This window comes from Vairimorpha necatrix, chromosome 8, assembly GCF_036630325.1.
Source record: "Vairimorpha necatrix chromosome 8, complete sequence".
Lineage (NCBI taxonomy): Eukaryota > Fungi > Microsporidia > Nosematidae > Vairimorpha > Vairimorpha necatrix.
In genome coordinates this window covers 412,824-557,002 of record NC_088823.1, presented here as the reverse complement: position 1 = coordinate 557,002, position 144,179 = coordinate 412,824, and the positions used below count along the sequence as shown (strand labels likewise).

At 29.0% G+C, this 144,179-nt stretch overlaps 26 protein-coding genes and 1 non-coding gene across 27 annotated transcripts in view; 14 read left to right on the top strand and 13 right to left on the bottom strand.

The window, feature by feature from the left end:
• Nucleotides 1–437, bottom strand: part of VNE69_08085 (uncharacterized protein) — a gene marked incomplete at both ends in the record, with an annotated part of 495 nt that extends 58 nt beyond the window's left edge. The window contains one exon of the mRNA XM_065474401.1: nt 1–437. This exon is cut by the window's left edge and continues 58 nt beyond it. Within this exon, the coding sequence (XP_065330473.1) occupies nt 1–437 (437 nt within the window).
• Nucleotides 438–10,867: 10,430 nt separating this feature from the next.
• Nucleotides 10,868–11,401, bottom strand: VNE69_08084 (spore wall protein 25-like; the record flags this gene model as incomplete). Its single annotated transcript, XM_065474400.1, has 1 exon — nt 10,868–11,401. One exon carries the CDS (start codon nt 11,399–11,401, stop codon nt 10,868–10,870), a length of 534 nt encoding a protein of 177 aa, XP_065330472.1.
• Nucleotides 11,402–21,368: 9,967 nt separating this feature from the next.
• VNE69_08083 (putative SP-containing membrane protein) lies at nt 21,369–22,547 on the bottom strand (the record flags this gene model as incomplete). Its single annotated transcript, XM_065474399.1, has 1 exon — nt 21,369–22,547. The coding sequence occupies one exon, from the start codon at nt 22,545–22,547 to the stop codon at nt 21,369–21,371; it is 1,179 nt and encodes a 392-aa protein (XP_065330471.1).
• Nucleotides 22,548–22,956: 409 nt separating this feature from the next.
• On the bottom strand, nt 22,957–24,191 carry VNE69_08082 (uncharacterized protein; the record flags this gene model as incomplete). Its single annotated transcript, XM_065474398.1, has 2 exons — nt 22,957–23,053; nt 24,085–24,191. 2 exons carry the CDS (start codon nt 24,189–24,191, stop codon nt 22,957–22,959), a joined length of 204 nt encoding a protein of 67 aa, XP_065330470.1.
• Nucleotides 24,192–25,989: 1,798 nt separating this feature from the next.
• On the bottom strand, nt 25,990–26,601 carry VNE69_08081 (uncharacterized protein; the record flags this gene model as incomplete). The annotated part of the gene is made up of 1 exon (XM_065474397.1): nt 25,990–26,601. One exon carries the CDS (start codon nt 26,599–26,601, stop codon nt 25,990–25,992), a length of 612 nt encoding a protein of 203 aa, XP_065330469.1.
• An 11,278-nt stretch (nt 26,602–37,879) lies between these two features.
• VNE69_08080 (putative SP-containing membrane protein) lies at nt 37,880–39,076 on the bottom strand (the record flags this gene model as incomplete). The annotated part of the gene is made up of 1 exon (XM_065474396.1): nt 37,880–39,076. One exon carries the CDS (start codon nt 39,074–39,076, stop codon nt 37,880–37,882), a length of 1,197 nt encoding a protein of 398 aa, XP_065330468.1.
• A 563-nt stretch (nt 39,077–39,639) lies between these two features.
• On the bottom strand, nt 39,640–40,692 carry VNE69_08079 (putative SP-containing membrane protein; the record flags this gene model as incomplete). Its single annotated transcript, XM_065474395.1, has 1 exon — nt 39,640–40,692. One exon carries the CDS (start codon nt 40,690–40,692, stop codon nt 39,640–39,642), a length of 1,053 nt encoding a protein of 350 aa, XP_065330467.1.
• Nucleotides 40,693–45,059: 4,367 nt separating this feature from the next.
• VNE69_08078 (reverse transcriptase domain-containing protein) lies at nt 45,060–47,947 on the top strand (the record flags this gene model as incomplete). Its single annotated transcript, XM_065474394.1, has 2 exons — nt 45,060–47,590; nt 47,647–47,947. 2 exons carry the CDS (start codon nt 45,060–45,062, stop codon nt 47,945–47,947), a joined length of 2,832 nt encoding a protein of 943 aa, XP_065330466.1.
• A 180-nt stretch (nt 47,948–48,127) lies between these two features.
• VNE69_08077 (uncharacterized protein) lies at nt 48,128–48,751 on the top strand (the record flags this gene model as incomplete). Its single annotated transcript, XM_065474393.1, has 1 exon — nt 48,128–48,751. The coding sequence occupies one exon, from the start codon at nt 48,128–48,130 to the stop codon at nt 48,749–48,751; it is 624 nt and encodes a 207-aa protein (XP_065330465.1).
• A 403-nt stretch (nt 48,752–49,154) lies between these two features.
• On the top strand, nt 49,155–49,604 carry VNE69_08076 (putative receptor expression-enhancing protein; the record flags this gene model as incomplete). Its single annotated transcript, XM_065474392.1, has 1 exon — nt 49,155–49,604. The coding sequence occupies one exon, from the start codon at nt 49,155–49,157 to the stop codon at nt 49,602–49,604; it is 450 nt and encodes a 149-aa protein (XP_065330464.1).
• A 131-nt stretch (nt 49,605–49,735) lies between these two features.
• Nucleotides 49,736–49,808, top strand: VNE69_08904. The gene has a single exon. It is a non-coding gene; the product is annotated as a tRNA-Lys (tRNA).
• Nucleotides 49,809–49,835: 27 nt separating this feature from the next.
• On the top strand, nt 49,836–50,123 carry VNE69_08075 (uncharacterized protein; the record flags this gene model as incomplete). Its single annotated transcript, XM_065474391.1, has 1 exon — nt 49,836–50,123. The coding sequence occupies one exon, from the start codon at nt 49,836–49,838 to the stop codon at nt 50,121–50,123; it is 288 nt and encodes a 95-aa protein (XP_065330463.1).
• A 175-nt stretch (nt 50,124–50,298) lies between these two features.
• VNE69_08074 (putative tRNA methyltransferase) lies at nt 50,299–51,006 on the bottom strand (the record flags this gene model as incomplete). The annotated part of the gene is made up of 1 exon (XM_065474390.1): nt 50,299–51,006. One exon carries the CDS (start codon nt 51,004–51,006, stop codon nt 50,299–50,301), a length of 708 nt encoding a protein of 235 aa, XP_065330462.1.
• A 25-nt stretch (nt 51,007–51,031) lies between these two features.
• VNE69_08073 (uncharacterized protein) lies at nt 51,032–52,186 on the top strand (the record flags this gene model as incomplete). Its single annotated transcript, XM_065474389.1, has 1 exon — nt 51,032–52,186. The coding sequence occupies one exon, from the start codon at nt 51,032–51,034 to the stop codon at nt 52,184–52,186; it is 1,155 nt and encodes a 384-aa protein (XP_065330461.1).
• A 256-nt stretch (nt 52,187–52,442) lies between these two features.
• VNE69_08072 (peptidyl-prolyl cis-trans isomerase) lies at nt 52,443–52,988 on the bottom strand (the record flags this gene model as incomplete). Its single annotated transcript, XM_065474388.1, has 1 exon — nt 52,443–52,988. One exon carries the CDS (start codon nt 52,986–52,988, stop codon nt 52,443–52,445), a length of 546 nt encoding a protein of 181 aa, XP_065330460.1.
• Nucleotides 52,989–53,209: 221 nt separating this feature from the next.
• Nucleotides 53,210–54,622, bottom strand: VNE69_08071 (cytosol aminopeptidase; the record flags this gene model as incomplete). Its single annotated transcript, XM_065474387.1, has 1 exon — nt 53,210–54,622. One exon carries the CDS (start codon nt 54,620–54,622, stop codon nt 53,210–53,212), a length of 1,413 nt encoding a protein of 470 aa, XP_065330459.1.
• A 201-nt stretch (nt 54,623–54,823) lies between these two features.
• VNE69_08070 (uncharacterized protein) lies at nt 54,824–56,014 on the bottom strand (the record flags this gene model as incomplete). Its single annotated transcript, XM_065474386.1, has 1 exon — nt 54,824–56,014. The coding sequence occupies one exon, from the start codon at nt 56,012–56,014 to the stop codon at nt 54,824–54,826; it is 1,191 nt and encodes a 396-aa protein (XP_065330458.1).
• Nucleotides 56,015–56,374: 360 nt separating this feature from the next.
• VNE69_08069 (glycine-tRNA ligase (GARS1)) lies at nt 56,375–58,126 on the bottom strand (the record flags this gene model as incomplete). The annotated part of the gene is made up of 1 exon (XM_065474385.1): nt 56,375–58,126. The coding sequence occupies one exon, from the start codon at nt 58,124–58,126 to the stop codon at nt 56,375–56,377; it is 1,752 nt and encodes a 583-aa protein (XP_065330457.1).
• A 771-nt stretch (nt 58,127–58,897) lies between these two features.
• VNE69_08068 (uncharacterized protein) lies at nt 58,898–59,977 on the top strand (the record flags this gene model as incomplete). Its single annotated transcript, XM_065474384.1, has 1 exon — nt 58,898–59,977. The coding sequence occupies one exon, from the start codon at nt 58,898–58,900 to the stop codon at nt 59,975–59,977; it is 1,080 nt and encodes a 359-aa protein (XP_065330456.1).
• Nucleotides 59,978–64,895: 4,918 nt separating this feature from the next.
• On the top strand, nt 64,896–66,599 carry VNE69_08067 (uncharacterized protein; the record flags this gene model as incomplete). Its single annotated transcript, XM_065474383.1, has 2 exons — nt 64,896–64,968; nt 65,008–66,599. The coding sequence occupies 2 exons, from the start codon at nt 64,896–64,898 to the stop codon at nt 66,597–66,599; spliced, it is 1,665 nt and encodes a 554-aa protein (XP_065330455.1).
• A 3,729-nt stretch (nt 66,600–70,328) lies between these two features.
• On the top strand, nt 70,329–71,018 carry VNE69_08066 (putative SP-containing protein; the record flags this gene model as incomplete). The annotated part of the gene is made up of 1 exon (XM_065474382.1): nt 70,329–71,018. One exon carries the CDS (start codon nt 70,329–70,331, stop codon nt 71,016–71,018), a length of 690 nt encoding a protein of 229 aa, XP_065330454.1.
• A 90-nt stretch (nt 71,019–71,108) lies between these two features.
• On the top strand, nt 71,109–72,005 carry VNE69_08065 (uncharacterized protein; the record flags this gene model as incomplete). Its single annotated transcript, XM_065474381.1, has 1 exon — nt 71,109–72,005. The coding sequence occupies one exon, from the start codon at nt 71,109–71,111 to the stop codon at nt 72,003–72,005; it is 897 nt and encodes a 298-aa protein (XP_065330453.1).
• A 6,345-nt stretch (nt 72,006–78,350) lies between these two features.
• VNE69_08064 (Ras GTPase-activating domain-containing protein) lies at nt 78,351–81,479 on the top strand (the record flags this gene model as incomplete). The annotated part of the gene is made up of 1 exon (XM_065474380.1): nt 78,351–81,479. One exon carries the CDS (start codon nt 78,351–78,353, stop codon nt 81,477–81,479), a length of 3,129 nt encoding a protein of 1,042 aa, XP_065330452.1.
• A 219-nt stretch (nt 81,480–81,698) lies between these two features.
• On the bottom strand, nt 81,699–82,418 carry VNE69_08063 (ubiquitin domain-containing protein; the record flags this gene model as incomplete). Its single annotated transcript, XM_065474379.1, has 1 exon — nt 81,699–82,418. The coding sequence occupies one exon, from the start codon at nt 82,416–82,418 to the stop codon at nt 81,699–81,701; it is 720 nt and encodes a 239-aa protein (XP_065330451.1).
• A 404-nt stretch (nt 82,419–82,822) lies between these two features.
• On the top strand, nt 82,823–83,578 carry VNE69_08062 (mRNA decapping enzyme; the record flags this gene model as incomplete). The annotated part of the gene is made up of 1 exon (XM_065474378.1): nt 82,823–83,578. The coding sequence occupies one exon, from the start codon at nt 82,823–82,825 to the stop codon at nt 83,576–83,578; it is 756 nt and encodes a 251-aa protein (XP_065330450.1).
• Nucleotides 83,579–87,484: 3,906 nt separating this feature from the next.
• Nucleotides 87,485–89,386, top strand: VNE69_08061 (dynamin 1-like protein; the record flags this gene model as incomplete). Its single annotated transcript, XM_065474377.1, has 1 exon — nt 87,485–89,386. One exon carries the CDS (start codon nt 87,485–87,487, stop codon nt 89,384–89,386), a length of 1,902 nt encoding a protein of 633 aa, XP_065330449.1.
• A 17,051-nt stretch (nt 89,387–106,437) lies between these two features.
• On the top strand, nt 106,438–107,283 carry VNE69_08060 (DDE-TNP-IS1595 domain-containing protein; the record flags this gene model as incomplete). The annotated part of the gene is made up of 3 exons (XM_065474376.1): nt 106,438–106,691; nt 106,753–106,892; nt 107,147–107,283. 3 exons carry the CDS (start codon nt 106,438–106,440, stop codon nt 107,281–107,283), a joined length of 531 nt encoding a protein of 176 aa, XP_065330448.1.
• Nucleotides 107,284–144,179: the final 36,896 nt, after the last annotated feature.

Here is a 144,179-nt window from a genome sequence, read left to right as displayed (position 1 = left end):
TTATAGACCCATTCAAATGTTTTAGAACGCATTTTTATATGTTTATAAGACCATGCTAATGTATTAGTGAACAAGAACGAAATTTTTGATCGAAATTTGGAAAATATAGATGAAATACTCGACCACACATTTCTTGTTGCAGAAAAAATCCTATCTTTTAGCCTCGAAATATTCTCATAGACGACTTTTTGTAATCTTATGAAGTGTTCAGACAATTGCTTTGTAAATTTGTCCTTTGGCTTTGGTGACTTCCAATCTAATGGGAAATTAACTAGAAGCACATACATTTGATCACCCGATTTAACCACACTTATTTCTTCTTCTTTGTGCTCTTGTGTTACTTCTAAAATAGTTATCCCAATACCTATGTCTGTAGGAATATAGGCAAGCTTCCGAATGCTGACTGTTTTTTTTAAATAGAGGAATGCAAATAACATGTTTATTTACATAAAATTTTATATTTATATTTATTTCTGAAACAAATTGTGTACAAAAACAGAAGTAAATATATAAAAAATTCTTAATAATGATCATATTAGTGATTTATCAAATTTAATTTTTCATTTTTCTAATAATTATGATTCAAGTGTTTCAGGTGTGTTTAGGTGTAAACACAAAAAAATAAACTGGTAAATTGTGGTTAACAATATAATTTATGTACTTTTAAAAAAAAAATTTTTACATTTTTTTTAAAATTTTAAGCCGTCAAAATGATTTGATATGCTTGATATCAAAGTCCATATCAGTCGAATAAGTTTTAATCTTTATTTTAATATGTAGAATGTATTTTGGACAATGTGTTGGTGAATCAACAAACAAAAAAAAATACTCATTTTCAATGAAATTGATTCTAACATTACATTTCAGGATCATGTATACAATCAATCACATATCAACCTTTCATAATTATCAATGTAACTGAATAAATTTTTATTGTTTCGCAGTTCATCTTTCTGCATTGAATTAATAATAGAATTTTACAGACAAACAAAATAAAACAAATTGTTTGAACAAATTGCAAGCTTAATGCTTGATATTACAAACTTTTTTCCAATATATATGCATCAGAAGCCATTTAAGACTTTGGTAATATCCTAAAATGATTCTATTTAGAAAACACTATTAAGTTTATAATATATATATATATATAAATATTTGAAATAACAGAGCTTTGCATTTAAAATTATAAATATTCTAACGAAAATAAATTTCTGTTAACATTTAATTTATATAATTTACTTATTATTGTACTAAAATAAAAAATAATGACAAATTTGATTACTATATCATTAAACTCTTGTGTATTTAGGCATATATACCATAATATGAAAAATATATTTTATATTAAGCTTCATAAGATAAAAAAAATATTTTATGTATAATTTAAAATTAGAATTAACAAAAAATGCATGATTAATAAAATCACTATAAAACTATATATTAACAAGATCTATTTTGATATATTGATATTTTCCTAAGGTTTAACAGAATTGTTTGCATGTGTGAATTTTTCTGTTATGTGTATTTCAATTCATTGTGTTCATACACCAAGAACTTTGTTTTCTACAAACAAACTATTTTGGTCTATATTTTTCATACAAGGATAAATAGCATAAAATGGAACCTTGTGCATGTTTCGCTTTAGAAGTGCCATATTTATTTGTTGTCTTAAAGCTACGTTATTTTAACCTTGTCTGAATGCCACCTTACGACAAGCAATAATGTAGATTTTTTGTTATTTATATGTATGTAAAGTAATATTCATAAAAAAGCCCCTAAACACTCCTCAGAGTTCGATGTCTTTTAAGCAGTCTAAATAAAAAAGAATAGAGATAGAACAATTGAAATGCTATACGTTTATTTATTGCATGGGCGGCTTTTGAGGACAAGCATTAAGCTGTCAATGAAATGGGGCTGTATTGTTTTAACGTAATGCTATTCCTATTAGATGCATGTTGTTTTATAATATAGTCAACAATGTATTGCCTCTAGCAAAAACAAGGCTCTAAAAAATACATATTCGAATAACAAGATGCTAACCGTAATTAATAGTTTGCATCAATGTCACAATAATCCTTGTGAGATTTTTTTCTTCGAAAATAGTAAATTGATTCTTAATAGTAACAAAAACACCAAATTTATACCAGGAAGGATTAGTCCTTTTTATTTAATTTAATGTAAAGAATTCTCTACCTCATAATCTAAAAAAAACAAATTTCAATCTTTCAAAAACTTTATACTGTGTTGATATACTACTAATGAAATTAATAATATTATACCATTCATATCTTTACAAATTTTAAGATCATTAAATAATCTTTTTGATATTGCTCTATTATAGATATTACACCATTTATAATATCATCACGCAAATTTCATGTAAAGAATTTATTACTACCAAAAAAATAAATTGATACTACAACCCCAGATAAATATTAAAAAATTGGCATAATTGTAAAAATATATTAACTTAAGGGTTTTTATTGTGCTATGATTTTTTTATATTTTAAACTGTTATATTTTAAACACAGATTTTACAAAAAAAAAAAAATACACAAAGAACCTACTTGAAACTTCAAATACAAAAACACTTGCATTTTTGGATATTATGCTTCTTAAAGAGCTTATATTAAAGGAGAAAATTGTTGTTTAAGTGTTTATTATATATTGTTATGAAACGGATAAAATCTTAAAGATTTTTTTTATGTTTATATTTATTTTTAAATATTCATTTTTATGATTTAAGATAATATACATTCTTGTATTCTTTAAAATATTAATGGATGGTCTTTGGTATGTTAAATGGCCTCAAGAGTATATGTTTGAAAAAAATATTTTTGTGTAAACCATATCAATCGATTATAAGCTTTCTATAACGAATTCATTTAATAAAGAACAGCAAAAGCTTTATGAATCTTAAAAAACCAAAGACAATGACTATTATCAATTCTTATATAAATAACATCTTGTTTGAAAATACAAAGACATAATATATGAAAAGTAAACAAAATAAAAAAAATAAACTTTTTACGTTAACTCTTTTAATGGATAAATTAATGTTCTATCTGCCTTTTTTTATATCCAATCTTGACGCTCTTAAATTTCATCTTAAAATATAAAAACCAGTTAAGATCTTGTAAATTACATTAAAAAATTGTCAACAGTTTAGATGTTTGTCGACCACTTTCTCGGCCTCTTTAAAAAATCCAATGTCAGATAAGACTTTTTATTTTTTTGGAACACAATTACGAACCATGGAATATTTTGAAAATGCTAAAAAATTTTTCAGAACATAGTTTTAATAATAAAAATATGTCGATAAAATAATTAATTTTTTTTATTTTTGAAAATCAACAAACCGAATACTGAGAAAGATATCATATATTTAGATAATAAATTATTATGTATAAAAGAAAATTAATGTAGAATAGAAGAGTTATGACATACTACGGTTATGATTAAAGATGTTAAACAATTCCGTATCTGAAAAAAGACTATAAAAGAAATTATTAGACAACATATATGTTTTATACCAAATGGTGCAAAAAAACAAACTTCCTATACACTGTTTATAAGCAATGAAAACGCCTAATAACTAATCTTAATGTTTGTTATGGAAAGACGGAGTGAGTTATGAATATGATTTCATAAAAAAGAATCGTGATAGTTTATTATAAGCAGAATGTATAAATTGTATTGTAGACTTTGTTACAACTGATTTAAATAAAGAACAAAGACAAAACACAGAAAAAAATACAAATGTAATTAACAAAATACAAAAATTTAAAAAACCAATCTGAAAACATGCCGCGATAGTAACTTCCGAGACAAAAAATGATTCCGATACAATTGACACTGAGGTTACGAATATTACAAGTATTTTTAAAAATTGAGGCTTTATTGCAACTGTAATTTTAGTATGTTTTATAGTATTTGTATTTTTATCTTTATAAAATACAAGTATTGCAAGCACAAACCATTCGAATAACTTTATTTTATCTACATCTAGAATATAAACATTAAAATTATATCTATGAACATTCTAAAGTGATTTTGTTGAATTTAAAATGCAGGTAAATTATGCGACAATACTTTTATAGTTAATAATTAATTTGAAAATTTGCACAAAAATTTATAAGAAACATAACATAAACATTAAAAATATGAACTTTCTTCAAAGTAATAAAAATAATATCAGTGTATGATAAATTACGTAAGAATATTATCTGAAGAATATTTACTTTAATAATATTAAATATAAGGACTAAAGATTTTATGATATGTAAAATATCTTATTTACACAAAACCCCGTATACATATGAGGATTTTGTGATAATAATTACATTCTAAAAACGAATTTTATTTTTTTATTGTTGATATAGTGAGAGTCTTAAAAAACGGTTTGCGTAATTTTTATTTATACATCTTAGAAACTTATGGGAGTACGTAAAGAATTTTAAACTATATATATTTAATAAGAAGCATTTGGAGCAGTTGTTAGATTTTATATATTTAAAAAAAAAGTCCATTAAGTTGTTTTTCCGTTTAGTTTAGATATTCTAGCATAGCTTGTCTCTATATCGCTCATGGGATTCAGCTTTGAAAGATTATCCTTTCTGAATAATCGTTCTTGTGTTTTAACTCCAAATTTTCAGATTTAATCTCCTTAGGCGATATCACTTTTTAGCAGCCACCATATTGACTAGTGATATTAAAGCTCTAGCACCCCCTTCCTCACCGCAACCCCTTAACGCATCCTTGTCATCGTTTTAAAGAGATGAAATCTAGACTTTATATTAACACAATGGACTGAATGTATGCTTAAAGTAAGGTTAAAAATTTTATAGCTCTCTGATGTACTATCTGTATTTTTTTGTTACTACTTTATTCCATGTACTTTCATAAGAAACATAAATGTGGAGAAAAGATGTATTAGTTCCGTAGCATTTGCAAAAACATGTTGCATCTTATTTTTAATCGTTTTAGATTTGTATTTGATCCTGGTTGTTATACCAACTCGAATGATATAAATTCATTTCTTCTTCTTGTCAAACACAAGAATGTCAGGGTCAATGTGACCCCTTATATTAGTGAGTTTCTCAAATTTTCTTTTTTTCCGCATGATCATCTAGCACGATCTATTGTACTGATAATTAACCTCATATAAAATACAAATTAATAGATGAATGCATTACTACTTGTTGTGTTTTTTCATAAAAATGAAAAATCGTCATCTGATTGCACTTTGTCTCCAAATTATCCACCGAATTCCTAGTGATATAACATAATTATATGCCATAAATAAAAATATGTAAAAAATTATAATTATATAAATGAAATAATCATTATATAAGTGACCATTTTATAATTATATAAATTGACTTGAATGAGACATATTATTGTTTTAAAAAGCATAAACATATGATTTAATTCTTGATCGCCGAAAAGGTCATGTAATCAATAAAAGCGACAAAGTATTAATACGTTAACAAAATAGAATTATTCAACTAAAAATGTTTGGATATTGTTAAAATATACAGAAATCTATAATACCGATAAATTTTGATTTTAATGTTGGAAAAATTCAAATGATTTATATATTTTTATATCTTTCTATACACCATTTGATAAAAAAGCTTCTAAAATAAGTTATATTTTCTACATTTTAATGTTGTCGCGTTAATTTAAACATATAAAAAAAATTTCTATACAAATCTATATTCGTTTTCTTCTTTTTTTTGTGAAAATTTCAAAAATTGTTATTTTTGTATATAGTAAGTGTAATGTGAAAATCGTACAAAAAAACATCTGAAGAATATAATTATTACCATAAAAATGTTCAGATTTATGTAATAATATCAAATTTCGTACTATTAACAAACATAAAATTATTGTAATTTTTAAATATTGGGTTATTCAACCCAAAACACAATTTCATTGTTTTTTGGTTAAAATAAAAAAAAATATTTTCGAGAATTTTTATACAAATTTTTTATACAAAACTCAATTATAAATTTATGTTTATCTGACTATCTATAAGATCTTTAAATGCATTTCAATAAAAATTAAACTTGTTATAAAAAGCTGACTATATTACAAACGAATTTTCTAATATTATCACTATACTGAATATAAAAAAAACAAAATTAAAAGAGATCGTTTTTAAAACTGTAAAAAACAATAACATTTATTATTTATAGTTGTAGTATTATTATGTATAATGTTGGATAAATTACATATATAGAAATTATTGAAAATACGAAATGAGATGTTTCTTATCGAAAAATACTATAATATAACTATGATAAGAGTTTGCTACATAATATCGTTAACCCGTTATTCCTTACAAAAAAATTCAATATAAATATATATATATATATATATATCTAAATGATATTATAAAACTGAATTTAAAAATGTTAATTATATTTATTGTAACTGTAATTCTAAAAATATAAACTTCAAATTTTTCTAGAAATTAAAATTAGAAATACAATATTAAAAATATTGAATATCATCGAACTCGTTAATCCTGAAGATCGAACAATTCATCGTATAAATAAAAAAGGTTATTAATAGTATCAAATTCGTGTTTTCAAAAATATTAAAACTTCCTTTGTTGTTTTGATTAAATAGACAAGAACCATGACGTTAAATACTATAAATTGTGTATGATTTGAAATCCTTTTACATGTTTTACTACTTGTATATTTGATTTAAGATAGGTTTTAAATTATTCCATATGTCTATCATGGGATACATTCATAAAGAGTCATGGGCGAACTCATAAAATACTTATTGATTATTTAAAATATTTTTTTGCCATAATATGACGGTATCTCTTTTTAAAACCATATTATTTTGTCTTCAAAGTAAAAATGTTCTGTTGTTATTAACAAATCAGGCTCGACAAAATTTTTTAATTTTTCAAAATAAATATTTTAAGTTTAGCACCTATGTCCCCTTCTCTTTATATATAAATGTTAGCTTCTTTTAACTACAAGTTATACTTAACACAAGTTTAAAAGATTAAAACCTAATTTTAGTACTATATGACACAATAATAGATGATTTATACAGTTTAAATTATGAACTTTTCTTTATAATTCGCTACATTTAAATATTATAACGTCTTAATTAATTAAAAAAAAGTTTTTAAAAAAGGATATTAATCACGTGTTTGGCAAGAATGAAAATACACGTTATACCATCACTATATGTTTTATTGAAAATCAGTTTGGAATATATTTAAATATTATTTTGAGAATTTCTCACTAAGCATATTATTGATTTTTATGAAACTGTGAAGTTGTACCGTGTTCTCCAGCTTATTATTTTTTGATAGTGGCTCTCAGACTATCAAAACTTATTCTTTACAAAAAACCTTTACGCAATAAAATCATATAACTACTAGTTTTCTGGCATTCCGAGAATAATTTTATTAAGTTAAAGGTTTATTTGGTCTTTCATGTCCTTCTATATTGACAGGCCTTCATGTATATAGGCGGAACATGCTGTACGTTTACTCCTCCTTAACATTACTAAAAACGAAGGATCTGATTTGTAGAATATTTTTTTTGCCTCAAAAGTAATATCAGTACTTTGGTTACTCTGTCCTTTGCAAAAATATTCAAATCTTAAAAAAAAAATCATTTTTATTTTTTTATGTTGACGTTCCTATTAATTTAATATAACTTTACCAAAAAACATTTTTGCCTAATTTAGTAATAATTTTAAGACTTTTTTCCAGATGATATTTTTTTTTTGTTATAACTTTGTCATTTGCATTTAAATTTCCTAAAATATCTATGAACATACATAATATTATTGAATAATTACATTTTACATATGCAAATTCATTTGATTTACGTTCTAAAGTGGTAATCTTCAAATCAACTATATGCTCATTTAAAATACAATAAACAGTAAATAGTTCAATGTCGAAAACTTGTATAGGATAAAAACAAAATGCAATAATTCCATAGACTAAATTGATATAATTTTCAACCATAATGAAATGTATGTTATAGTATAACTCAATTATTAAAGTTTATAAGAACATAAGACAACAAATTTAATTACTTAGTTTTATTGTTTATTCCTTAGAAACATCTTTAGATTACTCAATCTCGCTTTACTTTCATTATAAAGATGGCAAAATGTGTATGAAGGTATTTTAATCAGCTTTTTAGAAATAAATAGGATATTAGAGGATATGGTTGCACTAATTGATCTTACCTTGAATAGAACAGAGAAAATACGAGAGGAAATGCTTTTCAATGCACAAGAAATTAGATGTCTCAATTTAATATAATTCTGAATGATGAATTTTTTAGATCTTACTATATTGATATATTCACTTTCGGATGAATTGATTCGTTTCTTTGTTTCAGTCTTATCTCTCGGATTATTAAAAAAAGCAATGAATACTAGATCTTCCTTCCTAACTATACATATTTTCTGGATAATATTTTCCTGTAATTGATACTGGAAAGTTGTACTCATATCCTTTTCTGAAGAGGCATAAGCGAACGTCCATGCTAAGAGTGAAAGAGCTAATTTGAAAATTGCTGACATTGTGTTTGCTGTGATTTTTTTATTTTTATATATTATCCTGAAACGTTTTATAATTGTAAGAAATATATATTTAAAAAATTATTAATTAAATATTATATTAGTGATTTATCATTTTTAATTTTTTATTCCTGATACATAGAATGTTTTGTTTGAGAAATGTTTTGAATACAAACAAATTTTATAATTATTTTTTATGGAATAACTTTTTTAACTATACTTAAATATTAAATTTTTTTCATTTTTTGATTTGGGGATCACATTGATCCTGATAAACTGTATATCAAATCATAAAATTGTCAATTATTGATTATTTGATACACAATCTTTTTATTGTGTATATATCTTTTAACAAAGTGTAACTTGGGGTAATTAATTAGAACTTGTTTTCAATTGTATTTTTTTAATCAGTAAATTATTAGTATTATTTCCCTCACTCCTATGCACAAATTAATTGAATTTTAGTTTATATAATACAGGAGTTATCAAAGCAATATCTGAGTGAAGGATGAAACATTGTAACAAAGAGGCACAGGAGCTTTGTCTAGTTCTCGAAGAAATATAATCTATATTAGTAACTGAATATGGTGTTACTGAATGATATTGGGGAATGTATATTTCTTGAATTTTCATATGTTTTTTACAAACAATAAACCCATAGATTGGAATATTAATAAAGCAATAAACAAAATAATTTACAATGTTAAAACTTCACTATTACGTAACATACATAACAAATCATAACTACTCAAGTATTTATTCACTCTGATTTATAAAAATTTCTCTTCCATAAAATGAACTTTTTATGAAGCTATACCTTCTTTTTTATTGTCTTTTCTTTGATATATAATAGCGTTTAAGATTATATTTTTTATTTTTATTGCTTTTCATAATATGCTAACCCTTATTAAGAAAAGTTTGTTGGTTGTTTATTAAAACCTAATTATTGATCATACAAAAACATGAAAAAAAGTTTTTTATAAATTATATCATCAGGACTCAAGAGTTGCTAAATGTTTTACACGTTTGACATTTCTCAATGTTTAAATATTTAAAACTTTTATATTTTACCTTCAAGCAATATGGAAGAAAAAGACGAAAAACCAAATAAATATTCTAATATCGACAAATTATAATTGAAACTAATACTTTTAAGTTTATATTATGCGCAGAATGCTTTATTAAATTCAAAAACATGTGTTTTGAAGCAGCGAGTTGTAAAGAGTTACATCTTTCTAATTACAAAATTTGAGGAGCCAAAACCAGAATATTTTATCTATTTTTTGTCTTCAGATTCTTTACTGTATTCTAAAAATTTTATTTTCTCTATCACAATTTACGAATGGGGCTTGTGGATCATTTGCACATTTTCAAGGCCACTAGATATGTTAAATGTTTGTTACATAAAATATATTATTATTTTAAATAAGTTGTGTTTTGTTATTTATTTTTAAAACAATAATAATTATAATAGTTATAACTAAACTTCCAAAATTAATTCAAAGAAATAGATAATGTAGATTCTTCATATATAATTCGAAACCATAAATTTATTTACTTATTTTGTGTGTTGAAGATTTTTTTATCCAATTTAATATATGTAATATCAATGGATGCTTTTTTAACTATCTGATATACAATAAAATTATATTTTATATAATATAATCACAATTTGGAACTGCGATGTATTTTAAGGTATAAATATATGTTACACACCTTGTTAATGCCATCGGATTATCGATTAGTACCGAAGCTTACATCCAAATGAGAATTATAACAAAGACTGTAGAGAGGATCTTCTTTGAACACAGGGAGGGTCTCGCTTAGGGAGGACTTGAAACCAAGAACATAGTAAAGGTAGCTAGAAGGTGATGTGGCCAATTGGAGTGCGCGGCAGTGTAGGTAAGTTAAAGAAAAAAACAAGCTTTTAATTGCTTCAACAAATAAATTATTTATAGAACAAATAATTTTTTGTTGTTGAAACTACATGGATAAAAGTTTTCAACAGAGTGAATATTAAGATTTTTTATAAATACATCGACACCATAAATTTTCTGACAATTGTATGTGTTATTGTATTTTATCAATTAAGTATTACTAATATAATGTATGTTTACTAAATACTATAATGATATACAAGTGGAATGTTATCTTTATATAATTTAATCAATATTTTAAAAGAGAGGTATTTCAAAGTATAAATTATGTTTGCTTTTGATAATTTATCAGATTTAATTGTAAATATTTAAATTTAATTAAGTCTTTATATTTAAATATAAATTAGAAAAATACTTTATTGGAAATTAGCATATAGTTCGTCATAAATTTTTTCTAAATTCTTTATATCAAGCCTATGACTTATATGGCGATATTCTCCTAATCCCATTGATCTGCAATAATTTTCAATATCGTAACAGCTATTTAGCTGTATTTCGAAGAACCTGACACAATCCCTAATGGTACTATAATCAAGCGACAAAAGAAGCTTGGGATTATTTAAATAATCATGATCAGATGAATATTTGGTGAGTTTTTCATAATTTTTCGGCGTACATATTTGTAATAATCCCCTACTTCTAAACCTAAGAGAATTGTTTTGTGGTTCTAAAACCGTAAAATTTGATGTGTTGTGCAAACTAACAGCAGTAAACAATATTAAATTATCCTTATTTTGATCATCAAAACAATTATATATTATTCGTAATATATCTTTTTGCCAAACTTCATCAATTTTCATTATATCGCATACTTTTTTTACAAAATCATTTTCAGATACATATATAGATTTTACAACTAGAAAACTACTTAATAACATTAGAAAATTCATATTGGGGCATGAAAAAAAATTTATTTATAGAAAAAAATATTTGTTTACAAAATTATTTGAAAATTGATTTTGTTATTCTCATACTAATTCTATCAATATTTGTACTCTATGTTAGTTAGTTTGTTTGTTTGTTAACTTTAATTAACGTATTTTTTAAAAAATTTGATGTGTGTTGATTTTTTATTGTATAAACTTTAACAATATATTTTAAAGAATACTTAAAAAGGTACAAATAAAAATGTAAATTTAATAACAAAATTAAAATAATCTGAATCTATTTTTAATTTATATCATTATTTTAAAGGATTTTGATTGCTGTCATAACAAATAGAAATTCTATGCTATGACAACAAAATACTTTAGAGCATAGCTTTATATAGTAAGACCTTTTACTTAGAATTTACTAAAAATTTTATAATCATTTTTGATAAGTATGAGACAGATGATCATATACATGTGATAGATATAGTTTGTTTTTTATAAAAATTCTATATTTTTCAGATAAAATACTGTCTAAATTACGGAGCTTGAATCAAACCCCCCCCCTCTGAGGGTGTTCACTTTATTTTTTCGAACCCCAAAATCGAAGTGCAAAAAATTAGGAGCAAGAGGAGACAAAAATTAATAAGCACTTAGGACATTAAAAACAATATTAAATACATATTTATGTACACAACTATATTGCAATTTGAGTTCTTACAATCATATAAATCAATAAACATTTTTTATCCTTCTGATTTTTAAGAATTGGGTACCAAAACGCTCCCTCTGAAGGTGTATACTTTATTTTTTTGAACCATCAAAACGAAGTTCAAAATAAAGTAGAAGCAGACAAATTCCACTCCACACTCCTCTCTACATATATAAATACCAATTTTTAATAAATATCCCTGATTACAAAATTCAAAGCGAACAGAACGGGAAGGAGAAAAATCTAAAAAAAATTTAATAAAACAGGAAAATAACTCAAAGTAAACAAATTATTTTTTTCGTTTTTTTAATTTCTTTTTGTTTCTTTATCTTATCATCTACTTGATTAAATCCTTACTTATTATACATTAATCTGTATAATAATAGAAATATTACTGAATATATATAATTAACATTTAACAGAACTAAATTATAATGTTATAAATTTAAAATAAGTAAAATCATAGATTATTATAAATTCATGAAATTAATTGTATAGCAGTTTATAAACTATGGTTTACATCTTTTATGTTATATAATACATTTGAATGATTTAAAGAACATAAATATGAGATTTTGAATCTTCGTTATTCTATAAAAACAAATAAATTAACAAAAATACTAATTTTTTATACATTTAAAAATAATCATAAGCACATCTAAAATCTGCTTTAAACAGCATAAAAATAAAGAAAACACAAATTATAAGCATTAGAATCTAATTATAATGACATAAGAAAATAAATATATCTTTATGTATTTAGACATATATTTTAACACAATTAAGAAAAAATAATACTTAAAATTGTTTTATTCTTATCTTTTGCATATAATATGATCAAATTAGAACTTAATAAAACTTTTTTTTGTACTAAAAAAATTATTTATTTTCTCCTCCTTTTTTTACATTTTGGTTTTGTAAAAAAAAGGATATTTTTTAAAAATTGGTATTGATATATGTAGGGGGGGGGGGGGGGGTGTAAAGTGGAAATTGATCGTAGAAGCATCCATTAGCACACAAATTACTTGCATCTTCAAACAGTAAAAATACCAAAAAAACATATATATTGTTGTTGAAAGTATAATATGTCAAATGTCATACAATTATTTATCAAATGACATTCGACACAAGATATTTGACATGTGACATTTGGACTATAAATTCAGTAAATAAATAACCCCATGTTTTCTAATAACAGTTTTGCGTACAACAATTGTATACAAAATTTAATTGTAGAAAATAATATTTCTAAAAAACTATATAATTCCAATTATCCTAACATATTTGACGTATCTGTGCTGGTAAAAATGTTCCAGCACGCTTATAGAATTAATGTTGGTTTTTTTAATGGTTTTATTGTCGAGTTTTTGTTTGTATAAGTTAGCTGTAAAGTGTTCCTTTGAGTTTCTTTTAATAGATTCATGTCTACGACATAATTTTGCTATTTAAAGTTTTGGTTCACGAACCACTTCTGATGTTTTATATATGAATCATTAGCCTTTTCTAAATATTGGCGTGCTTTGAAACTGTCTGACGTTTCCTTATTGATAGGTCACTCAAAAACATGTGGTTATACCACAATAATGTATATCGATTTTTTTGATTTAACGAACTGTATAGATCGTAGAACATTTATTAAATTTTTTTTATATAAATGTTATTTATATTTCAAATTGTAAAATGAGGGTAAGAACAGAGCAGTAGGAAAAAACTGAAAAAATTACTAAACAAACCTCTGAAGCAAATATAGAGATAAGAGACACAGAAGAAAAAAACCGGGGCTATAGAACACAATAGCTTGCCACTCAATCCACTTTTGAGACTCTTGCAGCAGTACTTGTGAGTACCGAAGCGAGTGAAGAAGAGCGGCCTCAAAGAGTATTTCTATAAATCATAAATAGCTTTGGTAGAATGCCAAGAGGAGAGTGGAATAAAGCTACCGAGTTCTTCTGTGGAAAATTTGGGTCTAACATGAGTTTACTAGAATTCAAGGGCAAAGCGAAGAAAGCACTCACTAGTAATAGTGATAGACAAATGACAGCCCGGGAATTCTTAGTGAACCCTACCAAAAGAAGAAAAGCCGAAGCTGGCTCGAAAGAAGGGAATAGTCTCTTTGAATTCGAGCTCTTCCTGAAAGCACAAAAATTGTTCTTGGAGAAACTCAGTTGTATTCAGAACACATGTGTGGACCAGGTAGAAAGAACAAGGAAGATTTCTTCCTTGAAGGTTGATCTGTTGAAACTTGATGCTACAGTCAAGGCGGTAGATAGTCATGTTAGATACCACCCCCCTCATAACATGACAGAGATGGCAAGGATACTGCAAGCTGCACAGATCTGCTATCAGGAAATGGCCAGTAAGAAGCCTAAACCTTCGTCTTGGAAAGAAAGTATCTTGAAAAAGATTACTGAGATCAAAGACAAGGTAGTGCTTATCAAAAAGGCCAGGGCTTTTGATAAACTCTCAAATGAGGAAAAGCGTGAAGTCAAGAAGGTAATGCGTGAACTCAACATGCTTGCATGCTTACACCGAGATACTTCTGAAGCTATTGCTATACTCAACGAGAGGAAAGCCATATACTCAAGGAAGCTAGAGGTCGCAGACCGACGCAGAGAGTATAGGCGTGAAAATCAAAATTTTGAGCTATATAGAAGCAATTTCTATAGAAAACTCAAGTGTGCCAATGAGGTTACTCATAAAGTAAGTAAAGAAGACATTAGTTCATTCTGGTCTACCATGTGGAATAAGAAAGAGCAATCCTAAACTGCAATAGTTTCGAGGAATATCTTCTAGAATACATTCCTGATAGCCAAGATCAGATCACTTTCCCAACCTTGCAAGAATTTGTAGATATTATTAAATATTTACCAAATTGGAAGGCTGCAGGCTGTGATGGAATCTTCAATTTCTTTATTGAGAAGTGTGAAGCTCTACATCCATTCCATTACAAGATTGTTAAGGAAGTATGCCTGGATGGGAAAGAACCTGAAGCTTGGTTCTACAAGGGGATAGCTTATTTAATACCCCAAGGTATCTTTACTAGTGGTAATGAATTCAGGCCCATTACTTGTATGTCGAACCTCTACAAGCTTACAACGAAAGCACTACGAAAGAAATGCAGCTAATTGTAGAAAGTAAAGGGCTACTGGCAGAGAACCAATTAGGGACAGTTAGATACGTCCAAGGAGCAAAAGAACAAGCTATGATTAATATAGCAGTCAATAAGGAGCATGGAAACAAGCTGAAGACCATGTGGATAGATTAAAGAAAGCCTACGACTTCTTAGACCATTCTTATCTATTAATGTGCATTAGCAAGTTAAATCTCCTTTAAAAATAAGTGAATTCTTAGAAGTCACAGTTAAAATAGGGCACATTGAGGTAAAATCAAGATTTGAAATGATACTTTTAAGAAGTTTGAATAGGCATACTACAAGGTGATTCCATGTCGCCGCTTTTGTTTGTACTATGTATGGACCCATTGAGCAGGAAATTGAATTCAACTTACCAAAAAGTAAGAATACAGACCCACGAAAGTGTTTATGTAACAAACTATCTTCTATTTATTGATAATCTTAAGCTCCTCGCAGAGAACGATGTCGTTTTAACTGATGAACGAGAAACTAAAAAGGTTTTCCGGCTTTAGGTTTAAAAATGAACAGGAATAAGTCTGTGACTAGCTGTACTGATTGTAGGAAGATACAGTAGTATTAGATCGGCATCATAGATACGAATACATTAGATTGACAGAGGATACCTCTGGTCCTGTCAATGGAGAGACTTTTGAAAATTAGGAATGAGATCCTACAAAGGGTTATTAAACTGTGCAAGAATCAATTAAATGGTAAGAATATGATTCGAGCTATAAACGAGCATGCAATTTCAGTAATGAACTATCATGTATAGTTTATTAAAACTAGAAGTAAAGGACTTCAAAACTCTCGATTTTAATATCCGACAGGTACTTATTAAGTACCAGGTCCATCTACAGCCAGCCTTCAAAGAAAGACTATACCTACCTAGATCCGAAATAGGTAGAGGCCTCATAAGTATCGAAGATTAAGCATAAGTATGCTTTTGAATATTTATAAAACGTTGCTGGGTCTAGAAATAGCTCACTAAGACGGGCAGCGATACTTAAAGTAGAACAGAGAGCAAATCCCACTTGTTTACAATTAACGATTATCTAAGGATTAGGTATAGCTTTATAGGAGAGATAGCCCAGAAGATGCTTATGGAATCCCAAAAAGAAGCGTTTACAAAATTGACATAATACAAACCGTGGAAAGTTGTTTAAAGCTAGCAACAATGGTTTAGTAAGCTTTAGGGGCTCTTCTACCTGGCTGGTTAAAGGAAATAATCAGGCCAGATCCGAAGCAATTTACTGCTTCCTACAGGATAGAAATTTTTTCTGTGGACAAGAGGGACAATGTACCCATTGTGGATCTCATAGGAAGGCCATGGATCATTTAGCTACCAAAAATGATCGAATGCTGGGTTTTGGTTATATGAAAAGACACAACGAGGTAGTTAGATGCATTCATCTCTTACTATGTATTAAATATGGGCTTAAGAAGACAATTAAAATTCGTGAACACTCAGTACAAGAGATCATGGAAAATTATCGTGCGAAAATAAGAGCGGATACGAGAATATCCACTAATATAAGGTGCCTCATAATCAGCCTGATATTCATTGTTCGACAAGAAGAAGAAGAAAAAAATTAATAGTTGAAGTTGGTATAACGAACCAGGATCGACTTACTATAGTTGAGAATGAAAAACTAAGAAAATATGACCTTCTTGCAAATAAACTGGGACTAATACAAAAATCCCGGACAAGAATAGTTCAATATGTAATGACATGGGATGTTGAGTAAATAAATATCACAGAAAGTACACCAGGGAGGTGGTAATCCAACCCGACCTTGAAGCATATATCCAGTCTATTGTGATGAAGAAGACTCTAGAGTCCATCTCTTTGGAACGACGACGAGGATACGATCAGGAGGATGCAGGATAAGATGAAGTAGCTAGAGCTGTAAGCGCACTGGCGAATATGGCGACTGTTTAAGGAGTGGTGTCAGCAAAGGAGAATGAAGCTAAAATTTGAAGTTGAAAAACATAAATAATTATACAGAAACCAAAGTCTGCTAAGAGCTGAATCCAATGAGCGATACCGGGGAAAGCTGGTCTAAGAATATATAATCTTATGAAAAATTAACTCAATAAATCTTTATATATATATTTATAAATGTTAGTTAATCATAAAAGAAGATTTTTGAAGAAAAACTCTTTGTATGATTAACGCAACAATTAAAAAAAAATTGAAAGAATAAGAATGACGAAAAGTGTCCAATACCTCAAATGATTATAATATTTAAATCTAAAATTAATTTTTGTATCTAAGATTATATTTATTTGTTATTTTTAACATAATAAATGTTTAGTAATTTTTGTCTCTTCTTTGCTCATCCTTTATTTTGCACTTCGTTTTCGGGATTTAAACAAATAAAGTGAACACCATCAAAAAGGGGTCTGGTATCCTTCACCCTATTATTTGTTCCGACATTTAATATATTTCTAAAGATACTAAAAAAAGATGTTTGTCATGTTTACTTAGCTTTGGATAATGTTTCACATAAAGACATGTACACTAGATTTTTAAATCGGCAGGCTAAATATACTAGAAACCGATAAAAGATTACAAAAAAATATGATAAAAAATTTGAAAGAGAAAATTTATATATATTATTTTAAGCCAATATTTTAGAAGAAAGAGAAAATATTATAATTTTTATGGATAATCCTTGATATTACAATAGAGTATGTTGTGATTATGTAAATTATTTTGATTAAGCAACGTTATATTATAAGCTACATTTACTATAAACGAATTACATGGGCAAATTTTATATATTACTGGAATACATAAAGACTTGAATATGAAATTTCATAAATTCTCAAAAAGCGTAAATTTTGCATTATGGGGTGAGTTCAATCTAGGAAAACTAAATTGGATAAATTATTACAGTACTTTTATCGACGATTTTAGTTCTAGAGCGTTTCTAACCTATTTTAATGATTCCTATAGACTCAAAAAAAAATATAAATTTATATGTATAAAAGCATCACATCTAATATTGAAAACAACGCATAGCCTAAAAACTTCATTAAATTAAATTTATACAACATATAAAATCAAAGAAATAATTTTTTTAAATAATAAAAAATTGAAATCTTTATGCTTATATAAATATATACTTTTACCACGAATTAAACAATCGATTTAAATGTAATAAAGTTTGCACAAATATAATTTTTATTCTCCTTTTTCCTAGACAGAATGTATTCAATTATGCCGTTTCGGGCGAAAATTTTATTATGACTCTAACTATTATGTTTTCAAATGGACCATTCTATTTAATGCAAGACAAAATACGCCTGACACATTTAATCTATATTTTGTCATTTGAAGATGTCTTTTTGTAATATGTTTCTTTTTTGAGTTTTAATTAGAGCTTTATAGTTTGTACTCTGTGTATTTACTCAAAATTTTGTCTCAATGCATCACATCAGGTACTTTTTTGATTAAAATTTGCTTAGAGAAACAATCTGGGTAACCAAAAGCCTGTATATAAATATATTAATCTATTATTTTGCACCTAAAATATAAAAGATTCAAATTTTTATATATAATGAAAATTTCTTACTCAATTCGTCCTTAAAAGAATTTTCAAGTATAGCTTTCAAGGAAAGTTTATATTTTTTCTTAATACACGTTTTAATCGTTTTTCTACGTTCGTTTGTAGATAACAAGTTAATGTTTAAACACCATTAGTCATAAAATTTGTTTTTATAATTATAAACACATCACTACCATTTGGCTATAATTACGCATGCAATTTTTTATTTACATTTGTTTTAATTACGAATCTATATTAAATAATCATACATATACATTGCACAGGCATATTTAAATTTTTCTATGTCATAGTTGTAACGCCCAATCCAATCTCCTACAAAAAATGATATATTTTGATTGAATATAGCGAAAAATATTGTATTAACTGATAAGATACTAAACATTGAAGTCTAAACAATTTAGCTTTACGTGTTTTGTATCTTCTATAATATCGGACACCTTACATCAAATATTTGGGGTTTTCTTTAGTCTCTATATTTGTTAAATAATTTCTTAAAACGAGTAAGTACATAGTTACAACATTTACTTATCATTTTTATATTAATAATAATTATTTTCAGCTTTATCTGTAATATTTATAATTCGATATGCTTTTAAATTTTTTTTAAATTTAAATAATTGATTAATTCTAAAATAATTGCTTTATAAAATACAAAAAATTATATGTTCTAATTTGTCTTAAACTTCTAAGTTTTACAAGTATATAACTTCTTATAAAAAATTAAAAAGAGACTTAATGTATTAAATGATGCATAAAATGGGGGCTAAAAGTTAATTGAGTAACGAGTATTTATTTTGTATTTTTATATTGAAATTCGATGTAAATATTGTCCCTTTTTAATCCATGTTTATTATAGATTTTTATTTTTTGGCACAACGATAAAAAATTATATTTCTTAGGAAAAGGTTTGATCAAACATACATTTTATCTAAAATATAGAGAATACTAATAGAACTAACGATAAAAAAATTTGCGGTATTATTTAAAACAGATTCGAATTATGTAATTAAAAAAAACTTAATATTAATCGAAAAATCTACATAAAGAAATTTTAAACCGATTATATTAAAAAAATTCATACTAGACCGAAAATGTAAAATAAAGTTAGATCTCGGTTTTATGGTTGTCTTCAATTTTTCACAATCTTTGTAACAATTCTTAAAATACAACACCTTACTTTTTCTAAAGACCAAAGATCAAAATTATTTCATTTATTCTGTAATTTTCCTAAATTATTATAATATCTGAGTCATTATAATTCAAATCTTAAATGTAAACTTACTGAAATATTTGATTTTATTTTTTGCAATAATGTCTTATAACCAAATGGAAAGTTTTTTATGTATATTAAGATAATGTCATGAAATTCTAAAGCATTTCAAATTATAAATTTGAGCTTTCTAAAAATTTTAATCAAACAAAGATTAGTTGTATTTAGAAGATCATAAAATCAGATTTTTTAGGATCAATTGATACTCTTATTTAAAAATTTTGTTGTATAAACAAAATAAGTTCCTTAGATACATATCTTCTTCATCATAAGAGTTGCATTTCATAATTAGTCAAAAGTATTTCCTTATATATAACGTTTTTTTGTTTGAAACCATGAGTATTGTGTACTAACCTTCTTTTAATCTTTCATATAAAGTGTTTATTATTCAATAATTATCATTTTTATTAATCAATTCATTGATAATATATGTAAAATATATAGTCTGAAAATAATACTTAAAAAGCTTAAGTATATATCTAAACAGTTAGTATATTTAGCCACCAAGAATAGAGTTGTAGAGCAAAACGTAGTCAAAAATTGAAATAAAAAAAATCGTATGGGTTTTAACTAAATTAGATATAATAAGAAATAGATCCAAATTGATAGTAAAATTTGATTGAAATTTCACAAATACATTTATATTATAAGTTGTTTCCTTTATTTTATATACGACTATTTTTACAGATTAGAAGCAGAATATTTTTAAGTTAGCACGAATTTTTTTCCTATTATATATTAAGTTTATAAAAAAACCAAAGTCAAATAAATATTTTATTTGTCACATAATCAAATAATATAAAAAATTTTATGTGCTAATTCGCCATTGACAATTTTTATTGCTTTAACAAATTTAAAACTAATATTACACTATATGATTATTTATATAAAAACTTTTTTTGTATTTTTTAAAAAAACAATGTTTGTATTTATATAAAAAATAGCTTTAGTAACAGCCTTGATTTATGTTTTATGTTTATTTTCAACTTATTTTCTTCAAATTGACGTAGAATTTATCTAGAAAAGACAATAATACCTATGATTTTTCACCTTAATGCTAATTACGATTTTTATAAAGGAATGCAACAGAAGTCTTTATTCGGCGAGATATTGCAATATAAAAGTATTTATTGAAGAATACATCTTCATTAATCTTTCATAACACGGCCCTATCGTTAACTAAAGCACATAGATATTTTTTTAGAGCAAAAAATAAAAAAAATACAAATACTAGTACTTCTTAAATGTGAGTTTGAGTTAGTATATAAGCATAATATTATTTTAAAAAACGTTTAAAGTCTTTAAAATATCTTTTTATTAGATCTTAGAAGTTTATAATATACGATTAATACAACTTTGAAAAAGAAAAATCCAAGTAAAAATTGTTTAACATGACTCTTTTCATTTTCTAGTTTGTTTTTTTCGTCTTTATTTTTATCATTATTCTTTTCTTTTTCTTTTACATCTTTCTTGTCTTCATTTGTAAAATTTTTCTCTCCACTAAAGTTTATATTTTCAACTCGTTCAGGAGAAAAAGCTATATCTGGCATTACAACTTTCACAGGCTCTTTGGCATTTGAGTTAACAGACCTACTGTTTCGCTCAAAAAAATTTAAATCTTTATCTGTTGATATATCAATAGTATTTAATATTTTATTATTATTGTTCTCAGTATATTTAATTCCATTACAATGTTTTAAGTCTCTATTTCTTGCGCTGTTATCTTTAACAAAATTTTTTATTTCTGTAAAATTGTCTGTAGCGATGGGACAATTTATTTCGTTGTCGTTCGTAATCGACAACATACAATCATAGTCATCAAAGTTTTTTTCTTTTTGCTCAAAAACTATTTTTGACTGTAGATCCCTATTTATTATTTCTAAATCATCTTTTAAATTAATAAATTGATTTAGTATAAATAAATTATCTCTGTATAACGAGGGGACACTAACATTTTTTTCTATTGTCGGTGGACTATAAAAACCTAACCAAATTATTTCATATAGCCTATTTAATCTGTCAAATCTTATTTTTTCACTTGTTGAATAAAAAAAACAAATTGGTTCTTTAGTAATATTAAAAACATCAATAAAATATGCTTTTTTTGCATCAAGTACAAATGTCGTTTTTAATATAACATTGCCGCTATAAAATAAATCGACAAGATTGGTTTCTTTACATTGTATAACCCTATAATCTGATAAAGTTTTCTTTACACTTTGTTTTTCTTCTGAACTTATCGGTTTAAAAAAATAAGGCTTAGTCTTTCTTCCATTTTCTGATCTTTTATCGTAGGTACTTACAACTCCATCTACAATGTCTTCATCGAGTAGTTCAGTTACTAGGAATGTTGAATACATTTCTTGGGTAAGTACATCTTTCAATGAAATGTATAGATCAACATTTTCATCGTCTTTTGGAACTAAAAACAAAGGATCAGTACATATTGTAACATATATATACAAGAATAAAGGTATCATGAGGGCATAAAAAACCATAATATATATTAAAATAGAAAAATTATATTAAATATTGATGGATAGAATAATTTTAATTTTTTCATTATATTAAATAAGTTTAAACAGAAACTAAGATATTTATTTTTGAAATGTCAAAATTGGACATATATAATCGTTAAATGTCAAAATTAGGATTGATTAAAAAAAATTTGAATTTATATTTGCAGTGATATTTTTTCGTGTTTGACATATTTACCTGGTATCTATTTTCTATTTAAAAATAAACAATGCTCTTGATGTGATTAAAAGTACAAGGTTATTTTTATGAAGATAAAGTGAAGATTATACGACAATATATTATATAAATTGCAATATTAACGAGAAATTAAATTCTATACAACTAAAAAATATTAAAAGTCGAAATTTTATATTATTCCATATATATGGTCTCATCAAGTTCTGGTAAAATAATCTTATCGTTTAATTCCATATCTTCTAATTGACGATTTATGTGTTCACTGTATGCCCTGATATATACATACAGAAAAGTTTTTATCAAAGCTTGAAATAGTCGCAATTTTAATTCGTATATATTTCGGTGTCGACTTAACTTGAGACTTCTACATGTTATCCAATATTCAATGTTATGTTCAGGAAATATTTATTTAACGTTTTTAAATCATTCATTTATATCAAATGATAATTTGGCTTTTAATATAATCTGACGGGTAAAGGATACTTTAAAACCCCCCTTTTGAAGCGCTTCGATTTTTTTTCGAACCCCAAAATTGAAGTGCAAAAAAAAAGAGGAGCAGGAAGGGGACAAAAATTACTAAGCACTTATGACATTAAAAATAACAAATAAATATATGATTTTATACAAAAATTAATTTTAGTTTAGTTATAATAATCATTTGAAGTATTGTGTCTTTTTTCGCCCTTCTTATTTTTTCAATTTTTTTTAAAAGTTGGTTTATTATGAAAGTAGATTTTTGAAGAAAATCTACTTTAAAAACAAACCAACAATTAAAATTATAAATATTATTTATATAAGAAAATTTAAATAAATGTTCAACGATCTATACAGATTGTTAAATCAAAAATTTTAATTTAAATATGTTATTTTATTTAGAATTATATAGTTTTATGGTTATATTCTTTTTTTTTAAATTAAATTTCGTTTACAAATATACTTTTATTTGGTATTTTTACTGTTTGAAGATGCAAGTAATTTATGTACTAATGATTGCTTCTCCTTTATTTTGCACTTCGTTTTTGGGGTTCAAAATTATAAAGTGAACACCCTCAGAGAGGAGCATTTGGGTTCCCAATTCTAAAAAATCAGAAGGGCAAAAAATGCTTATTGGTTTATATAATTGTAAAAACTTGTATTAAAATATAATTGTGTACATAAATATATATTTATTTATTGTTTTTAATGTCATAAGTGCTTAGTAATTTTTGTCCCCTTCCTGCTCCTCTTTTTTTTTGCACTTCAATTTTGGGGTTCGAAAAAAAAATCGAAGCGCTTCAAAAGGGGGGTTCTAAAGTACCCCACCTCCTAATCTGACTACTGCATAGTAATTCTACAAGCTTCGAAAGACCTTCATCACTTTCACTGTAATTTTTCAAATCTTTTTCAAATACTTGTCTATATTCGAGCATTAATGGACGAGGAGATGCGAAGTATTTTTCACATTTAATTTTAAATGTTATCTAATAAATTTAGCTTTAAAATATTCATAGAAATTCAAAATATAAAAAATATGAAGAGCTTAATAGTTGTCTCCGTTAATTATATTGTTAAAACATATAATAATTTCAAAATCAACATCTTTCCTTTTAATAAACATAATGCCAGTACAAAGACTACGTAAAAATGAAAAACAAAGTAACATCATAGGGCACTAAAGTTTTTTGCATTTTAAAAAAATAAATTAAATATTATATTAAAAATTGTTTTCTTATATTAAAATTTGTATTTCTATAAAAAAAGATATAAAATATAAATTAGAATAATAAGTACATACTTTGTTAAATTTCTTAAGATTGATAAATCGAAAAACACCATTGTATTTTTTTATTATTGATTCTTTTTAATTATGAATTAAAAAGTTTAATTAGAAAGTAAGATAATTTTTTTGAGATCTAAAGTTTTCTGCGACAAAAAAATAAATATATGCAATAACTATTAAAAGGCTTTTTATGTCAATACAAATAGTCAAATATCCAAGAACTGTAGTTATCAATTACTTTCAAGTGTTTTAAAACGCATGGAACTTAAATACTTTAAATTATGTTGTTTTTATCTCCAATACTGTTGCGTGCAAAGCTTTTTTAAAAGTTATCTCTAAAGTTTTAATTTAATTTTTTGACATCTTTTAAACAAAAATACAAAAAAAAAGTTTTTTAGCTTAAAATATAAAATATAACATAAATCTTTCACCTTTTTGATACCGCAATACAACCAATAGTTAATAAAAAGTCCTAGAGTATTTTTTTATCATAACAAATAAACACGTTTTTGTTGTAATATATTATAATCCCAATAAAAACTGCTCAAAAGATAAATATAATCTTATACAGCGTTTGAAGACTATACAAGAAAACTTAAGCATAAAAATTTTATCTTAAGCGACAGTTACGGGATTGCCCAAACTCTATTTTTTAAACGATAAGTACGATTATATATGTTTTAAGAAATTTGTTTAAAAGGTGTATAATTTAGACAATATTGTTATATTACGTATACTTAATATTTATTCTCTTTTTTTTCCGAGTAAAATATTTAGTAAATGTTGTAATGAACTTAAAGAGCGAAGATGATAATTGTAGAAATTATAAAATTAAATTAATACAAAGACGTGGAGTTATAAATTTTAAAGTAAACACATTACATTATAAATAATTTTCATACAGGCATTTATTACTATTTTTTTTGCTATGCATTTTCCTTCTACAAATTTTAGAAATTATGAGCAAAAAACTTGGTAACTCAGCTTTGATATATATTATAGCACATAAAATGAGGTAAAATGACCTAAGTATTAAATAATAATGATATTTGCTAAAATACAAAAAAAAATAAAAAAAAATTGCATTAAACTGAGACAAGATAATTATTAGAAAAAATTAAATGCAGATGAATATAATATTCGAACTAAACATACAAAAATGTCATATGCAGAATTTTTGAACTGTTACTATATGAAGACTAAATTTTTATCTTTTATTGCGTTCTGAATTATTACACAGTGTACATTATCTATTATCTAACTATTTTTTCAAAAATATTTAGTTTATACAAACATACATTTTCTAAAGGTGTTTTATAAACGAAACAGCTTTTATAAGCACAACAAATAATTCTAATGCAACTTTATAAAAACCAAAACATTTGATTTTCTTAAACATACAATCAAACTTAAATAATTTCATAATAAATATTTAATCATTTAGTATTCTAAAGTCTCTTAAAAAAATTTTGATTTAATTTCATCACACTTGACTGACGATTTATGTATCCTTTGTATATCTCAGGAAGGAAAATTTTAGATTGTTCATCGACCTTATCAAGTTTACATAGTTTAAATCTGTATATATTTTTAATTGGATTTAACTTGAGGGCTCTTGTTGTTACACGGTATTCAAGAGTATTTTCGGGCGATATTTTCTTTACTGTTATGTAAAATGGTTCTTTTAAATCGAATGGAAATTTAGCTTTTAATATAACTTTACTACTAGTAAGATATATTCCGTAAAGTATCCCTCCATCCGGAGAATAAAATTCCGATTGCATTTCATCAAGCTCTTGCATATCAATATCATCATGCTTTAGGGGTGCAAAAATTTGCTCTTCGGGGGTTTTGATTAGCGAATGTCTGTTATTACTTACTGATTTAGCTAAATCAAAATCATATGAATTAGTTATCTCAAAAATATGTTGAGATGATAGCGGTTCGCCATTTATTTTCAGATTTATAGCGAGATAAATATTGCAATCTTTGCCTTTTCGAATAACAAAAAGTAAGTTATTACAAAAAAACGATAGTAAATGAAAGGAAAATAAAATCATGGGGTACGTCGTAATTTTTTATTTATAAATAAGTATTAATAAACATTAAATTAAATCCTGATTTTTTAAATAAAAATACAGTCAATTTTTTTTGAAATCATATATATAAAAGAATTTTGATTTAGATATCGTTTGACAATACTTCGAAAAACTGATAAATTAAAAACGTCAAAATTTACTTTACTTTTATCTTCATATTTTTAAATTAAAAGCAAACTTATATGTTATAAGATCATCATTTTTAATATAATTTTTGACATTTTCAAACATAAAGAAATAAAAGTTTGTAAAATATCAAATTTATACTACTAATTCAAACGCAGATTATATAGAGAGACCTATTTTATAAACCTTATAGATGCTGAATGCTTTTAGAAAAGGATTTATAGTCCAATTTTACTATATCGTCAACTTAATTGAGATTTTTAGCATTCAAGCATTATTTCTTCTTGAATTTTAATTTTTTCAATTAATAAAAAATTCCAATTCTATAAATGTGACAAATACAATAAATTAATAATAAACCAAACTATAAAATTTGAATTATAAATATGTATTTTTCAGTTCATTTTGGTACATAATATCTACAATTAGTATAGAAAATTTTTAACGTATCAAACTCACTATAATTTTTATTTTGCTTCATTCTTATTTCGTCACTTATAAAGATATGGAAAGGACTCAAAATAGTGATCAGCTTATTACTATTGGATTGTGAGGATTTTTTATGGAATATCAAAAACTAGCATATAATTAAGCTCAGCTATGTCTTAATTTGATTAGAGAACAAAGTGCACACTAAACATTATTGCGTAGAAAAACATCTAATGTATAAATATGAAAATATACGATGTCAAAATCATAATAACGCTTATGAGTTTTTAACACCTATTAAAATCATATGAGCCTAATTCATTTTCAATTTGTGATAAAGGCAACCTTATAGACTCTTTTATGTTTTTGTTTCTGGCGAGCAAAATTTAAATGCTAGAATGATGGTTTATAGAATATAATTTAGATTCTTCGGTACATGACCGTTTTTCTTTTATTTTTTGCCATTTATAAATCATCTGTGGGCACCGACTTAATATTCTTTTTTTTCATTAGTTCTTTTAAGATCATTAAAGTATTAACTATCATCATATATTAACTGCTCTACGAAATTCTATTAAGAATTATGTGTTTTGATCAGGATATCTATATATTTTTTTTATATTAAGTTTTAATTTCGTCAAAACATTCCATTACTTATAATTATCAATCCATCTCGATAGAAAAAAGTTGAATTATTGAGAAAATATCATTTTTAATTACCAATACAACCTTGTTCTAGCTTAAAGCATTTGATTATAGTCTCAAACATAATATACCAACATGTCTTGCATTCTTCAAAAAAGTTACTTTTGATTTTTATTTGTCTTTTATCAAGCCTGCATATCATAAAGAATTTGTATGGTAAAAAAAACTAGATAGAAATTTGTTACAAAAGAATTTATTATCAATAGAGATTTGTTAATGATTTAATAGATTTATATTAAGTTATATAAAAAAATGATTACAAAAACGATGAACTAAACTTCTACGCTATAATTATGTTATAGCGAAGAACATGTATAGTATGACTATCTTTGAACTAAACCATTGGCTAGCTTTAACTTTGTCTGCCATTAGTATAGTGTTGGCCTTAATTTACTAAAAAAATTTGCCACATTATGAGAATAATTACAGTAAATAAGCCTATATATTCAATCGAAAATTTTCTATTTTTATTTAATGTGTAATTTAATATGTTTAAAATTTTACATCTTTAAAATAAGGACTCCGTGCTTCAGATTCAAAAACAATTGCTCACAAACTAAAACATCATGCTAATGGTATTATACTATAATTTTTTAAAATAAACTATTTCTTCTCTAATAGAAACTTCATGCAACACTTTTCGTTCGCTTAAAACCCCCATGTTAATTTTATTTCTCACTGTGAACTAATAAAGTAGAATTAAGCTCTATTACCAAAGAAGTTTTTTATTGTCCATCGTTTTTTAGTTTAACATACGTTTGAATTTTTTTATAACAATTATTTAAGATAATTTACGAACGCACAACGCGTTATAGAATCTATATAATACAAAAAAGATGGTTTCTAAAATTGTCAAAAAGTCATAAAATTTCCAACAAAATTTTTAAAAAAGTTTTAAATCACACAAAAATTTAAACATAGATTCTTTTTTCGAATGAATAACCTTACCTCTTTTATTTTTTTAAATAGTTTTTTTTTGATGTCAAAAATTTCGACTCAAACAATTACATAATTACATATCATAAGAAAATTCACGGATTTTTTTCTTCATACAAAATGCTTATTTGTTCTTAGTTTTAATTATATCTATTTTCTTTTTTTAAATACCAAATTACATAGATTTAATAACCAGTTAGTATTCATATGCTTAATCGATAAATTTTTATTTTGTGACTTTACATCAAACTCTTTATTTAGTAAATTCGTATAAGACTGACAAGGAAATCTTGTAAAAAATGTTTCTTTAAAGTTACACCTATTTTCATATAAATATTAACTAATATTAAAAGATATTTCTATTATTTGACGTCAATTCAACAAATTTCCTATGGAGCTTTTTTTCTAATACGTTCTTTTTTACCTATGTCTGAAACTTATTTTTCAAGTTACCATTACAGCTGATATGATATTGAAAATCTTACAGAATATTATAGCTTACTAATGTATAAACAAATTATTTTTTATCAGTTTTTTTCCTGTAACGGATTATAAATTATATTTTTGGAGGTTTATAATTAACACGCTTATCAAAAATGTCCAAACATTCTATCTTAAAAGGCTTTGAGATCTCGTAAATTGCAATTTTGTATTTACTATGAAAGCATAGTTTGTCATTAGAGAATTATATTTATTATATTCTGTATAATATAACTTTCTATCATCAGGTTAAATTGTAATTATAAATGTATCTTTACCATTGTAGAACAAATTTATAATGTTCAATAGTTCGACGTTATTATTAGCAACAGAATATAATAATTTATGAATATACATTCCTTCTTTTAAGATATAGGCAAAAAATAATGCGTTTTGTATATTCTGCCTATAGGAATTCTTAGACTAAATGTATTTATTAATTTTTGATTATGGTTTTCATTGTCCATTTCAGAAATCGAATAGGTGGTGTTCTTTCTTCATTTGCTAAACTTATGTAAACGTTACGAATTTATCATCTCTTTGTGCCATAAACATAGCATCAATAGCAAATATATATTGCAGATTAAAAAAAATCAATATCATAGGGGTTCACTTTATTTATAAGTGTATATATATATATATATATTTAATTTTATATTAAAGAAAATGTCTAGCCTACATGGATCTCTTTACAAAGTAATTAAGAAAATATGCCTGGAGAGTTATACGGAAGAAGAATAGTTTTACAGAGAAATTACTTATCTGATACCTAAAGGGCAACCAGTGAAGGGAAAGACTTTAGACCCATTACATGCATGTCTAAATTGTACAGACTTACAACAAAATGTATTACATACGTACTCCAGGAACTAGTGGAATTAAACTCTTTTTAGCAGATAACCAGATGAAAACAAAGAGGAAAGTGCAGGGAGCTAAAGAACAGGCAATGACAAATAACATGCTGAATAGAGAATATAATTATAAAATCAAAACGGCCTGGATAGATGTTAAGAAGGCGTACGACTCAGTAAGACATGACTATTTAATATAATGCATTAAAGCTCTGGGACTACCAGAGTGGATATGTAAGACAATAGAAATACTGCCCAGCAAGTGGAATCTAGAAATATTTGAAGGAAATGAGAAGATCATGGAAAAGAAGGCCAGAAGAGGAATATTACAAGGAGATAGTTTGTCCCCGTTATTGTTTGTGCTGTGTATAGACCCGTTAAGTCGTAAATTGAATAGTATATACCCCAAGTTAAGCATCCCGTTGGGAGAACAAGCATTTGTAACTAACCATTTGTTGTTTATTGACGATTTAAAATTACTTGCGGAAAATGAGGAAGTATTGAAAGAGATGATAGATGAGACAAGAAAATTCTTTAATACTGTAGGTCTAGAAATCAACGCGGAAAAATCGGCTACAAATAGTATAAAGTGTAAAGATGAAGGCAAGTTGCTAGAGGGACATGAGGGGTATAAATATCTAGGCATTACAGAAAGCCACGAAGGTAAGATAATGAAGGAAACAAAGGAAAAAATATTGAAGGCCATCTTATTAAGAATCGAAAAGTTATGTAAGACTAAGCTGAATGCGAAACATTTGTTTAAAGCAATCAATGAACATGGAATAAGCCTAATAAATTACTATATAGAAATAATAGATGCTACACCAGAAGAATACAAGATCATATACGACAACATCAGAAAATTATTGATTAAATATCACGTCCATCAACAACCTGCAACTAAAGAAAGATTTTATCTCTCCAGAGCCGAACTTGGAAGAGGGCTCCAATGCGTAAAACATAAAAGTGAAAGAATGCTTTTACAACTAGCCAAAGAATTTGAAAGCACGAAAGAATCTGTTCTAAGACGCAAAGCGATTTTCCACTCCGAGAAAACTGGCTACACATATCTATTTACCATAGAAGGATATATAAAAGAGAAATATAAACTTAAGGAAAACGTAACAGCTAAAATATTAATAGAGGCTCAAGCCGAATCTCTTTATAGCGATATAAAAATTAAAACAAACCATTCAAGGCTATTTGGACCAAGAGACGATCCACTTATTGATATAAAACAGGCTGCCACGTGGCTCACAAAAGGAAATATAAGCCCGAGAGAGGAAGGCAATTTATGTGCATTACAGGACCGAAATATTTTCTTAGAACAGATAAAATGCCCACACTGCCATGAATATACAAAGACAGTAGATCATATGGCCACGCAATGATATCGTATGCTTTCACATGATTACATGAGACGGCTCAATGAAGCACTGCGATGCATCCACCTGCAGTTGTGTAAGACGTATGGTCTATCACATGCCAAAAGAATTAGAAATCATTCAGTCCAGGAATGTGTAGCTAATGAGTTTGTTGAGATACTAGTCGACAGTATTATACATTCAAGTATTAAAATAAAGTATAACAAGCCTGATATACTAATTGTAGACAAGTTGAGGAAAGAAGTGATCGTTGTAGAAGTTGGAATCACAAGTTTTAACAACCTCCATGCAGTAGAAACAAAAAAGAAACATAAACACGACTTGCTCGCAAATCATGTGGCTTCTCTCTACAAGTACAAGCCGAAAATTATTCCTTATGTGATGACGTGGGATGGAATAGTAACTAATTTTCACCGTACGCATATCAAAGTGATCAGATTAGAACCCAGAACGGAAGCATATATACAGTCAAGAGTCCTTAAAATGACTTTAGAAAGCCTAACTATGTCAGCCAGACATGGGCTTGATACAGATCAGGAAGGGGTCTTCGAGAGCCCAATGAGTGAATCTCGGAAGGAACTCCTGGAACTGCCAGATGAGACTGTAAGCGTATCTTGTGAAAAGTAATTAATAAACCGAATATTATGCCCAAATAAATTATATATTTATTTTATATTAAACAATAAATTTCAATTTTTTTTACCTTTCAAATATCTTATACTACGATCGTAAAATGAAACTATTTAATTAACATACAACGACCATGAAAAAATTAATATGGTCAAATTAAATTTGTTACAATAGGGGATTATTTTTGTAACGTAATAGTTTGCTACAATATAGCCTAAAAATATCATTCAATATGAAATATGTACTAAGTTGTATTGTAGTATTTACTAAATATTTGTTCGATGTCATATTATCTTGCACTTTAGGCCGTAAATAAAATAAATACTTCTACAAAGACACTAATTGTAAACACAAAGATTTAATACATTGATTATTACATTTATTAGATTTTTTTCAAAATGATGTTTTTTTTTAATATATCATCATTTTATAAACAGTTTAAACTTCCAAACATTTATAAATAACAAAAATTTAGCATTATAGAGGAAATAAGTATTAAAATATATATAGCATTTATAAATAAAAAGTTTAAAAACATTAGAAGCGAAAGGTTTAGGTCCAATTATTTTAGAAAAATATCTCTTTTGACAAGAACAAATTAGAAAATAAAAAGCAAGTGTTTAAAGACAACTGTGATTTGATTTAATGAACAAAGTTTTTAAATATTGGGTTAATAATTTTAAATATTTAGGAACAAGTAAAAATAAAGAGTAATTGGATAATGTATAAATACCGAATCTTATTTGCAACATACTTTGTTTTCCATCACAAAATAACCCTTTTGATGCCGAAAATGATTTATATATGAAATATGGAGTTATCTCATTATTTAATATGCAGTAATATAAGATACTATAAAAAAAAATCTCAGCTTTATAATAACTAGGTCAAATTTATATAAACATTTTTTAAATAAACGACAATTAATGAAATAAAAGAATTTAAAATGCGTTTGAAAAATATAAATCTATTATTGAATAAATAATATCACTAGTAGTTGTTAGTGAGTTTGTGTTTCTGTGAAAAGTTAGACGAATGCTATGTTAAAAATTGTTATTTGACAATAGAGATAAACAGTTTATTCTCTACCACTTTTTCATTTAGATATCGCATTGTGATTCTATTACTTCATATGTTATCTTGCAAGTTTATTTCAATTTTGTAAAAAAATTAATAGAACAAAGTACGGGAAACCATGTCATTTATATTAGAAATTGCTAAATGTAAAAATAAAATTATCAAGAATTTTTTCAATGGACCTTAAAGCTATTTTGGTAAAAAACAAGGATTTTTTTTATATTCTGATTAATTTTTAGCTTCATATTTATAGAAAAGACAATTTTTGGTCTATTGAAATCACTTTTAAATATTTTAAATTCAATTTACGTTTTATATAATCAAAACACCTTTTTCATCTTTTTCTTTTAGAATAAATAATAAGAGTCATTTTTCGAAAAATTTTGATCTTAAATTTTTTGTCACTTAAATAGATTTCGCCATAGATATAATTAAATTTGTAGTTATGATTTTATATATTTTTAAATACAGAAATTAAACATTAATGTTACATTGAATTTTATTTTTAATTCGGCATTTAAATGTTTAGTAAAGCTTAAAGAATTAAATTCTTCATAAATTTTGATTACCGTTGGTATGTTTATGTTAAAAACTTAAAAAATTAAAATGTCATATTACATACCTCTTTTTTAAAAGTTGACTTTTAGCTAGTATAAATGCCCTAATCCTTTTTTACTAAAAATCAAACGTATATATCGTCATTTTGATCTAAAATGATTTAGATTTTTTGTAATTATGTTGTAGTAAACTTTTTTATATTTCAATATTGGAGGTGGGGTACTTTAGACCCCCCCCCCTTTGAAGCGCTTCAATTTTTTTTTCGAACCCCAAAATTGAAGTGCAAAAAAAAAGAGGAGCAAGAAAGGGACAAAAATTTCTTATCACTTTAAACATTAAAAATACAAAATAAATATATATTTATGTACACAATTATATTTTAATACAAGTTTTTACAATAATATAAACCAATAAGCTAATTTTGCCCTTCTGATTTTTTAGAATTGGGGACAAAAACGCTCCCCTCTGAGAGTGTTCACTTTATAATTTTGAACCCCAAAAACGAAGTGCAAAATAAAGGAGAAGCAATCATTAGTACTCAAATTACTTGCATCTTCAAACAGTAAAAATACCAAATAAATATATATTTGTATACGAAATTTAATTTAAAAAAAGATTATAACCATAAAACTATATAATTCTTTATAACTTAACATATTTAAATTAAATTTTTTGATTTAACAATATGTGTAGATCGTTGAACATTTATTTAAATTTTCTTTTATAAATAACTAGCGTATGCTTTCCCGTTTTGAAAACGGGATCTAAATGTTTAGTTTTATAATATGTCTTTGATCCTTAAATTTTGTTGAGTTTCCATTTTGGGATGATTGAATTTGGCAGATTTAGACGTGATTTTAAAACATACTTTTTAGTGACATATAAGGTAGTATTGTTGTTTTAAAACATTTAATAATCTCAATAAAATATATTTGAAAACTTATAAGCTCAATTTTTGATACTTATATTCAACTTTTTCTTTTGTCAATTGTTTTTAAAATTCTTCTAGAAGGGTCAAATAAATTCTAAAAAACGATTCTGACGATATTTTGGAACTGAGTTTTATAAAAATAATAATTAAAATAAAAAAGTATTAACTTATAACATACACACTTAGAATAGTCAAATTAAATCAATAAATCTATATTCGATATTACAAACACACAATAAGTATGAAATAAGAAGTTTTAAGTTTACATTTCATAAAAAAGAGGGGTAAAAAATTAAATAAAATTCTTTTATATATATGATGACTAGCGTATGCTTTCCCGTTTTGAAAACGGGATCTAAATGTTTAAGATTTTTAATATGTCCCTCCTCGGTAAATTTTGTTGCGTTTCCATTTTGGAATGAATGAATTTGAAAAGGGGAAAGCATGATTTTTAAAAAACTTTTTAGTAACATATAAGGAGTAATGTTGTTTTAAAACATTTAATAATCTCAATGAGATAATTTTTGGAACTTCTAAGCTCAATTTTTGACACTTACATTTAAAATCTTTATTTGTCAGATGTTTTTACAATTTTTCGTGGAAGGGTCAAATAAATTCTAAAAAACGATTCTGACGATATTTTGGAACTGAGTTTAACAAAAATAATAATTAGAATAAAAATGCATTAATACATAATATACACACTTACAATAATCATATCGAAACATTAGACGTAAATTTGATATTTTTAAAATACAATAAGTATGAAATATGAAGTTTAGATTTTACAAAACCACAAAAAAGAGGGGTAAAAAATTAAATAAAATTCTTTTATATATATGATGATGATATTTATAATTTTAATTGTTGGTTTATTATTAAAGTAGATTTTCTTCAAAAATCTACTTTAATAATAAACCAACAATTAAAAAAAATTGAAAAAATAAGAAGGGCGAAAAAAGACACAATACTTCAAATGATTATTATAACTAAATCTAAAATTAATTTTTGTATAAAAGCATATATTTATTTTGTATTTTTAATGTTTAAAGTGATAAGAAATTTTTGTCCCTTTCTTGCTCCTCTTTTTTTTTGCACTTCAATTTTGGGGTTCGAAAAAAAAATTGAAGCGCTTCAAAGGGGGGGGGGTCTAAAGTATCCTTCACCCTTCAATATTATATTTATTTGCTTAGTAATGTACTTTATATAGTGTTTACTTACAACTACAGTGTTGTCTTTACGGCTATAAGTATCGTTGTTCAGCATATCGTTATGATTTTAGATGTTTTCATATAAATCATGTTCCTTTGCTTTCATTTTAAACAAAAATTCGTCGTCCTAGATAGTTATTCCAAACACAATACTATTCTATTTTCTTTTTGTCAAAAACAAGAAAATCAAATTTTTTTATTTCAAGATTTTCTCGTGTTCTTTATCTTAGCTTGATCGCCTTCTATGATCACATGCACTGTATGTGTAGCTCTATTATTTTTTAATTTTTAAAATACATGAGATGGATATATACAACTCGATGTGTTTTAATATATACCTTGACTTTCAACCTATCGTTATCTAACAATCCAAGGTCTTTATATATGTCAATATAATGTCGTTGTCTGGCAGCCTTTGTAAAATATATTTCTATACTGTAGAGAGCAAAAATTGCTGCGGATATAAGCCGTTTGTTTTTTGTTCAACAAGGTATAAATGACTGATGCTTTTAATTCTTTTTATTATATTTAATTACTCTCATGAGTATGTTAACAATTTTATTTTGTTTTTATAAATCTACTTTTGGGCTCTACTATCATCTTTGAGTTACCTCACCTAAAAAACTATACATAATCCAAACGACTCTTGTTGAAAAATAAATAATATTCTCATCTCCACTATTTTTGTATTGATGTACTTCTCTTATAGTTAGTTTAAGACTTATATTATTAATTTTAATTTAAAAGGCCTGTTTATACTATATCTATATTACTTATATAATCTTTCCATTTTCGATCTATTTAGTAATATTATTTATTTGAGAATGGTTGTAGACGAATTTAGAGCTTACAAAGTATCTGTCATATATTTATTTTTGAGATTTGTTTGATAAAATTTGGTTATCTCCTACAAAAGTAATCTATGTATAGCATATTTTTAATTGTGATTTGATTAATGATAGATTAATTAAGTCTTGTAATGTCACACGTTCCTTCGTAATGTGCCATTTTTTATAAAAAGTTTTTTTCTAATAACACAAAGCTTTTCTTTAGTTATTACAGACGATTTATGTACTGGGAGCTTTATAGTATCATGAAAATGGCTGCTGTTAAGTAAAATAAACAAAGCTGGTCATAAATTTTGCCTCTATAAGCCGGTGTTCAGCGAATAGCTTGAATAATAAAACTGAGTTGATGGTATTTTGTTGCTTACCCCCTTTTCAGTGCGTATACCTATTTATTGTAGATCGATTAAGATTCCTACGTGCCACGATAACAACTGCGAAAAAACGATAAAAATTTTCTATTTTATTTTTTTTAATCTTTATATTTTGAATCAATTCTGTTCATCATTATATATAATATGCAACCTTTTAAACTTATGATAAAAAAATCTACCATTTGAGAAATTTTAACTTGCTTATACATCTAACAGATAATCAAAATATCTCAAATCGTAAATTTATTGACCATATTTTATGTGTATTATGCTTGTTTCCATGCTCTTTGATGAATGTTAAATTAATCATAGCTTATAAGTTTATTATATAAAAATTAGACTTTACAAAGTATACAAAAATATGTCCGGAATTTTAGAACTTGTGCTGCTACTAAAAACTTTAAATGTAGATCATAAGTACATCAATAAATTAAAAAAATGTAGATAAAGATTTTTTTGTTAAGTTGGGGGTATTCAAGAGCCTAATGTGAATTTCATAAGGAATTTAAGAACTGAAAGAAGAGATTTTGAATGTACCTTGTGAAAAGTAATTAGTAAGTAAGATATTATATTGCAATATATCTAATATTGTTTTGTTTTAACTCAACGTTAATATTGATTATTAATAAAATTATTGTTTTTTTTTTATATAATCTTTTTTTAAAAAAAAAATAAAAATATCGCATTTTTGATTATAAAAACTAATACAATTCCCATTTATTGCTTAATAATAAATGAACAAACAATGAAACAAGTCCTAAAAAAATTCCCAATAAAAACATAGAAGAATAAACTTTAAGACCTTCTATAACCTCATTATAGATTTCATAATTTACTCTTATTTCCCTATTTTCTTTATTACTCACACTTTTAATTTCTTCGTTATTTTTAAGACTCATAATATTTACATTATTTTTAATTTGTTTCGGATCTGAGCCTTTATCGGCATCGATTTTATTTTCGTTAATTGCTAAAGTTGTACATTCACTAATAACATTCTTTTCATTTTGATCATCAAGAATTGCATGTTGAAATATCAATCCTTCTTTGTCTAAAGAAACTTGTGACATTTCATTTAACACTGTTTTATGTTCTTCAAAAAAAAATTTCTCTTCATCGTTATCTCTTGATTTAATAGATTGCTCATTCATCTCTCCACAAAGCTCGAGTTCTTCTTGAATTGGTTCAAAAATAATACTTGTCTTATTTAACTTTTCTCTACTGATCCTTATATCTTCCGATTTTTCAGAGGCTTTTGTATTTTTGTCTAAAATCATATCAGTGTTGTTCAATTCGTCGTTTTTTACAATAATTACACTATTATCATCTTTATTTACTATATTAACAGACACTATTTTGTCTCTAGGTCTAAAAACACTATCACAAGTTTTTATGACCCTGTGTAAATAACTCGAATTAGACCAGTTTACTTCATAGAACATTGTAGTAGTATCAAATACAAATTTATCACTAGTTATAAAATTGAAATCAATTGTTAGTGGTACTCTAACCGTTTTCTCAATATAATACCCCTTCTTAATATCTACCTTTAATGTCGTTTTTAATATAACCTTGCTAGTAATGAACATGTTTTTTAGATTTACTTGTTCATCTTTGAAATTATAAGTTTGTAACAAGTTCCAAAGTGTTTTTCTTTCAGAATCGTTTAATACATTGAAAGAATATTTTTCGGTTTTCCGTCCTCTATCAGATCGTTCTTTGTATGTATTAACCCTATTATTCTTAAAGTCTTTATCAACTAACTGGCTCAATACGTATATAGATTTTTTGCGCATGTTTGTGATGCCTAGATATACATCCATGTTATTATTGTTCGGGACGACTAAGATAATATCAGAACGAATTATAACCAATAAACATGTATATAAGAGTATCATGGGGTGTATTTCTGTGATGGATTTATATGAATAATATATTGACAGATGATGTCATGGATTGATGAAAATAAAATCAAATATGTGCCAATGAATTAGTGTATGATATTTTGGAAAAATATATTATTTTTAGTATAACGTTGTTTTATAAATTGTATTTTTTGTAAGAATTCAGAAGTAAAGTAAATCTTGTGTCCTAGGCAAATAGTTGCTATAAAGAATCAAAAGAAATGATGAGAAGTGAAGTTTAATGTTTGCAAAACAAAAGATGACTAAACCCAGAAAGTCTTGTGAAATTTACAAAATGAAAGATGGTCCAAGACTTAAATGTCGCCTACGTTAAAAACAAAAGTACAGATAAAACTTATTATTCCGTCAATATTTAGATAATTTCTACAGGTAAAGATTTTTAATCTTTTGATGACCAAAATTCATATTTTAAAATAATGTAAGAACTTATAATTCTATCAATTATGACTTGTATTATGCTAACAAAATAAAATATGTAATCAATAGACTATAGTTTATGTCGTTGGCAAATAAAAATGTATTTTTATACGTAAATTTCAATAAGAAGTTTTATTTTTCATATATAAAATTAGTATGACAGCCCCAAACCACAACACAATAGCAGATTTGCCAATAAAGTTCATTTTTTTATCATCTTTTGTGAGGTTCCCATGTTTTTCTTCTTCATTTATTTCATTTTCTTTATTAGTTACTGCTAGCACTTCTTTTTCCTTAGTTTCATCATCTTTATGATCAGAAGTTTTCAATGAACAATTTGTTGTTTGTTGTTCTTCATTTTTTTCCGTTGTTAAACAGTTCATTGTCTTATCTTCTTCAATATTTTGTTCGTTTATTGGTTGATTTCCGACTATCTCCGTTGCGACAATATTTGGATTATCTAGAACTACAAAAGAAATTTCGTTTACATCAGTAGACACAGACTCAATTTTAAATCTTGATTTTTCATTCGCATCTGGCGAATCAATATAAACAGATTCTGATGTTATTTTTTCAATTACTTTTTTAATTTCTAAATCCAAATTTTCATCTATCTCTGAGGTTGATTCAATTTTGTTTTCTTCATTATTAGTGTTAATATCTTTATTCGTCTTTACTATATCAGTATAAGATGAATCATCCGCTATATTTTTATTGATAATATCAACTTCTTCTTCATTTTTAATTGGTTCTTCATCAATAATAGTCCATTTTACTTCATACAGTTTTTTATTACTATCAAAATCTATTACACTACTCATGATTACCTTGTCTTGATTACTTGTTTCTATACAATAAGACTTTGTATTGTCAAATTTAAATGTTGTTTTTAAAAAAATGTTGCCGTTTTGAAATAGAGTTAATAGATAATTCTGTTCCGAGTCGCTGCTCCTGATATAAGTTAGCAAATAGTTTACGTATTCCTTGTCTTGCTCCAATATTTTAGAAAAAACATGGGAGGCAGTACTATCGTATTCTTTTAAGATGTACGTTTGATCCGTTTTTTCTTCTAGTAGACTTAAGTACACTTCTAAATGATGATTGCTGTTTTCAATAACAAAGACAGATCCGTTACAATATATTTTTAATAGACAAAATAGTAAATGTATCATGGGGATAGAAAATAATTAGTTATATATAAGAAAATATAAAATTTTTTATTATATTAAAAAATGATCTTTTACGATAAAGAGAATGATTTGTTGCCAAATTCTGTTAAATATATAACTTAGAAGAATAACCTTATTTATCATTATATTAAAAAATGACATATAAAATTAAAATGTAGATAAATTTAAGAAATATACTAGATACTTCGAATTATAATTAAATTTTGCCTATAGCTAAAAGAGAGTAGTGCAATTGAAAATCTAATAGAAGTAAAAAAACATACAAAAGGTGTACCATATACATGCAATATTTCAAATTATATGTTTCATTTATGCTATTGTCATAAAAAAAAGTTATATTTACTGTGTAAAAGCAAAAAAATTATTTAGTTTAATTTTTCATTACAAATAATTTATGTCGTAGCCAATCAAAGACATACTAATCATATTCTAACAAATATAATAATTGATTCTTTACTAAAGGTGTACATGACCGTTGGGAACCCGCATTGAAAATTGGAAAGGATTTCTTATCAAAAAACAAAAAATTGATTATAACTTTTGAATTTTTTTTGAAAATGGAAAAAAATTAAAGTTTATTTTATAAAAATCGAATAATGCAGAACCATCGTGTGCCCTACTTGTACTGAGACTAGTAGAAATGCGGCCATTGCCCTTTCGGTAATACTTTTGTATTACCTAATTTTAATATGATCAATGGAAAGCATATGATGCCGCATTAAATAAATCGCAGAGATGAATCACAAGACTGTGGATCATGTCGTCAATTTCGTAAACTTTAATAATTTTGAGACACAATATCAGAAAAATTGGGAGATTTAAATTTATTTCTAGGAGATATATCCGGTATAGACGTGAAATAAACCATGAAGAATAATATGAGTACCTTTTACAGTTCCTTTGACTTATCAAATACCGAAAAGTGTAGTATAAATTATCTTCTTTTTATTATTCAAAATAAGTTGTTAATTCTCTTTTTAATAATTTTTTCATATTTCCAATGCGAATTTGGTTTTCTTTTGCGGGTTCATTTTGCTAATGCAGATTCCAGACGGTCATTTACCGAGGCCGTAAATGGAGAAATCAATATACTCCTGAAACTTGGAATTTTAAGGGAAATCAGAATCCACTGGAGTAGCAGAATATTGATGGTACCTAAACCAGGTAAAACATGGATAACGTGCGTAGACTATATAGGTCTAAATGAAATATCACTAAAGGGCGCATACTTGACTTTTGAGTTCAACGTGTTTTTGACAGCCCTAAACTTCGACCATTTTGCAATACTGGACGCGATGTTTGTTCCATCATATTCCTTTACAAAAAAAGACAAGGGAAAGACAGCATTTCCTTATAGATGAAAAAAATACGAATTTAATCGTATGCCATTCGGACTATGTGATGCACCAGCAACATTCCAAGGGGGATGGACAATAAATTTAGTAAAAAAAACCAAAATTTTGTGATCCCCATGCATATACGATATTATAATCTATTATAAAAACAAGGGAGACCTTAAGAAACATGTGAAAGTAGTATTGGTAAAAATAAGAACGTTAAATTTATCGCTTAATAGAAAAGAGTATAAGTTTATAAATCAGAAACAAAGGGTTTAGGGAATGTCATTGAAAATAGAATCATAAAGGTAGACGAAACGCGCATCAAATATATACAAACAGCCCCAATTTCTACCACCATAAATGAATTAAGAAGTTTATATCAATAGCTAATTATTGCAGGGGTTTTGTGACAAAGATGGCAGAAATTATGGACCCTTGTATGACGTGCTTAAGGGCGAAAAACAGACTTCTGGTATAAAAATTTAAAACCGAATATTAAGTTTGTTAACCCCGCTAAAAAGTACTAAGTAAAATACAATACGTAAATACAAAATTATAAATCCCAATTCATACTGGTTTCTGACTAATATTAAACGGGAATCGGAGCAGTGCTTCTACAACAGCACAAAGGTGGAACTAAAAAAATAATACTATGTTTAGCAAGAGACTAAATAATGTCTGAAAATTTCTTCATTTATCGATAAAGTACTCTTTGACTTGGTTAAAGGAATAGGGCATTTAGACATTACCTTTTAGGAAGCAAATTTACGCTATAAACGGACCATAAAGCCTCAATCTATCTATGTACACGTAAGATTTCGACAAGTAGGTTTCTCATATATGTACTCAAATAGTCGGAATACGGCTTTTAAATGAAGTATATAAAATGAGAGCATAACATAGACGATGTATTGGTAGATTTCACCGAGATTGTGAAACGTCTAACATTGATTTACATCAGTTATCGAACAATAACACTACCGGCATACTAAAGGAGTATCATAAAATATCAGGGCATGTGACATAAAATTTATGATTTCTCGGTCATATCGTGAAACCATGCATCAAGAAGTATCAAATTCGTAAGTAAGTGCAAAATTTGTCTATGTTCGAGATATCAACAAAGAACAATGCCATACTTTTAAAAAGACCGACTCAGCTTTGAAAAGTTAATCTGTTTTAGAAACAACGGATACATATTTATAGCAATCGATCACTACTGCAAAACAAATAGAAAATAAAATTTTGCGTTGCGAAATATATAAGACAATAGAGAAATAAATCTTTGTAAGCATGGGATACCCTAAAGAATCTTGATAAACAAACGTTTATAGTTTGACAACGCTTAAGTAGAGGCATTTGGGTCTAAGTCAGTTTATCTTAGATATTTTGTTCGCCTTTTACCACCAAATAACAGATGCAGTGAATCATAGACATTGACGAACAAAATTAGCAAACTATGAGGAAATAATCTGAACAGGTCGTTCTAGAAGATTCATTGGCAGTAAATCTATCGTTTTTAGATCAAAGGGATCATCCTTGTAAATTTTTCAAGCAGCAAATAACATAGCAGTAGATGAAATTAAAAGAGCTTCTTAAGATACATACGAAGCATTAACTTACACAAAAACGTGATTTAAACTTTAAAAAATACATCAAAAAGTTAAATTAAAAAGTTTAGAATTATATAAAATGTTCTTCCCTGCGGAGATACATTAGTAATCTAGAATCTAATGGTCACTTGGCCATTTTATTGTCAGAATATTAGGTAAAGACAATTTGAGTATTAAGAAAAATTCTTCTGTTGAATTATGAGTCAATAAAAGTCCGATAAATAAGGATACGTCACTGACTGACCAATAATATTAGTTGATTACTAAAAGTTTAAAACACTCTTGAAAAGAGGAGAAAAATAACAATAAAGCATTGGTACTTTTTAATCCAATGAAATGACTTTTTGGCCGTTTTTATAAAGACAAAATTCCACATCTATTAATTTTTAATGAATTAACTAAGTCATTTTTTAAAGTTTTTCATTGTCCAGATTTTTTTTCTATTTTCAGAAATAATTATATTTATACCCAATTCTGTATACTATTATGTGGTTACACAATATTCATATTTTTTTTATAAAATTTATTATATTTATAATATTTATAATATTTATAATATTTGTCGTAGCCGATCAAATGCTGACCAATCATATTCTTACAAATGGACAGATTTGATTGGCTACAAAAAGTATTTAAAAACATTTCCGAAAGAGGGGATGGAAAATCCAAATAAAACATTTGACATGGCGACAACGACAAACAATGTCGGATGCTTCACAGGAGAAGCAGGTGAGGATGTAAATGTCTGGCTGAGAGACATAATGTTGGTAGGGGAAGTTTCGAAATGGACCAATGATCAATTCAAAACGGCATTGGTGAGCAAGCTCAGGGGGAAAGCATTATCATGGGCTTCCCAGACATAAGGCGGGAAAATGGAGACAGTCAGCTTAGAGGAAATACTTCATTTAATAAAGAAAAGATTTGGATCGTATAAGAACAACGATATAACACTAAGCAGGTTCCTCTCAATAATGGTCCCGGAAACGAGAGAAGATTACTCGCAGATGCTACAGGAAGCTACTGTAATATATGAGAGATCTCTTATAAATTTGGACGCTTTGTGCCAAATGGTAATTAATAAATCACCAATGGAGATAAAAGCTCTGTTATACCAGACCGCAACTACAGTCCAGACGTGGCAAGGATTTATACAAAAGGCGGAGGAGATATCGTGGATTCCATATCCCGATAAGATGTTAGCTAGGACTAAGCTACACGACAACGCGGGCAGAGGGCCCCACACTAATTTTTACAAAGAAAAAGGATTTAAAAAAACATAACCCATGAAAAACTACCGCGGCATACTAATAAACGGTGCACACTCCACGGGGAATGTAACCATTCCACAAGAGATTGCAAAGCACTTACCATAATACTCAATAGAGAAAGAAACAACTTGAAGAGAAAAAATATAAATGCCGTTGAAGAATACGAAAGTGACGAGAAAGATCATGACAATAAAGAAATTGAATTCTATTTACATCCTATACAAAATAGTTTTAACCCATTGTTTGTTCAAAGCCGTCTCTTTAATAAAAATACGAAAGTACTACTAGACACTGGGGCCGATGTTTCGGTCATAAATTACAATGATATTCCACAAGAAGAACGTAATAAGATTATTAGATATAATGGCGTAGTAAAAGGTATAAGAAATGAAATATTAAAAATTGAAGGCTATTTAAAAGACTGTATAATCGAAATCAATGGAAAAGGTGTGATCTTCTCACCCTTAATAATCAAAGACATAAAATATGTTATAATAGGAGCAAATGTAATATGCGACAATAAAAAACTGATTTTAGATATTCTAAATGCACCAAAATATAGAATCAACCAAATGTCGAATTCCGCATGTGATTTAGAAGAGAACAAAATTTTGAAAGAGTACGAGGACGTCTTCAAAACAGAAATAAGCGACTATACCCTCTGCACTGCAGGTAGTCATCGTATACAGACGAACAGTACGAAGATAATTTGCCAAAGGAACGGAAGAATACCAGTATCACAAGAAGAAGCCGTAAATAAAGAAATCAACAAACTCCTAGAACTTGGAATTTTAAGGGAAAGCAGAAGTCCCTGGTGTAGCAGAATACTGATGGTACCGAAGCCTGACAAAACATGGAGAATGTGCGTAGACTATAGAGGTCTGAATAGCATAACAGTAAAGGACGCATACATGACACCTAGAATCGACGAGATTTTTGACAGTCTATCAACTGCAACTATTTTTACAATACTGGACGCGACTAGTGGATTCCATCAAATTCCTTTACAAGAAGAAGACAAGGAAAAGACAGCATTTTCGTATAGGGGGAAATTATACGAATTTAATCGTATGCCGTTCGGACTATGTAACGCCCCAGCAACATTTCAAAGGGCAATGGACAATATATTCAGGAAAGAAAACCATAATTTTGTGATCCCATACTTAGACGATATTATAATATATTCAAGGAACAAGGAAGAACATAAGAAACATGTGAGAATAGTATTGGGAAAAATAAGAGCGGCAAATCTATCGCTTAATAAGAAAAAGTGTAAATTCTTTAGATCGGAAATAAAGATCTTGGGGAACGTCATTGGAAACGGAATCATAAAGGTAGACGAAACGCGCATTAAGGATATACAAGCGTACCCAATTCCTACCACCATAAAGGAATTAAGGAGTTTTCTAGGAATGGCCAACTATTGCAGGGATTTTGTGACAAAGATGGCAGAAATTACGGGACCCTTGTATGATGTACTTAAGGGCGAAAAACAGACATCTGGTAAAAAAATTAAACTTACTGACAAACAGCTGGATACGTTTAAAACCGTTAAAAAAGTACTAAGCCAAAATACAATACGTACACAGCCAAATTTTAAAGCTCCATTCATTCTGGTTACTGACGCATCTGAAACGGGAATAGGAGCAGTGCTGCTGCAAAAGAACAAAACTGGAGCTGAAAAAATGATAGCCGCCTTTAGCAAAAGACTAGATAATTGTCAGAAGAATTATTCAGTTACCGATAAAGAACTTCTTGGCTTGGTTAAAGGAATAGAACATTTTAGACATTACCTTTTGGGAAGCAAATTTACGCTCAGAACAGACCACAAAGCCTTAATCTATCTATGGACAGTGAAGGATCCAACTAGTAGGATTCTCAGATGGGCACTCAAATTGGCGGAATACGACTTCGAATTGGAGTATATAAAAGGAGAGCATAACATTGCTGATGGCTTTAGTAGATTCCACCAAGAGTGTGAAACATGTAACATTGATTTACATCAGTTTTCGAATAATAACATCAACTACATACTAGAAAAGTATCATACAATATCAGGGCATGGGACATCAAATACTATGAAATTTATGATTCCACAGGCACATAAGTGGAAAACAATGCACCAAGACATTTCGAAATTCGTAAGCAATTGCAAAACATGTCTTCGTTCGGGATATCAACGCGTGAAGACAAAGAACAAAGTAATACTTTCAGAAAGACCCAATCTGCTGTGGGAATTTGATCTGCTTAGAAAACTTTCGGACAACAGCGGAAGCGGATACATATTTGTAGCGATCGATCACTACTCTAAATGGATAGAAACCAAGATCTTACGAAGCAAAAAGAGCTGTGAAATATATAAGGCGTATGAAGAATTAATCATTAGTAAGCATGGGATACCCGAAAGAATCTTGACAGACAACGGCTTAGAGTTTGACAACAGCGTGGTACAAGCATTAGGTTCAAAGTATAATATATCATGGGAATTTTGTTCGCCATACCATCACCAGACTACAGGCGCGGTTAAGAGGGTCATACAAACATTGACGAACAAAATTAGAAAATTAGCAAACTATGGCGAAATTGGCTGGAGGAAAGTTGTCAAAGAAGCTACATTGGCAGTAAATCTATCGTTTAACCGATCAATAGGAACATCGCCGTACATTCTAAAATACGGTCAGCAAATAACAACAGCCATAGATGAGAGAATAGGAGTTACCCTAAGACCTATACGAAGCAAGAACTTTTACGGAAGAGGGACTTAAACTTTAAAAAATACAGCAAATACATCGTTAAAGGGGAAAAAGATATAAAGCAAAAGTTTAAAATAGGAGAAGATGTTTTAGTTTACAGAGATTACCCAGGAAGTGGAAAGTTAGAAGCTAAATGGTCACCTGGTTATATTATTGTCAAAATTTTAAGTGAAGACGCATTTCTGGTAAAAAGAAAAAATTCAGCAGGCGAATTGAGAGTTAACATAAGTCATATTAAGAAGGACACGTCGAAGACTGATTGAGGGGGTGTCGTAGCCGATCAAATGCTGACCAATCATATTCTTACAAATGGACAGATTTGATTGGCTACAAAAAGTATTTAAAAACATTTCCGAAAGAGGGGATGGAAAATCCAAATAAAACATTTGACAATATTCATAATATTTATAATATTTTTTTTTTTTTTTTTTATCCCCCATTTTATGAATATTGATTTTCTTTACAGTAATATTGACCAGATCTCCCCTTCAAATCTCGCTCTTTTAAATATTCCCAATGAACTCCTTCTCCTTAAAAATTCTTCTCTTGACTTAAACAGAGTCAAATTCATTTTCTCAGTAGAAATCTTATTAAAAATTATAAAAAAGCCTAATGATTACAGATTATTAATAGATATTTTATTATTTGTACTTGATAAATACAAAGACACTTCTTTTATAATTTTCAGACTTCGTATTATCAAAAATATATCTTCTTTTTTTTATTTTGTACCAATGAGTTTTTATTTAGTAGATTTATTAAATCAGACTATTAATACCAATGAGTCTGATGAGTCGCAGACTTATGACTCATTGAGTATTAATAAAGTTGATACAACTTTCGTACTTGGAGAAATTAAGTCTTTGATTTTTGAGAATATGAATAAGTTTAGTGATAAATATGGATTTATAGAAGTAGTGGGTGTTATGATAGAAGGGATAAAGAAGATAAGTAGAGGGATTTATAAAGAGTATTGTGAGAATATAATTAGTGGATTGAATAAGCATAAGGAATATGTAAAGAAATGTAGAACTGAGAACATTAAACCCTTAAAACTAATAAAATAAACTTAATATATAATATATATAATATATATAATGTATAATATTTATAATATTATATCTATTATATATTATAATAGATATATTTAAATAATTGATATTTTTTTATTGGTTCCTTGTCTTTTTTATAATCCCTTAATTAATTTCCATGGAACCAAACAAGAAGTTTTTAGAAGCCAAGAAAAAGATAGAGAAAGTTCTGACTAGAGATCATTTCCAGAATACTCCCCATGAGCACTTAAATTATTGGAGACAATATGACAAATATAAAAAAGAAGACAAAACATAAATTAGAAAACTTAACTAGAAAAAAAACTAAATTAAAAATAATAAATATAACTAGAATTAGAAATATTTAATATAAATCTTTTTTAATTTTTTCATATTTTTTTTTGTTCCCCCTCATTTTATGCTTAGAATTATTGTAAACATTGTCACTACAAGTCTTGTCTTCTTTAACACTTACAACCAATTTAAAGTAGAAAAAGATAATAAAAATCTAAAAAAGATTTACAATATTTATTTCAAAGTTATGTGTATCTTCTTAATCTTAGATAATCTCTTATCTTTCATCTTGAGATTTATTCCTTTCTACCAGTTCTTTAAGCTTATTCTTATCATTTGGATGAGTGTCCCAAAATGCAGTGGGTCAATTTTCATCTACAGATTCTACGTCACTGGGTTTATGCGGAGATACGAGGAGGAACTAGACGAGAAGATCCAGGAGATCAAGAGACTAGTAGTGGAGAATATAAAGAAATATAAGGAATATGCATATGGGAAACTTAAAGAGAAGAAGAAAGAAGAAGAAGATAGTGAATTAAGAGATGTAGTCAAAGGAACAATAGAAGAGAAATAAAAAGATTTATCTTCTATATTTTAATTATAAAGTATTATATTTAATATACAATATTGTATTTAATATTGTATAATACTATTTGTAATATAACAATATATTTATAATATAATATGCAATATTACATTTTTTAAGCCCGGTTAGCTCAGTTGGTAGAGCATTAGGCTCTTAACCTAAGGGTCGCGGGTTCGAGTCCCGTACCGGGTGAAAAAGTTTTTTATATTTTGCCCCCTTATGATCCATCAGATAAATCTAGAGAATATTAAGTCTGTTACTTACGCCATTAAGAAATCTTCTACTAATATCAAGCCTCTTCTGGTCCAAGAGGAAGACACAAGGAAAGGCCTCTTGAAGACACTGAAGGCAGACATGGGAATAGAGAATGAACTAGTGCACTTACTCAATGTCCTAGATAATAACATGGAGACACTTGACCAAGAACTGGAAGATTTTAAGAGTGAGATATGTATGATAGGATTAAAGAACAAGAACAGTCAAATAGAATGTCTACTTGATAAATAAATATTTATCTAAATATTTGTACTAGATTTATTCTAGATTTGTTTATGTTGCATAATTTTATGTAATCTTACATAAACTAAATCTTGCATAAAAATATTATATACAAATCTTACATTATAATAATACAAATCTTACATAAACTAAATCTTGCATAAATATTTTATTTTATAGTTGTTTATTGAGTTAATATTATAAATATACTCTCTTGTTCTATTCCTATCTCTTCTACTCTAAATCCTGTCTCCTCACACTCTTTTCTTAAATCTTCAATATTATATAAATAATAATATCTCTCAAATATTCCATTAAACTTCACTAGATAATCTTTATCTTTCACTTGTCTAAACTTCTTCTTACTCTTCGTGTCTTCATTCCAGACATAAAGAAGAATCTTCCCTGTGTCTTTAAGAACACGCTTGAGCTCCTTTAAGGCAGCAGATCGGCGGGCACTGGTACTGAAATGATGTAAGACGGCGATACTGAGAACTAAATCGAAAGATTTATCAAGAAAAGGAAGATTTAAACAATCACCTCTTACTAAATTAGAAGATTTATTTATACATTTTAAGAGTTCTAAAGAATAATCTAAACCAAACCAAGTTCCACATTTAATATTATTATCACATAATTTAATATTATGACATTCGCATAATTTAATATTATCACATAATTTAATATTATCATCTATTTTTGTAGATTTATCTTGTTTCTTATTTGGTAAATTCCTACCATTTCCACATCCCGCATCTAAATTTATAAAATCTTCTTGATCATTTTTCTCTAAAAATTCTCTTATTTTAGGCCACATCTTCTTTCTCGTTATATTAAAATCTCCTGCATATTCTTTATAAAACTTGTGTACATATTCATTTTCATATTCCATTTCTTAAGGATAAAATTCCCCCTTTATGGATTTACTTATAAACAAAATGTCGTTTTTAATATATAAAAAATATAATAAAAAATCAACTAAAAGTTATTACAATATTAACAATATTGATATTGATATAAATGTAGATTATCTTGTTACTAATATAAGAAATAAATCTTATAAAGCTTTTCTGATTTTTATGAATTTGGAAATAACTCCAAATACTTTAAAATTAATATTTGTATTGGTAAATATAAAAAATAAAAAAGAAATACCGACAAGGAAAATAGCACTGGGGATGAGTTGTATAAAGAAAGAAGATCTTCCTGTGGAGATTTGTAATTTATTGGAGATTGTGGCGTACAATTCACGGGTTTATGAAAAAAGTGAGTATAAAAATGAATATAAAAAAAGAGTTATAGAATTAGAAGATGATGTATTGGGATTTTATATAGGAATGTATGATTTATATATAAAGATGAGCACAAAAAAGATATCTAATAATAATGTAGAAAATGTAAAAAACTTAGATACTACAAGTCATAATAATAGTACTACAAATAATATTACTATAAGTCATAGTAATATTTTAAGTCATAATGTTTTTAATTCATATCACTTGAAAAATTTAAAAGATATCTTTTTATTACATCGTAGTGACTTCTTAGAAAACCTCTTTTATAATTTTAAACAACTAAAAAAATTATCAAAAATTTCTTACACTTACATTCTCCACGAAACTATAAAATCAACCTTCAATAAAAATATCCCAGAGTTAGAAATACTTCTAACTGACTCTAGTTTCATGTTATATTACAATATATCACCACTAGATCAAGTCTCAAAAGAATTAATTTTAAAATTGAGTAAAATTTTTAAATTTTTTTTTAGACTAAAAAAAATTGAATATTTAGCTAGGAAATTACGAAATATTATTTATATTAGATTTGTAAATAGAGTGTATTATTATACATGTATAGAAGTAATAAAGAAATACGAAGTGAGTGATGTGGATAAAATAATGAAGGAAATGTATTTGGAAGATAATGGGTTTTATAAGTTGATAAGTCAGATTGAAGAGAAATTGATGAAGAAACTTGTAGGGGGACATTATGAGGATGATGAGAGAGAAATTAAAAAGATGATGAAAGAAATGTATGAGAAAAATGAGAATGAGATATTTAATATGTAAAAAAAAATATTAAAAATGTTTAGATTTATTTTGTGTATTTTTAGATTTTTATTTTGTAGTGTGTTGATAAAATCTAAGATATCTTTTTTTTATAGTGTGTTAACAAAATCTAAAATTTTTATTTTGTAGTGTGTTGACAAAATAAAAATTTTTAGATTTTATATTGTGCTAACTACTTAGAACCAATAATAATTATAAATATAATAAAAAAACAAATCAATTATTTTTAAAATTAACAAATTTTTTTTATTTTTTTTTATAACTCCTTATCTTCTTGTATAAACTCTACCTTCTCCAATATGATATCTTTCTTCGGTTTATCATTCTTATCAGTCTCAATATCATTCAATTCCTTCAATACCTCCGTATTCGTCACTTGTCCAAACACTACATGTTTACCATTAAGAAATTCCAAATCTTTAAAACATATAAAAAACTGTGATCCATTACTATTTGGTCCACTATTCGCCATACTCAAAGAACCAAACTTGTGTTCATACTTAAAATTCTCATCAGGAAAAGGCTTATTATTATAAATTGACATACTTCCTGTACCATTCCCATATTGAATGTCCCCGCCTTGAATGACGAAATCTTTAATAAGACGATGGAAAATAGACTTTTTGTAAGATAATTCGCCTGTAGATAAACCGACAAAATTTTCTACTGTTTTTGGACAATCTTTGTAAAAAAGATCTATGAGTAGTGGAGTGGAGAGAACATTGATGAAGAGTTTGGCTTTGATGATGTCTTGATTGAAAGAAGCACAATGTAAGACAGTGAGGAATGACAGCACAAACATGGGGATAAATATAAAGAATATTTTATGAATTTGATCTTTATTTCACTACAAATTAGTGCAATTAAAATGCGATATAAATATATCATGACTGTATTGGAAGATTAATACTTATAGAAGATCAAAATATAGAAGATGAAGTATAGAAAATCAAAATATAACATATTTCAGAAGATCAAAGCATAAAAGATGAAATATAGCATATTTTATGTAAATGAAGTTTTTTATTGATCACTCAAATTCTTAACTAACTCATACAACAAAGGAAACCCTCTCCCTGTCATTCCTTTCCCATACAAAACTTTATTCCTATGGTCAAAATCAACACCCGCAATATCAAAATGACACCACTTGACATTTTCTTTAACAAATTTAGACAAGAAAATCGCCGCACTACACGAGCCTCCTTTTCTATTCCCTGCATTTTTAAGATCTGCCACATTAGATTTCATACAAGACAAAAAAAGATTAGACAGGGGCATCCTCCAGGCCAAGTCTCCTGACTCGTCACTCGACTTATTAATTATTTCATTAAGATCTTCGTTATTACAAAAATATCCCAAATAATCTTCACCTAGTGCCACTGTCATGGCGCCTGTAAGTGTAGCAATATCAAATAAATATTCTGGACTACTTTCTTGTGCAAATGTAAGTGCATCTCCAAGTATTAATCGGCCTTCCGCGTCTGTATTGTCTACTTCTACACTCAAGCCAGACATGCTCACATGCACATCTCCGGGTTTAGTAGCGCGGCCTCCTGGCATATTTTCAGAAAGAGGCAAAATTGCCTCAATATTAATTTTTAATTTCTTATCATGAGCCAATTTTATAGTAGCGAGAACTGTGGCAGCACCAAGCATGTCACCTTTCATGGCCGACATATTAGCAGGGGATTTTAAAGAAATACCACCAGTATCAAAAGTAATACCTTTTCCTACTAATGAGACATCAATATTGTCTTTATTAGATCCTTTATAAGATATTTTTATAAGTTTCGGGTCTTCATTTGATCCTCTAGAAACACCTAGTAAAAGATTCATATTTTTTTCAGACATGAAATCCTTGTCATAGACTGTGAAATCCATTCCTTGACAATATTTCTCTACATATTTAGTGAAAATACTTGGAGTCATCAAATTTGCGGGTGTGTCGCCTAGAAAACGCACGAAATTCTGGGCATTAGAAATTTCTACAAATTCGTCATACTCGCTAATAATAGAAATAGCTTGTCGATCAGAAGATTTTTTAAATAAAAAGTTGTATTTATAATAAGCCAGTACTATTCCTGATATAAAATCTCTTATATTGTCAATATTCTTGATATTAATGTTTAGTGGATTATCAAAATGAGACAGTAAATTGTAACAAGACGCGCCGCTTGTCGCGACACTCGCCCTCCATTCGTCGGCCTCCTCGTCGTTTCTAGAAAGGCAAACGAAACACTCAATGGATTTGTCAGGCATGATACGATAAGTAGAATTGGAGGCTGGGTTTAGATTTTTAAGATAATCGAGATTAGAGGAATCAGAAGTGGAGTATTCTTTATTCTTGTAAGAATATGGAATTATATTAACTTTAATAGCTGATTCTATTGGGACTGTTTTGACGAAAAGTTGTTCGTAATTCAAAAGAGACATTTGGGGATTAAAAAAAACAAATTATAAATTGATTATACAAATTTATATTTTGAATTACACAAATTTATATTGTGATGTATACAACTTTATAATGTAATTATAGATTTTAAAAGTGAATTGTACAATTTCCATAATTTACATTATAAATTTACATTATTAATTTTTAAATATAGTAAAAAACATGTATAATTTTATTTCTCATTATTCAAGAAACTCCCTTATAATTTTCTTGATTTCATTCTTAGTTTGATTTAAAAACTTCTCATTCTGTTTTCGCATCTCATCTGTAAAATACTCTATCAAATACGAAAAATCAAAATTTTTAAATTTTAATTTACTCCTCAAATCCTTAAAAATATCATCAAGTGTCACAGAATAAAATCTTCTATTTATCAATCTCTTTTCAAAATACTTAAAACAAGTTAATATGTGATCTTCTATTAATAATAAAATTTTTATATTAATTTTTTTATAAATTTTTTTTTCTTCATCAAAAAATTTATAAAAATATTCAAAAACTTCATCAATTAATTGTAAAAGTGGTTTACATTTTGAAATTCTTAGTAAATTTTCATTAAATTTGTATTTTAGAAAAAAAATCAAAAAATCTTGATTTTTTTTTGAAAAATTTTCCAAAATTTTTATATCAATAAAAAAATTTATATTCTTTTGTATAGTAAAATTTCGACTACTTAATTTATCATATCTTTCTGTTTCTAAATAATATTCTTCTAAATCTTCATCTTTATTTATAATTTTATTATCTTCTGTTACAGAATTTTCATAATTATAACTTAATTCTTTAAATTTATCCAAAATTCCTATTAATTTAACTTTTTCCCCTTTAAAAGATAACTCTGTCTCGCCCATTTTAATTTTAAGTTCATTTTTAATATACATTTCTATTATCGAATAATTAAATGTATTAATTAATGAATATTCTCTACCATTTTTCTTACCAATAATAAGTATGTCATTTGTCATTAGTAAAATGAAATCATCTAAAAACTCGAAATGTTCCAAAATTCGTGTACCAGTATCAAAACTTGATAAATCAGTAGTAAAATTTTTCAAAATCGCTTTAAAACTTTCAAGTTTTTTTTTATTTACATTTAAAATTTTTTCATTTTGGAAATTTGTATGGAAAGTTAAATCTTTTAATTCGTTTAGTTTTAAGTAAACAGATTCGTAAGAGTAAAGGATATCGAGTAAGGAATCAGAATTTTGGATAAATATTTTGAAGATTTCGGTTTCCATGTTTGATTTTATAGAAGATATTTTGTCTTTTTCGATTTGTAAAACTGACTTTTCGTAGAGAGGGAATTTGTCATTGAGATAAGATGCGAGTTTTATAGATTTGTATTTCATGAGATTTGAATTTATTTCAACCATGTCTAAGGGCCAAATTTCAATATGACCAAATATACTATTATAATAATTGTATCTATACTATAAACAAAGAAATTTAAACATGTATTATAATAAAATAAATAATTTTAATTAGATTTCTTATCATCAAACTTTAATATAATTATATAACTTATTGTAATGAAAATTTTAAATCTAAAATATGATACCACTGGAGTCTTTAGATGCAAAGTTTATAATTGATTGGATATATATTCGGCTTATTAATTACTTTTCACAGGATACGCTTACAGTCTCATCTGGCAGAGACGCAAAGTTTAAGATTTTTAAAAGAGGTTACATTTAAAATCTCATTATTAAACCACGTATAAAAAACTTAAAAACTTAATTTTTTAATTTAATTTCTTCCCATGAAATATTCTCATTAACCAGTTCTGTTATCAATTCCACCACTTCGCTTATCTTCACTCTTATCTGTTCCATACTGTCTCGCTCTCTAATAGTCACTTTATTATCAATAAGTGATTCAGGATCAAATGTAATGAAAAATGGTACGCCGATCTCATCACATGACGAATATTTCTTACCAATACTACAAGACCTATCATTAATTTCTACTACAATATTCTTATTATACAATTTATCATTTATCTCTTCAATATATTTAGTAAATTCAGTATTAAAAACCACATAAGAAATTACCACTTTAGTATGCGACATGATGGGTTTTAGGCGTAAAACAGGCCTGTTTTCGCGCATATAAAAGGCGTGCTCAAGTAAAATGTATAAAATCCTGCCTACACCAAATGAAGGCTCAATAACATCAGGAATGGTTTTTATCTCATGAATCGTTATATCAACTAAAGAACATTCTAATTTATAATCTTTATCTTGGAATTTGTAATTTAAAAAATTTTTATCATTTTCTTTAAACATATTATTTTTGATAAATTCTTCATCTAAACTACTAATTTCATTATTAAAAACTTCATAATCCTTTTTAAAAATTTTTATCCAATCTTTTTTTACTAAATTAACTTTCCATTCTTTTTTATTTATAGGTGGTACAATTTTTTCACTAAAAGATAAATCTATACCTGTCGCCTTACTATGACAAGTCAAATCATAAGCAGACCTGTCAGCTATACCGACACATTCAATCCACCCATAAGACGAAAATATTTCACAATCCCAACAATCTTTAGCGTAATGAGCCATTTCATCTTTTTTATGTTGTCTAAATCTTATCAATTTTGTATCTATACCTATTTTTTCTAAAAATAAATATGTTCTACCTATAAAATATCCTAAAATTTCATTATCAATAATATTTGATTTTACTGCGTCTTCTAAAGACATTAATTTTTCTTTATCATCAAAACATAATTTTAATTTTAAATTTTTTACTTTTAAAAATTTTTCAAAATTTTTTTTTGTAGGTGAAACAAAAAATTCAATTTCTGCTTGTTCAAATTCTCTAGTTCTTATTAATCCTGATCTTGGACTTATTTCATTTCTAAAAGCTTTACCAATACTAGCAGATCCAAATGGCATTTTTTTATTATTAAATTCGTATAATTTTTTAAAATTTAAAAATTGGCCTTGTGCCGTCTCAGGTCTCAAAAAAACAGATTGGTTTTCTTTATAACCAAGATTTGTTTCAAACATTAAATTGAATTTCATAGCAGATGATAATTCATTATTATCTGGTGATAAAATTTTATATTTTTTTATTAATTCATCAATTTCAAGACAATTTGCTACATCAACTCTTTTTATATCATTTTTTATAGTATCATTTAGATTTAGTTTTGATAAATAATCTATAATTAAATGATCAGCACGATAAGAATTTTTATTTTTTTTATCAATTATTAAAATATCACAGAATTTGTCAACATGACCACTTGATTTTAAGACGGAGTATGGAAGAAGAATAGATGTATCAATTTCGAATAATTTATCGTATTGGATGAAATGTTTTCTGAATAAAGAAAAAAAATTTTGTTTTATACCAAAGAGAATAGGACCCATGTCAAATAGACCGGCCATGCCTCCATAGATTTGAGCAGTTTGGTTTATGAAAAATCTTGATTTTAGAATTTGCTCTAGTTTTTGAGTATCAAATTTTCTCATATTATTTTGAGGGGTCAAACTTAAGAAAAAATCTAAGTGAAATTTATGTCTTTTTTAAAAATAAAATTTAAGTCAAATTTATGTCTTTTTTAAAAATAAAATTTAAGTAAAATTCATTTTTATCAAGAAGGAATCTGTCTCTGTGATGCACATTACTACATCACAGAGACAGATGTCACACAAAATTAGGACATGTCAACCATATCATGTCGCCTGCCAAGACGAGTCACACAAACAAAAAGATGTTTTATGTTTAATACTTTATTTTAAATATTCCAATGTTTTTATTTAATGCTGAGACATTTTTTAAAATGCAAATAAGTTCTAGAAGAAGTTACTTCTAGAAGGAATGAAGATGAGTCCTATAAGAATTAACCACAACAAACAAGAAAAAAAAGTAGTGTCATTTAAGCTATTTAGAATATCTTAAAATATTCAAGAAATTTATATTAAGTACTAAAATATCTTAGTACTACAAATTAAAAAATAAGAGGTCTAATAAATCATCAAAAAATGATCAAATATTCCAAAATAAGGCCAAAGTTAAAAAATAATGTTTTAGATCTGTAAAGGTCTTAAAGACTTCCTTTGATACTAGCAAGTCTTCAAAAGAAGCAAACAATAAAAAGAAGATATGAGACAGAATGTCGTAATGAATATTTTCATATTCTATATAACCCTTTATTTGATAGTAAAATTTCTCTTTTATTTTATTTTACCTGTGTTTGTCTTTGTTTGCTCATTTTTCATCTTTTTTTGTTCACCCTTAGGATGACGAAAAAAGAGACCGAAGAAAAAACTTCTTCGTCGCGTAAGAACACTAAGACTAAAAGACAATTAAATGATAGTATGTCTGAATTTGATCTCAATGTAGGAAGCAATCACTTTGTAGCAAACTGGTTCCAGCAGATTAGTGGTGATCTCAGGGCAATAAGAAAATTATTAATGGAACAAAATAACCAAAACAGGAGCAAGACAAAAAAGATACTAAAAGAAGAACCAAAAGATGTGTATGAATTGAGCAGGATATCAGAAGAGATAATTGAGACTATAAATCCAAGAAAGAAAGTAAAGAAAAATAAAGACAATATGACAGACAAGATAAAAGAAAATGAAAAGAGCAAAGTCAAAGAAAATGAAAAGAGTAAAGTCAAAGAAAATGAAAAGAGTAAAGTCAAAGAAAGCAAAGTAAAAGAAAATGTGTCTGACAAGATAAAAACATCATCGCAAGAAAAGATCAAAATTAAAGACAGTTTAAAAGAAAGCAATGTAAAAGACAGTTCAAAAGAAAAAAGCAATGTAAAAGACAGTTTAAAAGAAAGCAATGTAAAAGCTAGCGAAGAAAATAAGATAAAAACAGCTTTACAAGAAAAGAGCAAAATTAAAGACAGTGAGAAGAGCAAAATTAAAGACAGTCTAAAAGAAGTCAAAACAAAGATCGACGAAGAAAATAAAATGAAAAAAAGTATAACTCAAAATATTAAACTTAATAGCAGCTTAGAAGAAAAACTTAAAGCAGGAGATTTTAAATATAAAAATAAGATCAACAAGGAGAATCTAGAAGAAAGTGACAAATCTCAAAATACAATTGAGGATTCATCTCAAGATATACGTTATTTGACATATCCAAATGAGGAATATAATGACGACTTCTGGATTGGCAAATTAAAAGATAAAGTCGGCATTGGAAACCCCTTTACTGTATCAGATATCCGAAGAATTTATCTCTGTAAACCTTTGAAAAAATTTCATGTAAAAATGTGGAGCAACTTACTAAATAATCTAGTTTTGAGGAATAAGATCAAAATAGTGGATACTTCTGGAGGAAAGACACATTATCAACTAATATAGTAATAAAAAGAAATTATTTAAAAAAATATTTATAATATAAAAAGACAAAATACAAAACACATATATAAATTTTGATTTTTATTCTATTTTATGAAAATTAGTTACAGTGGTATCTCGACAACAATTACTAATGAAATTTCTTATATAACAACCAGGTATTTATTTAGATGTTATAGATTAATTTATATTATCATACTAAGCCAAAGTACACTTCTTAAGTAAGTTTATTAATTATATTATTTAGTTCTTAAAGATATTTCATAAGATTCTTTATTTAAAGAATATTTTTAAATCAGATAGAAAAGTTTTACATTATAAAATTAATTATGTAGTGGAAAGAACCCCTTCAAAATTAGGTCACTAAGAATCCTAAGATGTGGTTTAGTAAAAATGATTAAAATTATATGTGTAAAAGTATAGATGTTTATTTATTATTTTTGTTGTACGCAAATCTGTTATTAGAAAACATGGGTTTATTTATTTACTGAATTTATAGTCCAAATGTCAAATATCTTGGGCGAATGTCATTTAGAAAATAAATGGAAGACATTTTACATCTTATACTTTCAACACTCTTTCGTCTTTAAAAAAATATACTTCCTTAAGTTTCTTAAACTTTAGGTTATAATTTTTCCATTTGCTAACTTTATTTCGGCTGATCCAAGTTTCTAAAATAATAGTTGCGCAGAAAATATAATACGCTTCCAATTGATGGTCTTTCTCTTTGAATTATGATAGAGTATTTTATCTTTTAATTTCCTTTTAGGTCTGACTTCATCCAGTTTACAATAACTTGTTTTATAACGTGATATATAACGCCTTTGCTGTTTCGACATTCTTTTATTCAACCACATTTCCTGTCGAGCATTTTAACATGCGGTGGAACAAATTAAAATACTCTTTAGGCCTTACCTATTCCCTTGCGTAGTCTTTTTTGTTAAAATTCGATACTTTTTTCGGCTTCTCTGCGTACGTCCGATTAAATCTCTCTACCAATCCAGTAGTCGTCGGCGAGTAAGGAGCTCCTAGTCTCCATTAGATTTTGTACTTCCTAGATAGTTCTTTTATGCTGTTATCTACGAATTCCCTTCCATTTTTCGAAATAATAATCGTTGGGACTCCGTACTTTAAAGTGGTTCCTTCGATTCCTCTTCGCGTTTCGCCTGTATCTTTTGATCGTAACGGTATTACGTTCGCAACCTTTAAAAGTGATCAATTATCGTAATATATGTTTTATTCCTGTTGGCATTGGGATAGTGCGCTTGCTCTGACGATCTCTCATAGTTCGTTGGGGTTAGATAAACTAACTAGAAAAGACTTTTCTTGTATAATATGATCCCAGTTGCTGACATTGGAGACATCTTCGTAGTACGAGTTAACTTCTCTATCTTGATGTTTTACTTTCGTTCCTCGTAAAGCTTATATTATTGCACTTTTTGGTCCAGGGATAATTAGTCGTGCATTTCTTGCACCAACTCTGTCACATTCCTTTGTTCCTTGATGATGTTAATTGTTTCGCCCATCATTTTACTCTGACAGTCACTAGAGTTACTCTCCCCTTTGATATGCTCTATATCCATATCGTATTCTTGTAAATACGATTCCCGCCTTGCCAACTTTGTTTTCATCTTTGTATTCTTAAAAAGATACTTTATGGCACTATGGTATGTTTAAAGCAAAAAAATTCTCTATAAGACAATGTCTATAGTGCTCGATTGCTTTAATCACCGCCAGTAACTCTTTCTCGTTTGATGAATAGTTTCTTTCGGGCTTTGAATGAGCTTTCGAATAATGACTTATGATTCTTTCTTTTCCGTCCTGTATCTGTGATAATATTGCGCCTGATCCAAGGTCCGAAGCATCTGTAGTTAGTATGTAATTAATTAAAAATTTGGTATTGCTAGTATTTGTATTAAACTATGCTTTATTTTAAAAGTTTGAAAGCTTTTATGTATTTATTTTCAATTACCATGTTCTTCCAGTCAACGTCTACGTTCTTTTTTATAAACCCATATAAATATGACATCTCTTTTCGATAAATTTTTACGAATTTACTGCAAATGCTGATTGTACCTAAACAAGAATCTAACTGTTTTTTAAGATTCAAAGTTCTTGAATAGCCTTAATTATTTCTGGATCAATCCTTGTTCCTCTGTAAACTACTACATGGCCTAATATCTGTATTTCTCTCTTTTCATATTCGCATTTTCCCGATAAGCTTTAATCTTGTCCCGCTAATCAGTCTTAACATCTTCCTGGCATGTAACTTGTGTTCTTATGGCGATTTGCTGTATATAATAACATTGTCATATAAGCCATAGCAAATTTTCTTAAATATAAATATACTTCGTTAATTGTTATTTGTAGGCTGCCATGCCGTTCACAAGACTGAACGGTATGTACAATAATTCGTAAACTTCGCCGCCGCATGCGAATGCAGTCTTTTTAATATCATTTCATTCATTTTAATTTGGTAGTATCCAGGGTGTTCATCTAGTTTAGTAAAAAAGCTAGCTCCATGTAAAGATTCCAATATTTCATATACTCTTGGCATCGGATATAAGTCTTTGATGATAATTTCTTTGAGTTTTCCGTAATCAACACATAGTCTATAAAAGTCGTTCCTTTGCCAGTACTACGGGCTTCGCCACGGGTTATTTGTTTCCCTTATACTACCCTCTTTTAAATACTGTTAAACAATATTATTTGCTTCATTACTGCAACAAACCCTAGTCTGTAACAGCCACTTGTTATTGGAAAGTAATCTTGTGTGGTGATTTTATGTTCTCCGAGTTTATTCTCTTCTGTCCATTCAAAAATGACAATCTGTACTAAAATAAACTATAACGTTATGTTTTCTTTGAAGTCAATTCCCATGATCATATCAGAAGTTATGTCATTCGTCGCCACAAGGTTTTCTTCGAAAAGTTTCTTCAAATTAAAAACTTTTGTTTTATCACACCGCAGGTCTTGAATTCTGTACCATTAGCGGAGATGAGGTTTTTGCCGATTCTAATGCCCTGTTCCATAATATTTTTTATTTGATTAACAATACTTATGCTCCAGAGTCGACTAGTGCTTGTATTTTAATACCTACAATTTTCTTTAAAATTGTAAGGTCTTTGTTACCGTATTCCCGAGAGATCAAGACAATAGTAAATATTGGAAGTTTTATGGTTGTCAATTTCAATATTATTTAACGAGCTAATTCCGATTTCGCCTATTTTCTTGCTGTTTGGTTCCCTTTTTCGGTTTCTAAGGTCTTACTTAAAATGTCTATTTCGACGGCAGTACCAACATTCCATACTATTTTGCACTTTGAAATTCTAACGAATCCTCTAAAGCTTTTGGATACGCTCTTTATGTTCTTGGCCTACTGCTGCAATACAATCCCTGAAATGCATTATAAATATAGTTCGAATCACTCCTGCAAAGTATTCATGAAAGTATACCTCCAATATCGTCACGTAGTTCATTAAACGAATGCAATCAATACATTATCTGAAAGTCCAGCTTTCGTACAAAACTTTTCATTTGATCAAGATATAGTAAAAGTAAACCTTCCGTAAAAGACATCTTGCCAGATTTTTTATGTGTCTGACGCTTCACATTCGCTTCAAATACGCAGCTCCATTGCACTGATTTTGGTTAAATTGGTGCTTAACTTGCTTAATGATCTCCAAAGAAAAATACCTTTCCTTCTTCTCCGCAATTTGCTATCGTTGCCCATCCCCTTAAGTATCCCAAGAAAGCATCGAAGTATCGTCTTGCTATTTCTAAAAATTTTCGTGTTTGCTGTTGTCGCAAAACTGTTGTACTCTAAACTGTTACTAGAAAACATGGTTTTATTTATTTAATCATTTTATAGTAAATATCTAATGATATTTAATCATTATTAATTGACATTTATACTTTCAACACAAATACGTTTATAATTAAGGCTAAAGAGAACTTACAGCCCCCGCATTTGAGGCGCTACGATTTTTTTTTTCGAACCCCAAAAATGAAGTGTAAAAAAAGGAGGAGCAAAAAAGAGACAAAAATTACTAAGCACTTATGATATTAAAAATACTAAATAAATATATATTTATGTACACAATTATATTTTAATACAAGTTTTTACAATAATATAAACCAGTAAGCATTTTTTGCCCTTCTGTTTGTTTGAATTGGGGACAAAAACACTCCCCTCTGAGATTGTTCACTTTATTATTTTGAACCCCAAAAACGAAGTGCAAAATAAAGGAGAAGCAATCATTAGTACTCAAATTACTTGCATCTTCAAACAGTAAAAATACCAAATAAATATATATTCTTATACGAAATTTAATTTAAAAAAAGAATATAACCATAAAACTATAAAAATTCTAAATAACTTAACATATTTAAATTAAATTTTTTGATTTAACAATCTGTATAGATCGTTGAACATTTATTTAAATTTTCTTATATAACTAATATTTATAATTTTAATTGTTGATTTATTATAAAAGTAGATTTTCTTCAAAAATCTACTTTCATAATAAACCAACAATTAAAAAAAATTGAAAAAATAAGAAGGGCGGAAAAAGATACAATACTCTAAATGATTATTATAACTAAATCTAAAATTAATTTTTGTATAAAATCATATATTTATTTGCTATTTTTAATGTAATAAGTGCTTAGTAATTTTTGTCTCTTTTTTGCTCCTCCTTTTTTTACACTTCATTTTTGGGGTTCGAAAAAAAAAATCGTAGCGCCTCAAATGCGGGGGCTGTAAGTATCCCAGCTCCTATAATTAATAATAAAAACAAAAATTTTTATGAATAAATCCTTATTTTGAGAAATTTTAAGTACTTTCTAAATGATAAATTATAAAATTATTTTTAAACTTTGATCAATTTTTACATAAAAACAAAAAAAATAGTACCTCATTATGAATATTTCGAATTTACTCAATGGTATTATGTTTATACAAGCAAGTGAAACTTTACTTGATAATGTTATTAGTACAATTATTAGGAAAAATTGAACTAATGATTGTGTAGCAATACCCATCAATACAAAAATCCCCATTGTATCTTTACAGTTTTTATGTGAAGGTTTTATAAGTTTTACGCACGAAAATCTAGAAAATAAAGAACTTGCGGTTGGGTTTCCACCTAATATAAAATTAAAAATCTCTAAAAACACCATTCATTTTATTCTTGAGGAATTAGAATGGAATCTAAAGATTTTATTGGGCAAACACGATTTAGAAACATGTGTTTTGATTTACAATGAACAGGAATTTGAAGAGTATATTGATCATGATAGAGGTATTACCATGCGAAAATTTATAGAAGTACTTAAAAAAGAAAATTCATATGTAAAAGAGATGAAAGGCAAAAGAAAATTTTATTTTAAAAGTATTTGTGACAAAAAATCTTTTATAGCGGAAGCATATCAAGAAATGGCAAGAATTCAGTTCACGACACAATATAAATTATGTATCCCCGAATCATACATCAGAGAAGATGGTCATAGTATTAGATTTAGAATAAATATCCCCGAATATGTAGGCAATATGTATTATTTTTTTGAAATAAATATTTGTGAATTTGAAGACTCGATGGACATGCTAACAATTGATGATAAAAAATGGTCCAATGATCTTTCCAAGATGTGTGATTCTATATGCAAAGGCAGTGATAATATTATGCATTCAATACAGTCATATAACATGTCAGAAAACTTAACAAACGAGGGCCATGGAAGAGAAAGTGCTGGTAAAGCCAAAAGAGATTTAGAAAGAGAAGAAAAAATGTCACAACTTAAATCTGAATTTTTTTTAAGAAAATTAACAGAAATTATAAATGAAAATAAAAAGTGCACTAATATGGGCGACAATGCTTATAATGAAATAACTGATTTGTTACTCAGTACATATGCTATTGTCAGAACGAATAATTACGATAAAATTGAATTTTTTGGTGTTTTACTTAAAAAAAATAAAAATTTGGAAAATATTTTCATGCGAATAATAAGTGATAAAAATTCAAGACTTGAAAAATTGCTAACACTTCTCTTATCCAAAAATTTAACAGTGGACAAAAAAAGACTTAATTATATAATTAGAGGTAGTAAAAGTATTATAAGTAGTGAAGAGCATGAAACAAGTAATAATAAATATAATAGTAGCATAGTTGAGACTTTAATGCCCCAAAACATCGAATTTAGTCAATTATCAAAAAATTTTTTGTTGATTGAAGTAGAAAGATATATTAATGAAAATTACAATATTTCTGATGGATTTTTAGAAACTTTAAAAGATATTGGATATAAAATTGGATCTGATTTGACTTCTAATTATTATCTTAGTAGGGAAAAGGAATATATAAATTTGCTTGGAATAATAAATTTTTTGATTAATAAATCGAATGAATCACCAAAAAATGTCAGCATACGCAAAGTATGTGCAATGATTTCATTACTTACGGGATCAAAAATAAACTATATGAAGAACAACAATAATGGCGAATATGAAATGTTTGAAAAAGATAAGATTATCGAATACATTGGACTAGATAAGTCTAAAGTAGAAAAGGCCAATGAACTCATTAGAATATCTTTTTGCAAACAACTCAAAAAATTAATTTGAAAAAAGAATTAAATAAACAAGTTTTTAGAGTTTTTGGATAGCAGTTATCTAATTTAAATTTTTTTTATCGTAGTTTAATTTTTTAAAATTAATATTACAGGTACATGAGGTTTTTTTTTCCGCATTGAAGATTTGAAAGGACATTTCTATAAAAAATGACAAAATTGGTATAACAACATACGTAAAAAGAGAGTTTTTGAATATGGAAACAAATTAAGGTTTATTTTAAAAAATTGCATAATGCAGAACCAGCGTGTGCCTTACTTGTCCTGATGTTAATAGAAAAGCGGCTATTATTCTTGAGGTGATACAAGATAATGTATTACCAGTTCTATTGTTATCATTATCAATGGTAGCATATGATTCCTAATTAGACAAATCACTAGGATGGAAATACAAGACTGTGATTAACATCATCAATTTCGTAAACTTTACGATCTTGAGCACATGCCCAATAAATTTAAAGATTTTGGTCTTTTTCAAAGGGTGATATTCGCTATAGGCTCGGAATGAACCAGGGCGAACTTTATGAGCTTCTTTTCATGTTTCTCCGTGTTATAAAATGCAATAAATTCGGCGGCTAAATGTCTTATTTCATTATTCAAATAAATCGATAAGTTTTTTTTTTAATTTTCCCTTTTTTTAATTTTTAAAGCGAGTTCCAAACGGTTCTCTACCAAATTGATAGCTTGATAATATGAGTAAGAAAATACCTAGCAATATAAACAACACAGAATCTTATTAAATTCGATGTTCAAAAAAAAAATTTTGCGCTTTTTTCAAACTACATTTTCTTTTGCACTTTTTATGGTACATTTGTACCCTTTTTCGCCAATAAAGGAAGAAACTCTGCAAAAAACATGTTTTCGTGGGGATGATCTTAAGATTTATGAACTGGTAGGCTTTATTGAATCTAATTCTACCAAAAGTGTAATTGCGAGAACATTATCTCAAAACTGTGGTGTTTCCAAGGAACAAGTTCTCCTATCTTTTCCAATATTCTTCTTTGCATGGGGCAAGAAAGGTGTGGAAAAAAGGGAAAAGGAATCATAGCTTGGGAAATCCCTTCCAGAAAAAAAATATCCAAGAAAGTAGAAAATCGAGAGATTTTGATTTGCAAGAAGTGATTTTTTTGATACATTTGAAGAGTGACCGGAAGTTAAGTCCCGGTCATGGGGGTTAAAAAATAAAACATATTATTTCAATAATTGCAAAGACAAAATCTGCACCAAACCCTTCATCCACAGTTTTTTCAAAAATCCTGCAAGCCGAATTTCCTTCTCAATGTATTTTTTTACGCTTAAAATCATGATTTAAAACGGTTTGTTGTATTATCTTTTTTCCTACTATATCTTCTTCATCATTTAACTTGCTTACTAATAAAAAAAACTATGGCGACTTGTACTGAATGTGTTTTTAAAGATATTTTGATAACCTTCATTGGAAGAATTCGTTCTTGGAAAAACTATATCCATATTATTTCGCGTGTGCCACAAATTCGATGGAGAAGACAACATAAATCAATATAATTTATAAAAAATAGCAATATAACTAAGTCAAACATTCCGGAAAATTTCTGTCTTGTTTTAATTCCAAAAAAGTATACAATTTTTCGTCATATTTTACATATGCAAGTGCCGTAAGAGACAAAACAAATTTTTTAATTTAGGTTCACATTTGTAAACAGAAGAAAGTCCTGAATTTTTAACACGTATATCAATAATTTGGGCTATATAAAAAAGACAACCTGAAATTTGACAATCCGGGAAAACTATAGAAAATGCTTTTATCGGTCATACTCAAAACCTGTTTTTATCAACCTTGGGTTGGGCTCTGGAAACATTCACTTTACCATTTAAAACAAATCAATTTGTTTCAAAACTTTTATCTTTCAAAATTGCAACTATTAGGGGAACACATGTGCATCACGGATAAAATAAATTGTAAAAGTTGATAACACATAATTGGGATCTTCGTAAAGGTCCTATCCATCGCGCAAATGTCATACTGTGCAATTTTTACATAGCCGAATCTGTAAAACAAATTATTATACTATCATTGGGTTCATCATTCTCGAAATTTCCAGGCCCATATCTATACCATTGTTCGCCTGTAAGAGTAATTAATAAATTAGCGCATAAACCCATAGTTTGTTTGGAGTATGGTTATGGATTTAAGAAATTCTTCCTAGGATTCCTTAATATTCTTGTTATAGGCTCAATAGAGCCTACTGCGGCGATGTTACTTCCCCTGCTTTTCTTAAGGCAGAAAAAAAGGTTTCTGGGAATTCTTTTCCCGAAATATTTCCTGTTTAATTTTATTTTTTTTTATTCTTCTTTCAGACCAGTTCAGCATTTGGTACCTGACCATGTACCTAAGAAAAAAAAATAATTCGAGATTGTTGACTAAACAATACTACTAATGGCCGTGGCATTACAACTTCTTAAATGCATCTCCAATTTATAGTAGTATTGTTTCTTTACCTTAAATATATATTATCATCTATTATTTGGTCCTTATTCCTATTCCTTTTAATGATATTTTTCGTCCTGGTTCTAGGGGTTAAAAAAATAAGAAAATTCGTTTTTCTTAACTCCTATGACTGAAACGAAAAAACCCCCGGGTACCTAATTTAACACAAGGAAGGGGCAATTTGGGGCTTATTATGTTTCTATGGCCAATTTTTTCTTAGCCCCCTTCTAGCAATATAGAATTAAACTTTTATTTTTAACCCTGTTTTTCAAAGTCGAAGTGTATATAGCGAAAAGGAACAAAAATCTTCGCAGTCTTGAAAATACTTTCAAGATATATTTTGATATTTATCTAAAAAACATTATTTTAAATCTATAGCATATGTATTTCTATGAAGGTTGTTCTTAATAGAAGTCTAAATTTGTAACATTTCTTTTTTTTTCTTTTGTCATTGCAATTGAATTTTGTTGTTGTTAAACGTGTACTAAATATAGTTTTGTTGTTCTAAACAGATTCTAGGTTTGATTATTTTCAGTATATATATAATGATTTTAACTTTTTACTACTTCATTGTTTTTTAATAGTCTAACTATGTCGTAATATGTGATATTTGCGCTTATTTAAGTATTCTTGAATCATAGATAAAATCAATTTGATAAGATATTATATATTTTCCTCCCAAAATAAATTTTTATATGATTATATAATTGTTTATTTGTTAAAAAAAGATCGTCTCAACGATGTAATTACTTTATATAATGTTGTTTATACAGAAAAATCTTGATCAATAGGTGGAAGAAGCGAATATTTAAGAAATTGGGAAAAAACGCAAATTTTTTTTGGCAATTATGTTATTTAAATATACAAAAAATGTTTTGATTCTTGCTTTCCCGTTTTTGTCTCAATCTTCGAACAACAGAGCTAAAAAATAAAAATTCTGTATTTATACTGATAAGGAAGTTAAAGTCAAAATACTTTAATGTTTGATGTTAAATAATCATATTTTTATCATCTTGATATTTTGTATACTAAAAAAAAATTAGTAAAATTAAGTACAACAAAGATATAATATCGCAACAATAATTATATTTCATATCCATCACATAAAACAAATACTTCAATAATTGAATTATAAAATAAAAGTTATCATAAAAACGTATTTTTGAAAATTTTAAAAATTTCTATGAGTGATTAATTAAAATGATCCAAAAATTTTAATCAATTTTTGTAATTAACGAAAACAAATTAGACCCTATTATGAAGATCTTGAACTTTTTCTATGGTATTATGTTTATACAAGCAAGTGGAAGTCTTCTCGACAATGTTGTGGATGTAATTATTGAAAGTAAAAAAAATGAAGAATGTTCATTGCGTGATATTAATGGCGAATATCAAAGCGTAACTTTAGATCTTTTGCGTGATGAAAAAATAATTATTAAGTACCACGTTATATGCAACAATGGATTTAAACAATCCGTGCAAAAAAGAGAACGAGTGTTTTGTAAAAACAAAACCATTGAAAATATCATATTGGAAATTGAAGGATCAATTTTGAGAATGCCAATTATTGACAACTCAAAACCTTTTATTTTAACATACAATAAAGATCACTTAGAAAAGGAGGTTAATCATTCTAAAGGTATTACCTGGAACAATATTATAAAAGAAATTGAAAAAATGAATTCCAAAAGAAAAAAAGAAAAAGGGCAATTATTTTTTCAAAATATTTGTGATAGAAAATCTTATATAAGGGATGCATGTAGTCAAATGACGACCATCCAATATGCTACCAAACATAATCTTTGCATTCCAGAGTCATACATTAGAGTACATGATCATTGCATTAGATTCAGAATAAACATTAAAAATAAAATATGTTTTTTTGAATTAAATATACGTAAATTAGCAGACTCGACAAATGTAGTATTAATTGATGAGAAAAAATGATCCCATGATCTTTCCTCGATTTGTGATTCTTTACCTAAAGGTAGTAATGTATTTTTGCCATTTATACGATCATATGGCGTGCCAAAAGATATGTTAGAAGAAAGCTATCAAAGAGGACTGTATGATGCAAAAAAAATAAGGCATAATGAAGACAAAAATCAATCAGAACTAGATGCTTGGAAATATTATCACACATTAAGACGTAATTTGGCTTACGACAAAATATACACTAATTCAAGCGATCAATGTCGCAAGGAAATTGATAACATATTATCTAGGACATCTGCCATACTCAATAAGAGTAATTACGAAAACATTGAATTGTTTAGTTATTTGCTCAAAGAAACAGATTCGATGAATTTTATTATTCAACGAATCTATAATGATAAGGATTCGGGGTTTAAAAAATTGCTAACACATCTTTTATATAAAAAAAATATAATAAACCAAAAATATTATAATTTACTTATTGAAGATAAAAATAGTTATGAACACATAGTAAAATTTGTCATAGACACGATTTATGACAAGTTAACGCGTCGAAAATCTGCTCTTTGTTTATTAGTCAAAATACTTCTTTTGATTACAGCAGAAAAATTTATTAATGAAACTAATGAAATTGAAAATAGTTTTTTCCAAACACTAAAAAAACTGGATAAACAAATCAGATCTGATGATCATATGTCTGAAAACTCCGCAAGTAATCAAAAAGGGAATATTAATTTGCTGGAATTGATGAACTTTATGATTTTAAAATATAATGAGAAACCCGGAAAATCTCTTTTACATAATTTATGTGCACTAGTATCATTATTTACGGGATCAAAAATAAACCTCATGCTTAACTTATTTACTGGCAAATATGAAATGTATGAAAAAGATAAAATCATCGAATGCATGAATTTAGACCCCTTAAAGGTAGAAGAAGCTAATGAAAAAATTAGAAACAAGCTAGTTGAATGGTCACACGAAGAGAGTTCCGATTGAAATAAAATAAAAGAATTCTTTTATAATATGTTAATACTTATAATATTTAGATATTTTCTATTTATAGTAATTTTTTAAGAAAATATAGTAGTACTTTCACAAAGAACTATTCTAAACATAATAATCCGCTAAATAGCGATTGCTATTATAAGAGTGAGCACTATTGTTCTTGTTATTTTATTATGAGGTTGTGTTTTTAAAAAAACATAACCTTATAATCGAATAAAAATTGTAGTATAAATTTTCAATGATTAAAATTATTATCTCTTACTATGTACAGGCTATTTAGATTTAATCCTGGGCATATTACAACTGTTAATGCGTCTTGTAAATATTTTAAATAGCTCTTGAACATTTTTAAACTCATGTTGTTTGACCTTAGAATTACTTTACATTTTATTTTGATAAAAAGATATCTTAGTGCAACTAGAAAATGCCCCCTTCATCTCCAAAGCGTATCAAAAAATTCTATAACTTCTTTTACATCAATAAAACACTTGTTTTTTTGATTTTTTACATATTTTTTTAGCGGGGCAATTTTCCAAGCTATATTTCCCTGCTTTCCAATTTTCTTAAACTTCTTGCTAACAAGAATTTAAAAAAAAAATTAAAAAACTCGAAACTTAAATCCTATATTTGTATATTGTAGCTTCTAAAATATACTTTTGGTAGATTAATGTCAATAATTCCCACATTTTATGTGTTTTTACTTAATGCGTAGTAGACATGTCTGTGATAGATTTTTTTCCTTCATTAATTTAAAAGAGTACAGATGTACCGTAAAAAATAAAATAAAAATTCATTGAAAAAAAACATAGAATATTTTTTAATGATTATAAAAAAAAATTTGGAAGGATACATGTCGTTGGTTCTTTTGTAACTTATACTATAAGCTATTAATTTTTGCAAAATATCCGAATCAACATATATTGAATTTAAAATATTACAATGGATATTATAAGCTAAACTCCTTTGGACATAGAAACGATAGTGAGAAAATATAAGGGTTAAATCGATGAAAAGGCTATATTCGATGGCTTAAATATTGATAATCCTTCGTGTTTACACGACTATACTTTTAATATATAATGGATTCTTGAAGAATATAAAAAAATGATGCTACGAATTTTTTTTTGTTAGATAAATTCCTTGCTGGAAACATGAACCTTTATTATTCGAGTAAAAAAACTCATACTTCTTAAAACTATTATTGTTGCTGATGGACTTTTTTTTGGCCCCAAAGCCGTGGCTAATTATGGAAATAAGCATAAAATTGTAAACTAAAGAAAGGATTTGTAAAAAGTGAGAGGTTACATACAAGTCAGAAAGAAATTTTCTGGACTTGCTTAAAACAATGTTATAGAAAAAAAAGTGCATTTAATCATAATTGTATCGCTAAGTTTTCAAAGAATTTTCTTTGGTAAAAGACATTGTTAATATAGAATGAAATTTTTCATTCCTCATGTATTTGCTTTACTTTATCAAAAGATTTGATAAATTTTGATTAAAAATGTGCTTGAATTTAAAATAGGGATGTGTCTTTATTGTTCAAATTATTGCGATAAAAATTAATGGCAAAAACATAAACTATGAGTTTTTTTGGTATACTAAATTGGAGTTTTATTTTTTTTAGTTCGTATATGTTCAACGAAACCTAGCTTTTTTATCCGTTATTTAAAATGAACCAAAGTAATTTTTGAATAATAAATAAGCTATGCGTAATAAGCAAGACTATTTTTTTTCACATTTGAGTTAACGCTTAAGTCTTTGTTAATTCGATAATTGCGGAGATCAATGGAAATTTTTATAATCTTATAATTTATAAAAGACAATGTCCATGGTCTTCAGAGAACACTGACCTGTTATTGTTGAAATAAAAGGTCAAAACATATCAAGAATGGCCATATCTAAAAATCCATGCATCTAGTGGCTCCCGTGTCTTCTCCGTGTGTTGACACTGAAAAATTAATCTATAAAATGTTTCATAATTTTTTCATTCATTCAAACCGATTAAATGTCGAGTAAATAACATCAGGATGCATATGGAATTAACATCAAAAATAGAATCACTAGAACTATACATAATATTAGCAATTTTTTTAATATCATGGGGATTTTTTATATTTCAATTTTTTGACTTTAAGGTACGAATTTTGCGCTTTGATAGTCCGCATTTTGCATTTTAACAGTTCAACTTTTGTAATTCTATATTTATTTTTTTTATTACAATAACCTTTTTTGCTTAAAAAAACTTAATGCCAAGAAAAACCAGAGCAACAGTCATGGTGGATGTTCTAAAATTAATTAAAAGACATCTAAAATATAAGAAGTGCTCATAATAGATATTGCTGCAACATTATAATTCGGCTATTAAACGGCATTATGAACTCACAGGAAAACGTTATAGTGAAAATGAGATTTGCTCTAAAATGCCAAATGTTCTAGATTTTTATCTTTTCAGCTATTAAAACCATTGTATCTTGTAATAAAAAACATTATTGAATGTAAAAACTACATGATTTTAGGAAAATAAAAGGTAAGTTAATATAAGAGCGAATGTTCTAATATCGTTGGCGACTATAATTAGAAAGTTGAGATATCTAAATTCACATGAAAAAGACTATCACTAATTCTAGCAAAGGATAAGTATAGTGATGAAATTGATAAAAGAGCCGAAAATGCCATAGGAATTCTGTTTTTTTAATAGAAATTTTTGTTTTTTTTAACCTGAATTTAATCTCCCTACTACAAGGCATTATGGATTTATATATAAAAAACATTCAAAACAGTCCACTGGTTCTAACCAATTTTACAGTTGTCTTTTGCTGATTTTCATTTCGAGTCTTATTGCATACAATAAGAACGGGAATATACAATTATGTTCAATTCGTCGAGTTATATATGAAAATGTCTGTAGATTTTTGGTCTTTTGAATTCTACGAAAATTCAATCAGGAATAATGCTAAGTTTTCTCATTCAAATTAGTTTTAGTTAAGCTAAGAAATTGGGCATTCCTTTTATTTTGTCCTCTGCATTCGTCGCACCTTAATCCTATTAAAGGATTTTTTATATAGTAAATTCGGGTTTCGGGCATACGAAGTTGCGATAATGCGTCAAAACTGATTTTTTACGAGTTCTGAAATACTATTACGGCTTTATGTGCAGTAATTCTGACTACTGAGATAAGATGTCTCTAAATTGCAAAGCGGAGACGTTGTCACATAATATAAAAGGAGCTGTGTTATGATTTACGTATATTTTTGTTTATGTTTCATTATACATATAATATTTACGAGCATTTTTAATTTTATCCAAAAAATGAACAGTAAGAATGCAAAAGTTCGACTATAAAAAATGCAAACGTTTGATTATAATTATTCAAAGGTTGGACTATGAAGGTGCAAACAACTGTAATAGCAAATATTAATCGAAACTAACACATAAGACTCTAAAATCTGGTTTTGCACTTATAAGACAAAATTGCATACGAATAATAGACATAGTAAATCATTTACAGTTCTCATATACAATCAGTTAATCACAGTTTTTTTACGAAAAAATGGTCGCAATTTATTGAACTGCGGAGATCATAGAATTAAAAAGAATATTATAAATTGCAAAATGTATATGTGTACATGGACTATTTTTTCTCCTTATACATAAAACTGCCAATAAGACAAGCCTACATAGACTAGACATTTTATTAAATGCAAAACTTTAAATTTAATTTTTTGCTCATGATTAGAATTTTTTTATTTAAAATTAACATATACATATGTTAAAAATTTTTCATATCAACAGATTATTTTATACATTAAGTTTTTAAAAAGGTTTTTTTATATATTATGTATTTCATATTTGGCCGTAATTTTTATTTTTCATTGATGCTTTTTAAGAGATCTTTAAACTTCTTATTTCTACTTTTCGTGTGTTTTATTTGTAAATAATCCTTTTGAAGATACCTTTGGGTAAATGTTAAAAACTTGTTATTGTCGTTGATATGCTTCCAATATACTGTTATTCACTATTTTTTCTATCTTTCGGAAATCGCATAACCTAGTGGTCTAATTCATTGTGATTATAAATGAAAAATGATTGTCTAGGTTTCATTTAGTTATATTTCTAAATGAAAATTGTGTTTTGTCTTGTCATAAATAGGTTTAAGTTTAGTCTAATCTCTCACGTTGTGGCCAGAAATATTTTCATTGGCCTTCTATTGTGTATGTATAATACTTCATAAGTTGGTGCACTCGAAGAAACCATTCGATTTTACAAAAACCAGACTAATTACAACGGATAGTTTTCATATGAATAAAAACTTTATTTCTAATTTAATATTATGTCAATACTTATATGAGTTGAGTGTGGCACGAAATAAAAATTTGACAGCTTTGTATATAAACGCAAAATCTTGTTTGTCTATGGAAAAGTGTTGTCACTTGTGAAAACTTTAAAACACGTTTTTACAGTCATAATTTTTAATAGAGCTGACACAGCAATTGTTAAAAAATTTTATTAAATAAAATTTTATTGGTTGACTTTATGACGTTTATTTTTTTAAAAATATTTGCTTAAAATGTTTTGATTAACAGTCACAAACTGTAAATCTAGATTTGTAAATTGTCGTATAGTTGCAATATCATATACTTACATGGCTCGGCATATTACCGCAGCTGTGGAGGACTTTTTAGGTTTCATTTGATGACCTTATGTAATTAAATACCTTTAAAACACATTTTGCATATTTCGACAATAATTTTAATGAAAACATTGTGATGGTTCGTTTAGACATTTGTAATTAAATACTTTTAAAACACACTTCTATAAGCCAAACTTTAGTTTTGAATTAGTCTTTTAGTTCTATTATAAGGACTTTGAAATTAAATTACAATTGAGCACACGTCACAAATTCTACTACAAGTTATAGCATAAAACATAGTTCGTGGGCTTTTTAAAGAACTTATGAAATTACATCTTAATACACATATTCTAACTACAAATTTTGGCAAAGAAAAATCTGTATTTTCATCTGGGACCTTATGTATAAAAATTACATCTCAATACGCACTTCGCATATCTTGACTATATTTTTAAGTAAATGTATTTATGTTTCCATTGAGACTATATGTTATTAAATTACATCTAAAGAAGGGATGTATCATTTCACTTAGAACATCGAAGGTTACATATCATTAATTTAATATATTTGACTTCAAGTCGAAGTTAACACGTGTTCTGGTATTATACTACTTTTGTCGTCATTGTATATTTTTTTTACTAAATTTGATCGAAACAATATCATAAGGCCTACATGATATGCTAGTCAAAATTTAGTAAAAAAAGATTTATTTTTATTGTTTTATGTGAGAGTATGTATGGTATATACCTATAACTTATTCTGGGTGTTATGCTTTTTTTTATATTTTGAAAACTTTTTAGTTAGTTAGATTACTTTTTACAATAAAGGGACAGTAAGAAGCTTTACATAAAGTTTTGTGTGTATGTTCCTTTCGGTACTGTAAAATTCTTACTCACTAAAACTTCGTCCATATGCCTTTCAGGCGGAGCGTGCTCCGCCGTATCCATTGGACTTTGTCTCCAGATGAATATTTTCCATCTTCACCAACAATTGGGTCCAGTATGACTTTGGGACGGATATGAAAAATAACTTCTGGAGAGACATTGTCGTCTACTTTAATATTCCCTTACCATCTTGTCCCACACACGCCTTTACATCGCCACATCACCAGCCCGGCATTTTTATTGGACTGCATTGACCACTAGTTTCGGCCGCCGTGTTACAATATTTTGTATAATAGCAGTTCTATTGCCTTACTTCTTCTTTTGTTTGATGTGATTCCATTGCCCATTTCATCTAGTTACTAAATTGGGGTCTTCATTTTAGAGTGCACTAGCCATGGGCTCCGACTAGGTCGTACCCATCACTTACTTTTATGTATTTATAGAATATTGGTATTATTAAGTTTCTACACTCGATGTTTACAAGTTCCATCGAATCAACTTAGTGATTATCATAGAAAAGTTTAATGCATTGTAATTATTCATTCTCAGTGGAAGTTCTGCCTTAAGACTGGTTAAGTCCCGATCGTAGTTTTTTAATGTGATTTCTTTTATTGTATTATAATATTTTTTTACATTTATTATATTGTATTATAATATTTTATGCTTGACTTTAATATTTTATGCTCAATTATAATATTTTATGCTTGACTTTAATATTTTCTATTAATTTTATGCTTTATTTTATGCTTGACTTTATACTTTTTTTCTTATGCTTTTTCCCTCTTTTTTTTATTTTTCTCGTTTTTCTTTTTTACCCCCAAAATGGTCAACTCGCATAACCAAGAAGTTCAAAATATTATTAATGTCCACCAGAGACTCGGCACAGACATCCCAATCACTTCTGATCAGATGGACACAGCCAGACTTAATACTCGTACTTATGATTACCTATGCCGTTTAGAAGAAGCCAAGACATGGATTTCTTCTTTCACTCCTGTTCCCGATTCTTTTAGCCTTTTTGAAGAAGAAATGCGTAAAGGTTTTTTCCTCGTAGAAGTTTTGAGACATTTTAGTCCTGAAAGTGTTGGTCATATTTTTGTAGATGATATTTTACAGTATAGACATACTGATAATATTAATTATTTCCTTGATGGATTAAAGAAGATAGGTTTACCCAGATGGTTTTATTTTGAGGTTATAGATTTGTATGAGAAGAAGAATTTCCCTAAAGTTGTGTATTGTGTCCATGCTCTTGCACATTTCCTTAAAAGACGAGGAATTAGTTTAGGGATTATTAAAAGAGAAGGACAAGTATTTGAAGAAGAAGATTATGTAAGAATGGATAGTGAATTAGAGAATATAAAGATACCACAATTTGAGAATATACCTGAAAAGATGGAATTAAATAATACTAATAATACTAATACTAATAATACTAGTATAGATAATACTGATACTAGTATTGATTTAGATTTAGAAGAAGATCTTGAAGATATTAAAGCTAAGATTAGAGATGAATTATTAAATAATCAAGATGAATTATTAATTGATAATAATATACGAAATGATGAAGAGCTCGACGATTCTTTAAAGATTAAATTAAAAGTTAAGGCCTTCTTATTTAAGAAGTCCTTTAATGATATTTTCTACTTAGAAGATCCTTCAGTTTTCTCAATTAGACATTTCCTTTTCTTGTTCTTTAAGAATTCTTCTGAAATTTACAAGGAGTCTTTTATTGACGAATTACACAAGAAGATCTCAGACAAATTAAGAGATTTATATAATAAGGAGATATATCTTGAAGATATAGAGAATAGAATCAGACTTATGATTCATAATAAGTTAGATCTTTATAATATCCCGACTCAGAGTGATTATTATAATATTAAGCCTATACAAGATATATTACAGATTATTCAGACTAGTCCCGAAATATTAAGGGAATTATTAAACAGAGTAGAAGATAAAGAGAATTTTATATGTACAGTGATATTACCTTTATACAGTAATGTATCAGGAATTAAAGAGGAGTATCTCTTCTTACAATTACTAATGTCTAATAATAAAACTAATAAAGTATGTTGTATAAATCAAGAAGACAAAAACCGATCTCATTCTCTTAGTTCCCATATGACTAGTTCTCATATGACTAGTTCACATATGACTAGTTCACATTTGACTAGTTCTCATATGACTAGTTCACATTTGACTAGTCCTCATTCTCTTAGTTCTTTACTGTTAGTTAATTACTTTAGAGTCTCTCAGGAAAGTGTCCTCTTTAGAGATGGCCTCTTTAAAATTATCAGGAATTTGGAGTCCCTGGAAATAGAGTGTAATCCCACGGAGATACACAGACACTTGTACGGAGTAGTGAAGACACTTGATGAGTCACTAGAGAATAAGAGAGTATCAGAGATCTATGAGACGAGACTGAAGACTATGAGGGGAATCCTGACTAGTATATTTGATTTTATTCATCAGAATATAAATTCAGTCCCTTATATAATAAGACATTATTATCAGGAAAATGATACTCATAATTTCATGATTGATTTATTATTTCCTTATTTATATGCCCCAGATCTCTTTAATGATCAGAATAAAATATCTGAGTCAACAAGACAGAAGATTTATAAAATAATAAACTTAATAACTCATTTCATCATCAAAGATGAACAAGAAATGATGCCTGATATGACAGTGTATCTTCCTATAAAAGATTACTTAGTAGATCTAAGTGAGAAATATAAAGAGATAATTAGAGATTTAATACAAGTCCAGAGTACAGAGCAGTACTTCCAACTTGAGACACTTAATGAATTAGCCCGAGTCCAGAAATCAGTGATATATTTACCACTTAGAGTAGTGAATGGATTAATAATATTAATAAAAGAGAACAAAGATATTCTATTATCACATAGTTATATATATAATAATGATACTAATAGGGATGAAACATATAATATTAATGATGATACTAATAATGATAATATATATAATAATAATATATCTAATAATAATATATATAATAATAATATATATAATAATAATATTGATTTAATTGACTCATTGGAATTATTACCTGATAATAATTGTAATAAAATTATTTGCTTCTCATTTATAAACTCAGATTGGGTTCATAAAGAAGACAGAGATGACGAATTAGAGAACTTTATAAAGATCACTAAGAGGAAACTTATTTATCTTATAAAAATATCTAAAGGTAGAAATATCTTAGATTTAATTTACTCTGATCCCACAGAGGAAGAGAAGATCCTCTTTAATAAAGAGGATCTTCTTGAAGAAAATATTCAAGATCTAAAAGACTCAGTCCACTCAGATCTGAAATATCTAGAAACTAGAGGAATAGTCTCAAGTGGAAATTTATACTCAGAAATCCTGAATTTATTAGCCCAGGATATTGTGGGACTAAAACTTAAATCTACAGAAAGATCTAAAGAAATAAAAATAAATCAGAATACTTATAATAACTTATTAATAAAAGAAGAATATTTAGATAAGAAAGTAAAAGAATATGATGAATATATTGAAGCATATTGTAGTAGATTAGCATGTCAGAATAAGAATAATAATAATAAAGAAATAATAAGACTTAATAAACAAAGTAAATATGGATCATATAAATATGAAGCGAATGAAATGATAAAAATGAATGTATTATTAACATTCCATAATACTACAAGTACTACTACTAGTAGTGATAATGCTTTAAAAGATATTTACTTTATTTTTATGAGTAATAAACCTTTAGTATTTAAATTGGAGATTTATATTAATGATCTAATGATTTGTAATCCTTATGAATTCAGATTTGAAGATGTACTGGGAATGAAGAAAGATAAAATTAAGAGTTTTAATGTATTAGATATATGTAGTCTAAATACTGAAGGATTAATAAAACTACTGAATGAGAAATATATCAAGCAATAAATGAATTTAATAGTAAAAATAAACATTATTTGTAATCTTGTAACATAAACTTATGTATATAATTTGTAACATAACTTATATATATAATTTAATATTACAATTTTTTTATGCTGTTTATGCAGTAAAATAATTTCATCGGTCGATTTTTACACTAAATAAAAAGTAAACTACATGTAACTTATACTTAGTGCAAATTATACTAACTAATACTTAGTGTAATTATTTATTATTGTTCAAATACTCAATACTCTCGACTATGTTCCCTTGACAAGCTATTAATGCACTCAAATTCCTTTTACTGTTCTCATACCCCATGGCCCTTAATAAGGCCAATTCTTCTCTATACTTAATCAACAAATTCTCTCTACTAGTCCCAGGAATGGGGTCATAAATGGGCCTCTGTATAATATCTCCTTCTTTATAATTCTTACTAGTACTAAGTAAATCTAACATGGGATCTTGTACATCTTTCATCATACTATTTATTATATTAAATCCTCCTGGCATATTCTCAAGCTTAGAGACAGTGAGATCAAAATTCTTCATTTGTTGTTTTAAGTAATTTGGATCTTGAGACATAGACAACATTTCTTCTTGGAATGAAGGATTATTCATAATATTCTTAAGTTTACCATCATCTAAACCATCAATCATTTCATCGTATTTATTAGATCTACTACTACTAATATTCGTAGATCTAATATTCATATTGAATTTATTAAGTTTAAGTATAATGGTTGATTTGTCTTTTATTTTATAACTCTCTATAGTTTGTAAATCATCTCTTAATACTTCTTCTTTATACTCTAATACTTGTCTATTTGGTTCTATATTTAATATTTTAGATATCATCTCTTTTAATTTAAAAAGGGAATCTTCTGTATTTATCTCTAGAGAAAGAGATTCAGAATTGTGTCTGAGGAATATTTTTATCTTCATGTGGGAGATTATAAGGCAGGGGGGATAATAATAAATATATCAGAAAAAAATAAAGGGGAGAAAAGGGGAAGAGCTACAATAATATATATATATATTGTATTAGTATCAAAGATATAGTAAATATAATACTATGGTATTTTAAAATAGATTATTTATTTTTAAAAAAATCGCGGGTGAAATATTGTTGACTTCTAAGTTTATTGGACTCATCTAATAATTTCTCAAGCACAAACCAATAAACTGAAAATAAAAACAAATATTGCAAGTTAAAAAACATGTCAAAATAGATTTATCATTTCCAATGTTTATATAAAACTAATTTAAAACTAATTACATTGTATATACATTGTATATACAATGTATATATATTGTTTATATATATGATTATTTTTTCTCTACCCCATATGATTAAACATTTCAAAGTCGAATCTGTTAACTTAGATCAAGAAAATATCATCTACATAGGCACTATACAATCTAAACCCGCCATTTGTATCTTCCCTAAAAAATCAATACTACAAGATGAATTTTTAAACATTATAAACGAAGAAACAGAACTAAAACTTCATAATGACATTTACTACGCTTACACTGTAAAATCAAGAGTAGATCTAAAATTCAGATTAATCTGGCCAGCTACACAAAAATATAACACTAAATATTCATCAAAAAAGATATTTACTAAAGAATCATACGACCAATATCTAAAATTACCACATGAACCAGTAGTCTGGATTGATAATATTATAAAAGGTAAAGAAGAAAAATTTAAATATTATGAAGATGATAAATTTATATTAATGCCTAATTATAAATGGAATGAATTGTCAACTGACGATTTACAAATATTATTAGTATTTAAAGATAGTAATTTGAGATCTATACGGGATATAAAAGATGAAAAGTTATTGGAAGAAGGAAGAGATATAGTGATAGAAAACTTGAAACAGTTTAAACTTGGATATGAAGATGTGGTAATGTTCTTTCATTATAAACCGACTTATGAACATTTACATTTACATGTGGCTAATATTAATTTAGAAGGGTCGGCATCATTATCAGTGACAAGAGCGAGACTTTTGGAAGATGTTATTTATAACATAAAAATAGATAAAGATTATTATAAGAGAGATATATGGTACTCCAAGAAGACCGAATAAATAAAAATTAATAATTTAATATACTAGATTTTTAATATTTAAAAAGCATTATATATGGAATATAGTATCCTTTTAGAATGTCAAGAAGAAGCATATTGGTAGAACGAAATAAATATGAAATAACATCTTGAGCATAAAAAAATTCATACAGTTTAGTAGATATTGAAAAATAAGCTTTACATAATTTGATTATTAAAGATTAAATATCTGCAAAAAGGAATGAATAGGAGACCAATTTTATATAATTGTATTTAATAAGCATTAACTTACACTTATCTGACAATAAAAAATTATATATTGTGCCATGTGATTATTTATATGACTTTTTAGCATTAAAAGTCACATAAACAAAAAATGGCTGGATGTTGAAAATAAAACAAAAAATATAAATTCACCCGATATGAAATATGCATTAATCTTTCTTGAGTGATTTTCCTTGTAAAGAAAAATAAAAAAGAAAGTCATTAAAAATCAACACCACGGGAATATAGAAGGCGAAAGACTAATTTGTGGCAAGAAACCAATAACCGATCTCATATAGTAAAAGAGCAATGTGAAAGGAAGGTACCATAGTATGAAATTGGGACCTGGATTTAAAACCAAATTTCGAATTATATCTTTGTCCGAGTACAGACAAAAAACTTGAAGAAATGACAGATACAATACTCATCTGGGCCATATGTATATGGCCTAGATGAGTATTAATTTTGCGAAATTTTCTGTTTATATATAAAAATTAGATTATTTTAGAGTTAATTAAATTTAATTTATGATATTTTATAATAATATACAATTGAGTACTTTCTACTTATTAATTGTTAAATATCTTAAACAGACTCTATAAATATTTAAATTTACAAATTTGCAGAAGATTGAAATTTTAGTGTTAACTTTATTTTTTTATAAATAAAACATGCATTATTAGATAATTTCAAATTTGGAATTTTTTATTTAAATATATGTTAAATTTATAAAGATTCGTCCTGCCTGATTCTGAATCCAAATTGTATATATTTATAAGAAATCCACTTCTTTTTATATATTCGTATATATCGAGGTTATAATTAATCATAGTTTTAAGCATTATTTGCTTAATCTATAAATTAAACACTTATCGTTTTATTTTATAAGCTATTAGATATTTTTATTTATGTCAAAATTTCTGAAAGAATTGTAAATTACTTTCACGATCATTGGTATTTGATGGTCAATCTGATATTTATTTAATTTTATAACTTGTATTTCTGCTTATAAAGTTTATATTTGAACAATAACAGATATTTCTTTCTGTTTACTGTATCAGGCTGTATATATGGAATATAAGTATTCTAATATTTTTATCTTATTTCATAATAGTTCGTATTTACTGAATTTTTCTGATTAATTCTGTGGCGGCAAATAGAAAACACACACTCATTCATTTATTCATACTTTGCAATTAAACAATGTCAAATATATTTTTATATAAATATCTCTTTATAATTCTATCTTTTCGGTTATCTGTTTATTTGAATAATAATTTAATGTTCCGTGGATATAATTATGTCTCGAAATATTCAAGCGCTTTGTAACCTCGTGATCGAATTTTCCTTTGTTATTATAGATTAGTATACATTTTTCTACAAATAAATATTTTATATCTTTTAGAAAAACATAATATATCTTCTTTTTAAATTCAATATTTATTTAAATGCAACGTTAGTAATTCTCATGGCAAGTATATGTTTATCCTATTGTCAATTGTATGCAAAAAAAACTATTTAATATGCTATGTGCTTTTTACTATTACCTCTATATTTACTAAAATATAGTAACATTCTTATGGACTATTTGAGTTAACTAATTCTAGAATCTGTGTATTACTTAAATTAGTTCAAATTTAATTTTGCTCACATCTGTAAATTGAGTTTCAATCATATTTTTTTTTGGACAATATCTGTTGGAATCAATTTCTTTTAAGAGACGTCAAACTGCCTTGTAGTCGCTTGTTAATGTATGTCGTGATGAATTTTTTTTTATAACATTCTATCTATGTTTTGGTGGTGAAGTGACATATGTTGTTGGCATTAGATATTTCTAATTTCTAATTCTTGTGTATCACAATGTTGCCTTAGTCTTTTCTAAAGTGGTTTTTGGAAATTTGTCTTTATTGTAAATAGTATCTTTAACAGTAATTTATGTAAATACGTTTGTGTTCGTAATTTCGGGTTAATATTTTTGCAAACATTCCTAGTATTTTTTATGTAATTTGTTTAATTATTTCATCTATAGAATAAATTTCATTGCCTTCAAAAATGTAAATTAAATAAAAAAAAATCATTTTATCTCTTTTAGTTGCAATTTTACAGCATTAACATTCAAAAAAATATAAGATTTTTGTTATTACAAAATGTTAATTGATATTAATTAGGTAACATAGTTTTTTACTAACCTCTTTTTCTAATTTTTATAATTTAAGTTAATAATAGGCTTGCATATTGCTTTATATCCTCAATTTTTTATCCATTTATCTAAAGACTAAAATTTTAGCGCGGCTGCTTGAAACTTTTCAGCCTATAAAATCTGCCGGCTGTTCTTAACTGTTATCACTCAATATATTTATGTGATTTAAATAAAATTTTATATAAGGATTTATAACATACTATTGCTATTATATCTTTATCAATATTATCATAATTATTCGTGTTGTTTAAAACTTTCCAACTTTTTAAATTTAATTTATGTCCTACATTCAAAAAAATATATTGCGTTTTTTAATAACTGTCAATTTTTAAAAGTTACTATTTGTCTTACATGATGATGTATTTTGACAAAATTTTGATAGATTGAGCTCAATAGGTTAGTTTTTCGTTCAAATACTTAAATAATATTTCACCTATTTGCCAAGCGACGCTGATATGTTCCATGTGGTCAAAGATATTTTATTTAGAAATCTAGTAAAATTAAATAATATGGTTACTGCAAAAAGACATTTTGATTTTATGCATTTTACAGTTTTTAAGATCATCTTATGTTTTTGCATCTTTGTAATTTCTTTAGTACCGGGGGTTCCAGGTTATAAGATCCAGCCATAGAAAAGACCATGGATCTTTTCTATTGATATAAAATATCTGAAATTTTTCTTAAAAAATTTTGAAACTTTACCCCATGAAAAAAAATCTTGCACGCTAAAGAAAAATTAGAAGGATTACAAAAATTGCTTGAAAACAATGGCAACATAAGTTTGACTACTTTCGAGTTGCAGATTACTAGGAAACTTAAAAGGTCATTATATTAAAGGGTTTCTTTTTAACATAAATTTTTTACCATTTGGCTATAGGGTGGATTTTATCTATGGATGGATCTCTTCTACTAGTATAAACATTCTCATTTTAAAAGTCGTAAAGTTCGACTTTTATGGTGAATCTTATAACCCGGTAATAAGAAAATTTTAAAGGCTAAAAATAGAACAGAAAGTCATAGCTAAAAGAGAACGGAGTGGTAGGTCTATATTTACCATAAAAGACCATTTTGTAATATATTTGGAATGTACTATTCTATGAGTAATTAAAAATGAAGTTTTTACAAGACATTATAACAAATAGTGCTTATTATAAATAGGATAAAGACTTTGGCATAGATATTAAATATACATTTTTTAAGTTGTTACAATGCACATTTAATTGTAGGAAATACCTTGTTGTACTAATTTTAAAGTTAAAAATTCCTATACTAATTTATAGTTAAAAAAACTTATTAAATGTTACAAATACATCAATTTTTGTTTTTTGAATACTCAGGATAAGTTATTTATATTAAAGACAAGTTTTTTGTATATGTGATATCAATATTATTTGAAACAATTTCAAAATATTTTCATATTTTGAAACATATAATATAAAAAACAAACAAACAAAATAAACATTTATGACCAGTTACATGGACTTATTAATAGAAAAAATAAATGAACTTCAAGATATATGCAATGAGACTAATATACAAAATAATATTGAACTTCCTCAAATAGTAGTAATTGGTAGTCAAAGTTCGGGTAAATCAAGTGTATTGGAGAACATTATAGGTAGAGATATTCTACCTAGAGGTACAGGGATTGTGACAAAAAGACCATTAGTATTACAACTTATATATACAAGATCAGAGGATTATTGTGTATTTAACCATATTCCTAAAAAACAATTTTTTAACTTTGAAGATGTAAAACAGGAAATTATTAATGAAACACAACGAGTTTTGAAATCAAAAAATGATGTTTCTAATGTACCAATAACACTCAAATTTTATTCTAGCAAAGTGCTTACGTTAACCTTAGTAGACTTGCCTGGACTAATAAGAGTACCAACAAATAATCAACCTAAAGACATTTGTTCAAAAATATATGAAATGTGTAAAAAATATGTCTCTAATAAAAATGCTTTAATTCTTGCAGTAAGTGCAGCGAACACGGATATATCAAATTCGGATGCCTTACAACTGGCCCGAGAAGTAGATTCTAATTATGAAAGAACCATAGGCGTACTTACGAAGATAGATTTAATGGATTTTGGAACGGATGTAATTGATGTGTTAGCAGGAAGATTAGTCAAATTGAACTTAGGATTTGTGCCCGTAGTAAATAGAGGTCAAGTAGATATTGAAAACAAAAAAGATATATCATCTGCACTGGTAGATGAAGAAGTTTTCTTTAAAAACCATCCTGCATATAAAAAAAATAAGAATTATTGCGGCACGAAATTTTTAGTCTCAAAACTTCATACAATACTTCATGAACATATAAGATATTGCCTCCCCGAACTACAAGAAAATATTAATAATACAGTGTTGAATCTTCAAAAAGAGCTAGACAATCTAGGATGCGTCAATTTGTCACCAAAAGAACAATTAATGAAAATTATTAATGACATATCAAAAACATTTAACAATTCTCTACGAGGTAACTTTGATTCTAAAAATAATGAATTAGTAGGCGGAGCTAGGATAAATTATACTTTTAATAGTCACTTTGCAAGTTTTATAAAACTTATAGATCCACTTAATAATATAAATGATGAAGAAATAAGAACTCTACTGTACAATTCTAATGGTGCATCATCAAATATTTTATTTTCACATACTGCATTTGAACAATTAGCCAAGTCATCTATAAAACTGCTTAAACCGCACTCTATTAAATTAGTGACAATAATTTTTAATGAATTAGTTAGGATAACGAATACAATTTTAAGCTCTAATTTATTATCAAGATTTCCCACCCTAAATGATATGATTTCTTCATCTTTAATTAGAATGTTCAAAGAAAACGCAGATAATACTACAAAATTAATTGATTCATTTATTGAATGGAATGTTTCGTACATTAGCACAAGACATCCCGACTTTGTAAAATGGTCAGACATAATGACCAAAGATTTTGATGGTCATACTTTCGATACAGTAAAAAATGAAAGGATCGATTTTTATAAAGAAATGGACAAAAAAATTACGCTTGATTCGATTCCTTCAATATTAAGATTAAATGGAAAAACTACTCAACAGGAATCAGTTGAAATTGGAATTATCAAATCAATGGTGGTTTCATATTTTGACATAGTCAAGAAAATAGTGATAGACCAAGTACCTAAAGCTATAATGCACGAACTTGTAACAAAATCAGAAAGTCAAATTCAGGAAAAATTATTTATTGATATTTATGAGAAGTCTGATTTAGAGGGTGTTATGTCTGAATCCACAGAAGTAACTGATAAAAGATTAAAGCTTAAAACTACTATAAAATCTCTTAAACAAGCTTATGATTTAATTTGTTCACTGTAATAAATTTTTATTAGGAGTTATATTTTATTTATTGCAACCGTTCAATGAACGAAAAAATAAATTGTTTTCATAAATTTTTTATGACTTTTAACATATTAACGTTATATGTGACAAAAAAAAATTAATTTTAAAAACCCCATATAAATTTTATATAGTTTATTTATAATTGTGGTGTTGCCTCCAAGGAGGCGGCCTGTTTGTAAATAGCACTCGATGGTGCTCCTTCCTGCAAAATAATGTTGATTGTTATTATAATTATTTTTATTGTTTACTCTGAGAGACTCCTTGTTTTCATTCTAAAAGTGGGCGTCAAATAATAAGAAAATATTTATAGTAAAATATTTTCTAGAAAATTCATTTAAAAGGAAAATGAAATAAAAACAAAATAATGTGGTAATACATACTACATACTACCTTCTCCTGCAGATTTGACGTTTTTAATATGTGTTCATCCATAATCACCAGAAAGTCTTTTTTAGAATCCTTTACTCCCCACTTCCAATATCCTTCGAGGTTCTAATTCAAATTAAGGGTCCAACTTATTGGCATTGAAATTAACCTTATATGCTAGGTCATCTTAAGTAAATTTTTTATCGAACGCTTTGTGTTTCAATTTTAATTCAATAACCTTTTTAAAATATCTTTCTTAAAAAGTTGTTCCTAAGATCACGTTCATTGGTGATGTACCTATTGTTCGGTTATAATTAATATTTAGGACATAATTCGCTCTTTTAACTACCTTGGATATGTGTTTTCCTTCATTTAAAGCCATGGTAATGGCTATTGTTCTATTAAATCGTTTGGAGACTCCATTACTACTTGGAGTATACCCCGGAACAAGTATTTGTCTTTTATTATTTTCTTGGCAGTATTCAGTAACAAGCATGTTATCAAATTGTTTTCATTGTCGGAAATTATATACTTTGGTGGTCTATATTCTTTTGCCCAATTCTGTATTGCTTGAATCACATCACATGATATAAAACTTTCTAAGTATAACCTAGTAAATCCTGAATTTATGTCTGTTATTGACAATCTATTCCCTATCTCTTTCACATAGTCGTTTTGAAACTCCAAGACTTTAAATGTACCAAAAATGTTAATTGAAATTCTTTCAAACTTACTTTCTGATATGATTTTATTCTTGACGTTATGCTTATACCTGCTAATTTTTAGTCTGTAGCACATCGCAAGTACTGGTTATTTTAGTTATGAATTTGAATAAGTTCCTTATCTTGAGATGGCTTTTAATGTTGTTATACAAGATAGTTATTCATTTATGTCCAGATATTTTATGGATTTGTTCTATCACATATCTGTATTCAATTTTTTTATAATTGTTTTGTTTTGTTTATCGAATTTAAACCTTCCGTTATGAGCTCTAATTGCACATTTATCTATCAATTCATTGTATCTGGACTTAATTATCTGAATTTTAGGCATATAAGCATCGCGATAGTATATCGGCAATATGTTCTCTTCTCCCTTAATATGAATAATCTGGCGCTTCTTTGGCATTCGATCGGAGATTTTTTTAAAAAAATTCCGACACCTAAAAATGAAAAATTCAGATTTTGAAATTTCTGATCGAATACCGAAGAAAAGCACGAAAATGAAAATCAAGCCAATACAGAGCCTTTTCTACGGTACTGACGATTGTTTGAACTCATTAATTAAGTTAGAAGTGATTTCTGAACAAAAAATATTTATATAAATGCAGTGAGGTTGCAAAATTACTGATATTTAATGAAAGAGGAATTAAAAGAGTGGTATACAGGTGCACAGACTATAAGTGCAAAGGTATCATTAAATAAAGTAAGCAAGTTGAATTTGAATAACTACTGCGAATTAATATTTTTAATTCTATGTAGAAGTAGCTATTTTACTTTAGAAGCAAAATTGGGAGTTTCGTCATTAACAGTAGCCAATGCAAAAAACGACTTAGACAAATTTTTAAAAATAGAATGTCTAAAAGTCTAATTATTGGTGGACCAGGTAAAATTGTCCAAGTTGATGAGTCTGTCATCTGTAGAAGATGTAAAATAAGATATCCAACACTCTGACGATTCAATACCTGACACTGTTTGGATATTAGGGATAGTAGAGGCCGATAATCCCACAAACTTTTACATTACAAGGGTTGAGAAAGAACCGTCGAGTGTTTAACAGAGGCTTTAAAAAGTAAATTAGGTATCGGTTCAATTTTACATAGTGATGGTCATTCAAGTTATCCAAGTGTGGCTCGAAATCTTTGTCTCGAGCATAAAGTTGTAAATCATTTTTTAGGTTTTAGATCTCCCGATGAAACTCATAGCAACAATATTGAGAACATTTGGTCGCAGGTAAAATCTGAAATGACCAAGGAACATAGAGTTAAGCGTACAGATTTGATACTTGGCTTATTGAATTTATGTTTAGAAAATTTTATTGTAAAAGTGACGGTTTAAATGAGGTTTATGGTTGTTATCTTTATTATCTAATTTTCTGAATAAAATATATTTCTAGTATTTTTTCCTATTTTTTCAATATTTTTTTCATTTTTTTCCATTACAAGGGGGGGGGTCTTTGGGTCCGATCGAATACCAAAGAAGCATCCTTATTTCTCTATATTTTTTTAAAATAATTCCTAGTTGATTTACCCTTTTTGCACTTATGAGATTTTTGGTGCATTTTGTATCTAAGATGGCGATTACCATCTGGTCATTGATGAAAATTGGAGTTTTACTGTTTAATACTCCGATTGTTTTTTTGTATAACTTTGCAATGCGGCAACTTAACATCTTTATTCGATTTAATTTCTTCTGCCTTGGCACTGCGGGGCAATGTAATAGCTCCTTTTGTTCATACTAAAATAATCCCTGGTGTTATGCGTTCTAGACTTATGCACACTACACCATCGGTTCATTTCTCTGTATGAGCTCTCTGAATTCGTTTTGGTTACATCTGGCAAGATCTAAATCATTCTTTATTCCAACTACTAGTTCCTTCTCGAGACTTATTAGTAAGTTAATTATGTTGTTGATATTTTTAACTCCGGATCTATAACGTAATCTTTAATGGACTCTGAGGGTGCATTTAAGCATACTTCGTTAAATCTGCTTTCATACTCATTCTTGGTGTACTTTTCTATATATGAAGCCACTTCTAGTTTAGCGTGAATGTCCGCGAACATTTCTTCTATCATGTCGTACCTATATTGTTTAATTTCCAGTAATCTAATAATTAGATTTGAGAATAGATGATAGGGTACGCTTTATTCAGTATCTCGTCTCTAAGTTCTGCGTAAGTCTTGTCGCCGCTTCTTCCTTCGCACTCCTTGACTTGAATTACATTCTGCAATACTAAAAGGCTCTCTTCTTCGTTCCATTCTAGTTTAATGCTAAGGTCTTCAAATTAGCTAAACCACTCTAACATGTTAGTTTGTTCTTGCTTTTTACTATTTCTAACTGCCTAATAATTGGCTCTTTTAGCCCTTTGAATTTATTTTCAAAGCTGATCATTTCTTTGTCCTTTTCAGTCTTTATCCCTTTTTTAAGCTTAGAATACATCTTCGTTAAATTTAACTTGTGGTATCCACCACTGTAAAACATGTCTAAAATATTACTGCTTAATTATATTGGTTACTTGTTGTTTCTCTCGTCCTCATTATCGTAACCTTTTAAGGATTAAATATTTAAATACTTCTAGGAAGGAAAACCGAAGAAATTTGGAGGGAAATATTTTAAAAATATAATTTTTTGTTATTTGGGATATCATTTTAGACTTTTCATAATTAATTTTAACGGTCTTTTCGAGTAGTTTATCTAAACGGAGTTTAAGATTTTAATATGACCTTTCTTGGTTTGGGTATATACGACTATGTCGTCGATGTAGACGAAGCAGTTAGGTACATCGTAAAAAATATTTGAATGTATCTTTGAAACATCTTAAGAACCTGGTTTTATGCCGAATAGATTCTTCTGTATCGGTATTGACGTTCAATACATAAATGAGGTAAATTTTTTACTTTCCTCGCTTATTTGTATCTGATAACCCCCATTTTTTAGGTCCTAATTGACTAAAATACATGTTTTCTCCCATTATTTGCAAGCAATCCTTTATCTTGGGTAATATAAGGGTAATCTTTGATGTATTCGTTTATTTTTTTTAATCTAAGACCAATCTAAGGTCATTATTTTTTCTTTAAAAAGAATGAAGGCTTGTAAAATTGTGAGCTACTTATCACAATTTGTCCTCTTTCTGTTGTCTTGAGACCTCTGCTTCCCCTTGTTCATAAAATTTATGTGGAACACCATATCAATACGATTGAAAAACTTTAATAGTGTTTTTAATACTAAACGTTGCGGGTTCCGCTTTCATATTTTAAAACTAATATTCATAACCATGTAATCCTTAATTTTTATTAACTTTTCCTTCGCTTTCATGACAAGGCAGATCTTATCATCAAGACATCGTCTAGTAATCCGTCAGTAGTTTTTTCGCAGCCCATCAACATTACCAACTTATCGTTTATGGTTCGGGGTTTCCGCGAGAAAACGATTTTGCACTTATTATTTTCAAAAAGATGTAGACCCAGTATAAAGTTGACGGGTAACCGCTTAAGAACACAAAATTCAATGGGATAATCATTTTCTCCGATTCTTACTATTTCTCTTCGACTTTTATAGAAACTTCCTCGTCACTGTTTCCAAAAGAGACCCTAATCGGTGTCGTTTCTTCTTGTTTCAATCCTAACTTCTTGGCTAGATCTTCTAACACAAAGTTTATATCGGGCCATTATCCGACATAAAAATTTCCTTATTACCTCCTATTTCTCCTGCTATTTGTTGACTTCTTGAAGCGGTTCGTCTTGAATTATATATACCAAAAGGATTTTCTTTCCTTCTTTTCTTGTTCTACCTTTTTTAACCCTTCTTTGCATGGTGATGGAAATTTCCATCATAATATTTAGTCAAAAAAAAGGTACTCAACCCCCTTGTACTGTAAATTTGTTGTTTCTGGCAACATTTTAGGCGACTATTGCGTACAACAAAACGCATTTGTCAAAAAAAAAACAAACGTCACTGATATTACCAGGCCTAGAACTTGTCATTCCGCTGTTTGTTGTGACTGGAAAAAAGGAGCGAGATTTTAGTTTGTTTTATGGAAATAAACGGATATATAAAATACAGTAAAAGTGGAAATAAGGTTTGTTTTCATGTTTTGTTGTTTTATGTACAATTTATATCAAAACACTGTGAATAAATTTTCCAAAACTATGTGATGGAAATTTACATCTCTATGCAATAATTTCACTTGTAATGTATGGCAAAGATTTTTTTGTAAATGTTTATTTTATGTTGTTTTTTTTAGGGAAACTTGAATGAAAGAGATATTGAAGATTATCTTAATAAGTTACAAGGCGGTTGGCTCTCAAAAAATGACCTCGATGACCAAGATTCCGATGAAGAAAACCGCGATACTGTTGAAGTTATAAGAGTGTTGCAGAAGAACGACGATGATGATGATGATGTGGATGAAACTTGTGACATTGATCCTCCTCTTGTAGAAACAGAAGATCAAGAACCCGTTCACCCATCAACTTCATCCAATTTGCAGTCTTCATCCAGTTTTCTATTTGACAAAAGAAGCTTGATTTGGAAAAAAAGGAATCTGGTGTATGACGAAGATAAAATTACTTTCTTGGGGAGTTCTACTGCTTCAGGTGGTCTATCACACCTAGAAACTCCATATCAATGTTTTAACTATTTTATCACTGAAGATTTTATAAAAACATTAGTAGCGGAAACAAATTTATACATAATACAGAGTAATCCCAGTTCATCTATAACAGTTACAGAATGTGATTTGTATAAGTTCTTAGGTATATTATTGTACATGTCAGTAATCAAATTTCCAAGCACAAGTTAATACTGGTCGCCAAAGTTTTGTTATGAGCCGATTTATTCAACAATGCCACTGAACAAGTTTGAAAAAATAAAGTTATCGTTACATTTTTATAACAATGATCTTCACAAACCTATAGGTCATCCAGAACATGACAGGCTTTATAAAATCCGCCCTGTTATCAAGCATCTCAATGAGAGGTTTGCCACAGTGCCAATGGATCAAAGACTTTCTGCGGATGAACAGATGTGTTCTACGAAAATAGGGCATTTTTTAAAACAATATCTGCCTAATAAGCCACATAAATGGGGCTTCAAATAATATGTTCTCTGTGATTTGAAGGGATATGCCCACAAGTTTGAGGTATATTCTGGACAAGAGAATACAGAAAAGCTCACAGATGAACCAGATCTTGGTGCAACAGTAAACGCTGTAGTTCTTTTACTTCGAGGAGTGCCAAGAAAGCAAAACCATATCATATACTTTGATAATTTTTATACATCTTTGCCATTGGTAGTTTTTTAGCTAAATCAGGCATTTACACAGTGTGAACTGTGCAACAAAACAGGATCCCAAATAATAAACTTCCCGAGAAGAAAAACTTCATGAAAAAATCTGTGCCCAGAGGTGGTTTTGAGGAAAGAGTGTCTGTGCATGATGGTATAGCTTTGAGTTGTGTGGCTTGGAAAGATAATAAAATAGTAACCCTGCTATCTTCTTATGCTGGGGAATTGCCTGTAACTAAAGTCAATAGATATGACAGGTCAATAAAAGGAAAAATTAGTATTACTTGCCCGTTTATTGTCCAAGAGTACAATAAACATATGGGAGGAGTAGATCTTGTGGATAGCTTTTTGGGCAGAAATCATATAACAATAAGGTCTAAAAAGTGGTACTTACGTATATTTTATCATTTATTTGATCTAGCTATTATAAACTCTTAAATTTTATGGAAAAAAAATGCTCAAGAAAGAGGTGAACCCAAAAAGAGTCTACTTACAATGGGCCAATTCAGAAATGAATTGGCTTTTGTGCTATGCAACAGAGGACCCACCAAAGACGCTAAAAGATGTCTTCCCAGTACCAGTTTACTAGAAGAGAAATTACTAACAAAAAAAAGAAAGGGTTCTCCAGCACCACCACCTCCAAAAGAATAAGAAAAGATGGTGCTGAACATTGGCCAACAGTAGGTGGGTTACTCCGGTGCAAATTTGCCAACTGTAAAGGCTATTCCACAATTTCGTGTAGCAAATGTGGCGTCAATTTGTGCCTAAATAAAAATAATAATTGTTTTTTAAATTATCATAAAGAATAAAGAAGATTGATGGCGTGCTGCACAGGGATGCGGCTTGTTCTAAAGTAATATTCTAAAGAACTAAATGTTTGCCCGTCTGTCCCTGGCAGGCTTTTATATTGTTTATTGTAATTATTTTTATTTAGTTGTTTCTCCTTGGATTCCATTTCCTTTTTTTGTGGGGTTTAAAATAAAATATTTTAAAAATAAGAAGGAGGGAAAATAATTAAAATTGTAAAATTCATCCTATAAGAAATAGAGATGTTATGTGGTCATAATACCACAATTGAGTAAACAATATTTTTTTATTTATTTAGTACTGAGCTAAATATGTGACAATGCATGATGATGTAAATTTTATCAAATTGTTTTTTACAAATTACATATTTTTATTTACATAAGGATTTTTTTTAATATTTTTCCTTTAATCTAGATCATTAATTACATAGCCCTGATTTATTTTAAAAAAATAGCAAAAATCATGCAAAGAAGGGTTAAGTAACAATCTCTCGTATCGTGGGATCTGGCCAGGTACACAGACATTATTTATTCGTTTTCAAATATCTGCCCGTTTCTTGGGGAATTTTTTGTTTTATTGTACGTCTCTCACTGGGGGGTTAAACGTGTTTGTGCGAGAGTTCCCTGCAACTAATACTTTCTCTAATTATTGTAGGTACTTTACCAGATCAACTTTAAAGTAGTTGTCAAGACCTTTCCTCAATAGCTCTATTGTCGTGCAATGGCCCAATCCTCTGTTAAATGCCTCATATAGTCTGACATTAAACTCTTTCTTGCTTAGTTCCATAATCATTCCATAGATTTCAATAATTCTTATAATCTCTTCATAATACTCTATAATCCTCTCAAAATCAATCTGTTCAATTGTTTCTGATTTTGTCATCAATAATGTGACATCGTTCCTTGAATGTATGATTTTAAAAGTTTAACCCTTAAGGTGTTATAACTAGTGCTCAATAATTATGTTCGAGCCTTCCATCTTCATTAACAGAATGGTAAATGATTCCCGTCTGTTCGTCGCTCCACTCATTGGCCTGTGCTAACGCTTCAAATTCCTGAGATGCTTTAATTTGCAATCTCTCTTAATATTTCTAATTTTCTTTTTTTTCTTTGATTACAACTGTAGTTCCTTTGATCTTTATATCGAACAGCACAAATTCTCCGCTATCGATCGTACGGCTCTCATAATTCTGTTTTTCTTCATTTGCTCTAAGCTTTTCATTCACAAATTTTGAGCTCATTGTGGTGTTACCACCAGGGAGGCGGCCTATTTGTAAATAGCACTCGGCAGTGCACCTACCTGCAATATAATGTTTTATGATTGTATTTAGTTTTATTGTTTACTCTGAGAGACTCCTTGTTTTCTCTTTTTGTTTTCATTTTAAAGGTAGGGGTCAAATAAAAAGAAAATATTTATAGTAAAATATTTTCTAGAAAATTCATTTGGAGGGAAAATTAAATTAAATAATGTGGTATATGTGATTGTTACAGGATGATAATCTAGTTACTGAGATTATCCTGTAATTACTTTATTGTAGATACTTACCCAAAGTATCTACTGTAAAATATTTACTATAAATAATAAATGTCGCGCGCGCGGGGCGCACGTGCGCCCAGCCCGCACACGGCCCAATTCCCGCTTTTTGAGCCATTTTTCATTTTTTTAAGGGTGCTTATGAAAAATGGCTCGCGCGGGATCGAACCCTTCCTCTTAAAATTTGACCAGTTCGTTTCGGAATTTCTGACCGCTGAGCTAAACTCAGTTATAAAAAAACCTTAAAAATATAAATAAGTTAAAAACAACACCATTTTAAAAAATATTTCATAACATCCCTCAAATGGTCTTACCTGTGAAAAACTCGGAAGAATATAAAAATATTCTAGATATTATTGTAGAAAACAAAGTCGTAAAAGATATTTCGAGGTTTTCTTTGGCGAGATTAAGGAAAAAGGCTGAACACTTTACAATTGTAGATAATCATCTTTACTTAAGAGGTATCGACAATCTACATTTAAAGGTTTTTGCACAAACGGATATTTGTGCGATGAAGTTAGAAATGCAAAAACTTCACGTAGATGGGCATTTAGGTCAGAATGCCCTATACCTAAAAAGTAAATGTTTATATTTTTCAATCCCAAGGGAATTGATACGTGATGTTGTACGTGAATGTAAAATTTGCGCTCAATGTCAGCCTTTGAAGACAAAGGAAAAAATGAAACATATTACAGCAGAATTTCCATGGGAACGCCTAATGATAGATCTTATTGATATGAGATCATACAAGGAGTTTAACGATGGGTATTGCTGGATATTATCTATTTTGGATGTATATTTAAAATTTGCCAGAACATATCCATTAAAAGGTAAGACAGCTGAGTGTGTTATAGAGTGTTTGGAGGATTTATTTGAACATTATGGTGTACCTGGGATCATTCAAAGTGATAATGGTAAGGAGTTTAGGAACAAATTGATGTATGATCTTGCATCAAAATATAAAATCCTTCTAATAAACGGGAGACCTAGACATCCACAGACACAGGGTCAGGTGGAACGGTTTAACCAAACAATCACAAGGTTATTATCAAAAAAATTAATGGACGAAGAAACATCAGAACGAAGTGAAAGGTGGATTGATTGTCTAAAAAAGGTTACTAGTGTTTATAATCAAGCAGTTCATTCTGCGACTTCTTTTACTCCATTTGAGAAAATGTTTAACAGAGCTGGTTACAACACAGTAGTTCGTAAAAATTTAGAACCTGAGAATAAAGTGTCTTTAGAGTTAGATAGAGAAATATGTTATGTGTCTGTTGATAATGAAATCGATTGTGTTAAAAAGGAAGAAAAATCTAAAGAAGACTGTGTATTTTCGAGTTACCAAAAAAAATACTTTGCACGAATGGATAGACGCGCGGTACACAATTCTATTTATGATTTTGAAGTAGGTGATACTGTTTTATTGAAAAAAGATTTTGATAATAATAAAAAAACTAAGAAAAAAAAACTTGAATCTTTCTATCATAAAGAGTCTATAGTAATAGAAATTTTATCTAACAATCGAGTAAAGTTAAATTTAGAAGGAAATGAAGTTATAGTAGATTTAAATTTGATTAAAAAAATAAAAAATTAGTTTATATATTTTGTCAGTACTTTTACTTATAAGGATTCCCGAACCCAACATATTATCTTGAGTTTAAAAAGATTCCAATATCAAAAATATTCCCATGCAAAAAAAAACTTCTGTAAATCTAAACAATTTAATTATCTTTTTAAAGTAAAACAAATCTATTATTTTTTATTCCTTAATTTTCCTTCGGAAAAAAAAATTGTTCTCACTGCGCTCGAACCCGGCAAAAACTTCGTTTTTGTGCGGGCTGGGCGCACGTGCGCCCTGGGCGCTTGACAATAAATAAATATTTTACCCATCTAAAAATATTATGAAAAGGAAGGAGAAACTTTATTTAACAAATGGCGACAACGAAGATGATATGGAACCAGTCGAGAAGCAAACGACTAGAAATACAGTAGAGATGCTAGAAAAACAATTAGCTGCAATGAAAATCAACATCAGGGGTACATACAACTTCAGAAAATTTGATGGTAAAAGGACGGAAGCAGAAGAGTTCTTACTACAATTTAAACAATTTAGAGAATCTTGGACCGAAGAAGAATATTTTGGTTTTGTAGAAACTAATCTCACTGGAAAAGCTCGACTCTGGTTTGAAGGCTCAAGATATAATGTGTTTGAATATGTAGTTGAATTTGAACAACAGTTCTTAGAATACTTCAGCCCCGAAGAAGTTTCTGGCAACAGTAAATTGTTGAATATACTACTACATAAGAAGTTGAGAGAATGTAACAACGAGATATTATGGTTAGAAATTTACTCAATACACAAAAACATTACTATACCACTAAAAGATGTTATTAATACGGTAGTTATGAATATACCAGTTGGGAATGCAAATCGATACAGGGATTGTAAGAGTTGGATGGCAGTTTTGAAATTGGCAGTTAAGATAGATTCTGAGAATGAAAATAAAGAACAATCTAAGATGCAAATTAGCAAGAATAAATCGGAAGATGTGAGAAGTGGTTTTCAAAAGAAATTTATTAGCTGTTACAATTGCAAAGGTCAACATTATAGAAGTAATTGTCCAGAACTATCAAAGAATAAATCGAATAGCATAATACAAACCAATACGGGTGACAGAAATGATTATAAGAAGTGTTCAGATAAGAAACTGATGACATTAACATGTAGTAGCAAAACAGCCAATGTCCCTAGATTTTTGGTGAAAATTGGCGGAGGAAAAGTACCAGCACTACTAGACTATGGAGCCGACATTAATTACATTAGTTACGACCTGATGAAGATGTTAAATATCCCAATAGATATAGAAAATAGAATTTCGGTCAATTTAGCAACTAGAAAGGATAGCTCGGTAGGCATGTTAAAAGCGGTATTGCGTGATAAAAATAACATGCACGCTTACGAAACAGAATTTGCGGTAATGGAAGATCTTAATGAAAATATACTCATCGGTAGTATAACAAGTAGACATTTAGGTATTAAAGTTTATTGGGAAGAAAATGAAATTGAAATCTTTAATGATGGAACAAGGCATAAATTGGAAACAGAAGAGTACAGTTTAAAATCAGTAATAAGCGAGGAAATGCCCATGGAAATAGAGGCATTAGAATGCAAGTTTGGTGAACATGAAGAAGTCAAAAAAATATTAAGTGCTTACTGTACAAATATATGAAAGAATCCGGTAATAAGGAGAAAATTTTACCTTTTAGACATGATATTAAACTTAAAGATCAAAGTAAAACTATATGTTGTAAACCATATAGAAGAAATCCGCAACAGAATCTCATAATTAAAAATAAAATAGATGAGATGTTACAGAATGAATTAATACGAGAGAGCACGAGTAATTATGTTTCCCCCGTAGTGCTTGCACCTAAAAAAGACGGAGGTATGAGAATGTGTATTGACTATAGAAAGTTGAATGAAAACACAATCAGTACGCCATACCCGATCCCTCACATGGACGAAGCAATAGATGCTATCCAGGGGACAGATATGTACTCCACTTTAGATTTGGAGATGGGTTACCATCAGATCGAAATGAACCCAAGAAATATTCATAAAACTGCATTTATTGTAAAGCAAGGTGTATATGAATGGACTAAGATGCCATTTGGCTTAGTCAATGCCCCTTTTACGTTTCAGAAGATTATGAATTGGATATTTAAAGATATACTTTGGAGGAAAGTAGTTGTTTACCTTGATGATATTTTAATATTCTCAAGAGGGAAAGACAAACATGTCGACGATGTGAGAGAAGTCCTGGAAATTTTGTCAAAATTTGGACTCAGACTTAACATGAAAAAATGTGCATTCGCAGTGAGTAAAATTGATTTTTTAGGACACACTGTAGAGAATGGAGAACTTAAAATTAAATCGGACCAATTGGATAAGGTTAACACCCTAGAAAATCCAAAGAACGTCAGCGACTTAAGAAAACTTTTAGGATTTATAGTATATTTTAAACGATTTATCCCATCATATACCATGAAGGCTATGCCGTTATTAAAAAGGTTAAAGAAAGGTAATTTTATATTTGGAGACGAAGAAGAAAAAGCTTTAGAGCGCCTGAAACAAGAAATATTAAATGCCAAACCTTTACTTTTACCAGATATGAATAAGACATTTTATTTATATACTGATGCCTCGGACATTGGAATTGCGGGAGTACTCACACAATTTACAGATACGGGAAAAGAAATGCCTATAACGTGGATAAGTAGAGCGCTAAATAGCGCTGAAATTAATTACACTACAACTGAGAAAGAGTGTTAAGCTATTGTATGGTCCATTGAAAAACTTAAAGTATATTTATCTAACGATTTTATCATCAGGACAGATTATAGTTCATTGATATGGTTAATGAAACAGAAAACACCCATAGGGAGATTGGCAAGATGGATAATGAAACTGCAAAATTATAAATATGAAATCGAACATATCGAAGGTTCAGATAATGTCTTGGCTGATGTACTTTCACGTGGTGTATTAGAAAATTGCCAATTAAGAAAGTGTCAAACGGTGGTTAAAAATGAAGATAGAATAAATATTGAAGAAGACAATGAAACAATAGCAAAACTTATACAGAGAGCACACTTAGAGCTTGGCCATGGAGGTATAGATTCTACTATAATGTACATCAGAAATATTGCGAGTGTACCAAATATAAGAAACAGAGTAGTTGAATATATTCGTAACTGTGAGACTTGTAGAAGATTTAGAGACAAGACGTTGCAAAACAATATTAGACGTGTGGAAATAAAAAGTCCGTTCTATATGATTGGGTTGGACATAGTTGGTCCTTTGCCTACAACAGACGGTGGAAATAAATTTATTCTGGTAGGAACAGACTATCTAACTAAATGGGCAGAAGTGAGAGCTTTAAAAAGAAAAGATGCGGAATCTGTAGCGAAATTTATTTATGAAGAATTTTTATTGAGACATGGACCTCCGGAAGTAATATTGACTGATCAAGGACTTGAGTTTAACAATAAAATCATAAAGAAACTGTGTTTAATGATAAATACTAGGAAGTCGTTTACAAGCGCCTACCATTAAGGTGTAATGGACAAACGGAGAGACTAAACCGTACCCCTATTGCAAGGCTGGCTAAGATATGCAATGGAAGATGGTCAGAGTGGGATATGTTCCTACCATTTGCGCTATACGCATATAGGATAACACCACTAATAAAATTCAAGAGTAGTCCTTTTAGATTGTTATATAAGAGAGAGCCTAAGGATATAACTACGGAGAAAGAAGATGGTGGAGCAGCATTTATAGAAGAAAACGATACACTTAAGAAGATTGAGTTGTTACGGAAAAAGTTACACGAAAAGGTGATAAAAGATAGAAATAAAGACATACAACGCGCGAATGATAGAGTCAAAGGCAAAAATATTCAAGTAGGAGATGCGGTTATGAAGAAAAAGGATCCATTTGAAAAACTGAATAAGCTTGATGATAAATGGACAGGACCTTATCTGGTAAGAAGAAATTTTGATTCTGGTGGTTTTGAGATCGAGTACATGTATGGAAAACTATTTCGGTATAATGAAAAAGACTTACAACTAATTGAGAATTCAGATCCCACGGATTGGGAGAGTTTAAAGAAAGGGAGTATGTTACAGGATGATAATCTAGTTACTGAGATTATCCTGTAATTACTTTATTGTAGATACTTACCCAAAGTATCTACTGTAAAATATTTACTATAAATAATAAATAAATATTTTACCCATCTAAAAATATTATGAAAAGGAAGGAGAAACTTTATTTAACAGTGATGTTATGCCTAACATCCCAATTTGGCATTACGTGTCTACCCGACAAACATCAATGACCTATCGTGAGGTCATACAAACAAACAAACAAAACGAAATTAAATATTTCGTTGTACAATTGTAAGTACTTTAACGTTTGTTGAAATGTTGAAATCGTAAAAACGTCATTTTAAAATATAAAAACAACTTCACGAAGAAGGGTACGCAATGTTCAGAGAAGAGGAAAGAAACATGAAGGGTGAGTTTAGAAATGGGAAGAGCCCATACGCCCATAGCAACGAGAGTAATATTAACCATAATAAAAGTATATTAAATAATTATTTTAAATTTAGAAAACTTCCTGTGATACAGGACAGTATTTAATGCTGTGATCAGACACGAGGTCTGATCTGAAATAGAAGATGGAGTATGAATAAAAGAATTATTTGGATTGTGTCCTGAACTCATGATGAAGGGTAAGGGCTGGAAAATAAATGGGAAATTTTTGGAATAGACCATTTCGACGTTCTATTCCGAAATGAGTAAATTGCTAAAATAAAAGTAGCTTTCAAAATGCTCACATTTTTAATTAAATAATCACCTGTCGCTTATATCATCCTTTATATGTATATTAAATAAGAATCACTCACATTTGGGGATTCTTATTGTCAGCGTAGGTTCGTCGCCCGACACTCTTCCCTCTCAGAAGAGATCCATTCTAATGGATCTGAATGCTCTACCTTCACGATATCTTTTCTATTAACTGAAAATGTTTTCCTTGTAAATCTTCTATCTCATAATTGCCTTTTAGGCCTTTCCTTATAACCTTATAAATACCTTCGAAATTGGAGTCGAGCTTGTTCTTTTCTTCTGCATGTAACTTTTTCCTCCTGACATATTCGTTCAAGTCGAGATCCTCTACGTCTCTACCTTTTTTATTACTATAACTCTTTTTCTCCGATCTACTTTTCTTCCGCAATCAACAACTTTCTGAATTCGTTGACCCTCTCGGCAATCAATCCGTTATCTTCTAAGATTTCTGCCTCCACCTGGTTATAACTGTTTGGTTTACTACCGTAGATTATTTCGAACGGTAAATTTCGTGTGCTCTTTCTTGGGGATATTCGGCATGCATAGACTGCATATGGAAGGAATTCATCCCACATCTTCCATCTACCAATTTAGCCAACTTCCCCGACTAATGTTTGGTCTGTCCTCAAGGCCAGCCCGTTGCATTTAGGGTTGGTGCTTGATGTGAAAGATTTTCTACTTTTCATCATTTCACAGATTTTCTTCACTAACCTGTTAGTGAATTCCTTTCCTTGGTCTGACAAAATCTCTCTTGGCGACCCATGGGTTAAAAATATTTTCTTTACTAAGAATCTAGCTATCATGTTAGACGATTCGGTTTTTATTGCATCCGCTTCGCACCATCCAGTGACGTAATCTGTCGGTATCAAAATGTATTTGTTACCATCGTAGCTTTTTGGCAGTGGTCCTACTGAGTCTATTCCTATTTTATCAAGTGTATTTGTCGGCGGCAATCTGTATTTCCGCAGGTGTGTTGGCCTCTGCTGTGCCTATTACATATACTACATCCTTTAAGTATGCTTATAATGTTTTTTACATCCCCTTTTCAACTGGTTTCACGTAATGTCAGAACGTAAGTGGCCTCGGCTCCTCCATGGCCGTCTTCAAGGTGGTTTCTCAACATTACCTCGGTTTTTTCTTCGGATGTCAGTTCCCCGGCCTTCTCCATACCTTTCGTTATCATTACACTTCGGCTTAGAGCATCCGCCATCACATTCTTAGTTCCTGGGATGTGTTCGATTTTGTAGTTATATTTTGGGGCGCTACTAAATTATCTCGACCAAGGGGTGAAAATAGGGGTAAAAAATAAATAATTCGTTCAAATTTAAAGAATAACTTTTTCTTGGCCGAGATAATTGAGTAAAGGTGAAAAAAGGGTAATAATTTGTTATAAACACGAAAAGACCCATTGACGAGCTAACAAGCTTAGACTTCTCACACGAAATATTCCAAAACAATTAAAGAGCATTGGAATTTTTCACAAGACATGAAGGTTTTCAAAGTTCTCTTATTTGTGATAAGTGTGGTAGTGCTAATCGCTTGCAAACCGAGAGAAAAGCACTAGACAAGAAAGTTTTTCGATGTGTCAACACATCATGTAGGAGAAGGATGTTAATAAGGAAGGGTTCAAAGTTAGAAAAAATAAAAATTGATGCTAACAAAGTTTTAAAAGGAATACATTGCTTGATTTTTAACGCCAGCAGCAATCACGCAGTAAATTTATGCCGAATATCTGAGCCAACCTACATAAAACTAAAAAACATAATTGATGAACTGGCGCTACTAGGAAAAGCGACCCCTCTACTTAAAACAGTATAATAAAATTATCATTTCTTTAAAATCTAAAAATCTTTCGATTTTTTTACTCTATTGTCTATTTTTTTTTCTAGGGGGTCGATTTTCCAAGCTATGGTATTTTTTTCCATTTTCTTACCCATTACGCTAACAGAAGGAATTTTAGAAAAGGTAGAAGAAGTTGATCCTTGGAATCCTATATTCCAAGATAATGACATGGCAATTACACTTTTGTTAGAAATAGGTGTAATAAAACCTGTTATGCCATGTGTATCTAAATTTTGTGTAAGAAACATAAAAATGATTACAACACCTTCCTTCATTGATGGGAAAGGGTACAAATGCCCAAGTAAAAAATGTAAAAGAAAGTGCTCCCTAAAAAAGCACCAAATTTTTTAAATCAAATATAGAATTTCAAAAGATTCTAAGGAGCTTGTATTGTTGGGTCTTTTCATACACGAATTATCAAGCTATTAATTTTTGTCAGATAGCCGAGAACACATACATTGAATTTAAAAATGTATTAATGGATATTATAAGTGAGACTCCTTCTAGAATCGAAAAAATAGGTGGATAAAATACACGTATTCAAATTGATGAAACGGCCATATGCAATGGTCTGGTGATTGATAATCCATCGTCTATACAAGACGATACTCAAAGTATACAATGGATACTTAGAGGAGTTATAGAAGGTGATGGAACGAATTTTTTTGTTTCATTAGTTCCTAATAGAAAACATGAAACTCTATTAGAAGAGTTTAAAAAATATATTTTCCAGGAACTATTATTGTTACTGATGGATATCCATCATATCCAAAAGCTGTGGCTAATTTTGGATCAGTACATGAAATAGTAAATCATAGTAAGGGATTTGTTAATGGAGAGGATGGTCATACAAACCAGATTGAAAATTTCTGGTCTTACTTAAAACTCATTATAGAAAAAGAAGTGGGTTAAACCATAATCGTATCTCTAAATTTTTAGAAGAATTTTCTTGGCGTAAAAGACATTGCCAATATAAAAAAAATATTCAATTCCTCATGCTTTTGCTTTACTTCTAGAAAAATGTTTGGTTACTCAATAAATATTTATTTTTTGGGGGGTCGATTTTCCTAGTAGGACCGATAAACTGATTGGGGAAAGAGAACAAGAGGAGATACAGATTGGCGGTGAAGGCTTCGAAGTACAATTCGACGAAACTGCTATTTGTAATGGGTTAATAATCGAGAACCCATCAAGTGTAGATGATGATATTCCTGGGATACAATGAATTTTAGGCGGCGATGAGAAGGAAATTTCAGAAATTTTGTTTTAAAAATAATTCCAAACAGAAAAAAAGCAACAATATTTGAGTTTTTTAAACAATATGTTAGGCCGAGTTCTATAATAGTAACATATGGATATCCTTCGTATCCATGGGCAGTGCGTAAATTTGGGTCAGTTCACTACGTTGTAAATCACAGTGAAGGGTTTAGCACACAGGGAGGAACAAACTCCAATCAGATTGAAAACCTGTGGTCTCATTTGAAGCAGCAATATCGAGCACGAGGTGGTGTAAATAAAAAGAGAATCCACAAATTTTTAAATGAATTTGTATGGAAAAAAAAAGAAATATAAATAATTATGACCCAAAATCCCTCCTTTAACCTTCTTTAAGATAATATTACTTTTTTCTACATCTCTTAATTAAAATTTTAATAAATATTTTAAATTAAATTCAGTTTTTTTTCTAATTTTTTTTTAAAAATTTTCTATCTCCCAACTTTTTATTTTTTTAACCCCTCTTTTGAAAAGTGGTCGAGATAATTTAATAGCGCCCACCAGTTATATTATCAACAAAATTTTGGCTGTAATTCACAGTCAAATGTAGATACTCATATTCTGCAAGATTGTTTGAATATCACTATAGCCACGCCAACAATCTGTCACAATTGTGGTCCCGGAGCAACTTTTCTTGTGATTAATTTAACAAGAGTAGCTCTTGTTCTATTTTCTACGATTTCAAAGAAAAAAGAATTCGCATCCCCTCTCACAACGCCTCCAATTGCCCATACTTGATATTAAAGAACCCTTCCCGCATGGTTTTTACTTTTTACAAGTAAAGTTTCATCAATTTCAATAATACAACCGACGCAGCCAATCGTTTGATTGTTTATATATGTTGAATAGGAGACTTACACGGCGTTATTAAAACGCGTAAACCATCTTGATACCGTACATTTACCTATATCAAGTTCTAGCGTGGCGGCCAAATTACTTGAACCCTTTACCCATTCGCAAAGCAATATTAAAAGATCCTCAATAGGCAATTTTGAGTTCTTAAAAACGCTTTGTTTCATTATGGTTCCTTTGTTAGAACATTTTGTACCATCACGTCTTAAATAACAACGGAAGTTTTCAGTGTTGGACCGATTTTGAGTCATTGGTATATTGCATTTATTGCACATAGGGGTTCTCAAAATGTTTTTTGCAATTAAAAATTGCATTGTTGATTTTTTTTTATAGATGAGTTTTCTGAATTCTTTAATTCTCATTATGGGTCAAATAATTTTTTTTTAATTTTTTTGGGGGGTGGGGGTGGGGGTTGTCGAGAACTTAACTAAATACTGTAAAGAAAGAGCTTAAAGTAAATCGATTAAAATAGATATATTAATAGGAATTAAACATCCAAGTAAGCGTTTATGAGTATTTGTCCCCTAAATAGTAATTTGTCAATAAACAGATGCATTTTTAGGAAAATGATCTTTATAATTCAACAGAAAAAACAATCATTAAAAAATTATTCTAATTGATTGTATGCTAATTACTATTTAGTCAAATTCTCACAATAAATATCATATTTATAAAAATATTGTGAATGATCTGTAAGTAATGTACATAGAAATTTATTTGCAGAAATGAAGAATTTTAAATTATAAACTTTTATCATTAAAAATTTATACATTGTTAACTAAGTCCTTGATTCACTTAAATTTATATGGCAAATGAAAAAAATCATACAAAAAAGTTGTATTGAAAATAAAAAAGGTTAAAATGAAACTATATATAAATTATCCTATAATTTTTTGTTTTTAATTATAACTCATGAAATTATTGGCTAGCTACAAATATTGCCCAATTCATCTGGGAAAATGTCCCCTTTTACCTTTATTGGCGCTTTTTTGTTTTGCTGCCCCCCCCCAAAAAAAAAAAAAAAAAACACTGGGGCAAGTGAACAGAGAAAAGCAAAAGTTATAATTTTTATTTTTTTATAAAATGCCCCAAATGACAACCGGAATTTTTTTTTAATTTTAGACATCCTTTGTTTTCCAGTCTTGTCTCGTGTTAAGACTACATGATAGAGACTGGAATCATTGATTTGACTATACGATGTAGTTCTTGTGATTATGTCGTAGCAAAGCTCGTAATATTATTAGAAAAAGGAAAGGAAAGATTAGTTTATAGGTGTTCGAGACGAGAATACAGGGCAAAGAACAGCTTTTAACCTGGCCTTAAGTTTTTATTTGAAGTTATATTTTCATTGTGTTATTAGTCCTTTGTAACAGCAATTATAGATTGATTATAAAGGTAACAGGTGTGTCAAATGACACTATTTTAAAAGTAAAGCTTAAATTGAGAGAATATATTAGAAGAAATTGGAAACCGTTTAAAAATCGGTGGATCGGGAGTTCAAATTAAAGTTGATGAAACTGTACTGTGTGGAAGAGGAACTATTAGAGTTCCATCTAAAGCTGATGATGGAACAAAAGATACTGTATGGATTTTGGGGTGGATGGAAGCTGTAAATAAAAAAAAATTGTATAGTGAAGTTCCAAATCGAAAGATAAATACTTTTACAAGGATAATAGAGAATAAAGTCTTACCAGAATCAGTTCTTATTTCTGATGGCCATCCTAGTTATCCCGGTGCAGCAGCAATTCTTACTTGACAAATTATGGTAAATTATTCTATAGGAATTACCAATGAAGAAGGATTTTCTACTAATAATATTAAAAATTCTTGATCTGGTATGAAATCAGAGATGACTAAACAGCACGGAGTAAAACGTGTGAATATCGAATCTTGGCTCGAAGAATTTCCTTTTAAAAAAATTTAAATAATGTATGGAAGAATAAGGAAGTAAACATTTTAATTAATTTTATTAAGCTTATTCTTAATTTTATTAAGCTTATTCCTAATTTTATTAAGCATATTTTATTTTTTATTTTTATTTTTGTTGCCCTATTTTTGGGTGGCAGCAAAACAAAGAAGCACCCCATTATTAACATCAATACAAAAATTGATGAGGATATATGTTAGGTAAAAAATATCTCAATATAAAAAGTTCAGAAAATCCAATTTGAAAAAGAGGATCATAAGAATCTGAACCTTCTGATTTCACTAGTGACATAAAACATCAGAAATCTGAAAATTCCAGCTTTTTATATAAAACAAGCAGCCATGGAAGCAGAAAGGGGCAAATAAGAGACTTTGCAAAGAAAAAAGTTACATTCCAGAAAACTTGGATCGTGAACGGTTGAAAACAAGTAAGGAAGTTAATAAGAATAAGGATAAAAATGAAAAGGAAGGGATAAAATCGTATCGGGACGTGCTATCCTTCCAATTCAAAGAAAATCTAGACAAATCGAAAAGGAAGCAAGAAAAATAGATCTCGTCCCACCGAAGAATGAAACTATAAATAGTTTCTCTGACTTTGATAACAGTTTATTTAAGAAAAAAACAATAATGGCGCCGTAATGTTTCGTTGTGCCAATGGCCGTAACAAAGAATTGCCGTCTATTAGCTAAAACAAGCGCCATTACATATCCCTACTGATATAAAACCTTTTGTTTGCCTCTCAAAATCTTGTTCTAAAAAGTTTTCTAGAAAACACAATATGCTTCAACATTTAAAGCGCATTGTAAAAAGACAAAAAAAGGATGATTAACACTGTGGTCTGTTGGTTTCCCAACAGACCAAGAAGAATGTTTTAACTACAATTTCTATTATTCTTCATACCCTTCTGGGCATGAGTTTCTTTGGTACATGACCGTTTGGAACCCACTTTGGGAAAATGAACCCGCATTGAAAAATTCAAAAAAAAGGAAAAATAAAAAAAATTGTTAAAAAGGGACTTAACGATTTATTTTAAATAATGACAAACAATTTATCCGGTGATTTTTGGGAATTTGGAAAGCCCAGTGAAACTGTAAAAGGTACTCATAGTGTTCTTCTTTGTTTATGTTAAGATCGAATATCTCTTATAGAAACTAGCCAAAACCAACTAAATTATATAGTGTTGTGACTCAGAATCGAAAGAGGTTACAGCATTTATGGAGTGTTTCTTAGTACTGTGCTCCATCCCTTTGCTTGGCTAATGTGGCATCATATGCTACCAATTGATTAGAGATCATAATAGAAACAGGTTATACATTTTCTTGTATTGCCTCAAGGAAAAAGCAGTATTTATACTAGTTACAGAAACGAGCAAGGCGCGCGCCGATTCAGCATCAAATATTTCCAAAATAAACTTTTCTTTATATTCCATGTATAAATACATTTCATCACTAAAACCCTCATCTGCTTCAACAAACATTGTTTTTACTAATTTTGCCATTTTTTTAAAGGGGTCCTTAAAAATTTCAATGCGGGTTCATTTTCCCCAAGCGGGTTCCAAACGGTCATGTACCGTTTCTTTTATGTTTGTCGGAGGGAAAATATTGGGCTAAAGTCAGCTTTGGCAGAAAATTTTCGATATAGGGGGTTTCGCCCCTTTTTAAAAAAAATGGAGGAGAGAATTAAGTAAGAGAAGAACTTGAAAATTGGCGTGTTTACCGGGCAGCTTGCCTGTAGCAAGTAAGCATATAATGATGTTACGGTTTGGATTGCCGTGAAAACCGGAGTTTAAAGAGTTAGAGGGAAAGGATTGTTTATTGTTATGAAAAGAGTTTGGCTTATCTGAATTGTAGAAGGAAGAGTGTTTGTTATTGTTCGGATGTCGTACCATATTGTTCATGGAATTTTTTTTTATATTATATAGTAACCAATAGAAAGAAATAAGATTTGGCTGACCAATGATAGTCAACCATAACTGATCGTTCCGAAGAAGCACCAGCGTTTTTGTATTTATTGGTTTTTAGAAATCATGTGGTATGTTCCATTTTACCACACAGATACTTAATATGTGGATTCTTGGATATTCTTGTAAGTCTATCTGTCAAATCTTAGGTTGTTCTAAGCTCAATATCTAATATACTAAAAAAGTTAAAAGAAATTGATATTTATGAGACATATCTGGCTAGTATCGGAATTATAGGTGGTAATAATACTATTGTAGAAATTGATGAATCTAAGATTGGTAAAAATAAATATAATAGAGGCCAACCCGTAAAAGGTTTCTGGTGTTTTGGTATGGTCAGACGTACCATACAACGCCGAATTTAATTTATGCATAACGAGAAAAGAGACAAAATAACGCTAACTAATCTTTTGTTAAAATATGTAGACAGAAATAGCATAATTTATAGCGATATATAAAGAGCCTACCATAATTTGGGCTTAATATTTAACCAACATCTGATGGTAAATCATTCTCTACACTTCAGAGGCCCAATAACTGGAGTTCATACCAATACCATAGAAGGAAATAGGCGCTCTTTAAAAAATTCTATTCCAAATAGAAACAGATCTATTCGTAGTGCGTAACTTTATTTATTCAGGTATATGCTACATAGGAACTCATCTACCTCGGATGTTCGCGCCTTATTAAATTATTTATTTTATTAGTTATTTCTGTTTCTTCCTAGTCATAATCTCTCCTCTATTTTTTTAAAAAAAGGGGACCCAAATCAAAAAAAACCTATATCGAAATTTTTCTGCTAAAGCCGACTTTAGCCAAATATTGTCTATTTTTCCTACAAAAACATTAAGGGCAGAAGGAGAAGAATACTTATAGAATAGTATTCTTCAGTCTGCAGGGCCATCTTAGAACCACTGGAGATCTGTCCCTTGAAAAGCACTATTATTTGTGTAAAAATTATTTGAACAATTAGATTTATAGAACATAATAAATAGTAGACTTTGTTGAAAGTTCTATTTTTTTAATAATTAAAAATAATGGTTTTTTAAAGAAGTCATATACATGCGACTTGTTGTAAAAATTATCCAAGACATAATTTATTAAGTAATCTTTCAACATTATCAAGAATAAAAAACACATTACATGCAAGTTTTAATTTTTAAAAAATATTGACTCGTGTAATTTTTTATAAAAAATATGAGTTAAAATTGATATATTTTAAATTTAAAAGAGACGTAACTGGTGAAAAAATCATATTTTGGCAAAATTACTAGTCTTAATTGCAAAAATTTATGATTAATTTGTTTTAGATGACGAAGTTTAAATAATAATTGAAATGTATTTTTTTTTGATTTAAAAGTAACAAATAAATGTAATATATTATGATATAGAATACACTTTAAATAACGTCGTTTTTTAGTTTCCCCTGTACAGGTAACACAAAAGCTAAAGCTCTTTTAATTTGATTTAGTATTCAACTATAAATCAAAGATGGTAATAGAAATATCATGCGACAATTTTTTTTGATTTTTTTCGGGGAAACATTGATATATGATAAAAAATCAATGAGTAGCATGCTTTTAATTTGAGTAAAGAATTTTTATTATTAGATTTATTTGATATTATTGATGGTGTCTTAATTCCCAGATGATTTCATTACAAAATAGAAATGATCCAGTTAACATTATAGAAGTAATTATTTGTTTTTTAGTTTTTTTTTAAATGAGCTAAACCCCAATTTGCAAATATTTCTTAATTGTCCGTCAAATAATAACAATAACCCCGAGTATGCGATTTAAAATCGATGTGGTCTAAAATGTTTTTGACATTTTTAAATATGAAAATGTAACAAAAAGATCAATACTTAAAACAAGCTATTATTAACCATGAAATTAAATGTACCGAATTGTTGGAAGACAATTTTAAAGAAGTTAAAGTTCAAGACATATTACTGTATGATCTTTAAGAAATTATTTAAAAATATAGTGCAACCACTAATTTGCAGTTGAAATTCGGGTAAAATTTTGCATATTACTAATTTATAGGTACGTAGAATAAAAAAAACTGAAACCTCTTGCGTTATTAGGCTGACATTTTACATTCAAAATCGATAAAATGTATAAGCTATTGATTTTAATATTTTAACTATAGTCTGTACATAAAAGGCTTTTTTAAGATGTCCCATGGGGACATGGCCATTTTTTAAATATACTTCTATAAGGCTTTTGTTATATTTTATATTTTATATTATTAATATCATTAAATTTATTCTTTTGGTTATGGTTATTTTTAAAATCATCGGCCCTCCTTTCTTAGAAATTTATTTATAATTTTTTTTAAACTTAAAGGGAAAATAAATAAAATTATGTTATTGTGGTATTATGACCACATAACATCTCTATTTCTTAAAGGATGTATTTATTTTCCATAATGGGGTTCAAAAATATAAGAATATATAACATCCCCCCAAGACGGTTAGTCTCCTACGTCATCATCAACCCTAAGCAGATCTTTTAAGTCATAGTGCCTCTTCTTAACTAATCGTCCATTCATTAATTTTACTACATAAGAATCCCCGGACACACAATCCTAATCGTCCCAATATCCAAAAACCTACCTTTTTCATACTTATTAGACTTCTTTAAAATTTCACTCTTCGCAACTCGCACTCTCTGTCCTTCGACGAACTTGTCTCTATATCTCTTTTTAAATCGACTACTATAATCTCCTTCTGGTCCATTTCTTAGTATTACATTTCCCGTATTATCTTTAACTGCCTCAAATGATGTGCATCTTAGACCTTCATGGTAACTATTATTATATATCTCAAGCGCCTTCATAACTCTTTCTTCAATGCTATTTTCGGGATTCATTTTAAAACCGATTCTCTCAACGTACCAATAACTATTTCAACTCTCCCATTGCTTTTATGTGATTTAATACTGGTCTTTTTGTGAGTTATATCCAACTTTCTGCATAACTCTTGAAATTCCTCATTTGCAAATTCTCTTCCATTGTCCGATATGATTTCTTCTGGTCTTTTACCATTTCTACACAAATTTCCTATATATCCAATTATCGAGCTAGCACGCTTATCTTTCAACACGCAACTTTATGCGACTCTCGGATAGTAACCAATAACCACTGTAACGAATTTTCCCAAATCTCTTAAATCGATTAAATCTTTGCCACCTTTTCTAGGTATCTACTTGTCGCAATAAAATCGCATTCTCCTGATTTTTTCCTATTGTATTTTTGGCATTTTTCACATTTTTTATCATCATCTTTATACCTTCTTTAATTCCTGGCCAATAAAAGTCAAACTTTATAGCAGAATAAACACTTCCTAGTCCTCTGTGGGCCTTTTCTTCGTGGTACCTCTTCATTAACTCTAACCTATCACCTACTGCAGGTATTTCCGCTTTACGACCAGAATCAAAATTCCAGTACTCCTTGTCCCCGACTTTCTCAACATGCTTTAACCATTTTCCCGCTATCTTTTTCTCTGTTCTTTGTCTAATCATTTCTCTCTTCGGTTCATTAACCTAATGAATTCTGCTCAATGCACCAGCAACAACCATCTGATCGGGTTGCCTGTACTCGATTTCAAAATCAAACTCTTGGATCATCTCTATCCACCTGTTAATCCTATTATAATTAAAACATGGCTTTCTTCTTATTTCTGCTAAAGCCTTATGATCAGTTTCAACCTTAAACTTTCTTCCTCTCAATTCATACTCAAACTTCTTTATGCCCCAATATACGGCATACATCTCTTTCTCGCTAATTCCGTATCTAGTTTCAGTCGAAAATTTCTTTGATGCCCATTGTACCGGCACCCATTCCTCTTTTTCATTTTTCTCCATAAGTACATCTCCCATACCAATATTACTCGCATCCGTTCTTAATAAAAATTCTTTCTCGTAATTAACAATCCTCAATTTCCCTAAATTCTTAAGCACTTTTTTCATATTCTCAAATTTAATATCCAACTCCTCAGTCCAATTCCAACTTTTGTTTTTCCCTCTTAAGCAATCTGTCATGTGCATCGTTTTCTCTGCGTAGTTCTTTATAAATCCTCTGAACCAACCACTTAATCCTAAAAATCTTCTTACGTCGGTTACATTTTGCGGCTTCGGAAATTCTAATGCTTCATTCTTTTTTATCTCGGATGGCATCATATCCTGCCCATTCAATGTTACTCCTAATAATTTAACTTCAGATTGACGATACTGTATCTTCTTTGAGTTTAATCTCATGTTATTCTCTTCTAACAGTCTCATTGCCTCTAAAAACAATTTGTCGTGTTCTTCTCTAGTCTTGGCATGTATTACAATATCATCCATGTAAACTTTAATTCCTCTTCCCAAATACTTCTCAAAAATCTTATTCAAAATCCTTTGCATGATCTGTGGCGAATTTTTAAACCCCATGACCATGCTGTTCCACTCGTATACTTCCTTATCAAATTCAAACGCGGTCTTATGCTTATCCGCTTCTTCTATCTCAACCCCCAAAAAGGCTTCTTTAAGGTCAATAACACTCATAATCTTCGAGCCTTGCGTAAACCTAATAATATCCCTGATGTTACACAACTCATATGGATCCTTCTCTACTAAATCGTTCGGGGCCATAAGATTACTGACCAAACGTATGCCTCCATCCGGCTTAACTATAGCCTTTATCGAATTCCGCCATTCAGAGGTTAATCTTTTAATTACATTTCTTTTCTCTAAATCCTCTAAGTGCTTCATTAATTCGGTTTTATGCGCTTGAGGAATCATCTGTCCCCTCCTAACGACTTTTTTCCCTGCTTCTGTCTTGATTTTACATTTCTCTATTTTACAATACTTAATTTTTCCCTTATTTTCATCAATAACGTTTTTAAATTTTTTCTTAACATCTTCTAGAGTCAGCCCCTTGAATGTTGTCGTCTCATAACTTCTCTTCTTAATGTCTTTTACTTCTCCAGTTCGTTTCCATAGTGAACCTGGCCTAACTTCTACCTGTTTCTTTTGCCTTTTATCAGCCCACGTATTCCTGTAATATTTTACGTCGCTGCTGCTACTGTCCTCTTGATATATCTTTTCTATCTTGTTTATTTCTCTCCTCTCTGTATCTATTATAACATATATTACTTTTATGTCCTAACCTTTCACAATAAAAACATCTCATAGACCTCACATACTTTCTCCTACGCTCTATCTCCTCTGTATATATTTCTTTTGTCAACTTCTTTGTAAACTCTTCAATCATTCTAAATCTCTCTTCTCCATCTTCATAATCTTTTACAATCTCTTTTAGTCGTATTCCTATCATGTCATGGTGATCCTCTAAACCTATATTCGGTTAAATTGCGATGTTACCCCCCCCCCCACCCCTAAAAAAATAAAAAAAAGGGGGAAAAATAAAAAAAGTGAAAAAAATAAAAAAAGGGGAAAAAATAAAAAAAAGGGGAAAAATAAAAAAAAGGGGGAAACAAAATTTATTCAATCAATTCAAAATCAAATTCGGGCCCTAAATCGTAATTTAAAAATGATATATTATCAATCTCAAAAAAGCATAACATTCTTTCAAGTAGTGATTCTCTATAAATTAACTTAAAACGAGCAATAAAGTTTTCGAATGAGATTCATTAAAGAACCATGGCTTGTTCCTTCTTTGCGCAATTCCCTTTTAATTACAGACCACATTCCCTCAATTGTTTGGGTGTGGGCGCCTGTTGTTTTATTTACAAAATTTTGGCTATGATTTACAGTTAAATGTAAATAGTTATAATCCGGACATAGTTCCGAAAACCCTTCATAACCCCGCCAACAATCAGTAATAATTGTAGATCCAGGTGCAATTTTCCATTTTATTAAATCGACAAGAGTAGTTCTTGATCGATTTTCAACAATTTCGAAAAAAAAGAATTGCTGTCTCCTCGTACAACTCCACCAACGGCCCAAACTTGGTATTGAAGGATTCTACCGTTATGGTTTTTACTTTTAACAAGCAATGTCTCGTCTATTTCAACTACGCAATTTAAACCTCCTATGGTTTTGTTTTGAGGTAATTGAAATAGGATAAGAATACAGCGTTATTAAAACGCGTAAACCAGCGAGATACGGTACTACTATCTATATCCAATTCGATAGTAGCCGAAACATTGCTTACACCTTTAACCCATTCACACAGCAAAATTAAAAGATCTTCGATATCTAATCTAGAACTTTTAAAAATGCTTTCTTTGTAAATGTTACCTTTGTTTGAGCATTTTCTCCCATTTCGTCGTAAGTAACAACGATATTTGTCCAAATTATTTCTAATTTTGGTCATGGGTGTCATGCACTTATTGCACATTGGTACCTTTAATATATTTTTTTCAAGAAGAAATGTAATTAATTCCTATTTTTGGTATATTAATTTATTAAAATTTTTGATGTTCGTTTTAGGGGTATAATTTTATTCCTTTTTGTTTCCCCCTTTTTTTTATTTTTTCCCCTTTTTTATTTTTCCCCCTTTTTTTTATTTTTTTAGGGGTGGGGGGGGGGGTAAACCGCATATTAAACTCTATATTCATAACCATAAAATTTTTTAGCTCCAAACTTCGCTTTTCAAAAATAATTTTCTTCAAATCTTCATCGCTTCTACACTGTATAACTTTGATCTCATACATAATAATCTTATATTCTTGCAATAGTTTTCTGGCCTCTTGACCACAGCCAACACTTGTTAACTCACGATTTGGTATCGCCCCCATGTATTTATTTTCCATAATGGAGTTCAGAAATATAAGAATATATAACATAGGATGTTTTTTACAATTTTTAATTATCTTCCCTAATTCTTATTTTTAAAATATTTTATTTTAAACCCCACACAAAAAGGAAATGAATTAAACGAGAAAACAGTAAATAAAAGCTTTAACGGCTGAAGATGCCCAAACATCCCCCCTCGGAGGGTGTTCACTTAATTTTTTCGAACCTCAAAATTGAAGTGCAAAAAAGGAGGAGCAAAAAGGAGACAAAAATTCCTAACAACTTTAAATATTAAAAATATAAAATAAATATTTATTTGAATACATAATTTAATTTTAGATTTATATATTGAGTCAAAAGTCATTTTAATTATATTTTCGAACGTATTTTTAAAATTTTTTCTTTTAAAAACAAATAAGTTTAACCAAGGTGTAATATGTTTTTTGGTCCCATATCTAACTGGGATTCCCAATTTAACAGCTGCCCACGTTCCTTCGATGTAGTTAATGTGTACACCTGTCGTCAAATGTACAAAACTAATGGAGTGGTTTACAGTAAAATGTCTGTATATGCCAAACTTTGAAAGGTTTGCTTATTATTTCAAACAATCTGTATACATGATGCTTTCTTCTTTAATATATTTGAGAATTACACTTTCTAATGTAATTGTCTTTTTATTGTCTACTTCTATTAACACTATTTTTCTATGTGTGGTCCTTTCAACATCCAAGAACCCATACTCCATCGACTTTATGTCCTCTATAATTTTTTCTTTTGCCGTTTTTAGATTTGTCTATTTCAACTATGATGTCTGTCCCATTAATCATTTCATTGCTTTTTAGGTCTTTTGTAATGTTTTTTATTGTTCTATATACCGCCTTTTTACTTATTGATAATATTTTAAAGATCGTTTTAGCAAGAGTATTATTTTTAAATAACAACATTGCTTGGCATATTGTAACCAACTTAATTTTGTTCGAAAAAAGGTTTTTTATACATTAAAGGAATTTCAGACCTACATCTTAGAAGATTTTGGTTATCCTTTGTCTTTTTCAAAGTTCCAAGACATTTTGGACAAAATCTTCCTAATATGCATGAATCAATGCATCTAAGCATGATTTCTTCTACGTCTTTATATTTTTCTTCTGACATTTATTTAAGAGTAGAGGCAAATAAACAAATTATGGCTAAAGTTAGCTTTGGGACGCAAATTTCGATATAGGGTTTTTTTGTTTTTTTTGCCCTTTTTTTTAAAAAATGGAAGAAAGAATAATGACAAGAGCAGAATTAGAAATAGTGTATAAAAATCTAATTACTAAAAGACAAAATCAGATTTGCAGTGTGTGTGATAATAGAATGAGATTCACGAGAAAACAGAGTTGTGTTTTAATTTGTACCTGGAAAGATTGTAAGAAGCAAACATCGATATGGACGAATACTTTCTTTGAAAACTCCAAACTCGATCATATCACAATTTTGCAGCTACTAAATTTGTGGATTCTTGGCTATTCTCGTAAATTTATTTGCCAAATTCTCAGTTGTTCAAAACCTTCGATATCTTTTTTACTTAAAAAATTAAAGAAATTAAATCTCTATGATAAATATTTATCATCTTTAAACAAGATAGGAGGAGAAGATATCATTGTTGACAAAGATGAAACTTAAATCGGAAAAATAAATGTAACCGAGGAAAATTGTGAAGGAGGTTTGGTGTTCCGGCATGATAGAACGTACTATCGAACGTAAGATTGTGGTTTATATATTAAGAAAAGAGATAAGAAACTCTTACAGATCTCTTATTGAAATTCGTTGATACAAAAAGCACTATACATAGTGATATGTGGAGGGTTTATCATTCTTTGGGCACCTTATTTAAAAAACATTATATGGTAAACCACTCATTAAACTTTCGAGATCAAAATATTGGAGTACACACCGATACCATTGAAGGTAATTGGCGTTCACTCAAAAATTCCATACTTAACAGAAATAGGTCAAAAAACAGCGCCAAACTTTATTTACTTAGGTATATGCTCCAGAGAAATTCCTCTAATTCTGTTTTCGATGCATTATTAAATTTATTGTTCTAATTTTAATTTTTGTTCCTTCCTCCACATTTTCTTTCTTCCATTTTTTAAAAAAAAGGGCAAAAAAAACAAAAAAACCCTATATCGAAATTTGCGTCCTAAAGCTAACTGGCGTATTTACCTGGAATTGTGCCAGTGGCAAGAAAGCATTCAATAATGCTACGGTTATGTGTACCATGAATTCCCAAGGTAGGTGTAAATGTATTTGAATAGTGTTTATTGTTATTGCCGTCATGGGCCTGAGCTGGAGTGCGGCTGTTGTTGTTCTTAGGCATCCTCATTCTTTTTAAGTGATGAATTTCGTTATTTATATTTGTGTGTAACCAATTAGAAATTAGTGTTTCAGAACTGTCCACTAACAATTAGAGATGCTTGACGTGTATCAAAGCACATTAGCGTTTCATCGTCTATTGGTCACCATAAACATGTGGTATGAGATATTATACCACATACTGCCAACTCCAACTAAAATTTCAAGTTTCGGACATGCGTCCATGATTCGTCATCTTTTAAGCGAACCCATTTACCTTTGCTTCCCACTTCTTCAACTATTTGTCTTGTTCCATATTTCCGATCGAGTTTTCCTGCTTTTAAATTTCTTTTGTAGACAATGTCTCCCACGTTGAACTTAGAAGTATACGCTACAGCGTTTGGTTTTTTTGTTATTGTTTGCTGTTTGGTGTCTAAATCGTAGAAGTCCCTGCCATATGCTATAAGATAAGGCGAGGCTTTAATCCCTCGATTAAAGTTGATATTTAATATATTTTCTGCTTCTTTAACAGTCTCGTAGATGTCTCGGAATTTGTTTATGGAAAGCGTGAAGGCAATAGTTTGGTTTAGGCGTTCGGATATCCCATTTGATTTGGGTGTGTATGTCGGTATTAGAATGTGATTTATTCCTGTAGTAGCTAGATACTCTTTGAAACCTGCGGAGATGTATTGTCGTCCGTTATCCGATATTAAATGCTTAGGCCTGTCTCTTGTCTTAATCCATGCTTCTATAGAATCGATTAATTCTTGAGTTTTAATCGTCTTAAAGAATATTAACATCACTTCTCTAGAATATATATCTGATATCGTAAGTATATATCCTATCTTCTCCTCAGAGTTCGGGGAAGGAGTATGATACTTGAATGGTCCGAAGATATCTGATGATATGCGCTCGTATAATCTAGATGAATCCATCTTCACCGTATTTTGATGACTATTGTTAATTATCTTGAATTTTCTGCATACAGAACAACTTTTTACTACCCAAGATATCCTTTGTAGGGCGTTTTTTACGTAAATGTATTTTTTAATGTTGTTGTAGAGTGTAGAAACTCCTCGGTGACCTGATATGTCATGTATGCTTTTTAGGAAAGATTTGATTTTGTCATTCCTGATAACCAGTTGGCCTCTATCGTTCCTGAGTAATACGCCGTTGTTTGACGTGCATGAAGTTTTAACGACATTGTCGTATTGTATCTTGAGAGGCATGATCTGTAAAAGTAGACAACGCGATAATGTGTCTGCTACTGTGTTATCCTTTCCTTTGATATGGAAGATCTTATGATTAAATTTATTCATGATCAGTTTCCATCTGTTAATCCTCGTGGTTAGGCTTTTATTTTCAAACGAACAGTTGTTACTGTCAGTATGTATTTCTACATAACATCCCTGAATGATGCTTTCAAAATGAATTGCGGAGAGAAGAATGGCTAGATACTCTTTTTCGACTATAGTGTAATTAAGTTCAGAGCCTGCCAGTTTCTTGCTATAATAACCTATGATTATGTCTTCTTGTAGAAGTACGCTACCTATTCCTTTTTCTGAAGCGTCTGTTTGAAGTGTAAATTTCTTTCTATAATCTGGGAATCCTAGCTTGACTACTTTAAGCTCTTCAATAATAGCGTTAATCTCTGTTTTTGTAGCTTCTGGTAATTTATAATGTTTTTCTCCTTTTTTTAGCAATTCTGTTAATTCCGAAATACGTGTTGATATACGAGGAACAAATTTCCGATACCAGTTTAATGTTCCTATAAGCTGTTGAACGCTTCGTTTTGATTTCAGATCTATTTGTAGAATTTTAGCCGCGAGGTTATCGATGACTGGTGATATACCATTTTTGTTGATTCTGGCACCTAATATAACGAGTTCAGTGGTGCAGAATTTCGACTTATCGAAATTGATCTTGACTGTATATTGGTACAGTGTCTCAAGTACTCTATTGAGTAGGATTACGTGCTCTTCCCTGCTTTTGGAGTACAGAATTATGTCATCTATATAGACAAAGCAATTGTCTATATGGCTTAAAATTTCTGAAATGTGTCTTTGAAATATTTTTGGACCTGGCTTGATCCCAAAAGGGACTCTTTTATATCGCCATTGTCGACCGAGAAGAGTGAAAGACGTTATGTTTCTGCTATTTTTATCCAAGAGCAATTGGTTAAAACCATTGCGTAAGTCGATTTGGCTGAAAATCTTGCAACCTTGCATCAATCGGAAGCTTTCATCTATCAAGGGTATAACATATAAATCATCTTCAACGTATGTGTTAACCGTTCTATAATCTACCACAAGACGTAACTCGCCGTTCTTCTTTTTGATAAAAAATGCAGGGCTTGATATGTTGGAGGTGCACGGTTCAATAATGTCGTTTTCAACCAGTCTTTTAATTTCCTCTTTTGCTGCTGGTAAAAACTTTCCTGGGACAGAGTAGTGCCTTGTCTTCGAACTTGGAATATCTGATTTAAGTTGGAACGATATTGAGAAATTTTTGATGTGGCTAAATTGGTCATTAAATTTAAAATACTGCTTAAAGATTTTTAATAGTTTTTTATCTTCCATGAGTATGGGTAAGCAAGTGCTTTCAGCTAATATTTCATCAAGAATTTCCTCAGATGTAACTTCAGCCCCAATAAATGGGATAGTATGTCCATTTCCTAAGGTAATAATTTTCTTTCTTAAGTTTACTACTGCTTCGTTAGCATATAAAAATTCATATCCCAAGATAATATCTTCTGGTATACGCTGTAAAACATAAAATGTGATATCATAGTCTTTATCCTTAATACGTATTTTAGTTTCGACGGCTCGACTAGTGGTTTCTTTAGTACCACATCCAAATATCATAGTTAGAGGTTTAGTTTCAATTGTGTTCAGCTTTAAGGACTTTAACAGTTTTTCGTGAATATAATTGCAAGATGCACCCGTGTCAACAAATAACTGTAGGTTAGTTCCATTTAATTCTCCTTGAATTTTTATCCCTTCATGATTGTCGACTTTAAGTTCAGTGATAATCATGCTTTTGACATCTTCTGATTGTGAGGTTTTATGAAGGGAACAATCTTTAGTGTTGTGAAACTTCGAGTGATGGTATTTACACCACTTCTTATTAGTAAAGGCGTATTTAGTCTTGTTCGCACCCGTTGTCTGGGTTATTAAGCCTTGTTTGGTCTCTGCGGACTGGGATAATATGCTTTCTTCCAGTTCTATTAAAAATTGAATAATTTCTTGAAATGGAGCCGTTTTGAGTCTTTGATCGGTAATCTTGATAGTGGTATATCTTCCCAAACCTTTGAAAAATATTTCTTCTTGTTTTCTTTCCACTTCCTTTCTTGAAAGATCGTTGACATGAATGTAGCCTTCTAATCCTTTAGAAATTGTTTCCATATACTCGTTAATGGAAAAATGATCAGTTTGCCTGATATTGTCAATTTTTTGCGAGAGAATTCTGTGTTGGGTCTTTGGATACAGTATGTCTAGAAGTTCTTTTCTCAGTGCCTTGTAACTGTTCCTAGTAAGTTTATCCTTATAAGTAGAATCATAGATTAGACTATGGTAAATTTGACCGCTTTGTGTGTCATTCCACTTATTATACTCAGAAAGAGTTTCAAACTCTTTGAGACCTGCTGTAGTGAGATCTGATTTGATATTAAATATCTTGAGTATATAGTCTTGGATTGGTACGTCTGTACCTTCAACAGTTCTTTTAAATTCCGCGTAATGATGTTTATCTCCAGATGTAAATGACTTTGTACCTTTATTGCCATTTGAGCTCAAATTGGCGTATTTACCTGGAATTGTGCCAGTGGCAAGAAAGCATTCAATAATGCTACGGTTATGTGTACCATGAATTCCCAAGGTAGGTGTAAATGTATTTGAATAGTGTTTATTGTTATTGCCGTCATGGGCCTGAGCTGGAGTGCGGCTGTTGTTGTTCTTAGGCATCCTCATTCTTTTTAAGTGATGAATTTCGTTATTTATATTTGTGTGTAACCAATTAGAAATTAGTGTTTCAGAACTGTCCACTAACAATTAGAGATGCTTGACGTGTATCAAAGCACATTAGCGTTTCATCGTCTATTGGTCACCATAAACATGTGGTATGAGATATTATACCACACTAACTTTAGCCCAAATTATAAAGTAAACTGTGAAAATTTTATGGGCTTAAAAATCAAGTATTAATAAAGATAAGATATACCTTCTGGACTAAAATTAAATTATGAATTCAAATATATATATATTTTATATTTTTAATATTTAAAGTTGTTAGGAATTTTTGTCTCCTTTTTTTGAACTTCAATTTTGGGGTTCGAAAAAATAAAGTGAACACCCTCTGAGGGGGATTCGGATCCCTCCTCCGCTTTAACAATAAATATTATAAAAGCCTGCCAAGGACAGACGCACAAACGTATAGTTCCTTATAGTATTATTTTATAACAAGCCGCATCCCTGTGCAGCACGCTAGTTATAATCTGGAAGGCTTCAACAAAATTGTTTGTACTATTAGAAAATAGAACAAGTATTTTATGCATTCAAAAGTTAAAATCTAATTCAATATACTTATGACACATCTACGTTTATGTTGAATTAAAGTAACATTAGTATAGAATAATAAAATGTATTGAAAAAATTCATGTTAAAAATTTAAAAATAAAATTTGCGAATGATATTTTAATAATCAAAGCTTAACTATTTATTTAATTTTTTAACAAATTCATTAACACAATTTCTATAGAATCATTAAACTTAACTTTTAATCGATTATAAGACAAAATTGCTATTACTTCTCTTGGTTCGGAATGAAACGAACTTAGTTTTAACTTTTTTGGTTTAAAGTTAGCATCAAAATCCTTTTTAACATCACATTATCGCCTATAATAAAATCATTGATAGAATTGTAGACACATTTTTTGTCATTCTTAAGAGATATTTTTCATCTACCATAGATCTATTTTCTCGCTTAAACATAAAATCTAAGTCTTCTTCGATGATTTCTTCGTCGTTGTTGCTGCATTTACAAGTATTATATCCCTTTCTTCCATAAAAAGAATCAAATGGAGATTTTTTTTGTTGCAAAATGTGCGACGATGTTGTACGAAAAAGAACTGTGTCAATTAAATAGACCCAGTTTTTTATATTGGACCAAATTCTGCATATCGATGTTTGCAATTATCGAGAAAGAGTTTGATTAAATCTCTCAACTTGACCTTGATTCTGATGATGCCTGGGTCTGCCATGGACTAGTAAAATTTTATTCTGCTCGCAGAATTCAAATAAAAGTGATTTTTTAAATCTTTTACCATTATCACACTGGAGTTTACAAGGAAGTCCATATCGATTTAAATTATATTTTAAATGTAGTAAAACTTTTGAGGCCGTTTTATACTTTATAAAATTGGTAAATACATACTTAGACTATACATCTAAAGCTGTTAGTATCAACAATATTTCGTTTTTCGTCAGCATACCACCTAATGTCTCTAGGTCGATGATGACACCCTCAAAGGGCCTTTAGCAAATATGTGCTTGTAGGTTTTATTTTTTAAAAGGTGTGTTTGTGAACAATATTGCACTCTTTGCAAACCTCTCGCACGAGGCTTCTGGGAGTATTGAATTAAAATTGCTGGCACAACTCATATAAACGATTGTGTCCATAGTGATACATCTATGTAGAGTTCGTATTTCGAATACCATGGACTGTATTAAACTCTCACAACTACATTTTGCGCAAGTCAGAAATATCTCACAAAAAGAGTATATTATCTGCAAGAGAAGAGTTTTCGGCAATTTTTAACACTTATACCTTACTTTTTTGTCGACAATTGCACTCCAATCATCTCCTTGCAGTAAATTAACAAGAAGATTATACTTATCTTGAGTTTTGATTCCTTTCATTAGGGGAAAATGAATTATACATTGTTTTAATATTCTTGTATTTTTTATTACTAAACAGTTTAGTTTAGCTCAGTGGTTTGCTTGTGCTTTTGTCCTGCAAGCATCTGGTTCGAGCCGTATATGCGTAGAAAAAAGTGTCAAAGAAAAAGTTTCCTGTAAAATAGTTACTGATTAATACGGTATAAAATTATGAAAATATAATTCATAGAATTAAAAAAAAAAATAGTCTAAAAAAATAAGAAAAATTACGGTAACCAGCTGGGCTCGCGACATATAATATAAATAACTGAAAAACGACCGGAGGATGCATTTTGTAACGACATTTGTTTAATTAGAGAAAATAGCTTTAGACGTAATGAATTATGAGGACTTGATCAAACGCAACATATCTCATCACATTATTTGCATACTGCCCTTAACAAATACTCAAAGTTCCTGCAATGCGGCACTATACTCCGTTCTCAAAAAACTTTTTGAAACTTTTTGTTATTGTTTGTTTACAAACAAACATTTAAAACTATAAATAGCGAAAAGCTTAAAAGGATATGATGAGCAGGAATGATAATACAAAATCTAAAAACAATAAAAACTTTACTTTTGAAAGTACCTGTAATTTCATTGAGGCGTATATCCGCCTGGGATACGTCATAAATATTCAAGAAAAAGGAAGATACGTGCTATTAGGGATTGACTACTTTATGAGAAGAATATGGGCGCAAAAGGGGAAATGATGTTAATACGGAATTTTTAAAAAAATAAGTAAAGAAGATAGATGCTCAAAAAAATATATATGAAAACGGCAAGGAATTAGTAACTTGGTGTAAAGAAAACGGAATTATGCAACGGAAAGTAGGATTAGAAGATCATAGGAGCAATAAAAGAATAGAACGATAGGTGCTTCTTTGGTATGCGATCGGACACCAAGACCCCCCCCTTGTAAAGGAAAAAAAATGAAAAAAATATGAAAAAACGTTAAAAAATACTATAAATTTGATTTAATTGAGTAAATTATACAATAAATCAACATAACAGTCGTAAAACTCCTCTAAATTGTCCTCTTTACAAAAATCTTTCTTATATATAAAATCATTGCAGCCATGAATCAATTTCATTACGCTTAACTCTATGTTCTTTGGTCATTTCAGATTTTAGCTGCGACCATACATTCTCAATGTTATTGGTATGAGTACCATCTGCAGATTTAAACCCGATAGAGTGGTTTACTACCTTATGTTCAAGACAAAAATTTCGTGCTACACTTGGATAAATCGGATAACCATCACTATGTAAAATCGAACCAACCCCTGTTTTACCTTCTTGAGCAACTGTTAAACACTCGACTTTTCTATTATCCACCACTGTAATGTAAAAGTTCGTAGGATTAGATGCTTCTACTATACCTAGTATCCAAACAGTATCAGGGATTATATCATCACAACTTGTTGGATTTCTTATTTTACCTCTTCTACAAATTACAGACTCATCAACTTGGACAATTTTTCTTGGTCCATCAATAATAAGCCTCTTAGAAATTTTGTTTATAAAATTTCTCTAATTCTTTTTTTTGCATCGGAAACTGTCGATGAAGAAACTCCTAGTTTTGCCTCTAAAGTAAAATAACTACTCCTACACAAAATTAAAAATATTAATTCACAAAAATTATATAAAGGTAACTTGCTTCCTTTGTTAACTGTTATTTTAGCATTGTATAATTAGAACACCTGTATACCACTCTTTTAACCTCTCTCTCCTTATATAATACAACATTTGAAATCTCATTGCATTTAAAGCACGTCTTTTGCTCTTTCAAGACTTCTAACTCAAGTAATAAGTTTAAACAGTCGTCGATGCCTTAGAAAAGCCTTTGAATAACCTTTATTTTAATTTTTGTGCTTTTCTTTGGTATGCGATCAGAAATTTTAAAGTCACTATTTTCCATTTTTAGGGGGGTCAGAATTTTTTTTTTAAAAAAAAATTCTGATCGCATACCAAAGGAGCACCATATTTTGGATCGTACTTGGTGCATTCCTCGGTCGTGTGGTTACACCAGCGATGTAATTTGCAAAAATTTCTCTCCTCATAATTCTTCTTAATATTTTCATCTTGTTGAGAATTCGTTGGAACTATCTTCTCATTCTTTCTTTTTCCTTCGTTCATTTCTTTGCATTTCGTAGTTAATTTTTTCTCGATATCCAGTAAATATGCATAACACTCTTCATAATTTGTTATTTGTAGTTCTAAGATTTTTCCATAGGTATATTTGCTTAAGCCGTTAAAAAATACGGTCGCTATTTTTTTGTCATATTCTTTTTCATTCATATCCGAAATTATTTTATAAATGTTCATTAATTTTTTTATCTCTTTGTTATATTGAACTATCGATCTAAATTTAATTTGATAAATACTTTCCAGTTTCTTAGCATATAGTCTCTCCTCTTCCTTGGGATAAAGTATGGAAAACAGATATGTTTTAATGTACTTCCAAGAATTCTCCAATTCTTCCCTTTCGACTCTTTCATCTTTTATGAGTGTTTTTAGGACTTTAGATACTATCACTTTACTCCATTTGTTACTAGTTATCAGTTCTTCAAAATCTTTACACCACCTAATAATATCTATCTTTTCAATGTCTTCTATAATTACAATTTCCTGTTTGAGTCGTTCGTTTAGTCCTTTGATATGAATTTCGAATGTCATTGTTTTGTATATTTCGTTGTTTTTGTTTGTCATTTCTATTGCTACTTTTGTGTCTATTGAATTCAATCTGACGTAGCCATGCTGGTAAAAATGCTCCAGCATGTTGTCGTGGTCGTTTATATTAAATTTTTTTTTTACAATGTTTTGTTTCTCGTTACTCTGTTTTCTCATATTCATCGTTAGTTCGTATTTTAGGTATGGGTAAGGGCAAAATTTATATTTATAGTTTTCTTTGTTTGTTTGTAAACAATTCGTTCAAATCAAACAAACAAAGAAACAAAAAAAAATGAATTACTTGTGGGATACCACATTTAGTTTCGGATCTGAAACAAAGATGGTTTCAGATCATTATCAACTGTTTCATCTTTCAGTTTTGGTCTGATTATTGGCGTGTGCAACACAGCCGGTAACAACATGTTATATAATTTCTTTATGTTAGCAGTTCTTTTTCGGTGTATACAACCTTCTTTTGCGAGTTTCTTTCCTCCTCCGACGAGTATAAATAAAGTACGGGCTACTGTTGCGTGTCTCGAATAAACCCTCTGCAATAGTTCACAATTCTCAAAATGAGCGCAGTTGTGTAACAGTTCCTGGCAGCGGAAACAAGGAATTGCATCTAACTTTGTCGGGTCTGGCCCACCTTGTTGTGCCCGATGATTACCCCTAAAATTTTGATCTTGATTTAAAGAATTCGCACTTGGCTTTGTTTAGAGATATTCATGCCATCTAAAATATATTCATGGCCTTCTCAGCGTGCCCCTTATGTTCCTCGATGTTTCTTGAATAGATTATGATGTCATCGAGATAAGAAATGATAAATTTAAAGCTACTCTTAAAAAATATATCTTTCATCCTTTGAGACGTTGCTGGCCGTTACATAGACTGAAGGGCATTCTCGTTAATTCGTAAAGCCTTCCTCTCCAAGAAAAGGCGATTTTCCTTTGTCTCTTTTCTTCACTACCACTTGATAGTAACCTGAAGTGGTATCTAAATATAAAAATTAGTGCTTACGATAAATGGTCTACTATTTCGTCTATCCGCAGTATCGAATATCCGTCTTTCACTGTGGTTCTATTCAGTGGCTGGTAATCTATGCACATTCTTAAATGCCATCTAGTTTTTGAACCGCTACAATTCGAATACACCAGAGGCTTTATCTCTTCTTTATAATTTCAAGCCTTGGGTATTTTCTATTTTTTATCGATTTGCCGCTCAAATGCATAAATTCTGCCCCCATTCGAACATATAGGTGCGTTTAAAGTTGTTTTGATTTTGTGTTTGCCTTTTGTGCATACGTTCAATTCTAAAATCTCGGTCCAAAACAAGTCTTGGTATTTTGCAACCATCTTCTCTCGTTCCGATGTATATAGACGTGCAACCCTGAGCACCTACTGTTTTTTATCTTTCAGTTTTTTCGATGTTTTGATGGGGAGATCGGGATATATTTTAATGTCATATATCCCTAGGATTACATATGAAGGGCCGTTTGTTACTACATAGGGGCTAATTTCGAGTAGTTCCCCAGTTTTTTATGTAAAATGATATGTTTCGCTTTGTTTGATATATTCATTTGTGTCTCGCATGCTGATCTTATCTTTGGATTTCCTTTGTTGCTGTCAATAGCATAGTTGAGATTTTTCAGGCAAGATTCGTTTATGATTGACACGTCCGCGCCGGTGGTTTTCTGGCACAAAATAGGCCATAAGTTCAGTACCATGGTCTCGAAAAAAAGATTAGTCACGTTGCAAAGGTTAAATAAGGAATAAAGTTTGATTTGTGTTCATCCCGTTCTTTCGTGATTTGGAAGTGTTCGTTGTTCGTTAAGAAGTTTGATCTGTAGGTTCTAATTGTTCGGATTTTTTTTGGTTTAGTTCCCTTAGTTTTCAAATTTTTTTAGTACGATGTAATCTTACGTGTGGTGGCTAATGTCTCGGGAGTCCGCAGTATTGGTTCTTCACAAATCCCCCCCCCCCATCGGCCTTATTTTTTCCATATACATTGTAAAATTTTATCCGGGAATTATATCCACGCGATGTTTTCGGCCCTTTTCACAATTGGTCCCATGACTGGACCACCTCTGCTGCTTATAATAGCAGGGCTTTGATTTCACTCAAAAATTTGTTAGTTACCACCTGCGTCAAAAAGATTATATTCATGTAGTTCTTTTTATAGAGGATTGTAGCCTCTTTTAATAACTTTGTGAATTTAATTCTGGTGACCGGGGGTTGCTTGTAAACAATCTCCTTGGGGATATATCTGTATTTTGTTGTCCCCAAACCGTGCTTTTAATTCGTCAATCAACTCGCTCAGCTGAATTTGTTTAAAGATCCCCTATAGTTTCTGCCGCCCAACTCAGGGCTTTACCTTCGAGCTGCAGTAGATGAGTTTAATTGTTTCCGCCTCCGTCTTTTTCGTAATTCTTGCGATGAATAGCGCTTCTTGCATTTATAAGTAGATGTCTTCTTCTGGGTCGCCCCCGTATTGTTTGAATCCTTTTATTGTCGTTGTCGCCATTTTGGAAATAGAGGACAAGCCTGAATGAAATTGCATATTTATTAAAACTTTTTTTTTATATCTAAACTACCAATTTGTGATTACCTGATGTGATTGATCCACCTGTGATAGGACAGTCCAATGTCAGATTAAGAGCAATGATTTATACTTAGAATTACAAAAGTATCTACATATTTTTCATCAAAAATCTTGCTTAAAAAATAGAGATAATTATTATTAATTGATACGTCGACTATATCCTGTTTTTTTAAATGTTATACACAAAAAAATAGAGGTTCAATTCTCGAATTCGCCCTAAATATGGATAGTCTCAAGCTAGAAGCTTCTCATATCCCATTTTTGAAAATCTTTTGAGTCATAATGTCGTTTCTTAATGCATCTTCTGCTATCAGTCCTTACAACATAAGATATATTCCCATAGGTTCTTACCGGGTTTTCCGGGTTAAGAGATCCACCCATATAAGAGACCATGGATTTCTATATGGGTGGATCTCTTATAAGGATATAAAATATTTGAAATATCTTTTAAATTTTTTTTCTAAATTTACCCCATGAAAAAGAAATCTTACACTCTAAAAGAAAAATTAGCAGGATTACAAAGATTGCGGGAAAACAATGGAAATTTAAGTATGACTGCTCTAGAGTTGCAGATTACTAGGAAAATGCTTCGTGATTGGAAAAAGGCCGAAGTTAAAATGTTAGGCCAAAGCAACATTAAAAATATCAAAAGAATGCGTGCCGGTACTTCTGCCAAATGGCCTCCTCTTGAAAAAATGTTGGTGGATTGGGTGAAGGTAGAGCGAGGTGAAAAGAAGCGAATTATCTCAACTTATAATATTAGAGATAAGGCTTTTGAAATAGCAGAGAGGTTGTCCATTACAGATTTTAAGGCAAGTATGAGTTAGTTGATGGGGTTCAAAAGAAGAAATCATTTTTCATTTAGAAAAATAACATCTTTTGGACAGGAAGACAACAGAAGGCCTCAGGAGATTAAAGAAACCGTGTTGAATTATTTTGAAGCTTTTAATCATAAATTTAACTGTATGGACAGCCAAACAGTGGTGTATAATATGGATGAAACTCCTGTTTACATTGATATGATGCAATCGCGAACATTATCATTTACCGGCGAAAAAAAACACTGAGGCATATACAACTGGAAATCTTAAGACTAAAATTTCCGTCGTTATTACTATTTCTTCAGAAGGTACTGTTTTAAGGGGAATGGCCATTTTAAAAGGCCTTAAAAAACCGCCAAAATGCTTTGTGCCAAATAATCTTTTTGTAGTTACATCTGAAACAGGGAACATGAATCAAAATCTGATGTTATTATTGATTCGTGCATGTTTAAACAAATATGGGCCATTTGAAAATAGAAAAAAAAAACTTCTTATTCTTGACACCTATAAATCTCACTATACTGAAAAAGTTATGTAAAGTTTTGCTAATAATAACATTGAAACCGTTTTAATTCCCCCCAAAACTACGTCTTATTTACAATCATTGGATGTTTTGATAAATTCTTCATTTAAGGCCGAATTAAAAAGAAAATGGCAGGAATGGCTTGCAAACGGGCCAAAGGAATATACAAATAAAGGTTATAGGCGTAGACCGAGCTGGGAATATATTTTGAATTCAATAGCGGGTGCATCTTTAGTAACGTGCCGGGATTTTGTTTTTTTAAAAAATATTTTTTTACCCCTAAAATGGACAACATCGATTTAGAAAACTCCGGCACGTTACTAAAGAAAAGCACAAAAATTAAACTTGTGAATATACAAAGGCTTTTTTATAACGTTGACACTTGTTTAGAAGCTTTAATTGACTTAGAAGTGCTGAAGGAGCAAAAATCATGTTCCAAATGTGGATGTAACATGAGATTGGGTCCTGTCAAGGAAGAAATCGTTACAAGAGTAGCATATCGCTGTTCGAACTACAAATGCAGTGCGCGGTTGGCTGTGAATAAAGGCTGCAAGGTTCCTCTTCATACATTCTGTGACCTTGTATTTGGAATATTATGCAGATATTCTTACTTTCAGTTGATGGCAAGATTGGGCGTTTCAACAGCTACAATCTCTGCCGTAAAAAGCAGCCTCAGAAAGATCTATAAAGATTTGCTAAAGAATAGAATTATAATCGGAGGACCCGGGCAAGTCGTTCAAGTAGATGAGTCTGTTATATGCAGAAGGGGTAAAATAAGATCTCCTACCTCTTCGGACGACTTTATAAGGGACACCGTTTGGATTTTTGGCATAATAGATGCTCAAAATCCTTCAAACTTCTACATTACGAGGGTAGAGAATAGAACCATTGAGTGCCTTACTGCTGCTCTAGAGGGAAGAATTTGTGTAGGTTCGGTTTTACATAGCGATGGTCATCCTAGTTATCCTGGGGTGGCAGAAAATTTATGTCTAAGTCATCAAGTTGTTAATCATTCTATAGGTTTTTTATCTCCTGATGGTATTCATACAAATAATATTGAGAACGTATGGTCTCAACTTAAGTCTGAAATGACCAAAGAACATGGAGTAAAACGGTCGGAGATAGATACATGGCTCGATGAATTTATGTATAGGAAATTTATGCTTCGAGAAGATGATATGGGAGACTTCTATAAGGGTTTTGTTGATCTTTTATCTAAACTACTGAATTAAATAAGCATTTTTATATCGTTTTCTTATATTTTTTTCAAAATTTTGTTAAATTTTTGTCTGTAAGGGGGGGGGTGTTACCTTCCGGCACGTTACTAAAGATGCACCCAAAATATTATCAACATAGAAATAATCAAGAAAAGAAAGAGAAATTCAATTTAATAAGGGAAAGTAAGACCAAATTAAAAAGGATTGAGTTGAATGTGGCAATAAATAAGATAGACACAAAAATATTATTAGATACTGGTGCTGAAAGAAATTTTATTAGTCAAAGGGTGGCAGATAAGTTAAATCTAGAGATTTTAGAAGGACAACCAGTGACAAATATTTTCGCAAACGGAGAAATGGAAACTATTTGCAAGTTTACTGAAACAGAAGTATTTATTCATGGAATGAGTAGACCGGTAAAAGCTGAATTTTATTTATTAAAAGAACTTCCCGAAGACGTGATAATTGGAAGCCAATTTATGTTAGACAATGAAATGGTTTTGGATTTTAAAAACAAATCCTTGATTATCAATGGTAGAGTTCTAAGGATGAACGAGACTGATGACTTAACTAAAGATGAGATCGACAACATTCTATTTGAACGTATAGGATTAATTAAGAATAAAGAAATTCTAAAAGGAACAAACTTAGAAAGAAATATAAAAAATTATATTAAAGAAAATGAAAATTTTCAAAGAATAAAAATTGCGCCCGTGAAATTATTTTTTGATGAAAATATTAAAAACGAAACAATGAAAATACGCAATTATATGGTGCCAATCAAATATGAACAAAGGGCCAAAAAAGAACTTAAACGATTGATGGAATTGGATATGATAGAAATAACAAGAAATTGCTATGCAAGCCCATCGTTTTTAATTGAAAAGAAAAACAAAGAACTGAGACTGGTAGTAGATTATAGATGGGTTAATAAGTTCATAAGGGACGAAGTGTCTAGCATCCCGAAGATTTTTAATATGATAATGAAAATAGGGCAATCAAAGTATTTTTCAATAATAGATCTAAAAAATGGATTTAATCAGATGGTAATCGATAATGAGAGTAGAGATTTAACCACCTTTACCATGTTTGGCCAACAATTTAGATACAAGCGTATACCATTTGGATTGAAATGTGGACCGAAGTTATTTCAAATGACTATAAATAATATAATTGGTAATATAGAAAATTGTGCTGTTTATATTGACGATATTGTAATTTTTGCCGATACTTTTAAAAAACATAATGAAACCGTTAATCAAGTATTAGATAATTTAAGAAAATTTACTGTTAAAATAAACTTTGAAAAGACGACATTTCTTACCGAAGCGCTAAATTTATTAGGAAGTATCATAGAAAATGGAGAAATAAAGATTGATTTAAAAAGTGTAAACAAAATACTAGAAGTTAAGGAGCCCATAACATCGAAAAAAGATATACAGAAAATTGTAGGTATAATCACGTGGTATCGAAATTTCATACCGGACGTAAGCAGGAAAATAACTTGCATTACAAGACTTTTACAAAAAGGTTCTAAAGAGCGTTGGAACTTAGAACAGCCAAAGGCGTTAGAAAAAATTAAAGAAGATATATTAACGAGAGCACACTTAAAAATGCCAGATTTTAAGAAAACATTTTACTTGCAAACAGATGCCTCTCTTGAAGGAATGGGAGCAGTATTGTTTCAAGAACATGGAACAATAAATTATTACAGCAAAAAATTTAACGATATTGAACGGAATTATTCAATAGTGGAAAAGGAAATGTATGCTATTGTTAAAAGCCTAGAATTTTACCGTGGACTATTACAGGGATTTCATACGGTAATAGAAACGGATAGCAGAAACTGCATTTTTGCGAACAAGGAAATTTCGAAACGAATAGAAAGATGGAAATTACTTCTGAACGAATTTAACATTACAATAAAAAATATAGAAGGAAATAATAATAATATAGCGGACCGACTTTCAAGATGTTGCATAATATCGGGGACAAGAATGACCGAATTACAAAGAATTTTAAAGGAAAGTGCAATATATGAGAACAATACTTTACAAAAAGATGAAAAAGATAGAATCAAAGTCGATGATGAAAGAAGAGAACAATTTATAGAAGACATGCATGTTTTATCTGTACATGCAGGAATGAGTTCTTTATACCAAAACTTAAAAGGTATATACAAAGTCAAAAATATAAGAACAACAATTAGAAAGGTAGTAGAAAGCTGTGAAGTATGCATTAAATGTAAGGAGAATAAAAAGAAGTCGAAGATAAAATATAGAATATTTTCAGAGAGGATATTTAAGGTATTATCCAGTGACATATTTGGACCCTTCAATTTAAATAAATATCAGCATGATGAGCTTGATAGCAAGGGATATTTTTGACACTGGCCGATGTATATAGTAGATATACGTTAGTAAAATTTTATACGAAAGTAACTAATCAAGAATTGATAAATACCATAAAGGCTTGGATTTAAGAGTTCGAAGCACCTGATACAATTATTTGTGACAATGGTAAACAATATACGAGTAAGGAATTTGAAAAATTTTGCAATGTACAAAAAATCAAAATAACGAATACGCCAATGTAAAACCCATCATCGAATGGAATTAGTGAACGATTAAATCAAACGATAGCTGAAGTTTTGAGAATATACAAAGGAGAACAAATCGATAACGTAACACAAATGATAAACAGAAGATTAAACATCAACTTTCATAGAGGAATTGGAATCGCACCGATAACGGTTATAAAGTCTTACTCCTATTTTGATTTGGATAAAAAGGAGGTTAAATATGATTTAAAATCATTGAAAGAACCCAAACATTTGTCAAAATCGGAACGAACAGAAATAAATATTAATGATGTAGTCTACATAAGAAATTTTAATGCTAATAAATCAGAAGACAGATATATAGGGCCTTACACAATTGAGAAATTAGGTGATAAAAAACTATGGTGTAAAATAGAAGGAAGAAGCGAGTGGATTCATGTAAATGACATTAAGGCTTTAAGAAAGTGATATAATAAGTTTTTTTTTTCGGGGAGGGTAGACTGTGGTATCCCACAAGTAATTCATTTTTTTTTGTTTCTTTGTTTGTTTGATCTGAACGAATTGTTTACAAACAACCAAAGAAAACTATAAATATAAATTTTGCCCTTACCCATACCTAAAATACGAACTAACGATGAATATGAGAAAACAGAGGAACGAGAAACAAAACATTGTAAATAAAAAATTTAATATAAACGACCACGACAACATGCTGGAGCATTTTTACCAGCATGGCTACGTCACTAAAACTATTTAAGAATCTTAAATAGACAAGATATGCCAAATAAATATAGTTCTTCTTCTAATAAAAAGCCTTCTTCAATAACCAGCTCTCCTTCTGGTAACACATGTCTTTCTATTGTGAGCGGTAACGGCCGGACATGAAAAAAAAAATTTATACTCACGACAAACGCGCGGGATATTGCCATCGGTGCAGTCCTCTAACAAACAGATGCATACGGAAAGAAAAAAAAAGATCTCTGCATTCAGCAAAGAACTGGATAAGGCCTAGCTGAATTACTCCGTAACTGATAAAGAGGCAATTTCTACTTTACGCCCCCTACATATATAAATACAAATTTTTAAAAATATCCCCTTTTTAGAAAATCAAACTGGAAAAAAGAAGGGAAAAAATTTAAAATAATAAATTTATTAAAACATCGAAATAATTGTCTTTTGAATTTCCAGTTAACATAAATCTTAATAAGTGTGATCCGGCATGTAGCCTGATTCGAAGTAGAGGAGGGAGAGTCTAAACTAACATATTTATTTATATTGTTCTCTTGTTTTCTGCACATCGGAATTGTGTGTAAGGGGCAAATTCCGTTTAAATAGTTAATTAGATTAACTGTCAAACTCTTTGAGATGTAAACAAACAAACAAGAAATCAAAGTTCTACTAAATTAGTAGTACTTCATGTGACATGCACTTTTCTTACTTTTAGTTTGTGCATGTCAAATATGTCCAATATTTGTTTACAATACTTTGAGATGTTTGTCAGCATTAATGATCATTGTTTAATTGGAAGCCGCATCGTCAGTGCAGGTCTGCAGCCTGACAATAAGTATGGGTAAATTAATCTTCTTGTTCTACGTATAATCAGTGTTTGAAATTAACCCAATCTAATGCCCTTCTATGATGTTAGTATGCACACCAGTAACAGGATCTTTAAATCATCTACTGTGGTTATTGTATTATGGTTAGCTACTGTCTGACTCATTTTTGCATATCCTTTCCATATATCTAAATATACTTTGGATTGTTTATCAATATATGTGGAAATGAGATTTAAAAAGTATCTTTAGTTCAGTTTGGAACAGGAATATCCATATTATTTTTCTTTCTACAGTCCGTTCGGCCATCTCAAATACCCATACACCCCCTACTTCATGTCTAATATGATATTTACGTTTCCCAAATTTGCTTTCTTCATGTTCGACCATTGTCTCCTTGCCGCCCAATGTTTCTCTTGCATTTTCTAGGTATTTATGGCAAGCTTTATTTAGGTAAAACTGTTTAATGCACCTCGTTACAACACTGGGGGATAGATAGCAACTTGGCAATATAAAGAAGCGAAATCTTTGTAAGCCAGAGGTTCGGATCTTTAACTTAAGTATATGATCCAAGGGGGGGGTTGCAAATATTGTTTTTTTCAAAAAGACTTCTCTCTTTTATGCATTTTTTCCCAATGCATCTGACAGCGTACCCCTTTTGCTGCCTTTTCTTAACTTCCTTACCACATTTCACGCATTTTACTTGAAGAAGTTTTTCTTTAATTTCTTCGTATGCTTTGTTAATTTCCTCCTTGGTAAGCATAAAATAGGGAACTGAAATTAAAGTTATAATCGGTGCTACTAAAAAAAACCAAGAAATAATTTTTACATTTAAATCTTTGTAATTGTACGACCTTCAGTCTACTGTATGATTTGTATTTTATTAGTTTGTCTATTTATTTGTTTATTTATTTAATAAAGAAGGGTACAAAAAATGAATAAGAAGAATAACCAACAAAAAGAAAACAATATAAAAATAAAAAGAAATTGCACAAAAGTATGTTAGAAATTTATTAAAAAAATGTAAATCTAACTCCTTCCACCACAGTAATAAGTAAAAATAAATATATTATTTGTTTGTATTGTTTATTTATTTATTATAATAAAAAAATAAAATTTTTTCTAAATGAAATGTAGAAAAAAGTGACTTAAGGTATAATATTTGTGTTTATATGTAAAATTAACATGAATTATATATTTATATTTGTATATAAGATAATTTAAACAGTACTGTTACCGCCATCACTTGCGGCACCAATAAAGGACTGAAACAAGATTTTTTAAATGTTTCATCTCGGCCTAAAATATGATTGTTTCAGGCCGAGAATAAAACTATATAAAGAAATTACATAAATAAATAATATGGCTCTTAAAAAGAATTCTTTTTCGAATCCCAAGCCTCAGACTACCCCATCTTCGCCTTCAGGTAACAAGTACTTTTTTTAGTTTTTTCTCCTCTTTTTTTCCATTTTTGATTTCCAAAAATGATATTTTATAAAAATTGATATTTATATTTGTGAAAGGGGGGGGGAGTAAAATAGAAATACTCCACTTAGTTTAAAAAAATGAACCCGTTATTATAATAACCCTCTAATTTTCTATATAGCATTGGTGTATTTACCCCGGATTGTGCCAGTGGCAAGAAAGCGATCGACAATGTACGGTTATGAGAACTGTTAAATTCTAGAGTGGGGGTGTAAATGTACTTTTATATCTTATTTGTTGATGGTGTCATAGGTCTGAGGTGGAAAGCATCTCCCGTAATCCTTAGGCATCGTGTTTAGCGAAGAATATCGTATTTATATTCGTAATTAACCAATAGAAGTTAGTGCTACAGACTTATACACTAACTGAGAAGACAGCTGGGAGCGTATGAGATAAAATAGGCGATTCATAAATTATTGATATATATATATAACATGTAGTATGAAATAATATATTGACGTTTTCATTATGTTATAATTTTAATGCGAGGGTACCCCTAGGACCTTCAAGGTTAGTAAACACCGCGCCTAAATGTTGTGATACAATTATATAAACTTTCATCAGTATTATATTTTTTAGGTATGCTCAAATCTGATTCTCTCATTTAGTTCCTTATGTTCCTTTCTTTCTGGAATGTTTGTTTTAAAGATAATTTAATAGACATTTCAATTTACATGTCGTAGAATTTCAGTCAATAAAATTAACTCAATTATAAATGTTAACAATCTTTTATAATACTTTTACACTGTAAGGCAGTGATTGATAATAATGTCTACTTTAAATAAATAACTTTTTACCATTATAAAAAAGTATTCATCCAATTTGATATTGCTACATTTTCAAGTATATTACGCCAAACATAAATTTTAAATCAAACAATTATAATTAATCAAAAAATACTCTATCTTTATATAGACTTTTCAGTTATTTGAATGATTACATCCATCAAAGGAAGGTTATTTTTGTAAATTTTGGTGCAAGGCACTATATAATAATAAATACTTGTTACTCGTTCATATTATTTTGCTTAAAAACGCCTAATGGTTGTCATTTATATATGTTCATATAAAATTATTTACTTATTGATATTGATTTATATTAGAAAGAATTTTATACATAAAAAAATTGTTTAATTTTTACTACTCACATTTTTCTATGATTTGTACTTTTGTCTCTATATGTAATGTATTTGTTTTTGGCCTTTTTTAGTAGTATGGTTGTGAATATGAACACGTTGAAACAATTAGATGTTTCTTTAGGTTGTGTTGTGTTTACTCATATGTGTTATTGTAAATGCGTTTATACATTATTACTATAAAACACAGTTTCAAGATAAGTATTAGAATCGTTTTTGAGAATTTTTTAAACCTTTTAAAAATTGTAAAGAACGTTATAACCATCGAAAAATGGAAACGCAAAATCGTTAAGTATATATGAATTTTTAATTGATTGTTTAGAAATGTTCGTATTTTATTTTTTTTGCGATTTTAATTTTAATTGACTATCAATGTATGTTGCTTAGAAGTATTTTAAATATCATGTATTTGTAAAAACAATCTTGTGTTGAGGGGTTTATTAATGATAATGCGTGTGTGTATGCGTAGTAAAATGTGATGCCAAAAATATTCTCATGTTCTAAACTACATCTATATAAGTTATATTTTCTGTTTTTTATAATGTAGATCGATTATCTTTTCTATTTTAATATGGTGTATATAACCATTATCAATTATCTTTTTTTAGGATGATGATACTTAAAAATATAATTAATGATGATTATATACGCCATATAATAAATAGAAAAGATAATCGTTATTAAGAAATAAACACAGATATTATAATTTATAATGTATATATATATATATATATAGAAAAAAGATTATTGATATAGCTTTATACGAAAAGATTATAGTAATATATACATAAGGAATGATGAATGATATAATTATGGATACATAAGAAAAAATTAATGATTCTATTAATATATAAAAAAGATTATAGATATATAAGAATGGATAATGGAAATTTTTTTTTAAATGCATGAGATTAGATAGATGTTCAATGGGAATTTATAGATATAAAACTAGGGAAATTCTGATATATAGATATAAGGGTCTTTTTATGGTATCATTCTTCTTATTTTACACATATACGCATTATCACCAACAAACTCTTAAGCAAATGTGATATTTAAAAACACTTCTTAGTGACATATCACATCGTAGTCAAATATATTTAAAAACAAAAAAAAATTTATTTCCAAACGAAAATTAAAACTTTATGGTTTCATCAATACATTTTTGCATTTTTCGTTGGTTAAATGTTTATTCAATTTTTGTTACGGTTTAAAAATTCATAAAAACATTCTTTTACTTACTTTACAATTGTGCTTTACAAAAAATATATTTTTAAAACCATATTTACAATAATCATGATAATTAACAAAAACAAAAGAATTCATGTTAGTCATATTATGGTCATGTACATGTAATTTACCACATTATTAAAATAATCATGTAAAAATCGAGCTAGAAGCTTACAAACTATAAAATTATAGTGTATTGACCTCATAAAATAGATAGATGCCTATATGCCCAGCAAAAGTCAGATAATAATCCACTTCATTTCATTCTTCACTTCTCATCAAATCTGTGGTATCCACCACTGAGGAAAGTATTTAAAAGATTTTTATTGTTGTTGTAAATCTTCCTTTCCTCCTTCCGTGCCCCCCTCCAAGTAAAATCTTAAAATAAATGTTGGAGGGAAATTTGAACGGAAATAGAGGTAAAGATTTAAATAATATATTTTATGTCACTATTTAATATAATTAAGGTTAGAAAATATAAAAATATATAAGATCCCCCAAGACGATCAGTCTCCTACATTACCATAACCCTAAGCAGATTTTTCAAGTCATGATGTTTCTTTATAGCATATCTTATTAGATATCTTCACAACATATGGGTCGCCAGGGCATACCATTAGTATAATTCCTTCGTCTAATAACCTTCCCTTTTCATAATTATTACATTCTTTAATGTTTTCTTTCATAACTATCCTTACTCGTTGTCCTTCAAGAAATCGCTCTCTGTATCTTCTAATAAATCTTTTACTGTAGTCTCCTTTTGTCCATTAAATATTATCATTTTCCCCGTATTGTCTTCTGACGCCTTATTGGGAGTACTTCAAATACCTTCGTGGTAACTATTATCATAGATTTTAAAACTTTTCAACACTATATCTTCAAAACTCGCCGTCTCTTTACTCATTTTCAAAAGTAGCTCTTTCAGCGTTCCTATAACTCTTTCAACTCTACCATTGCTTCTATGAGACTCGACACTCACCTTATTAT